Source organism: Lynx rufus, unplaced genomic scaffold (assembly GCF_022079265.1).
Source record: "Lynx rufus isolate CCGP_SWC_20201006 ecotype Redwood Valley unplaced genomic scaffold, mLynRuf1.p SCAF_3, whole genome shotgun sequence".
Taxonomy (NCBI): domain Eukaryota; kingdom Metazoa; phylum Chordata; class Mammalia; order Carnivora; family Felidae; genus Lynx; species Lynx rufus.
The window spans coordinates 130,458,375-130,602,553 of record NW_025814845.1 but is presented as its reverse complement, the minus strand read 5'-3'; positions in this window follow the sequence as shown (position 1 = coordinate 130,602,553).

Here is a 144,179-nt window from a genome sequence, read left to right as displayed (position 1 = left end):
GTTTTTACCATCACACACACACACACACACACACACACACACACACCAGCCAGGTAAAAGATTTTAGCTTAGATCATGATGATTCTGTGACAAAATTCTTCTAAGAGAAATTTCCTAGAACATTTCTCCACCTCATTTGTATTTTTCTCCCTTCTGCCTAACTCTTTTAGATTGTTGATTTTCTTGGGTAGTATAATTGGCTTTGGATTCAGATTCTTCCTAAGATGATATCTTAAATTATTATTTTGTGCTACATATTGTAGCCCATGGGTGAGAGATGCCTATCCTATAATTTACCCAGACTCCCAAATACTGTACCCCAACTCTTGCTCAGAATTTCAGATCCTGATTACTTAGGAAGGGGAAATTAGAGAATCACAGGCTCTTTTACTCCCCTTCAGTAATGTTGAGCACCACCTGGGAAGGGGGGTGCTTGTTGAGAACTCTCCTTAAAAATAGGGGCCTCTGATAATTTAGCTTTAATGACACCATCTGGAAAACAGGAACATCTGAAGAAAAGTCATAAAGTGTTAGAACTAGAAGAGACCTTATGCCACACACCCTATGCCTCATCTCATAGATGAAGACATTGAAAGCCAGGGGATGTTTAATGGTTTACTAGCACTAATTAGTGGGAAGTACAGAAGTAGAACCTGGATCTCCTAAAGCTTTATTGAGTACTTTTTTATTTACAGCGTCTTTTCTTTTTTAATTTTTTTAATGTTTATTTTATTTTTGAGAGAGACAGAGACAGAATGCGAGTGGGTTAGGGGCAGAGAGAGATGGAGCCACAGAATCTGAAGTAGACTCCAGGCTCTGAGCTGTCAGCACAGAGCCTGATATGGGGCTCGAACTCACAAACCACAAGATCATGACCTGAGCCGAGGTCAGAAGCTTAACCAACTGAGCCACCCAGGTGCCCCTATTTACAGCATCTTTTTTCTTTTTCCTTTCCTTTTCCTTTCCCCCTCCCTTTTTTCTTTCTTTCTTTCTTTCTTTCTTTCTTTCTTTCTTTCTTCTTTCTTTTTTCTTCTTCCCTTCTTCTTCTTTCCTTTTTTAACAATTTTCTTACTCCAACCACAAAAATAAATTCAAAATGGATTACAGACCTAAATGTGAGAAATGAAACCATAAAAGTCCTAGAGAAGAACATAGGCAGTAACCTTTTTAACATAAGTCATAGCAACTTCCTTCTAGATATGTCTCCTGAGGCAAAAGAAACAAAAGGAAAAATGAACTATTGGAACTGTATCAAAATAAAAAGCTTCTGCACAGCAAAGGAAACCATCAACAAAGCTAAAAGGCAGCCTATGGAATGGGAGAAGATATTTGCAAAATGACATATCTAATAAAGGATTAGTATCCAAAATCTACAAAGAACTTAGACAACTCAACACACAAAAAATGAGTAATCCAGTTAAAAATGAGCAGGAGACATGAACAGACATTTCTACAAAGAAGACATACAGATGGCCAACAGACACATGAAAAGATGCCCAATATCACTGATCATCAGGAAAAAAAAAAAAAAAGGAAGAAGAGATACCACCTCACAACTGTCCAAATAGCTAAAATCAACAACACAAGAAACAACAAGCGTTGGTGAGGATGTAGAGAATAAGGAACCCTCTTGCATTGTTTATGGGACTGTAAATTGGTGCAGCTACTGTGGAAAACAGTATGGAGGAGTTCTAAAGATAGAATTACCTTAAGATCCAGCAAATTTACTACCCAGTATTTACCCCCAAAATACAAAAATACTAATTCAAAAGGATACCTATAGCCCCCTACATTTATAGCAGCATTATTTACAATAGCCAAATTATGGAAAGAGCCCAAATGTGCGTAAACTGGTGACTGGATAAGGAAAATATATATACAATGGATTATTACTCAGCCATAAAAAGAATGAAATCTTGCTATTTGCAACATGAAGGGAGCTAGAGTGTATAATGTTAAGCAAAATAAGTCAGTCAGGGAAAGACAAATATCATAAGATTTCACTCATATGTAGAATTTAAGAAACAAAACAAATGAGCAAAGGGGAAAAAAGAGAGAAAGAGAGACAAACCAAGAAATAGACTCTTAAGTATAGTGAACAAACTGATGGTTACCAGAGGGGAGGTGGATGGGGGGATGGGTGAAATAGATGATGAGGATTAAAGAGGGCACTTGTGATGACCACCAGGTGTTATGGAAGTGTTGAATAACTACATTGTACACCTGAAACTAATATTACACTGTATGTTAACTAACTAGAATTTAAACAAATCTTAAAAACAGTGCCTATTTCTCAAGTAGTTTCTGAACCTCATTTGACTTACTGTTGACATTTCAAAAGAAGCCCTTCAGAGGACCTGTTGCAAAACCCAGGCATTCTGCACATGGGGTGACCAATCAATAGTAAACTAAATAAACTGATATCTCAGATGAACGAGTTGGAAGAGAACATAGGAAATTAGAGCAGTGGTTTTCTAAGTATTAGGAATAACTTAAGGTAGAAGGCTGACACGATGTATATGGTTGGGATAACGTGCTATTAAGGGGTTTTTTTAGGAGAAAAGAGAAGGAAGATTACAAGTTTAGGTTTAAATATACTGAATTTGAAGTGACAATGATTTACCCTGCTGGAAATATCCAGCAGGCAGTAGGGATAAAGAAGAAGAAGGAGAAGAAGAAGAAAGAAGAAGGAGAAGGAGAAGACGAAGAAGGCAGAGGGGGAGGAGGAGGAGAAGGAGAGGGAGGAGAAGTGGGGAGTAGAAGAGAAGTCAAGAGAAGTCAAGGCTGATGAAAGATGTTGACCAGGAGAGGTGTTCTTTAAATGTTGAGTGTGCCTCTGAAGAGGAAATTTAGAGACAGGCAAGAGAGGGGAGGCTATGCCTACAATGAGTACTTCTGGCAAAGGAAGCAGAGAAAATGCAGCCAGAGGTGTTCTCGTTCTCTAAATAATAGTGATATAGTTTCCTAGAAACCAAGAGTGGAAAGATTCTGTGGAAACAGTTAAGACTACAGGTAGGAGGAAGCATGATGATGTGTTTGGCTTGTCCCTCAGATGCTTTCTCTAGGACTATTGACTCTTCCTTGAAGAAGTGAACTTGGACTCCTACATAAAGAAGCTTGGAGACTGAAATAAGCAAGGTTCTTGGTGTGTGAGAAAAACAGACTGCTTTAGCCACGGGAACTGGGCAGCCAGCAAATCCTGTGGCCTCTTTGTTCTTGCCAGATTTCCTGAGCAGGTCCTCAGCTTCCCATTGATCATGAAGTCTCTGATTCTGCTCAAAATTCTTTCTTATTTCAGATGGCCAGCACCAGTTTCTGTTTCTTGTTGCAAAGCACCATTTCTGACACACTGGGTGTCATCATATTATTTCTGGGAGCCTAGAGAAGTATTGATTTCTGCAAGTAGGACTGGGAATGGCAAGGACTAAGAAGGAGCTATATTTAATGTTGAAGAAGTCATCGGTGATCTTAAAGGGGTCAAGTTTAATAGCTTGTGGAAAGTTAGATGTTGCCATGTAGGGAATCATTATGCAGGGAATGAGGAACTGGTGATTTAAAAGAGGCCATAAGTACAGAAAAGTTCAGGCAATTTGGAATTATTATGAATCTTCAAATTTATTTGTGGATAGGATATGGATGTATGGCAGGGGCGGTACAAATGTCATGAGGATAAATGTGACAAAATCAAACATAGCACACTTAGGGTAGATCAACCAAACATGTAACTAGATGTGTTGGTGAGGGTGAGGTGACATGGCATTATAGCCACGGAAGTGAATAGAATTATTTCTGCATATTAAATGCTAATGTGATGGGATTTCACTATTATGATCTTTATTTACACCAATATCACAATTGAGATAAATTATATTACACTAAGAAAAAACAGTCAATAAATTGCTACCATTAACCTACTTGATCATCACTATTATTGACATAAACTCAAGCACCAATGAAAGTAGGTTCATGATTATTGGCTAAGAAGGCATTTTCCCCCAATTGTTCCATATATCCTAAATTATGAAACATTTTTGACACCTAAAACCTTTTACATGGGATTGGGGAAATATACCCATCTAGTGTATGAAAATTCACTGTTGATGTGCGAATTAGTTCTCTTAACATACATTAGTCAGTCACATTTATTTTTCCATGAGAAATCATGTTTTGTTCATACAGAGCTTTAGAGGAAGTGTGATTAAATATAGAATAGCTTTATTTTTTTCCCTCCACTGTTACTGCAGATAGATGAGCCATATTGTGTGTGTGGGGATGATTAACAAATTTCACAGTTGTCAACAAATTTATAAAACATTGCATTTAGTAATTTCATAAAAAATTTTGTTTCTTTTATGTTCCAAATATATTTTGAGTTAATCTGAAGTAAAGAAATTTTAAAGTCCAAAGAAGAATTTTTTAATGTTATTAAATTGTAGAATCTTAAAAAAAAGCAAACACTAGGGGCACCTGGGTGGCTCAGTCGGTTCAGTGTCTGACTTTGGCTCATGGTTGGTGAGTTCAAGCCCCACATCGGGCTGGGTGCTGACAGCTCAGAGCCTGGAGCTTGTTTCAGATTTTGTGTCTCCCTCTTGCTCTCTGCCCCTCCCCGGCTCATGCTCTGTCTCTCTTTCTCTCTCAAAAATAGTAAAAATAAACATTAAAAAAAAAAAAGCAAACACTAAAAAGAACCATTGATTCTTTTGGTTAATTTCTTGACAGAAAACATTAACATGTTGGATATATACATAGAGTAGACTCCATGGAGCCACTAGTATGCCTATTCACCATTCTGCTCTTAGCACCTGGCACTGAGCTCAGCACATGGTAAGTATGCAATAAACACTGGTGGATTAGTGAATGAACGGGTGGATGAATGATACTTATGGGAAATACCTTGATTAAATGACTTATACGTAACTGGTTTCTATAATAGCCACTCAGTACCCAAAAAGCCAAGGAGGGAACAAGTAGTAATCTCTGTATCTCTACAAAACTGTGAAAGTTGAAGCATACCAAACAGGCTAATGTTAAAAATTCCTGCATCTGGGGGCACCTGGATAGCTCAGTCCGTTATGCAACCAACTGTTGGTTTCTGCTCAGGTCATGATCTCCTGAGTTCGTGGGATGGAGATCTGCATGGGGCTCTGCACTGACAGCAGGGAGCCTACTTGGGATTCTCTCTCTCCTCTCTCTCTGCCTTTCCCCCTGCTCGCATGTGTTCTCTAAAAAAATAAAAAAATAATAATAAATTAAAAATAAATAAATAAATAAGCAAGCATTTAAAAATCCATGCATATGGCTTGGAAAGCTCACCTTTCAGTGGGAGGCTTTTGGCATGAAATTAGCTTTAACTGATAAATCTATATCTACATATAGTTACATCTCTATCTATAGTTTATCCATATCCATATCTCTAGTGATAAAGTATATATTACATTTAATATATCGATAATATATATAGTCATGCAAAATTTAAAAAATATGTGAAGCTAAAAACCTTGTTGAAAAGTCTTATAGTTTGAAATTCAACTCATTTTATTAAGTACGTTTCATATAGATAATAAAACATTGAAAAATGAGGAAAAAAAAAAAAAGAAAAGTCTTATAGTCTTTTATTTTGATCACTTAGGAATAGTCTAATTTTTATAATAGTAAATTTTTCTTTTGTATATGGCAATTATTATTTCATGACCCAAGACACTACACATACAGGAACAAGTTGGAAGACTTTTAAGACTGAACGAATTCTTTTTTTTTTTTTTTAAAGCATTTACTTTTCTGAGAATTGAATATTCTTGAAATTGTGCTATTATTTGATCAAATTGAGTCAAGAGGAGGAAAAGAAAAAAGTGCTGTTGAAGAGCTTGTTGAAGAGCTATGATTTGATACTATCTCAAAGAAATATAGCAACTTGCATTTTTTCAAAATGTGGTTCGTCATGATGAAATTTCGACAAAGCCATATGTCATAAGATGAGAAAGATATCATCTCTGGTCTAGAAATAAAATGTTACAGTTTTCTGAAATATTAATTAACTTGGTACCACAGTCATACCATTAATGAAGAAACAAATTAGTGACTAATACACATGACTCCTGTCTGCTAAATGAATACATGTTATATGCACCCTATTTTCTTATAAACATCTTAATTTTATGCTGTGTACCTTCCTACTATCTTTCAGTAATGACAGTCAGGACTCTCCTGACTTTGACATGAATACAATGTTAACAACATCATTAAATGACTATGTATCCAAGTCATGATGTTAAGTGTAGAAAGAAATTTAAATATGGTTCTCCTGCTCTTCCTCAACAGCAACAAAAAAAAAGGATTTTTTTTAGTGACTAGTATTGAGATTGCTCATTTCCAGCCACAATATGGATCTTTAGAATACAGGGATAACACAGAAAATTAAATAACCACAAACTATGGCTTACAATTATGTCCTTTTATAATTCTTTTGGAACCTATAGGATTGAGCAACAAAATAGCAAGACAGAGTATTTAAAAGATTTCACATATTACATTCTTTCTGACATCATAATACCTTCAATATCCTCAATATCCTTCCAATTCTGCATTCACCAAACATTTATCCCATCCTATAGGAAGAGTCAAGGTTTATTAAATACATTTTTTTCTAAGACCTGGTTTTCATATTTATATATAGAATTGACACATCAATTGTATTTAAGAACATTCATGATTGAAATAAGGGTCAGGCTTTGCTTTTATGATCTTATCTAAATTAGGAAAATTAGTTTTCTATGGGAAAGAAGAGGGACTATAGTTACAAAAAATATCTCATGCCCTAGAGGAGATCTTAAAGTCAATTAGCTAAATAAACAAATAAAGAAAAAAAATCTTTAAATATTAGTCCCTACAACAACCCAACACCGAATAAGAATTTCAGATACTGTGCACAGCAAAGGAACAAAACTAAAAGACAACCTACTGAATGAGAGAAAATATTTTCAAGTGACATATCTGATAAAGGGTTAGTATCCAAAATATATAAAGAACTTATACAACTCAACACCCCAAAACCAAATAATTCATTTAAAAAATGGGTAGAAAACACGAACAAACAGTTCCCCAAAGAAGACATACAGATGGTCAACAGACACATGAAAAGTTGCTCAACATCACTGATCATCATAGAAATTCGAATCAAAAACACAGTGAGATAGCACATCTGTCAGAATGGCCAAAATAAAAACAAAAACAAAAACCCAAGAAACAACAAGTGCTGGCGAGGATGTGGAGAAAAAAAGAACCCTCATGCATTGTTGGTGGGGCTGTAAACTGGTGCAGCCACTGTGGAAGTAGGGAGGTTACTCAAAAATTTTTGAGGTTCCTCAAAATATTAAAAATAGAAGTACTCAGTAATCTCACTACTGAGTATTTACCTAAAGAACAAGAGAACACTAATTTGAAAGAATGCACACAATCTTATGTTTACAGCAGCATTATCTACAATAGGCAAATTATGGAAGCAGCTCCAGTGTCCATCCATAGATGAATGGATAAAGAAGATGTGGTATATATGCAATGGAATATTACTCAGCCATCAAAAAGAATGGAATCTTGCCATTTGCAGCAACATGGATGGAGCTACAGAGTATAATGCTAAAAGAAATGTTAGAGAAAGACAAATACCATATGATTTCACTCATGTGTGGAATTTATTTTTATTTTTATTTTTTTTATTTTTATTTTTTTTAACGTTTATTTATTTTTGAGACAGAGAGAGACAGAGCATGAATGGGGGAGGGGCAGAGAGAGAGGGAGACACAGAATCCGAAACAGGCTCCAGGCTCTGAGCGGTCAGCACAGAGCCCGACGCGGGGCTCGAACTCACGGACCGCGAGATCATGACCTGAGCTGAAGTCGGAGGCTTAACCGACTGAGCCACCCAGGCGCCCCTCATGTGTGGAATTTAAGAAACAAAACAAACAAGCCAAGAAAAAAAAAGGGAGAGACAAACCAAGAAACAGACTCTAGAGAACAAACAAATGGTTACCAGAGGGGAGGTGGGTAGGAGATTCATGAAATAGGTGAAGGGAATTAAGAATGCACTTATCACCATGAACGTGGAGTAACATATGGAAGAGTTGAATCACTATATTGTTCACCTGAAACTAATATAACACTGTATTTTAACTATACTGGAATTTAAATTTAAAAAACAATTAAAAAATAATGAAGGAATGTCAGATACCTGCTTTGGATACAGAGAAAAATGGAAAAGATTCCACTTTTCTGTCAGTTGGCCTACTCTAAATAACTGAATGTTAAGTTTCTCCATGATTAATTTTAGGATCCTAAAAATGGCAATTAAGATTTAGAGCTTTTCCCTCCTTCATTAATAGTATTAGATCACTGAATATATCTTGAGAGTTCCAAAATCCTTAGTATTTTCCTCCTTCTTCACCAATACACTGAATCCATAGTTCAGACAATTGACAATGATGAAAACCATTAAAGATCATTTATGAAAATATTTTTAATATATTTTTAAAAATTTTATTTTAGAGAGAAAGAGAGTGAGCAGGGAAGAGGGGCAGAAGGAGAGAGAGAGAGAGAGAGAAAGAGAGTGAGGGAGAATCTTAAGCAGTCTCCACGTTCAGGGAGGAGGGTGATGTGGGGCTTGATCCCATGATCCTGGGATCATGACCTAAGCTAAAATCAGTCAGATGCTCAATTGACTGAGCCAACCAGGCGCCCCTGTGAAAATATATTTTTTGCAAGATGCTTATGTTCTGTTGGTTGTTAAAGATTTGGTCTGTGTTGATGTGCATGTATGGTGAAGGACAGAAAGGAAAGTTATTTGCCAAAGCAAATTTGGTAAACAGTGGATTAAATAAAGTTAAAGCATTTGTTTAGCACAGGAAATTTTCCAACCATTAATAAATGAATAGCATTTCTAAATCATATGTCATCATGTAACACTGTTACCTGCAACGACCCAACAATGCCACCACTGTAGACCCAACTGTATATTTCTGGGAACTTGAGTGTTTCACTGACCTCCTACTTGGAAAATGCTGACACAGAGACCAACCAGCTGCTCACCCCATATGTTGTCTAGAAGGCCTGCAATACCAAAGTCCCCTTGCCCCATCAAGGGAGACTTTTGACATATTTTCTGGTTGCTGCTATTCTATCAAAGGAAGAAAGCAAACCTGGAGCAAGGCTGAAATAATTGATCCATGGGTAGTGTCGAGTTCAAGTCTCTTATGCAGGATAAGACTGTCTTGCTTCTTCAAACCCTAGCTATTCTCTAATTTCTAACAAAAGCTTTGCAGATAAGTTTTTCACTCCATTCTCTTCTGATTTAGGAAATATAATGATTCCTTAAATTCCTATGTTTTCTCTTTAAGACCTACAAAAATCCAACAAGACATTTGGCCCTTTCAAATTTACCCTGGAAAAATTACAATTTCAAAGGTTTGCCTGTGGTCCATTGTCTAGTCTTTTATTACTTTTTGGTTACTTATGAAGGAAAAAAGGTGTATTTTCCAAGATCACTTGATATTATCTCCCACATGTTTTTGTTGTTGTTGTTGTTGTTAGGATCTTCCCATGACTAGGAAGTTTTTGCTCAACAGTGGTGGGAGGGGGAAAAAATTGACTAATAAAAATACAAGTCAATCGTTGTTTGGAACTCCTAATTACTTTCTCACCTAAAAAGGAAATGATATTTAAAGTTGGCCTTTCATCAGTTTAACTGGCAGAATGACTGAATTAGCCGCGGTAAGGGTATTGTTAAAATTGCAATTTGTTTGAAATTAGGCTGTGGGAAAGAGGATTTTCTACAGTAAGTTAAGCCAAGTTAAACAGAGAAGGAAAAACATAACTGTTATTCCCTTTACTCCAAGTCTGGGTTAAAGGGTTGATTATGTGGGAACATGCCAAAGGGTCAGATATTCAAAACCCAGGGAATCTGGCTTCTTGACAAACACCTAAATATAACTTATGGCTTTAAGTACTTTTTTCTATCTTGTTCCATTAATTTGGAAATTCTGATATAGATTATAATCAAGACCCAAGAAATCAGTTGATTCTTCTTACAAATGATGTAGATATTTGCAATTAGATAAAAAGATAATATAATACATTCTGCCTACACATTTGTATGGTTTTATAGACATACATTTTATATGAAATATAATATACTCATTATGTAATTAACTCTTAATACCTTTTTTATGCATCCATAATATCATGGTTTCATTCAATCTTTACAGAAGATTCTTAATGGAATATACCAGCAATTCCTATAGAATTTTCTAGTACTTCCTTTAAACATGAAGCTACAACAATTTGACATTCTTATGTATTAGGAAATTGACTTAAAATGAAATCATTTAATCATGTAAATTATTGAAACCAAACTTTGGGAAGAATTTCTCCATCTTAAATCTGGTATCAGTTTGATGATATGTATCTATGTTGTTATTAATGGAAGGTTACATTGCAAAATTGGTCTTCTGTGGTCAGCCATATGCTGCTGTGTTGCTTTATTTTAGCATGACTTTGGTCCAATATATACACTGCTCAATTGCAACATCAATATAAATATTATGGGATTGTTGGTATAGTAGATCCCTCATATGTACTGATTATTATATTGAAAAAAACAACTTGATTCTTTTCCAAGAATCATAGTGCTGTTATTTTTGGTTAAGCTTTATGTTCCTTTGGTTGTGGTTTTTAGACTTGAAAGAAATCCCTTAAACTATCTTGAAACTCATAGCAATTTTTTCTTTTCCTTTTCCTCTTTCCGACCCAATGTCTTATGGCTGCCCTGATTTAAATCTGTTTTGAATTAATTGTTCCTTTGACCAAGAGCTAATAATTTTTCCCCATAGTCCATTCACCCTACTTTAGGAAGTTCAAGATGTTTCTGGAAAGGACTGAGTACTTTTTCTTTCCTTGCTAAGCAAGGATTGCTGTTATTTATCCTCTGATGGTAAACAGAAATGTCAGTGAATGTGGAGTTATGATCAGACAACAATTTAATGAGAATGAACAGACCATACACATTGTCTTACTAAAAAAATCTTCTTTCAACAAATTTATTTAGGCTTTCCATGTTGCTATTCTGGAAAATGTGCAAAAGATCTGGTCTTTTAAAATAGATGTTAGCGTCATTGAAATAATGCAATGATAGAAAATAATCTTCAATCAGTATAGGAATTTAAACCTCAGAAGACAAAATGAACTTTGATAAAAAAAATAGCTTATATGGTTTAATTTTTACTTCCTTCTTATGAAAAATATAGTTTCTTTAGAAAGAAAGGTCAACTACTCTTTGCTATGTGAGTAATGTCTATCCTTCATTAAAATTCTAGTCATTAGATACAGTTAATAAACATTAAGCTTAATAAAGAAATTTTTAGATCAACACAGTATAGGTTCAAGGAGGCAATGCTGAAATAGAAAATTCTTAGATGGAAAATTTTAGACTAGAGTGAAGCTATTTTCTTGCCCTTCTTGAATACACAGAAGCAGATAAAGGAAAATATTCAGTTAGCAATTTTGAGCTTGTCGGTTCTGAGTCTCATTTGTGACCTTACACACCAATCTTCCTTTTTTTTTTTTTTTGGAAAAAAAAATATATACGTATATATATGTACTTATTTTGTTACTTGAGTATAGTTGACATGCAATGTTACATTAGTTTCAGGTGTAAAACTCAGTGATTTGACAAGTTTGTCAATATTATGCTATGTTTACTACTAGTAAAGTTATCATCTGTCCCATTATGTAGCTATTACAATATCATCGACTGTATTCCTTAGGCTGGGCCTTTTATTCCTGTGACTTATTCATTCCGTAATTGGAAGCCTGTATCTCCCACTCTCCTTCACCCATTTTTACCCAATCCCCACTGCCTCCTCTCCAGCAACCATCAGTTTGTTCTCTGTATTTATAGAACTAACTCAGCTTTTTGTTTGTTTATTCATTTTATTTTAGAGCCCATTTATGAGTGCTCATATGGCCAATGACAGATCAAGATAGAACCACCATAATTTATCTGGTGCATTGTTATGGGAAATATGCCCACATTGTTAAGCCAACATATCAATGACACAGTGCATAATTTAAAGTTAACAAATATTGTCACTTTGTCCTTTGACTAGGCAAGTCTCTAGGATTTCTCTATTGTTGGAAAGATGCAAGTCAGTCAGAAAAAACAATATGGCCAATGTTTTCCAGGTTTGCTTGTAAGCTCCCATAGCATTTCATGGAGAAAAATCTAACTACCTTATTGGATTAAGAACTAATCCAATTTACCACGAGCCCTTTACCTTTTCTGATACGCCTTTAATGTTTAGTAACCACCACTGAATGCATGGAATTAGAGAAAGTATCATCCTTTCTACGTACAGTGGGTTTGGAATTTCAGGCAAGTCTTTTGAATGGCATATGTTTTACAGCAGTGGTTGAAGTAAGAAGAGAAGGAAAGGAAAAAGGAAGTTGGAAGTGAAAAAGATAAGATGGAGAATAGAAGGAGTAGAAAAAGAAAGTTAAAGTTAAGATGTATGGTGAGAAGAAGAGAAGAGAGAACAGAAGAAAGGGAAGGTTTAGTCAGAAGAGGGAAAACAAAAGAAGAAACTAAAGGGGAGAGAGAAGTCGAAGAGATAGTAGTTACATGTCTGAAGACATTTGCTGCTGAAGTGACCACAGAAATTGAAATTGTACTCCTTTTCCATTGAGGATGGTGCCACTCTTGGTGACTTTGACCCAAGATAGGGAGAGGAAAAGTTGGATTCTTATTAACCCTCTGGGTGTCTGTGATTGGACAGGCTTCTCTTGGTGTTCTCTGTCCTGGGTCTGGTTACCTACTTCATGGCTATATTTCCAAATGAAACAGCACTACAAACAGACTAGCTAAACTTCCAGAAACCCTGCTCAGTGGGGAAAGAAAATTCCCTATTGCAAAGGAGAAGCATGAACTGAAATATGACCCCTCTTATTTGCCCTTCACACGCATAAGGTTGTCCTATGCAAAGAAAAAAAAAAAGGTAGAAAAGTAGGCAACTGTAAACAAATAGCAACAAAGGAAGCTCATTTTTACCATGGCTTGGGATAATACACATAAGCATCTTAACTGGATTTAAAAGCAAGCAATTAAAGACGCAATTATTAATATCCGTAGTTTTTGTATTTCTATGGTATAGACTTTGTAATGTTCTTAAAAGGTCTTTCCAAATCTAGGAAAACATTTGAATTAGATCCAAAACCATCATCAGCAAGTTGTCTTCATTCCTGTCTTGGTCTTCATAAGTCTTAGCCAAAATATAGACATAATATTTTCAAACTCTGGCATCAGAATATAACAGTTTTCCTGTATCTATGATCACGAACTTTGGCACTGGCAAAAAAAAAAAAAAAAAAAGGCATTTTCTTCCAATCTGATTTACTGATAAGCAGAAACAAAATCTTTCTCACACTAATTAGGTCTTATCAGGAAAAACAGAAAACAGTAACAATAAATTACAGTTATCATATAGCCCTTTTTAAAAGTAATCCATCTTAAGTAAATAATTAGTTGAAAAATTAAACAATATATACATTTAAAAAGAAAGAAAAATAATAGCTGGCAATATTATAGTAGCTGTTAAAATTGGTCTGTGCCAATGTTTAAGTTTCAGGGAGATAGTGAAGATTAGCTGACTTAAGTATAGCTATCTAGGGGTCAGGAGCAAGTCAGATTGGAATGGATCTTGTTTGCGTCTTTCAAACTATATATGCATCCACCCTTATAAATCTTCCAATTACCATTTCCTTTCACATAATTTTCCTGACAAGTTTTGATTTGCCTTCCAATCACCCCCATCGACATACAATCTACTCTGAGTATTCTTTTGTCCCCATACAGGCACAGAAAAGTAAGATGAAATGTACCATTCCTTTCCAACTGATAATGTTAATGCTTTCCACCTTTAGTCTTTTGATGACCAAAAATATATGTCTGCACATTCTTTCGGTTATTAATAGGATTAATAATATTCCACATCTGAAATTCATATTAAAATTAAAGCTTAGAATTCAATATTATAATATTACAAATTGTTTATTTATTTTTTTATTTAGTGAGGAGGCAGAAGCTATGTTCTAAACCATCTCTTACCAGAAGGGTCACCTCTGAGAATGAATTCCACTGTATCAACTTCATTGCTTCAAAATGGCTGCTGATGGACACAGAGATAGAAAATGGGAGGGGTGGGGAACAGAACTTGACTTAAGGATCCTTATATCCTCAGTAAGATACCAGATTTATATTCTTTCCTGCCAGAAGCACTAATCAGAAAATTTTAATTAATCACCTACTCACTGGTGTTCCCAGTACATATTAATAGGTGGTTATGAATTGGTGTTCTGGGTACATATTAATAGGTGGTTATGAATAAGAGAGACCCTGTGCTGCTGAGCAGTCTAGTTAAAATGTCATTGTCAGAATGAGAGGATGGGCCCTATTAGAAAATAAAGAAGTCTTACTTTTCCCGATACCTGGGGCCAAGTCATGAGGAAAATATTTCCATAGAGATGGGATACTACCATTTCCCATCTCTGGCTATGTGGAGATTTTGGAGAAGGGGATCTAGTTTAAAAGGAAGAAGATAAATTGAGATCTAATACAGGAACACTCTGTGAAGCCATCGCATTCTTAGCTCCCCCCAATATATATTTCCCCTCTTTTTCTCTGAGAACAGAATCCAGGATTTATTTATTGAAGCATTGTGTCTCAATAAGATTTCATTTATCAGCTTTTCTTGCAGCTATATATAGATAGAGACAGAGATAGTTGAAAGAGAGAAAGAAGGAAGGAAGGAAGGAAGGAAGGAAGGAAGGGAGGGAGGGAGGGAGGGAGGAAAGAAAGAAAGAAAGAAAGAAAGAAAGAAAGAAAGAAAGAAAGAAAAGAAAAGAAAGAGAGAGAGGAAGGAAGGAAAGAAGGAAGGAATAAAGGAAGGAAGGAAGGAAGGAAGGAAGCTTAGTGTCTTAAAACAATACACATTTATTATTTCACAGTTTTTGTGGACCAGAAATGCAGGCTGAACTCTCAACTTCAGGGTCCCATCAGGTTTCAATCCAGGTATTGGCTAGGGACACTGTCTTACTAGAGGCTCACAAAGGGATGATTTTCTTTCATGCTCCCTCAGATTGTTTGCAGAATTCATTTCTTTGAACTGCAGGACTGAGGGCTTCGGTTTCTTTCTGGAGATTACCTTAAGCTCCTAGGAGCTGCCCACAGTTTCTTTCCACATGGGTTTCTCCAACATGGCTGCTTACTTTATGACAATTTGCTTCTTCAGTGCAGGTGAGGGAGAAAACCTTAGAGTTAGTCTGCCAGCCAGATGAAGTATCATATAATATAACATATCGTGGGAGTGACAACCCCTCACCTTTGCATATTCTATTGGTTAGAAGCTAGTCACAGGTCATGTCCACTCTTGAAGGGAGAGAATTGTACAAGGGTGTGGATCCCAGAACACAGAGATCACGTGGGTCACATTAAGCTCTGTCTCCTACAATGTGTGTAATGGTCACAAATTTCACAACTGTCTTGTGATCTTGAAGATGAGAGTTGAGTGATAAGGATGACAAACTTTAGTCCCTGAGGACGTCATAGAGCTGCTGAACCAACTTTAGAATGCCTACCTCTGGTCTTCTTATTACATGAGAAAATTAGTCTCTAATTTGTACAGACTTTTGTATTTCTGTCTGTCTCTGGTGGTTGAACACATTTCATTACTGATTCAGGAATTCACTTTTTTAAACTACTTTTCAACCATGTATTAGGCATATAATTACGAACTACATACACCATCTCATTTCTTTTCTACGAAAACATGAATTCTCCTCCTTATTGCAGATGATCACATCCATTAGAACCACCGCCATACTAACTACAAGCTGATTAGTCCCAAAATGGTGCCTCCACTGTCTTCACCGTGGATCTTTGGATTTCTTAACTGTAATATGCTAAGGCACTTCAGGGGCGCCTGGGTGGCGCAGTCGGTTGAGCGTCCGACTTCAGCCAGGTCACGATCTCGCGGTCTGTGAGTTCTAGCCCCGCGTCAGGCTCTGGGCTGATGGCTCGGAGCCTGGAGCCTGTTTCCGACTCTGTGTCTCCCTCTCTCTCTGCCCCTCCCCTGTTCATGCTCTGTCTCTCTCTGTCCCAAAAATAAATAAAAAACGTTGGAAAAAAAAAATTTAAAAAAGAAGAAAAATCTGATGGGGCGCATGAGTGGCTCAGTGGGTTAAGGGTCTGACTTTGGCTCGAGTCATGATCTCACAGTTCATGGGTTTGAGCCCCACAATGGGCTCTCTGCTGACAGATCAGAGCCTGGAGCCTCCTTCAGATTCTGTGTCTCCCTCTCTTTCTGCCCCTTCCCTCACTCACACTCTGTCTGTCTGTCTCCATCTCAAAAATAAATAAACATTTAATTTTTTTAAAAAAACAACAACAATCTGACAAGTCACGTGAGCACACATGTTACCTGACAGATCAGAAATGACTTTTTAGTGGGTCTCGTCAATTACCTCCATATTCCAATTACTATCCCTGGAACATAGGAGACTCTCATAACGTTGAGTGTAGGGGTCGGATGGAGAAATCGTATCTAGTTACTAGCTCTGATTTATGCCTTTCATGAATAGAGTACGAAGGAGAAAATACTTGGCCAGGTAGATGTGTCTGTCCTGCGAAGTGGTCATCAAAGTGTGAGACTCCTTTGTATAAATATACTTTAGAATGTGAAGCTGCTTATTATTAGAGGGTAAGCACATTTAATCTCTTCTGTAAGAGAGTATCTCTTCTTATCTCTTATCTCTTCCATAAGCCTTTGCCAAATACTCTCCATAAATTACATAAAATAATTTAGCATATCTGAAAATGCCTTACAACTTCTTACATATTTAGAAAAATACCCATGTTTCCGTGGCCTGTGTTACAAGAATACAAAAGCTTTAAAGTCAGAGACATGAGTGCCTAGGGCTGCTGTGTGGGTTGTGCCTGGTTCACTTGGTGGTAGTCATTCTGGTCTGCTTGGTCAAAAAATCTGGAAAGCACAAAGTTTTCTGAGTCCCATCACCTTGAATGCACGCTAATTCTAAGCTTTTCCTGCTTTTCCCTTTCAAAAAGCTTTTCCGAGTAACCAAGTCACGCTAGTTGATAATAGAAAGTGTTTTTCTTTTAAGGATTCCAACTAATAAATGGGAAAGAAATAAGATAATTAGAAAATTATGAAATTGCAACTTCTAATGAAATGAATGACAGAGGCAACAATGAAATGCTCTCCAGCTAGAGCCCAGAGGAGATATAACCCAACTGGACCTCTGTGTGGCTCTGCCTTTGGTTGTGGATGGCCTAATCGGTTTTTTAGTCTCTCCTGAATTCTCTTTACTGCATATCTTTGTGTCTCCCTCTCCCCCTCTTTCCCTTCTTCCTTCCCTCCTTCCCTCCCTCCTTCCCTCCCTCCTTTCCCCCTTCCTTCCTTCCTTCCTTCCTTCCTCTCTCCCTCCCTTCCTTCCTTCCCTCCCTCCCTCCTTCTTTCCTTCCTCCAATTACTGCTTATCAAGACCATGTTACAATTGGCATGTGAAAATCTAACATCCATTCATTGTTCTGTCCTTGAGGGACAGAACTGAATAGAGACAAGTGCTAGGGCCAGGCACAATTAGATTTGCATAGCAGTTGTATCACTTCCAAACTATGGGATTTCAAATATATAACGTAAACCCTCTGAGCTTGTTTCCCACTTCTTAGAGTTATTGTGGGAATAAATGAGAGAGAAATTTGTAAGACACCTAACATTACCACAGACATGTAGTAAACCCTTGAGAATGGTAAGTTCATGACCTTTCCTGGTCCTCTGCTCCACACACTGGGGAGAGAGACCGCAGAGTGCTTTTGCATTCGTTCTCATGTGTAGTCTGCACCCTTCTGCCCTTCTTGGACCTGGGGTCTGGACACTTCTGCTGTACCTCTGCCTTAGCAACTTCCTTTTAATCACCCAAAGCTCCATAAATCACCTGTCTGTTCACCCTGAGGCTAACTATCATCTGAATGAAGAAAGTGCAAGAACAGAAGAAAAGGAAAAATGAAATCTGGCCTAATTTAGCTTAATTAGCCAGATAAGTATTGCATGAAGATGCAGCATGAGTTTTTATACCATGTACCTTCTTTCTGAGTTTTATTTTTTTAAGTTTATTTATTTTGAGAGAGAGAGAGAGAGAGAGAGAGAGAAAGCCAGTGGGGGGGGGGGAGGTAAGAGAGAGAAGGAGAAAGAGAATCTGAAGCAGAACTGGACACTGCCCTGTCAGCACAGAGCCCTAGGTGGGGCTCAAACCCATGAACCGCAAGATCAAGACCAGATTCGAAATTAAGAGTCAGATGCTCAAATGATGGAGCCACCCAGTCGCCCCTTTTTCTGAGTTTCATTTTTATTTTCACAAAAGGTTGAAGTTATAGATGTGATTATTATACATAACATATGTCTATAAACATAATATACTTCTGAATATATATGTTCTTCATGATCTCATAACTCTACTGATTAAAAATAACATTTGTTTGATTATTGACAAAGACAGAACATTCTCACCCATCTTGGTCCTAATTCTTTTCTTCCTCCATCAGCCAGTCATTGGGAGATTTCTGTAACTCTTGAATGTCTGTGAGCTTTCAATTTGGAGCAGCTGTTGTTGTTTGTTTGTTTGTTTTTTGTTTTTTTGCTTTTTAATTCTCATACTCTCTCGGCTCTCAGTTCATTTGCATGATCTATAACCTTTAATACTTCTAAGGGTTTTAGGTTCTCCCTTTCCCCTTGCTGCCCTTGAGTTGGATGATAGTTAGCAAGGGCAAGTAGTCCCCATGCACTTTGGATGTTCTCAGGGCCAAACCACCATAAGAGAAGCAGAGTTTACATCAAAGTCTGTCTCTTTACCACTCTCCCAGGACAGGCCTGTCGACCAAGATCTCCCTGGGTTCTTCTTCTCCCTTTAGGTGGCAAAATTTAGTTTCTTTGACTCTAAGCAGGAGAGGGGCAGAGAGAGAAGGGACACAGAATCCAAAGCAGGCTTCAGGCTCCGAGCTATCAGCACAGAGCCTGACACCGGGCTCGAACCACAAACCATGAGATAATGACCTAAGCTGAAGTTGGATGTTTAACCCACTGACGACACTATTATGACTCTTTGCTATATCTGGGAAATCTTCTGGTGGAAAATCTGGGGAGAAACACTGGAGGCAGAGAAAACACTCTATGAAAAGGCTCTAAGGTAAGAAAGAAGTTAACAGATTGAAGAACAGAAAGCTCTGGCTGATACATGGTAGCAGTGGAGGGCATGGCATGAGATGAGGGTCCAGAGGGTTCTGTGCTATGTTGGGCTAGGCCAAATGTAGTTGGGATTGTCTTCTCCAGCAGTTCAAGAAGGTGCGAGTTGAGGCAGGGGTTGAGGTTGTTCCTTTAAATCTGGAGGAAAGTTCACCAGTAATACCTCCAAAATGATGCCTGGTATTCTAATATCAATACACTACTATGCTGATTTTTCAAAAGACTCACAACCAAAGTTCACCCTAGTGACTTTTAGATAAGTGGAATTCATTTCTTAAAAATTAGTTATATTTCAGCCACTCTTTAAAAAAAATGGGATTTTTTTTTCTTCACCTGGATGCTTCTTACTGCCCAGAACTTCCCAAAAGAAATAAATTACAGGGGCACCTGAGTGGCTCAGTCGACTGAGCATCCGACTCTTAATTTGGGCTCAGGTCATGATCTCATGGTTGCTGAGTTCAAGCCCTGTGTCGGGCTCTGTGCTGACAGTGTGGAGCATGCTTAGGACTCTCTCTCTCTCTCCTTCTTCCTTGCCCCTCTCCTACTCTCTCTCTCTCTCTCAAAATATATAAGTAAACTTCAAAAAAAAAGAAATCACAAACTTCAAGATAAATTAAAAAGTTCAAAATATAATGTAATTCTACCTTGCCATTGAATACGTACGTCCATTAGGTAACGACACAGTTTAATTTCTATTTTATTTATTTATTTATTTATTTATTTATTTATTTATTTATTTTTCCAATATATGAAGTTTATTTTCAAATTGGCTTCCATACAACACCCAGTGCTCATCCCAAAAGGTGCCCTCCTCAATACCCATCACCCACCCTCCCCTCCCTCCCACACTCCACCAACCCTCAGTTTGTTCTCAGTTTTTAAGAGTCTCTTATGTTTTGGCTCTCTTCCACTCTAACCTCTTTTTTTTTTTCCTTCCCCTCCCCCATGGGTTTCTGTTAAGTTTCTCAGGATCCACATAAGAGTGAAACCATATGGTATCTGTCTTTCTTAGTATGGCTTATTTCACTTAGCATCACACTCTCCAGTTCCACCCACGTTGCTACAAAGGGCCATATTTCATTCTTTCTCATTGCCACGTAGTATTCCATTGTGTATATAAACCACAATTTCTTTATCCATTCATCAGTTGATGGACATTGAGGCTCTTTCCATAATTTGGCTATTGTTGAGAGTGCTGCTATAAACATTGGGGTACAAGTGCCCCTATGCATCAGTACTCCTGTATACCTTGGGTAAATTCCTAGCAGTGCTATTGCTGGGTCATAGGGTAGGTCTATTTTTAATTTTCTGAGGAACCTCCACACTGCTTTCCAGAGTGGCTGCACCAATTTGCATTGGGTTCCCACCAACGGTGCAAGAGGGTTCCCGTTTCTCCACATCCTCTCCATCATCTATAGTCTCCTGATTTGTTCATTTTGGCCACTCTGGCGTGAGGTGATATCTGAGTGTGGTTTTGATTTGTATTTCCCTGATGACGAGCGACATTGAGCATCTTCTCATGTACCTGTTGGCCATCCGGATGTCTTCTTTAGAGAAGTGTCTATTCATGTTTTCTGCCCATTTCTTCACTGGGTTATTTGTTTTTTGGGTGTGGAGTTTGGTGAGCTCTTTATAGATTTTGGATACTAGCCCTTTGTCCGATATGTCATTTGCAAATATCTTTTCCCATTCCGTTGGTTGCCTTTTAGTTTTGTTGGTTGTTTCCTTTGATGTGCAGAAGCTTTTTATCTTCATAAGGTCCCAGTAGTTCATTTTTGCTTTTAATTCCCTTGCCTTTGGGAATGTGTCAAGTAAGAAATTGCTACGGCTGAGGTCAGAGAGGTCTTTTCCTGCTTTCTCCTCTAGGGTTTTGATGGTTTCCTGTCTCACATTCAGGTCCTTTATCCATTTTGAGTTTATTTTTGTGAATGGTGTGAGAAAGTGGTCTAGTTTCAATCTTCTGCATGTCACTGTCCAGTTATCCCAGCACCATTTGTTAAAGAGACTATCTTTTTTCCATTGGATGTTCTTTCCTGCTTTGTCAAAGATTAGTTGGCCATACGTTTGTGGGTCTAGTTCTGGGGTTTCTGTTCTATTCCATTGGTCTATGTGTCTGTTTTTGTGCCAACACCATGCTGTCTCGATGATTATAGCTTTGTAGTAGAGGCTAAAGTCTGGGATTGTGATGCCTCCTGCTTTGGTCTTCTTCAAAATTACTTTGGCTATTCGGGGCCTTTTGTGGTTCCATATGAATTTTAGGATTGCTTGTTCTAATTTCGAGAAGAATGTTGGTGCAATTTTGATTGGGATTGCATTGAATGTGTAGATTGCTTTGGGTAGTATTGACATTTTGACAATATTTATTCTTCCAATCCATGAGCACGAAATGTTTTTCCATTTCTTTATATCTTTTTCAATTTCCTTCATAAGTTTTCTATAGTTTTCAGCATACAGATCTTTTACATCTTTGGTTAGATTTATTCCTAGGTATTTTATGCTTCTTGTTGCAATTGTGAATGGGATAAGTTTCTTTATTTGTCTTTCTGTTGCTTCATTATTAGTGTATAAGAATGCAACTGATTTTTGTACATTGATTTTGTATCCTGCGACTTTGCTGAATTCATGTATCAGTTCTAGCAGACTTCTGGTGGAGTCTATCGGGTTTTCCATGTATAATATCATGTCATCTGCAAAAAGTGAAAGCTTAACTTCATCTTTGACAATTTGGATGCCTTTGATTTCCTTTTGTTGTCTGATTGCTGATGCTAGAACTTCCAACACTATGTTAAACAACAGCAGTGAGAGTGGACATCCCTGTCGTGTCCCTGATCTCAGGGAAAAAGCTCTCAGTTTTTCCCCATTGAGGATGATGTTAGCTGTGGGCTTTTCATAAATGGCTTTTATGATCTTTAAGTATGTTCCTTCTATCCCGACTTTCTCGAGGGTTTTTATTAAGAAAGGGTGCTGAATTTTGTCCAAGGCCTTTTCTGCATCGATTGACAGGATCATATGGTTCTTATTTTTTTCTTTTATTAATGTGATGTATCACATTGATTGATTTGTGAATGTTGAACCAGCCCTGCACCCCAGGAATGAATCCCACTTGATCATGATGAATAATTCTTTTTATATGCTGTTGAATTCGGTTTGCTAGTATCTTATTGAGAATTTTTGCATCCATATTCATCAGGGATATTGGCCTGTAGTTCTCTTTTTTTTACTGGGTCTCTGTCTGGTTTAGGAATCAAAGTAATGCTGGCTTCATAGAATGAGTCTGGAAGTTTTCCTTCCCTTTCTATTTTTTGGAATAGCTTGAGAAGGATAGGTATTATCTCTGCTTTAAACATCTGGTAGAACTCCCCTGGGAAGCCATCTGGTCCTGGACTCTTATTTGTTGGGAGATTTTTGATGACTGATTCAAATTCTTTGCTGGTTATGGGTCTGTTCAAGCTTTCTATTTCCTCCTGATTGAGTTTTGGAAGAGTATCGTGTTTAGGAATTTGTCCATTTCTTCCAGGTTGTCCAGTTTGTTGGCATATAATTTTTCATAGTATTCCCTGAAAATTGCTTGTATCTCTGAGGGATTGGTTGTAATAATTCCAATTTCATTCATGATTTTATCTATTTGGGTTATCTCCCTTTTCTTTTTGAGAAGCCTGGCTAGAGGTTTATCAATTTTGTTAATTTTTTCAAAAAACCAACTCTTGGTTTCATTGATCTGCTCTACAGTTTTTTTAGATTCTATATTGTTTATTTCTGCTCTGATCTTTATTATTTCTCTTCTTCTGCTGGGTTTAGGCTGTCTTTGCTGTTCTGCTTCTATTTCCTTCAGGTGTGCTGTTAGATTTTGTATTTGGGCTTTTTCTTGTTTCTTGAGGTAGGCCTGGATTGCAATGTATTTTCCTCTCAGGACTGCCTTCGCTGCATCCCAAAGCGATTGTTGTATTTTCATTTTCGTTTGTTTCCATATATTTTTTAATTTTTTCTCTAATTGCCTGGTTTACCCATTCATTCATTAGTAGGGTGTTCTTTAACCTCCATGCTTTTGGAGGTTTTCCAGACTTTTTCCTGTGGTTGATTTCAAGCTTCATAGCATTGTGGTCTGAAAGTATGCATGGTATGATATTTCAATTGTTGTATACTTATGAAGGGCTGTTTTGTGACCCAGTATGTGATCTATCTTGGAGAATGTTCTATGTGCACTCGAGAAGAAAGTATATTCTGTTGCTGGATGCAGAGTTCTAAATATATCTGTCAAGTCCATCTGATCCAATGTATCATTCAGGACCCTTGTTTCTTTATTGACCCTGTGTCTAGATGATCTATCCATTTCTGTAAGTGGAGTGTTAAAGTCCCCCGCAATTACCACATTCTTATCAATAAGGTTGCTTATGTTTGTGAGTAATTGGTTTATATATTTGGGGGCTTCTGTATTCGGTGCATAGACATTTATAATTGTTAGCTCTTCCTGATGGATAGACCCTGTGATTATTATATAATGCCCTTCTTCGTCTCTTGTTACAGCCTTTAATTTAAAGTCTAGTTTGTCTAAGTATGGCTACTCCAGCTTTCTTTTGACTTCCAGTGGCATGATAAATAGTTCTCCATCCCCTCACTCTCAATCTGAAGGTGTCCTCAGGTCTAAAATGAGTCTCTTGTAGACAGCAAATAGATGGGTCTTGTTTTTTTATCCATTCTGATACCCTATGTCTTTTGGTTGGTGCATTTGGTCCATTTACATTCAGTGTTATTAAAGAAAGATATGGGTTTAGATGTCTGTAGGTTTCATGCTTGTAGCGATGTCTCTGGCACTTTGTCTCACAGGATCCCCCTTAGGATCTCTTGTAGGGCTGGTTTAGTGGTGATGAATTCCTTCAGTTTTTGTTTGTTTGGGAAGACCTTTATCTCTCCTTCTATTCTAAATGACAGACTTGGGGGCGCCTGGGTGGCGCAGTCGGTTAAGCGTCCGACTTCAGCCAGGTCACGATCTCGCGGTCCGTGAGTTCGAGCCCCGCGTCGGGCTCTGGGCTGATGGCTCGGAGCCTGGAGCCTGTTTCCGATTCTGTGTCTCCCTCTCTCTCTGCCCCTTCCCCGTTCATGCTCTGTCTCTCTCTGTCCCAAAAATAAATAAACGTTGAAAAAAAAAAATTAAATGACAGACTTGCTGGATAAAGGATTCTCGGCTGCATATTTTTTCTGTTCATCACATTGAAGATCTCCTGCCATTCCTTTCTGGCCTGCCAAGTTTCAGTAGAGAGACCGGTCAAGGTCTCCCTTTATATATTAGAGCACGTTTATCTCTAGCTGCTTTCAGAATTTTCACTTTATCCTTGTATTTTGCCAGTTTCACTATGATATGTCATGCAGAAGATCGATTCAAGTTACGTCTGAAGGGAGTTCTCTGTGCCTCTTGGATTTCAATGCCTTTTTCCTTCCCCAGATCCAGGAAGTTCTCAGCTATTATTTCTTCAACTATACCTTCAGCACCTTTCCCTCTCTCTTCCTCCTCTGGAATACCAATTATGTGTATATTATTTCTTTTTAGTGTATCACTTAGTTCTCTAATTTTCCCCTCATACTCCTGGATTTTTTTATCTCTCTTTTTCTCAGCTTCTTCTTTTTCCATAATTTTATCTTCTAGTTCACCTATTCTCTCCTCTGCCTCTTCAATCCAAGCTGTAGTTGTCTCCATTTTATTTTGCAATTCATTGATAGCATTTTTTAGCTCCTTCTGGCTGTTCCTTAATCCCTTGATCTCTGTAGCAAGAGATTCTCTGCTGTCCTGTATACTGTTTTCAAGCCCAGCGATTAATTTTATGACTATTATTCTAAATTCACTTTCTGTTATATTGTTTAAATCATTTTTGATCAGTTCATTAGCTGTTGTTATTTGCTGGACATTTTTCTGAGGGGAATTCTTCCGCTTGGTCATTTTGGATAGTCCCTGGAGTGGTGCGGGACTGCAGGTCACTTCCCCTGTGCTGTCTTGAATAACTTGTGTTGGTGGGTGGGGCTGCAGTCCGACCTGATGTCTGCCCCCAGCCCACCGCTGGGGCCACAGTCAGACTGGTGTGTGCCTTCTCTTCCCCTCTCCTAGGGTCCGGATTCACTATGGGGTGGCATGGCCCGTCTGGGCTACTTGCACACTGCCAGGCTTGTGGTGCTGGGGATCTGGCGTATTAGCTGGGGTGGGTAGGGAAGGTGCACAGGGGCGGGAGGGGCAGGCTCCGCTCGCTTTTCCTTCGGAGACCCGCTTTGGGAGGGGCCCTGTGGCAGCAGGAGGGAGTCAGACCGGCTGCCAGAGGGGTGGCTCCGCAGAAGCACAGCGTTGGGTGTTTGCGCGGTGCAAGCAAGTTCCCTGGCAGGAACTGGTTCCCTTTGGGATTTTGGCTGGGGGATGGGCGAGGGAGATGGCGCTGGCGAGCACCTCTGTTCCCCGCCAAGCTGAGCTCTGTCGTCTGGGGCTCAACAACTCTCCCTCCCGTTGTCCTCCAGCCCTCCCGTTCTCCGAGCAGAGCTGTTAGCTTATAACCTTCCAGATGTTAAGTCCCACTGGCTGTCAGAACACACTCCATCCGGCCCCTCCACTTTTGCAAGCCAGACTCAGGGGCTCTGCTTGGCCGGAGGGCCTCCCCTCCGCCCCGGCTCCCTCCCGCCAGTCCACGCAGCTCGCACCGCCTCTCCGCCCTTCCTACCCTCTTCCGTGGGCCTCTCGTCTGCGCTTGGCTCCGGAGACTCCGTTCTGCTAATCCTCTGGCGGTTTTCTGGGTTATTTAGGCAGGTGTAGGTGGAATCTAAGTGATCAGCAGGACGCGCGGTGAGCCCAGCGTCCTCCTACACCGCCATCTTTAATTTCTATTTTAAAAATGACAGGCAACCTAAGCATTTGCTACCTGAGATTTCAAACCCAGCTTTCACTTGTAGTTTTGTAGTTGATGATAGAATAAGTCACTTTCATAATTAAAAAAAAATTAATGAACAAGATGGCAGTGACACTGTTTCATAGACAGACTGAGGAACAGTTTTGGAGATTAATAACTGTGACGTAATAAGAAAACGGTATTTTGTAAGTGTGATCTAAGAAAACCAGTAAATGCTTGGCAGTAGACTCGCTTTCCAATCCCTGCTCTCTCACACAGCAGTTATCGGAACTGCTGTAAGACCTTTGACATCACAGCCTCAGTAACTTTATCAATAAGAGGGGAATGATAATATCCATCCCTCAGAATTACTTTTCCTTAACAAATGGGATCGTGTCTGGCAGGCCTCTACTAAAGGGGATTCACACTAACTACTGTTTGCACAATTCATCCTGTAGGAGACAGTCCCCATCCCTTCCTGCTCACATTCTCACCCGGGCAGTCAGTCCCACTTGCAGAAGGCCTCCGAGGCACCGATACGGTTCACTAATGCGCTTAGTTTCATCTGGGTGTAGTAAGCCACTTCTTGTAGTGATTGATGATGCATATTGTTGCAAAATAATCTTGTGGAAATAATGGACTAGATGGCTGCACTGTACTTTCCTGACAAAAGCTTCCCATCACAACAATGCGTTAGAGTCTAAGACTTACACCTGATGAAGTAAGAATTCCTTGAAAACTTTAACACAATTTAATACGTAGCCCCAAAGTAATTGGAAAGAACGTACCATTCTATACACTATGTACCAATACTGTGTGCCAGTAGCTACTGAGGTCATTGGTGCTCTTATGCTTAAAGAATTAATAAAGTAAACAGATCATGAAAATAACTCATTCAGAATAGAGCTAAGGTAGGGGGTCATAGAGAAGAGGCTCTGACTGCTTAAGGCTCCCCGAACTAAGAGCAGGACTGATGGCTTATAATTCATGAAAACGGGAATCTTATCACCTGCACGGCAGCCAGAAAGAAATGACACATAATGAATTTGTCTTCCGTATTCTTTTGCAATGTTTAAAGCGTATACCTTATCTCCAGGAAAAAAGCAGGTTGCTTTTAGTCAAGTTTACTGATTAACGAAAGGAAAGCCAGAGATACAGATGCTCAAGACATACATCCCCAAATTGCACAACTGATTTCGCATTACACAGACTGTACTCTGCCCTGTTGGCCAAAAACACCAGTATCCACAGGGCTATTTCCTTACTGGAAGAAAACCCAGCTGCATTGGCTATGATCTTCGCTTTTAGTGTTATGAAGTAAAAATACCCTTTATGAGATAAGCAGAAGCAACTTTTAAAAAAACACTTAGCTAATCCCTTATCAATTACCATGTCACAAATTGCCTTACATAATTCTTAAGGGGATTGGAAAACAATCTTATGGAGTCTGGACAGGGTTATCAAAAAGAAAAAGAAAAAAAAAAAACAAATAGGAAGAGTAGTGAATTGCAATCAGTAATTCCTGGGCTTGCCTGAATTGTTAGTTACCAGACAAAATAGCAACGAGCTGGTTAAGATTTATGGTTGCTAGTGCACGCTATTCCCTGGACACCAGCTGGGAATCTAGAAGAAGACACATTTCTCAGAAGAGAGAACTTTCTAGCCCAAGTTCTTATTTTCTGTGTCCACTGTTGTGAGGCATTTATATCGCTCAGATAACCCATCACAGCAGGCACTTCTGTACCCCTCTCTTCTACTGCTGAATAAATCCGATTTGCTTTTAGCTTCACTGTCCTCCTCCCTTGCTAAACCTGATTATGGTACTCTATTCAGGAGGTTGCTTATTTGATAAAGAAACTGGTTTTTCCCTGCAGGAGTTTTGGCTCATGTTAGCAGGGAAGTGATGAATTATTTTATAAGAAGTGGTTTGAATCATTGAAATGGTAACACAAAATCCATGATTCACATCATTGCTGCAAATAAATATATACACGATCACTCAGAGTTTGATAACAACTGTGCTTTGCTAATCAACATTAGGCCAAGTGTGAATGTTATAGAACACCCTGAAATGGCCTGAGTATCAACCATACACGAAACCTTTCTAAAAATCATCCGTTAAACAGGGCATTCTTATTACTTAGAGCCTACACAATTCCATTATAACGTATATTGTTTTCTTTTATTGTGGCAAATAACAAAACCAAAGCACATAACATAAAATTCACTCTCCCAACACTTTTCTATAATATGTGTTCTTAATGCTACTCTTAGGATCCAGCAAAATGGTGAAATGTCTTTTCGGACTCAGCAGAAATTAATGTACTCAGCATACTTCTAGGACCACATTATTCGCTGAGGTCTAATACTTTGAGAAAGAGCATATTCATATAAAGTGTTTTTTTTATTTTTTCCTCAGACTTGCCATATTTTTAGAATTGCCTGGATGGCAGGGGGTGGGGGTGGGGATTTGTTAAAGGTAGAATCTTTCCTGGAAATTTTGATTCAGTGGTTCTGGGACAGAGTGGTCTAGATTTCTAACAAGACCCCCAGGTCAGTGTGATTGAGAAACACAGAAGCCAAGGTGCATATGTCTGTTAGAATATCTCATTCCCCATCTGTGCTGGAGAGCATGGTGTCAATACTGTCCCTTTACACGTTATCGAGTAATGAGAGTTTTTCTTGGAAAGTTTTTATAAGCTTTGCATACTTGTAGGTTCTTTTCTTTTTCATTAAAATTTTTTTTTCAATGTTGTATTTATTTTTGAGAGAGACAGAGTGAGCAGGGTAGGGGCAGAGAGAGAGAAGGGGACAGAGTATCCAAAGTGGGCTCCACACTGACAGCAGCAAGCCCGATGAGGGGCTTGAACTCAGGAACCTTAAGATCACGGCTTGAGTCAATGTCGGAGGCTCACCTGACTGAGCCACTCAGGTGCTCGGCACGGTCAAGGGTTCTGACAGGCTCTTGCTGCCACTTGATTCCCTCTCTGCCATTGTTAACATCTACCACTTAGTACCCACTGTGACAATAATGAACCAGTGGGCTGTGATCACTTGAGTAACATCTCTTAGGGGTGTGGCAAGCCCAGCATTTTTCTGCCAGTCCCTTTTGAAAACTCCAAACAGGGAAGTTCCTGAAGTAAATCTTCAGGAAAATTATCCACCCAAGAGGGGAGGATTGGTTCAACAAATAGTTGATTAACAAAAGGTAAATGCTCATCTTGAATGCTTTATCTGGAATACAGATGACACTTTTGAATGTTGAACATGTCTCTTTTTTTCCTTATAAATAACAATTACTTTTCTATTTATTAAATTTTTGACTTGCTCCTTTTAGTGTCAGGTTTAGTAATATTCCCCGGTGATAAACATCTGGCTTTTAAACAGAAGACATGTTTGTGCAACCATAATGTGTTTATTAAAGCACAAAAAGGGAAAACTGAATCTATTATAAGCCTATGAGCTGACAGTAAAGAAAAAGAAGCAAGTTTACAAAATATGGGCGATTTAATTACATTATTTTCTAATAAAAATAAACATATAAATATAGACCTATATGACTAGAAAAAATAAAACCTGGAAGGAAATACACCAAAATGTTAGTAGCAGTGTTTTGATTCTGAAATTATGGGTAATATTAGTTTTCCTCTCCTTTTTAATTTCTATTTTAAGCTTTTAACAATTATGATGCGTTACATTTAATATAAAAATTGTTAAAAATTATGTTGAAAAAAATCACATTGCTTTCCCTGAAACGTTACTGAGGATTTATTTTTGCAAATTTGCTTTTCAATTTATCCTTTAAAATCGACCTTGGAAATTTTGTCAGAGATCTGTACATTCACTTTAGCAGTAAATTTATGCATCAAAAAATCAGCTGCAGAAAGTTCAGACTGAAAGGTGTGTTTGATAAGATGACATTAATAATATATTGTCAATTCTATATTTATATATCTTCCAACTCATTTGGAAATTTTTAGCTCCAGATAAAAACAATTTAATCTTTGATGTGAAAAGAAAATGGGAACAGTGTTTAGAAGAAATAATTTAACAAAAGCACCAGGGTGAAGGTTATGCATATAACCGTGCCACATAGAAGTAATTTTTTAAGAGCCCAAACTCTCTTTCAAAGTAAAATAACCAGCAGGTTATTTTGTAGAAATTGATGAACTGATTCTAGAATTTATGTGAATGTGGAAAGCATCTAGAATATCTGACAAAACTTTAAAAAAAACTTTTTTTTTTAACATTTATTCACTTTTGAGAGACAGAGAGAGACAGAGCCCAAGCAGGAGTGGGCAGAGAGAGAGGGAGACACAGAATCTGAAGCAGGCTCCAGGCTCTGAGCTGACAGCACAGAGCTCGACGTGGGGTTCGAACTCAAGAACCATTGACATGATGACCTGAGCTGAAGTCGGATGCTTAACCGACTGAGCCACCCAGGGGCCCCTGACACAATTTTTAAATAAAGAACAAAGTTCTTAGACGTATACCATGTGATTCCAAAACGTATAAGCACACGGTAATCAAGACAACATGGAATTAATGCTATAAAACTCCTAGAATAAAATATGAGGAAAAACCTTTGGGACTCACATTTAGCCATGGTTTCCTTAAAAACACACAAAATGCACAAAGTATAAAAGGGAAAAAAGTAATAAGCTTCACAGAGTTATTAGAAAATACACGCCAAAGTCACAATGATATACCACAGCACATAAACTACAACGTCTAAAGTTGAAAAGACCTACTTATATAAAGTATTGACAAGGATGTAGAGTAATTGGAACTGCCATATATTGTTGGTGGTAACATAAAACAGTATGATTACTTTTGAACATAATTTTGCCATTTGTTAAAGAACAAAATATCATTCAAGGCTTAGATATTTAGCAAAGAGAAATGAAAGTCCTTGACATTCCCTCCAAGCCAAGAAAATGCAGAAGTACAACCAGTATTGGAAGAGATTCGTAACAAAGATCCAAGAAATTGAAAAAGTCATGCAAACATGAAAAAAAAAAAAAGCTATTCTGAAGATACAATCCAAAATACAATCTATAGGTTTGGCATGAAAATGCCAAGAAAATTCTGACAACTTAACTGTCTCAGAAGAAAAACCAATTTTAATGAGAACTGTGTTTTACCTTAGCTTTTTTGTATTATTTTATATAAGTCAAAATAAGAAAGACTATATCCTTTGGAAGCTCAAGCATCTTGGTAAAATAAGATAAATGAATCTACCCTAGGCAATTCAATTAAGAAGTGGGTATCTTGGGTGCCATTTAAAATAACTCATACGATGGTCATTAAATATACACTCAGCTATGCTATATCACACAATAAGATGAAAAAAATCCGGAAGTGTCCATTCAGGAAAGATAATCAACAAATTGAACTGTATTAGTTCTTATGGCTGAGGCAGATTTTATGAATGGAACCCAGATAAGATTGCTCTATATCCAGTAATAAAAATTTACATCAGAAAACAGTAATAACGTGTTTTAGCTGAGGATGTGTTCCTTCTCATCTTCATTTGCATACAAGGCCAGAACTTTGTCTCTTAACGTAGACCAGAAGTTATGATGTTAGTTAGGTAACAGACTACACTAAATTTGAGAACATATAACATATCTGAAGACACTCTAGTTAAAAACAAACAAAAGCAAGCCCAAAGCACTATATAGTTAAACCAAACACCTGCCTACAAATCAAGTGTTTGCATCTCTTGGAAAAGACTTTAATCCCTAGAACAATGGTCACCTCTGTGCCTAGATCTTTATCTGGCTTGGCATGGCCCTGGATAAATATTTGGTGTGGAAAGCTGACTCTTTTCTGATGAGCCATAGAACCTCCTGACATTGTCGCAGGCTTCCTTGAACGACTTCATTTTTCGAAAGCATGAATTCAAGTTTGTTCCAAAGAGAATTAATAAAATACCTCAGAGTGGTTTTAAAACGTAATGACATTCTGAAGTCTATTATTTTGTGGAATAAGGTAAAGTTTGAATAATGCCAGCTGTCACCATCTGAAGCTTTTTTATTGTACTGATTCCATTCAAGCTCTTATTTTGAACCACTGCTGATGCTAAGTAGGTCTGTTAATTAAGGATAGGTGCCAATTAGTCACTTAAAATTTTGAAAAAAATCATTAATGATGGCATGCTAATCAGACACATTGGAAGGGCTGACTACAGAAATTGACTACACATGCCATGATTCTTACATAAGCCTCTCAAGAGGCCGTTCTGTAAGAACATAAGTGGATTCAGCTACTCCAGGGATTTCAGTGAGAATCCTTTCGAGTCACCCAGGGTGAACCATCCAGCCTCCCTGAATGTTCCTGTCCACTATGCAGGTGAACAGTGAATTTGATTTGGAAGCTATGTTAGAAGTGCCTGATTTACCTCTTGAGATCTGCCCTATCTTCTCCACTTGGCTCTGTATTCTGGGGGGCAAGACCTGTGAAGACTGCATCAGAAGCGTCCCTTGCTCTCTGGTTTCTGGTTTCTGCTGAGGGATACTGGGAAGGGATCAAAGGGATGGAGCAGCTTGATGTCCTGGCATTTATTTCCTTGGCTCTCCTACCAACAGTTGCCATGGATGGGTCACATCCCTTCACCAAAAGACACTACTGCTCTCAAGGCATCTTCCTTCTCTGCATAGCTCTGCATAACTCCTGGGTCCCGGTAACGGCTCTCTCTCCTTTTCCCTTCAAGAGTAAAAACAGTCGTGGCTCTGACTCTTACCAGCCCTGGAATGGTCATCCTCTCTGTCATTTTTCCCAAACCCTACTGTATCTTTCAGAACAGTACTTATGAAATACTTGCTTCTCAACTGACTAGCCTAAGGGTGCCATGTATTTCCTGCTGGGAGTCGAAATACTACACATGTGGAGTGAGGAGGATAAGAAGTATTTGACTAGGTACATGGAGCAAGGAGAGAGGAGGCCTGATACTACGGGCAAGCTGTCTGAGTAATCTGATGTGCAGCACACAAGAGAATGTGTGGCTAGTGGTCCACATTATCAAAGAGAAGAGCTGCTCTACAAGAGCCCTAATAATTCACAGAAACTTTTAGTTTGCATTTAGGCAGATAGCATTCTGAAACAACACAGTGAAGTACAGCTTAGTTTGATTACTAAGATAGTCTTAGTGAAATTTATTTAAGATATTCTTGGGGTGCATGGGTGGCTCAGTCGGTTGACCGACTTCGGCTCAGGTCACGATCTCACGGTTTGTGAGTTCGAGCCCCGCGTCGGGCTCTGTGCTGATAGCTCAGAGCCTGGAGCCTGCTTCAGATTCTGTGTCTCCCTCTCTCTCTGCCTCTCCCCCACTCACACTCTGTCTCTCTGTCTCTCAAAACTGAACAAACGTTAAAAAAAATTTTTTTTAAGATATTGTTAACTCACAGTTAAATCTTCAGTCAAAGATTTGAAAGAAGTTTTTGTTTAAATACTTTATCATTTGTATTGTCTAATACAGTAATGGACAAAGATCCACCAGAAAAAGAAAAGATAAGGAGAATGTAGATAAATATGAAAAAGAAGAGAATACTGCCATGTAATTAGTCATGAGGGTGTATATTGCTTATGGCCGTCTTGCTGAACATGATTTTGCTGAGACTTCTAGCAAAAACAAAGCCTTAACAACATACCTACTTGAAGATCCTATGTAGGAATCATTGTATTTCTGTACCACTGTACATTTACTCAGGGGGTAAACAGAAATGATAACGTTGTAGATTTTTTATAAACTATGAAAACAACGTGTGTTAGGGGAAACACACAAAGTGAAGGTTTTTATGTACCAGCTTCCAATGACCTTCTGCCCACAAGCAGGCCTAAAGTGTGCTTGGGTTGTACAAAAGCTAACAAGAGTCACATAAGTTAGATGTGCTTGAGGTCTGTTCGGTCTTAGAGTGTTTCGCTTCTGGAGCAATATTTCCCTGGTGAGTTCTTCCAATCTGTTAGTTTTGTAATTCTTCTTTCATCCGGGCAGCTTCATTTGATCAGGGAAATCTTAATAGCTAATCTTAATAGCAGCTGATCAATTCCCTAACGAGCAGAAGAATTTTCTTGATATCAACTTCTCAGCTGAGGAGTGAGTGCATATTTGCATCATGGACTTCACGTTTCATTAAGCTTGAATTCAGAAAACATTTTCTCTTATAAATATGCAACGCGTCGAAAGCTGAAATGTACTCAAAAGATGAAAATGTCTTGCCAGGGTAACCAGCTGGACTCTTTCACCGCTCAAAATGTGGTTCTCATTACAAATGAGTTGGCCTTCAGGGGAGAATTTTCACAAGAATATGAACTCTGAATACTTCATATTACCAGTAAGCACAAATTAAATAAAGCGATCTACGTAAATGAAGGCTGTGAATGCTGAAATCTGCTACTGAACACGTCTCACAAACATATCTTTGTGTATGTTTTAAAAATGTGTCTGGGTTTACTCAGACTGAGATGTGGTAAATAAATCATCAGGCCAGCTTTTTTTCTTTTTTTTTCCCCCTCACATTTAGGTCTGCCATGAAAAGATAAGGAGAAAACATTTTATTTTCTTGCAGCAAAAGTGTATTCCCGTGAAAAGGTGAAGTGTTCTTTCTCAGAAGTTTCTGAGACATACACAAGGTAATTTCTGAGGAAAAAAAAGCTGGCAGAGACATCTTCAATCCGTAGACTAAAATATGAGTATGTTGCGATACCCGCAGTGACTCTGTTTGCTACTCTCAACTTAGTCTCCATCATATTTTACTTCCAGTTTAGGGTCTAAAGGAGTCCCTCTGATGATATGAACTGGCTTACGTAACTGAAAATCTCTCGGCGTTCCCTCATTTCTTTCAAAGCAAATGTGAGGTGTTTGCAATGTTTCTCAAGCCCCTACGCTCACCCTTTGGCACTCTGATTTAATTTCTTATTATTGTCTTTCATTGGACCTCCTCACTGTCTCCTCACTCTGCTCCAGCCACATGATGACCCCCCCCCAACCCTTGCTCAGAGAGAGAACATGTAGGCACAAGATTTTTTCTCCAGCCTTTCCTCTGGTGGGATATTCTTCCCAGACATCTGTATGGCCAACTCCTGAATCTTCCAGTCTGCTCAAATTCACCTTCACAATGGGGTTTACTTGACCACTCCGCTTGGTAAAGCAAAATGCCATTCGTCTTCCATCCCACCCTCTTTACCCCCTTTACCCTGCCCTACTTTTATCCCATTTCTAAAGCATACATTAATTTCTGCGATACTATATAATGTATTTATACATTATGTTTATTGTTATTATCTGTCCCTTTTCCACTGGGATGTAAGTAGCATGAGGCAGACATATTTGATTCTTTCATTCACAGTGGTATCATCAGCACCTAGAGCCGTGAGGTATCTACAGTGAGTGGCAAGTATTTGTCTAAGTTTGAGCTCTGGATAGAAAAAAAAGAAACATTCAAGTTAAGGTAGAGACCATCTTAAACAACGTATTCAAAATTCACTTGAAAAATCCAAAAACTTAAAAATATCTTAAAACACATGAAGTCTACTGAGAAAGAGAGAGTAGCACTTAAAGAACTAGCCAGAAGTCTTTAAAGCACACCATTTGCCATTTAGAGTAGTGATCGGCTAGCTATGACCCGGGCCAAGTGTGGCCAGTCATCTTTTCTTGGAACAGAGTTGGGTTTTGTGGGGTTTTTTTGTTTTTTGTTTTTTTTGTAGTATTTGTTTATTTATTTATTTAGAGAAAGAGAGGGCAGGAGAGACCAATTGGGGGAAGGGCAGAGAGAGAGAGGGGGAGAGAATACTAAGCAGGCATCACGTTCAGCATGGAGCCCAATGTAGGGCTCAGTCTCATAATGGTGAGAGGCAGACCTGAGCTAAGATCAAGAGTCAGATGCCTAACTGTTCCAGGCACCTCTGGAACAGAGTTTCATTGGAGCATAGCCATCCCTATCCACTTCAGTACTGTCTAAGGCTGGTTATTTTCTGTGCCATAGCAGAGTTGAGGAGTTGTGGCAGAAACCTTCTGGCAAGCAAAGCATACATTATTACCTGGCCCTTTAGTTTCCTGATCCCTGATTTAGAACAAAGTTACTGACATGTTGCAAACAAATTACTTTCCAAATTCCAGTAGTTATCCAAATAAATGTTTTCGCTTATATGTCAGGAGAGCGGAAGGAATTTGAACAAGAGAGACAGCTGAAGTGTCATCGTTTCTTTACTGCAGCTACCTTTCTCTAACTCTCTGACGTATCTTAAGTGTCTGAATTCTCCAGCGGTTTATGGACTTAAACTGACACTGAAATATGCCAGGATTCTAACCTACATAACCTCTTAAAATCCTATCTTGATTGATTTCATTCCTCAGAATTCTCTCTATTCCATAATATTGTTTGGCATTTTATTTACATATTGTAATATACTGGATTATTTGGTACATATGTCCTCAGTGACCTCTTTCTATTTAAAAAAATAGTTCCCTTGACATTTTCTTGCCAAAGGTATTGGCAGACACTATTATACTCTATTTATACTTCAATAATTTTCTTGAAGGAAGATATAATTTTCCTTAACATTTAATCCTAATGTAAAATTAGCATACTTTATTTAGCAACATCATTGTTAACCTAATGGCTGCATTATAATTAATGATAGAGAAAGGCAGATTAAGATGACAGATTTATCATTATGCTTAGCAAAACATATGATACTAGTACTTTTAAGGGGATGCATTTAGGTGCTATTTTAAATAGCACTTAATTGGATATATTCAAAGATCTTCTCTTAACAGAAATTAGAGTCAACCTGAGGCAAGTCTCTGGATAATTCAAGTGAAAAATATCTTCCCTTAATTTTGTAGGTATTTTTAGATTTTGTTTTTTTTTACATGTGTGATGTGTGAATATCTGTGGTGGGGTAAATAGATGATTACTAGATAGATAGATAGATAGATAGTTCTTGCCTGCAGGCTGGTCTATAGGAAGTATTTGACAAACATCATTGTTTTTTTCCTGTACATTCTTTTCCTTCTCGCCAATAGGTATCAGAAGTTGAGAAGGCCTTTTGAAAATTCTTATTAACAGAATTCATGAAAATGGCCAAATTGGGTAACCATCACCTTACAGTTTTCTTGTTAGACCTGAATTATCCAAGTAAGCTTTTTATATGAACCATCCAACCAGAAATTTGATTGCTTCATTTGGAAGTCTGTAAATATAGGCTGGAAAAACAACCATATTTAGGGGGCAACGAAACCTGGGAGGATTGTTGTCCTATCACCATAAATAACATTCTTCACATTATTATAATATTAAAGTCTATCTGTGCACATCATACTCACAGCACGTAACTATTCAGCATCTACAAAGGTCAGAAAATAATTGCTGAAAAAATATGAGAGCTGCTAGATCATTTGCTCTAACACCATTACTTACATGGCTGGATAGTACGAAGTCGTGTGCGTAGGAAGACAGCACCATGCTATAAGTCACAGGGGTCTGATATTGTATAATCATGGAATGTGCAGAAGGAAGCAGATAGAACTGAAAAGGGGAGGCTCAGATAAGGCATTTATTCTAGTTACCTTACCCAGGAAAAGGAAGTGGATCCAGAGAGCAATTCTTGTACGTATCTGTACATATCCTTCAGGGACTCTTCGTTGTATTAAACTTACAGGCATCCTGTGGGTTCTTGAAAAAAAAAAAATAATAATGTTTATTTATTTTTTGAAAGAAACAGACAGAGACAAAGCATGAGTGGGGGAGGGGTGGAGAGGGGGACACAGAATCTGAAACAGGATCCAGGCTCTGAGCTGTCAGCACAGAGCCAGACATGGGGCTCGAACACACAAACTGTGACATCATGACCTGAGCCACAGTTGAATGCCCAGGTGCCCCTTTAAAAAAATAAATAAATAAATGCTCATTGATTTCTTGAGAACTGTGGGTTCTTTCAATCCGTACTCAATTCCCAGTAGTTGCCAGAACAAATCATGTGATTTCTTTTCTCAGAGTTTACTTAGTAGGCCCTTTCTTTCTTTCTTTCTTTCTTTCTTTCTTTCTTTTTTTTTCGCTGCTTGCCTAGCTACTTCCCACACCTTCAGGTCCCAATTTAAAACTCTCTTCTTTGGAGTGACCATCCTCAACTCTTAGAATTTATTTTGATGCCCCAATGTTCTCCCATAGCATTCCTTTTTCATTACACTCATAATTATTTGTTTCATGTATAGTTTCCTCAACGAAATAAAGTCTATACCTAATGTATGTGCTCACTGTTAGTGTAACATGTGTATTTCCAGTGATGAGGTCAGTGCCTGGCACTTTCATACTTAATACACCCCTGTTGAAGGTACAAAACAGACTTCTGGTGAGGCAGCTCTAGAAGTTTCAATGCTGCATTTAGTCTACTGAGAAGCAGACACCAGGATAGGATCAGTCATGCCAGAGGTTCATTTGTGAAGGGAGCAAGAGAAAGTGGGGAGAACCTTCAGACTGTGATGCAGGCCTGACTTCCGTGGAAGGGGGAGGGGAGGGAGGAGCACTGAGTAGAAAGAATGCTCTACTACAGTGCAGTTGAGGCCAATGGGGAGTCACAGAGTCAGAGGTGACCACGGGAAGAGTATTGGATCTTCCCAGAATGCATCTTCCTGTGGACGCCCCTCATGCTCAGTTACAAGCCAGAAGCGACCATGGCAGCAGATCCAGAGAGACAGTGGCCACCGGGGCCATCACCCAAACATACTCCCTGTGGCAGGAAAGCAGAGTAGCACATTTTCATGGCTGCCGCACAGGAACAGGGAGACTCCCTACCAAGAGCTTTGGGGGATGCTCATTTATACAAAACCGCTAAAATTGAATGAGTCCAGTTAGTGTAAGGACAACTTGCTATGCTAAGGAAAAACATTGACTCATATCTTATTTGGCTTGGATATTTTGATCTAGTCGTGGTAAAATTTTGCTTCTTGTTTTTACTTTTCCAAAATCAAAACAAAATATTAAACCTTCACAAGAAGATGTGGGAAAAAAGGTTAAAATAGTTTTTTTAGGTTTAAAGGTTAGAATAGTTTAAAGGTTAAAACACTTGAACTGTATGGACTACTTACTTATGCTACCAGTGGAACAGGTAGCATGATTTTCCTCACTAATCATTTCTGACGTACTGCTGGTAGGTTACCATGAAAGACCAGCGAAGGCAGAAAATCCCACATGATGCCTTTAATGTTCAGTGAGTAGGCAGGCAGTATGCCTCTGGCATCTAGGATACCCCTTAATTTCTGGGTTTGGTTGTTACATTTCAACCAACTAGGCCATTTACATTTTTTTTAAATATGAAATTTATTGTCAAATTGGTTTCCATACAACACCCAATGCTCATCCCAAAAGGTGCCCTCCTCAATACCCATCACCCACCCTCCGCTCCCTCCCACCCCCCACCAACCCTCAGTTTGTTCTCAGTTTTTAAGAGTCTCTTATGTTTTGGCCCCCTCCCTCTCTAACTTTTTTTTTCTTTCCCCTCCCCCATGGTCCTTTGTTAAATTTCTCAGGATCCACATAAGAGTGAAAACATATGGTATCTGTCTTTTTCTGTATGACTTATTTCACTTAGCATCACACTCTCCAGTTCCATCCACGTTGACTACAAAAGGCCATATTTCATTCTTTCTCATTGCCATGTAGTATTCCATTGTGTATATAAACCACAATTTCTTTAGCCATTCATCAGTCGATGGACATTTAGGCTCTTTCCATAATTTGGCTATTGTTGAGAGTGCTGCTATAAACATTGGGGTACAAGTGCCCCTATGCATCAGTACTCCTGTATCCTTTGGGTAAATTCCTAGCAGTGCTACTCCTGGGTCATAGGGTAGATCTATTTTTAATTTTTTGAGGAACCTCCACACTGTTTTCCAGAGCAACTGCACCAGTTTGCATTCCCACCAACAGTGCACACACATCCTGTTTCTCCACATCCTCTCCAGCATCTATAGTCTCCTGTTTTGTTCATTTTAGCCACTCTGACTGGCGTGAGGTGGTATCTGAGTGTGGTTTTGATTTGTATTTCCCTGATGAGGAGCGATGTTGAACATCTTTTCATGTGCCTGTTGGCCATCCGGATGTCTTCTTTAGAGAAGTGTCTATTCATGTTTTCTGCCCATTTCTTCACTGGGTTATTTGTTTTTCGGGTGTGGAGTTTGGTGAGCTCTTTATAGATTTTGGATACTAGCCCTTTGTCCGATATGTCATTTGAAAATATCTTTTCCCATTCCATCGGTTGCCTTTTAGTTTTGTTGATTGTTTCTTTTGCGGTGCAGAAGCCTTTTATCTTCATAAGGTCCCAATAGTTCATTTTTGCTTTTAATTCCCTTGCCTTTGGGGATGTGTCAAGTAAGAAATTGCTGCGGCTGAGGTCAGAGAGGTTTTTTCCTGCTTTCTCCTCTAAGGTTTTGATGGTTTCCTGTCTCACATTCAGGTCATTTATCCATTTTGAGTTTATTTTTCTGAATTGTGTAAGAAACTCGTCTAGTTTCATCCTTCTGCATGTCACTGTCCAGTTCTCCCAGCACCATTTGTTAAAGAGACTGTCTTTTTTCCATTGGATATTTTTTCCTGCTTTGTCAAAGATTAGTTGGCCATACTTTTGTGGGTCTAATTCTGGAGTTTCTATTCTATTCCATTAGTCTATGTGTCTGTTTTTGTGCCAATACCATGCTGTCTTGATGATTACAGCTTTGTAGTAGAGGCTAAAGTCTGGGATTATGATGCCTCTCACTTTGGTCTTCTTCCTCAGTATTACTGTGGCTATTCGGGGTCTTTTGTGGTTCCATACAAATTTTAGGATTGCTTGTTCTAGCTTTGAGAAGAATGCTGGTGCAATTTTGATTGGGATTGCATTGAATGTGTAGATAGCTTTGGGTAGTATTTACATTTTAACAATATTTATTCTTCCAATCCATGAGCATGGAATGTTTTTCCATTTCTTTGTATCTTCTTCAATTTCCTTTATAAGCTTCCTATAGTTTTCAGCATACAGATCTTTTAAATCTTTGGTTAGGTTTATTCCTAGGTATTTTATGATTCTTGGTGCAATTGTGAACAGGTCAGTTTCTTTATTTGTCTTTCTATTGCTTCATTATTTACATTTTTAAAACATTTATTTTTTTTATTTTTTATTTTTTTAACGTTTTATTTATTTTTGAGACAGAGAGAGACAGAGCATGAACGGGGGAGGGGCAGAGAGAGAGGGAGACACAGAATTGGAAGCAGGCTCCAGGCTCTGAGCCATCAGCCCAGAGCCCGATGCGGGGCTCGAACTCACGGACCGCGAGATCGTGACCTGAGCCGAAGTCGGACGCCCAAGCAACTGAGCCACCCAGGCGCCCCCAAACTAGGCCATTTAAAACAGGAGGATGTATTGCCTTTGTTACTAGATTTATTTAGCAAGCAAATTGAAGTTGATTTGAATGACATAATCATCTCCAGCAACAAAAAGCTAAAAAACCAAAACAAAACAAAAAACAAAACAAAACAAAATGAAAAAACCCCAAACCATAAATTCTCTTGTCTTTAAAATATTGCAAGACTTGGGGGCTATAGGCTGACAATGCTTTATGTCAAGATCTTTGATATGCTCCATGCAAAAGTCTTAAATCTTGGCAGCTAGGAGTGGGCTTTAGGAAACTATTTTGTTCAGTGTATCAAATAGGATCAAACTAGGGAGGCCTCTACAGACGTGGGTTAAACCACAAAGTCTGCATTCAGTGAAGATACCCCAACTCACCTTGACATGGTTCGAAACTGCTAAGGACTCCTTTTTTGTTTGTTGTAGTTGGAGGACTGATTTTTAAAAAGTCACCGAGGAGCTCAGTTTCATCTAGAAGCCTCTGAGGTAGCCTAGTATTTATTCAAGACCTGGCAAGAGTGTGCCTAAAATGACCTATGAAATTAGGTTAAAAGCGTTCATTTTGACTAGTTGATTTATTTCTTCCTTTGAAAAGATGACATTTGCGAAAGTGGATGATATGTGAAAAGGATTCTCAAGGATAAGGTAAATAACAGCACCATTCTCAGCACCAACTAAAGAATATTTTCAAGTTATTACAAAGTTAAAAAGCTGAGCATAAGAAAGAAAGATGCAAAGTATGTTTTTACGAGTGAGACCAATAATTTCCTGGTGGCCTTTTTGGGGGGCCATTCTATTCAGTACTTCAGTTCCCATAACTCTATTCGCCATTTTTTTTTCTTTAACTGAACACATTTATTGAGTACCAACTATGTGCCAAGCACTGTTCAAGGAGCTCGGGATACAGCTAGAAAAACACGTCCCTGACCTCTTGGAGCCCACTGTAGAGGAAGAGAAAATAGTTAATGATCAGGTACACAAGTAAAAATATTGTATGCCAATAATTATTAAAAACTATGAGGAAAAAATAAGCATAAGAAGGGACTAGATAGTGCCCAGGAAAGGGAAGAGACAGTGGAGTTGAATGTGATTTATTGTGATATATAAAATTCCTAGGTATATTACTCAGTTCAGGCCACTGTAACAAAATTCCACAGACTAGCTGGCTTAAACAGCAAATGCTTCTCACAGTTCTGGAGACTGGTAGTCCAAGATCAAAGTGGTAGTCCAGGCGGTTCTGAGGAAAGCCCTTTTCCTGGTGTACAGACATCCTCTTTCTCATTGTATCCTTACATGACAGAGCAGAAAGAGGAAGCTTCTGTGTCTCTTCTTATTAGGGTACTAATCCCACTCGTGATAGGGAGTGGGAGGCTTCACCATCACGATTTCAGCATACTCAAAGACCTCATTTCTTAAGACTATCGCATTTGGCATTAGGATTTCAACATACGAATTTGGAGGGTGTGGGGGGGGGGGAACACAAGTATTCAGTCCACAATACGAGGCCTTTTTGTTTTTATTAAACTTGTGGCCCCTGGTGAAACATCTGTCCATGATATTTTCGAAGAATTCGAAGCACGGTCTACATTTGCAGACTAGGAAGGTGAAGATTTAGAAGACAGAGAAGGAAGAAGATGGGATCCAACTCCAGCCCCTGAGAAGGGCCATTCATGCTTAGGTTACATGTGAGTTGCTTCCATTTACTCAAGGTTTGATTGACAGATTTCTTATTCACTCATTGTTGCTCACACCGTTCACTACTAGGATCCTTATTGCACAACCCCGCCTGGCCTTTATAAATTTTTCAGTCAGTACCTAATTTATCATCAAAACAGGACCTTCTTAAGATGAGAAGGGAACACCTAAAATTTACACCAAAATAACGCAAAATAACCCAGGACTGTTCCAGGAAATCTGACATGCGTGGTCATTCCACTTTAAATCCAGGAACTCAGCATCTTTCACATCAGCCCTGGGCACTGGAATCTGCTGAAGCTGGGAACTCTGAGCCGGGTGTCAAGGCTTGTGAGATGCACCCGGCAGTCATTCCTCCAAGTCTTGTTAATCTAGTAGGGTGCCTCAAAAGAGCTGGGCACAGATCTAGGATACCAAAAGTCTAATGGACCTCATCTCTGCCTCAGACTCAGTGAACCTCATCATCACCTTCTGGGCTGGACCCTCTGCCTTCTTCAAAGGGGTGGGATTCTCTCATCCTTAATTGTAAAATATCCTCCAGAGTTTAGACTTTCAGAGAAGAAAAGCCTGAAAGAAAATGTCTTTAGGTATTTTTTCATTTGAGAGGTGGTCAGAGATTACCAATAGGGAGATCAAAGGCCTGCTTCATTACTCATACAGCAGACTGGGGAGTGTGGTTTTAGACGTGTGGCCAAGTGGGCTTATAAATACTTTATCTCCTGGGAATCAGATGCATCCACTTAGTCGTGGGCGTAGTTGGACAATGTCAGGTCTCCTCGGCAGGGGCAGACCCGACTCAGAAAGGTCACAGTACGAATGAGTAGAGGTTGTGGCAAGCTGTTTCCCAAAGACAGAGCCTAGGAAAAGTTCCAGTTCCACACTGCAGATAAATTACTCTTCCTGTCATGGTGAGCTGTAAGTCCACAGTAGGGAGGGAAACCAGAGCGATTCTGTAGCCCAACTTCCTGACTATGGGAACCCATGACAAGGGAAGAGTGGTTTCCCCACAGGAACGCTCATTCTCTGATTTGTCCACAGCAGCAGAACCAAAGTAAAGTTAGCAGCAATGAGTATTTCTGCCCAAGTGGTAGGCTTTATGAGTACAGATCCTCTTTTAAAAAAAATATTTTATTTTCAAGTAACCCCTATACCGCAGGGCGAGAGTCAACCTCACAACCCTGAGATCGAGAGTCACACATTCTACCGACGGAGTCAGGCACACCATATACAAATACTTTTTAAAAGAAACCAGATTTCTTTCCTAATGTGTAGTTCACAGTGGGTCTTCAAACATATTTATTATGTACGCCTGCACAAGCAGCTGAATGGTGACTTTCATGTTATTTCCCTACACAGAAACCTTTAAATGACTCACTTTAATTTATAAATCAAAGTGGTGTTTTCTTATCCAATCTAGAGCTTTCATATCTGGTCCTAGCAAATCTTTCCACATTATATTCTACACTTGCCCAACAGAATCTTCCAATTCTAATCCGCAGGGGCTAATGGCATGCTCATTTTCATTTCTAATTGTTTGGATCATATTGTTTTCCTTCCTATCTCATTCTATAATACCCAGTTCTATTCTATTTCCTTCCTACCCATTCTATAATACCCAGTTCAAATTTCACTTTTTCACTTGAATTCAGAAGGATGGGTAAAATAGGTGATGGGGATTGAAGAGAACACTTATCATGTTGAGCAGTTGAAAATTGTTGAAAGTAACATAATGGACTTGAAACTAACATGACACTGTATGCTAACTATAACAGAAATAAAATGAAAAACATGAATGAATGAATAAATAAATAAATTCTTAATTGAATGACACAAGATTTCTTTTTTTTCCCCAGACTGCTATGACTTTTACTGACTTGTCCAATTCAATCGTTTTTTTTCCCAAATATTTCCTTGCATGGATATTGAATTTTTCAGGTGTATACGTGTTTTCCCTTTAATGAGTAAAAGTCTGGAAGATAAGAAACATACCTACTTTTTTTTTTTTTTTTTTTTTTTACTTTCTCTCATGCCTAGAAGAACACTGAGCAGACAATAGTGGCTCAGTTCATCTCCTGAGTGTGTGATACATAAACAAAAACCTGATGTGCTGTGTCATTTCCTGCCTGTGCTCTGCTGTTTAATGGCCAGCAGAACATCCTTCACAGCGAGTTATGCTTCTGAGTCAAGCCGCATTGTAATCAAACATTCTCCAAATGAAGTCAGAATTTAAACTCCAGTCACTGTTGTCTCCTTCCGAGCAGAGATGACTATTTTTCTCAGGCAATTCTGAGACATAACCCTTTATCAAAATTAGCACCTAATTATTATTAGTAGCAGTACATCAATTAAAATGAATACATAATTTTATATCAGTTTAGTTTGCACATTACATGGTACCTTCTCCTTGCTTTAGCTTTAGAATATGCTTATGTCATACAGTAAAGCTGGGGGCAGAAATTTGTACATTTTTAGATGGCAATTTGCAATGATATCATATGTCTAAAAATGTATAAAAACTTGGTTAATTTTAAATAAATAAACATTTAAGAAAAATAGTAATTGATAAAATTAAATTCTGATATATGTAGTATATATGTGTGTGTATTATATACAAATATATGGTTACTAAAAGCATGTAAAATAATTTTATCAACATGTAGATAAGTTACGGTAATAAATGGTTGATGAACACCATGGATGATATATCATATTAAAAATATGAAATATACAAATTAAAAAATGGAGGAAGGTGCAAAACCTTTGCACAAAGGCGGTACTGTGTTACTTGGTGAGTGGGGTGATACATGTTTTTTTTCTTCTATTCAATTACTAGTAATCCTATAATTATTTTGCTTAGCTTGGGGTTGCTTTGCCAATACTTAAAATTGGAGACAATTTTAAATTTAAACCTAAGTATTAAAGTATGTTATTGTCAAGAGAATTTGAAAAATATACATTCAATAAATTTAACTATGGTTGTGAATGCTCAGTCAACTTCGGTGGTAGGGATGTGGGATGGGGTGGACCTGTTTCCACGGTAAATGAGCTCTAGGTCATAAGAAAGGAAAAGGTTGCGAAGGTCTGAAAAATACCCTCTACCTGTGACCACTGGGAAAAAGTGCATCACTTTCCGGAAGCAAATGGCCTCTATGCACAGTAAACTGCTCCAGCAGTCTGTACAGTTTTATTTGCCACCTCCCAATGATGTACATACTAATTTGTCATGAAAATTCCCTCGTGTGCTATGGAGGTCACAGAGTTAATGACAGAGGCAAGGCTTACAGGCAGTTCTTCTTCCTTTCTACAAACAATGATAAACTGTCATATTCTGCTTATTATAAATACGTTTGAAAATAGCAATGAAAAAATAAATATTTTCACAAAGAGAATGAAGGCAATAAGAAGAAAAGACTAGATTGGTGTTTATGAAAGATGTCTGTAGAGTTTATAACAACAATAGTTATTATTGTCATAGTACCTTTATCCTGTCTTTATGAGAACAGTTTAAACAATAATTCATTAAGATTTGTAAGTGGGTTTAAGGAATGACTCACTGTTACTCTGTTCTTTAGTGTCTGAGCCCTTATGTATATCCTACAGATTTTTACATGTATTTACTGAGTGCCTGCTGTGTGTGTTTCCAATCCTGTGCTGAGGTTTAGTAGTGAAGAGTCCCTGCTCTTAAGAAATTGAGGATTCCAGGGGCACCAGGGTGGCTCAGTCAGTTAGGCGTTCGACTTCGGCTCAGGTCATGATCTCATGGTTTGTGAGTTCAAGCCCCACGTCAGGCTCTGTGCTGACAGCTCAGAGCCTAGAGCCTGCTTCGGATTCTGTGTCTCCTTCTCTCTGCCCCTCCCCCCCTTGTGTTCTGTCTCTCTCTCTCAAAAATAAATAAATGTAAAAAAAAAATTAAAAAAAAAAAAGAAATTGAGGATATTCCAGGGGCGCCTGGGTGGCTCAGTCACTTGAGCATCTGACTCCTGATTTAGGCTCAGGTCATGATCCTGGGGTCATGGGAAAGAACCCTGTATCGGGCTCTGTGTTGAGCATGGAGCCTGCTTGGGATTCTCCCTCTCTCTCTCTCTCTCTCTCTGTCTCCCTCTGCCTCTATCCCCCCCTCATGCTCCCTCTCTATCTCTGAAATAAAATAATAATAATTAATAATAATAATAAAAAAACAAAATTAAGAAAATAAATTGAGGATTCCAATTTGTATTCGCATGTTTTTTACTATAAGCTAACATTCTTGGCTCTTAGCACACTCCTATGGTGTTTTACACGGGTTGTTTTGGAAAGAAATAATAGTAGAGGCTTTTCCCTTATTTGCATAACACCATCACAGGAAGGTCTCCAGACCAAGCCTTTGCAAATCTGAGATGCCTGAGCACAACCCACAGAAGAAACCCTTGGGAATCAGTATCCTGGGAAACCTCAACCAGCTAAATCCTCCATGTCTTACTGCTTTAACCACACTTTGCCTAATATATGAATCCTTTAAGGCATACGCCAGTCCTGCCTCAGGCTTTAATATCTTTGATCCATCCCACCTTCTTTCCCAACGTGGGGGCCTTTTCTTGGCAGGCTCCTGAAATCCCATCAGAAATGTCCCTTCTTCAATGGAACCTCTCTCATCTCACTACCTAAATTAGGTCTCCTCTCGTTATTTTTGGTCTAACCACCTGCACGCCTCTCTGTTCCTTTCCTAGCAAAAATGACAGCCTGTAAACATCTTGTTCATTTCCTATTTACTCATGTATTGTCATCACATCTATTAGACTGTAAGCTGCATGGGGGCAGTGATTATGTTCACCTTCATTACTGAATCCCTAATTCCTGGCATAATTTATAGAACATCTAAGAGACACTCTGTAACTATTATTTGAATTAAAAAAAAATGAATCAATTAACTGGCTGACTACCATCACCTTCCTTTGGCAGAGAGTTTCCCAGAAGTTCTCTCTGGAATGTTGGCAAAACTTTGGTTTGTCCCTCTTGAAGCACATTGCGAACCGACCTCTGTATATGAGTGATTGTCTCCATGCAAAGACTATCTTAAGTGCTGCCTTCCTGAGCAGCGTACTGTGAGTGGGACGGGTCCATTTAAAAGATTTGGGCATGTGACAGAAATGTAATATTCAATTTTCAAGCAAACTCAAAGAGGTTAATTATCTTTTCCAAGGTCAATGTTTGAATCTGGATTTGTCTGACTTTAAAGCCTGGGCTGCGTCCATGCCAAACAAAAGCCCTGGCTGATGTAATGAGATTGAATTCCTTATCTGCCGACTTCAATCCCAAATGGCATTGTATTCTGCACCTCTGGAAGAGAAAAAAAAAAAAAAAAAAAAAATGGGAGGAGAATTGTTGCTAGGCAACCAAGGTACCAGGATGTCCTGGTTGCAGCATAATCAGTTGGAATCTGGCAAATCTCCCAGATTAGAATAGCAGGAATAATTATTTATCTGGCCTCTAATATCCTCTCAGGGTTGCCTTGAATTCCAGTCTCTCATAAGAAAATTGTAAACATTGTTTTCAATTTCACATCATCCAAAATGCAATTATGTTCCTCGGGATAATGTAAAACTCTATTGGCTAATGATTTAACCTATTGATGAGTTTCTCCCAAATTATAGTATTATAGCCCTGGGAGAGTTTCTGCGTGAGCCATGATTTTCAAAAAGGAAGTTTTCTTTGTTTTAAGATGGTTTTATGTCACTTGAATGAAATCGCACATCCAGACAATTCCACGACTATTAAATTCTGTAAATATAACGAGTAATTCTGATTCGTTTCAGCAGTAGATGTAAACTGATAGTCGTTAATCAGTCTCACATTCCCAAGGAAGATACTAGGCCAGCCGTGCAGAACATCCAAAGAGAGGTTCCAAAACTATTGTGTGACACTTAGGCACTCCCTGCAAATACAAAAGGTTTGAAATCAAAGTGGCGAGGAGAGTTCAAGATGGTTAAGCCTCTCCTCGAACCAAGCTGTCCTGCTGCGTGCCCACCCCTCCACACCCCACAGTCACAGTGAAGGGGTGAGAGCCATTTATTCACCTTAAGACTAGTGAGGGGAACTTCAATTGCCCACCAGATCAAGTTGCTGTGAGCCCCCTGCATTCGAAGGACAAAGTGAACCAATAATGGCTTTTACCTGAAAAATCTCAGTTGTTTGGGTGCCTAGGTGGCTCAGTCAGTTAAGTGTCCAACTCTTGACTTTGACTCAGGTCATGATCTCACGGTTCATGGGATAGAGCCCCACATTGGGCTCCATGCTGACAGTGCAGAGCCTGCTTGGGATTCTCCATCTCCCTCTCTCTCTGCCCCCTGCCTGCTCATGCTGTCTCTCTCTCTCTCTCTCTGTCACTCTCTCAAAATAAATGAATAAACTTGAAAAGAAAGAAAAATCTCGGTGGTCATAAACTGCCCTAAGCAACCTTAAATCAGAGCTGGGAGTAAATTTTGAAAAGCAACCACACAGGCACTGATTACAGTTCTAAGGTTACGTGTGTCCCACGGATCCGTGGGCCAGACCTGAGAAGGATGAGAAGGGTGCCTGATGCCTCTCGTCAGAGGGCCCCCTGGAGGGGCAGAAAGACCTCCTGAGAAAGATGCTGGAGGTGTTCAAAATTGTGTAGCTGGGGACTAAGAAAGGAGTCATGAATGGCCAGCCAGAAATAGCAGTTCCCAGTCATGGGAGATAGGGCCAATGTCTGTAAGCGCTCTAAGAGAGAAAATGCCAGTATCTGGCTGAGTCAAGAGAGGAGAAGGTACTCTCAGCCCTTTCTACTGTAGGCCTCCAACTGGAGCAGGGCCAAGCTGGGAGACAGGCCTTTAACTGTTAATCAACACTCCGGCTGAGGTTGTTACGCTAAACTAGACGTTTTAATTACTAAACAGACTCTGTTTGGGAGTACAAAGTAGCTGAAGGTCTCTTCACTATGACAGTGTCCAGAAGAGGTATGGAGCCTGTCTTAGAGTGCGTGGAGAAGAACCAGCTCCAGAGTGGCATTCCTGAACAATGAGGGGAAATGACATAATGGTTTTCTTTGTTTCTTTCGATCCTGCTCCTTCGTGCCCCTGGTTTCCCATATCTTCCTAATTGGGAAAGCTCCACTTGGCGTTCCTGGACTTTTTGACATAATTTCAGACACTTGATAAATGAATCCCCTAGTCCACAGAAAATAAACAGTGAGTGGTAGGGAGGGTGATAAAGAGTCACGGTAGAATGAAACACAGTGACAAAAATTAGACATGGTAGACACCACTCAAACTCCGTAGTATTTGTGAGTTTTCATCAAATACAGCAAAGTCTCATTAATGTGAGGTAGCCAAGCAGAACTGACAGGCTGTCTTCCATGTGCCAGGCATCCACTGACACTGACACTGCTTGTGATTCCCTGGACCAGAGCTTCTCCATGGGGTTCTGCCAATGGGGTACAGCTGGGTCAAACCAGAGAGGACTGAGGTTGACACACCCTTGCCTCCTCCCCCTCGTAAGCTGCTCGGATATGATCATTTCTACACTTGCCCTGATTTGCAAAATGTTGAGAAGGAGTCCTCTAGGCAATTCTGTGAGCTGGATATGAATATTCCTATTTTATAAAGTAGGAAGTGAAAGCTCATAGAGATGCCCAGTAAATTAGCGCTAAAGAACTCACATTCAATCTAACTTAAACCCTCCACCATATATATTTTTCCAAATTAGCTGCAGATTATGAGGCTGCTTCTTTTCACTATGATTACAAAGCATGACTTGGAGAATGATATTTCCAGAGTACAGTGTAACACCTTGATTAGAGCTTTTGAGCAATCTAATATTATTTATTTGTATATAACTGATAGGTATATTCACTGTAAATAAGAACTAACACTGTATGTAAGGCCTTATTCTAGGTATCTTATATGTGTTCCTTTATTTAATCATAAAAAATCAACAGAGACACCATTTTTACCCTCATATTACAGAGGAGGAAACTGATACAAGGAGAGTATAAGGAACTCATATGACATAGTAAAGTAAGCAGAATCAGGATGCAGGCTTAGCTGGTCTGACCTCAGAACTGGGGCACCTAACAACAACTGAACACTGCCTTTTTTTACTGGATAAATATTGAATTAATATATAAGTGACAAAAGCCATGGAGAAAAGAGGGTAATTAAAGTTAAAGTCAATGACATATCTGTTATTTTAAGGTTATTTGGTCACAAATTAGAATTCATATAAAGTAATTTGGGTAAGAAAAACTCTCTAAGGTGGGACAGAGCAGAGCAAGCACCAGGTGGTAGGAAAGCAATATGGACATACTAATGACACTCTTAGACTGTAGAATTAGAGCCACATTTCAAATCCATGCTTACCACTATGTGGTCTTGGACAAATTCTTTCTCAGATTTAAGCTTCACTTCCTTCCTTATAAATCTGGGTGATTGTAATACCCTGGGATCATTGGATGACGTTATGTAGGTAAAGAGCTTAGCACAACATTGCCACATAACAAGCAGTCAATGGTAGTTAACATCATCATATGTCCCAAATAAAAACATGCTATAAATAATAACGGCAGTAGCAATACTTTACTTTTCAAAATATTGAGAAAAATTGTTACAAAGATTAAGATTATCATCTTAAATTTAACATGGTAAAGCAAAAATATCCAGATCCGAATAACTTTTGCCCTTCCATCCATTGATAATACAGAGCAGAAACCAATTCACTAACCTCTGTAACTTTGAGAAACTGATCATCTTTCTAAGCTGTAGTTTATTTATACATTAAATAAAATAAATACTGTTACCCAGGAATATGAAAATAAAATAATGAGACTGTAAAGCTTATTTTGTAAACTGTAATATATATATATATATATTATATATACACACATATACAATATACATACATATATACACACAGGTGTAAAGAATTCTTGTTATAGGAAAATGTAGGTCATAATAAGGAGTTTTAGAGGGTCAGTCTTCAACAAGAATACCAGTGCTCAAATTTGAATTTCCAATGTTGTTTACTTTTGCTCAAAATGACATTTATTTATTTGAAATGATATACTTACCAGACAAAAACATGTATGTTTACCACATTTCCAAAATATCAGTACTTGTTATACAGACATCATATTTTGTTACTCTAGAATCTTAGGTTGAAATGGTGTGGGCTTTAAGAATGATGAGGTTTTTATTTATAATTAAGATGATCTCACTGCGTGATGTTAGCATATGATTTAATCTTTCTATGCTTTCTATGTGATGGGGGTTATAAAACTTACTCTTTCTACATTATAAGTATGTTTCAGTGAAATAGTTTGCCTGATCGTATGTTGAACCCTTCAAACTGCTGGTGCTTTTCAATCGTATTGGGCCGTTTTGAGTATTTCCTATGTGTTTGAGAGGAAGGCATCGACCAAATCAGATGGGGAAAGATAGTTATTTCAACTCGACTTATATTCACTCAGCCCTTACAATATGCCTATCAGTGACTCTCCACTCTGTTAGTATTTGCTGCTTGTAATTTCTACCTAATACCAGTTTCCTTATCCAACTCTTTTCACTGTAATTATAATATTGGAACTATTTTAGCAAGGGGCCAGGGGGTGTGGTTAGAATCTGGAAGATTCCAGATTAATGGTTTATTCACTATGTAGGCAGCATCACTTGGGAGATGGGATCTCTGTGGGAAGATGGAATGAGTAGCAGTAGATGGGTGTCCAAGTTTATAGGCCCAGGGCAAGGGTGAGCTGGTCAATCTCTAATCATGGACTCTGGAAGGGAGGGCAGATTTGAGTGTTTGCCAATTTCTGTTGTGTAAATGCTCCCCCACTTTGGCTGATTTCAAGCTACTAACATAATCTAATTGAACAGGAAGTTGGGAGTCTATGAGCATAAGTAACTCTCTTGAGTCAGTGTGGTCCAGGCTCCCATACAACACTGGATCTGGGGCATGACATGTAGAAGGAAAAAGCACTGTGCTTGTCCTGCCCCCCCCCCCAAAAAAAACACTCGCAAGATTTGCTTTTTAGAAAGAAATGATGAGAACCAAAACCACATTTGTTATCTTTCCATCCCAAAACTAGAGAATTTCTGAGAACAATAATTTGAAGCTTTATTTTCATGGTTTCACCATCTTATTTAGGAAAATCACAGTTATACAAAGTCTCCCATCCCCCTTACAAGATATGTCCTCCTTTATATTCTGGCAACAATGAACTTTAATTGCCTTTTTTTTTTTTTTTTTTTAGCTAGGAATTTCTTTTCTATTTTTCATTTTTTTAATAAGGGTGCAATTGGACTGTTGCATTTACTTCTTTTTCTGGATGAATGTAATTATTTTGCTCCATATAACATAATATTTCTTTGGTTTTTTAAGTATGAAAGGAGTCAAGAAATTTAAAGCTGGGGCTGAGGTTATTTTTTCTAAATATAAGATTGTTATTCCTTTTTCAAAAATGTTTATTTATTTTGAGAAAGAGAGAGAGAGTATGTGATTAAGAAAGGGCAGAGAGAAAGAGAGAGAGAAACAATCCCAAGCAGGCTCTGCATTGCCACCACAAAGTCCAATGTGGGTCCAATCTCATGAACCATGAGATCATGACCTGAGCCTAAATCAAGAGTTGGATGCTTAACCAATGGAGCCACCCAGGTGCCCCTAAGAATGTTATTCTTGAATTGTGGTTTATATATACAATGGAATACTACTTGGCAATGAGAAAGAATGAAATATGGCCTTTTGTAGCAATGTGGATGGAACTGGAGAGTGTTATGCTAAGTGATATAAGTCACACAGAGAAAGACAGATACCATATGATTTTACTCATATGTGGATCCTGAGAAACTCAACAGAAGACCAGGAGGGGAGGAGAAGGGGGGAAAAAGAAGTTACAGAGAGTGAAGGAGGCAAACCATAAGAGATTCTTAAATACTGAGAATAAACTGAGGGTTGATGGGGGGAGGGATGATGGGCATTGAGGAAGGCACCTGTTGGGATGAGCACTGGGTGTTGTATGGAAACCAATCTGACAATAAATTTCATATTAAAAAAAAAAGAATGTTATTGTTGGATAGTACGGTTCTTACACAGCCAATGAGTTTAGTCACTGTAACATTGTGATGCATATGTTCATAGAACATCGTAGCTGCACTTGTGAGTTTTGGCAGTGAAAAGCAGACACAAATCTCTGAATGGTCATTCCAATCTAGGAGGAAAGATCCAAAGATTAATACCATATGATACCAAAGATACGACATATGAAAGACATGGTGGATAAACTGGACTTTTTGAAAATCAAAAACTTCCACTCCATGAAAGATAATATCAAGAGAATGAGAACAAATCAGAGACTGGGAGAAAATATTTGCAAAAGACCCATTTGATAAAGGGCTGTTTTCTGAAATACACAAAGAAGTCTTAAAAGCAACAATGAGAAAACAAGCAACCTAATTTAAAAATGGGCCAAAGATTTGAACAGACACCTTGCCCAACAACAGATACAGATGGCAAACGTGCACATGAAAAGATGCTCCAGGGGCGCCTGGGTGGCGCAGTCGGTTAAGCGTCCGACTTCAGCCAGGTCACGATCTCGCGGTCCGTGAGTTCGAGCCCCGCGTCAGGCTCTGGGCTGATGGCTCAGAGCCTGGAGCCTGTTTCCGATTCTGTGTCTCCCTCTCTCTCTGCCCCTTCCCCGTTCATGCTCTGTCTCTCTCTGTCCCAAAAATAAATAAACGTTGAAAAAAAAAATTTAAAAAAGAAAAGATGCTCCACATCATGTCATCAGGGAAATGGAAGTTAAAACAAAAATGAGGTACCATATATACCTGTTAAAATGGTCAAAATGCAACATGAACTGAACATACTCCACATGTGACCCAGCAACTGCACTTCTTGTTGTCCGTCCAAAGGAATTGAAAATTGATGTCCACATAAAAACCTGCAGTATAAGCATTAAAAATGTTTCTAGAAGAAACATTTATTCATACTTGCCAAAAGTTGTAAGCACTCAAGATGACCTTTTCTTTCTTGATTAACTTCTTTGTTTCAAATTTTTATTTAAATTCTGGTTAGTTAACATATAGTGTAATATTGGCTTCAGGAGTAGAACTTAGTGATTCATCACTTACATATACTACCCAGTGATCATCATAACAAGAGCCCTCCTTAATGCCCATCACCCATTTAGCCCATCCCCTGCCCTTCACTCTCCATCAACCTTCAGTGTGTTCTGTATAGTTAAGAGTTTTTCATGGTTTGCCTCTCTCTCTCTCTCTGTTTTTTTTTTTTCCTTCCTATATGTTCATCTGTTCTGTGTTGTTTTTTTTTCAAGTGGTCCTTTAGTAGGAAAATGGATAAATAAACTGGTGCAGCCAGGCAATGGAATATTATTCAGCATTAAAAAGATCTAAGCTAAAAGCCATGAAAATACATGAAGGAACCCTAAATGCACTTTACAAAGGGAAAGAAGTCAATCTGAGAAGGCTACATACTAAATGATTTCACTGATACAACATTCTGGAAACAACCAAACTGTAGAGACAAACATCAATGGTTGCCAGGGGAAGGGGAGAGAAGGAATAAATAGGCAGAATACGGAGGATTTTTAGGGCAGTAAAAATACCCTGTATGATATTTTAATAATGAATACATGGCATTATACATTTGTCCAAACCCACAGAATGTAGAACATCATGAGCAAACCATAAAGTAGACTATGGGTTTTAGGTGATTATGATGTGTCAGTGTAGTTTCATCCTTGGTAAAAATGTACCATTTGATGAGTGATGTTGATAATGTGGGAGGCTGTGCATGAGTGGGGTATCGGAGAAGTCCTGCACCTCCCTCTCAATTTTGTGATAAACCTGAAAAAATGTTATAAATTTTTCTTTTTTTTCCAAAAAGAGAAAAGAGGGGCTCCTGGGTGACTCAGTCAGTTGAGTGACCGATTTCAGCTCAGGTCATGATCTCATGGTTTGTGGGTTCGAACCCCGTGTCAGGCTCTGTGCTGACAGCTCAGAGCCTGGAGCCTGCTTCAGATTCTGTGTCTCCCCCTCTCTCTGCCCCTCCCCTGCTCATGCTGTCTCACTGTCTCTCAATAATAAATAAAACATTAAAAAGAATTCAAAAAGAGAAAGGAAAAATAACTAATGCCACAGAAGATCCTAGAACAATGTATTCCCTTCATAATATTATCTTTATCCAGTCAGGTTGCCACTGATAAATCCAATGGAATCATACAATAGCACCAAATTGATACAAACAGCATTCCCCTCCAATGATAAGTTGTTTTGGCAGTTGGTGACAGAGTTGGGGGTCTCCTGACCCACAGTCCAGTGTCGTTATTCTATGGCACAGCCTGTCACCTCAGGCACAGATGTGGATTCTCTCCATAAAAGCTGTGCCAACTAAGATATAACTAGACCTATTCAAGAAGTTGCCACCAGGATCTCAAAAATAGACTGAGTTAGCGGGCTGTTTATCTCTTGCTGTAAACAATGAGTGATTTAGAAGGGCCTGACACCTGAACAAGACACAGTGTGGTTTCCCTTGTTGGCCTGTGTGTTTCTTATGGCCTCCAACTATTATATTTCAGATGCTTGGAACTGACAGAGCCGTGGATGTGCAGTAGGCATTGGAGATGCGCAGCATTTTGTGTGAGGGAGAATAATGCCACACTTAGAAGTAGAGATGAGGGGCGCCTGGGTGTCTCAGTCGGTTAAGCGACCGACTTCAGCTCAGGTCACGATCTCGCGGTCCGTGAGTTCGAGTCCCGCGTCGGGCTCTGGGCTGATGGCTCAGAGCCCGGAGGCTGCTTCCGATTCTGTGTGTCTCTTTCTCTCTGCCCCTCCCCCGTTCATGCTCTGTCTCTCTCTGTCTCAAAAATAAATAAAACGTTAAAAAAAATAATAAAAAAAACAAGTAGAGATGACAGATGGTTTTGACTGAGGTAAAAGAAAATAGCTTTATTTTCCATGCTGATGCCTATATGATTTCATACACATAAAATGAATTTTAATAACTAGCACAGGTTAAAATAAACAAACAATCCTTCTTTGAATTATTTGGGAATGATCCCCATGGTTCTCAAAAGAAACACGATGCATCGTCTTCATGAAGAACCAAGTAAAAACTGTTATACAGAGAACGCTGCAAAAGAGAAAGAGATAACCTTATATTCTCTGAAGCCTGGAAGATTCTTCTATTTCTCCCTTACCCAGTCAGGTTTTTTTCCAGTCCCTGGAGCCCCTAAGAAAAAGAGACCCAGTTTCTCGCCACTTGATCAGTCAATTAATCCATCGGCATTTATTTATGTATTTTAAATAAGTATTTCAAATATTCCACCATTTATGAGGCTGTCAAATAAAATCTTTACCGACTGAAAAACTTTTGTTGCAGAATTATCTTTTTGACAAGAACCCAAAAGGATAAAAAAGCTCACATTCTGCATTCAAGCAATTATGTAACAATACCCGCTGTGACACACACACGCATAAGGAATTAGAGGGAGGTAGACTCTTGGATTGTTAAAAGAAAAGAAAGTGACAATAAAATCAAGGCCTCACCTCAGATCCTGAATCACAATGGGCCACATCTGCAGAAATGACAGAATCTTGACATCTGAAGGAACCGTAAGCGATTTTCTCATGACAGCAGTATAAAATTCTTCTTGAAGACAGCCTGGCAAGATTGCAGGAAAGAATAAAAAAAAAAAAAAAAAAATCACAAATTTGGAAATCCCAAGGTCAAAAGAGCAGAATTTCAATTAATGAAATCATTAAATGTCACTTCATCTTTGGTGGATGGAAATTAGATAAGTTAACAGCATCACGGCATAGCTGTCCTCTCAAGGGTCAGAGGTCCATGGCCGTGCATGGTTACCCAAGACCCTCTCGTAGAGACCCCTCTTCCCAAGATTCACTGTGCTAACATTGTGGGAAACATGTTAAGGAAGCTTTCATGTACATGCAGTTTCACTCTGTGCAATTCAATAGAATGGACACACTTTGAGCAAACAAAAACCTATTAAGAGTTTAAAAATACAGTGTTTTCCTGCATTATCATTTTCTGTCCGACAGGAGCATTATGCTTATCTCCTCTCATATCCCAGACAAATCTGTCAGAAATTCCTGTCCAGAACACATCGGAGTCCAAACCACTCCCGACCACCCTCACTGTTACAATGCTCATTGAAGCCACCAGAATCTCTCATCTGGACAATCACCCCCTAACCCGCCTCTCTGCTTTTACCCCTGGTCTTCCCAATGCAGCAGACAAGCTGATCCTGTGATCCTTTTAAAATCTAAAATGCATTTTTAAAAAGCCAGCAAGTTACATCATGTTACTCCTGTGTTTAAATACCGCGTTGCGCTCTGAGACAAAGCCCATGTCCTCCCGGTGACCTACAATCTGGCTCCTCTCTACCACAGTCTCCCTTGCTCACTCTGTCCCGGCCCCGTGCAAGCCTCCTCCAGCCTTTGGCCTCTGCTTGGAAGGCTCTGCCCCAGGGAAGGGCGTGGCTAAGTCCCTCCAGCCTTTGGCCTCTGCTTGGAAGGCTCCGCCCCAGGGAAGGGCGTGGCTAAGTCCCTCCATCAAGAGTCAACTGTCACTTCCTCAACGAGAACTACCCTTCCCACTCCAAATCTCCCCACCCTGCTCTACTTTTTTTCCCCTCTCATTTTTAGAGACAAAGTGCACACATGCACAAGTGGAGGTGGGGGGCGGAGAGGGAGAGAGAGAGAGTAAGGAAAAAGGAGGGGCAAAGGGAAAGGGAGAGAGAGAATCTCAAGTGGCCCACCACCCTGGGATCATGACCTAAGCTGAATTCAAGAATCAGAGGCTTGGGTGCCTGGATGGTTCAGTTGGTCAGGTGTCTGAACCCTGATTTCAGATCAGGTCATGATCTCATGGTTTCGTGAGTTTGAGCCTCACATCGGGCTCTGTGCTGACAGTGCAGACCATGCTTGGGATTCCCTCTCTCTCCCTTTCCCTCTGGTCCTCCCCCGTTTGTGCTCTCTCTCCCTCTCTCAAAATAAATAAATCGACTTAAAAAAATAAAAAAGAGCCAGAGGCTTAACCAGTTGAACCATCCAGGTGCTTCTTTTGTTTTTTCTTATAGCACTTAGCACCTAGTACTATACTAAACGGCTTGGTTTTTAGTTACTATTAATCATGTCTCATTGTTATAAGTTCCCTGACGAATGAGGAATGAGGGTCTTTGAGTCAACCACTGCAGTATAACATTCTGCACACCTAGTTATTTTTCAAAAAAATACCTATTTGTTGAATGAATAAATTCTAGACAGTGGCATAAAAGCTCCAATCACTGGAGTGCTGGGTTGAAATTTACTTGTAAAAAGACTGTGCTTGCTTGGAAGACATAAGAAAGCAGGGCCACACCATAACGACATATGAAATAGTTCGCACATTGAGATAAGTGATTATAAACCATGTCATCAACGTTTTGAATAGATCATCCAAATTAGGATGTGATGAAGAAATCTCACGTTAGGAAATAAGAAATAATTCATGAATAAGAGTTAAAATGACCAATCTGCTTAGAACGATTTCTTAATGCATTTACATAAAATGAGGATAATGACATTTGAACAGCCACTCTGTTTTGCAAAAAAAAAATGTTCTTGTATTCCATAGTGCTCCTGTTCCTGGTAGTGCTGTTAGTTTATGGGAAGGCTCTCTTCCAGGCTCATTATATATGTTCTCTAATCTTAAAAAAAACAAAAACAAAAACAAAAACAAAAACAAACAAACAAAAAAAACGTTAGGAGTGCCTGGGTGACTGAGTTGGTTAAGAGTCTGACTCTTGCTTTCGGCTCAGGTCGTGATCCCAGTGTTGTGGGCTCAAGCCCCACATCAGGCTCCTCGTTGAGTGCTTAAGATTCTCTCTCTCTCCCTCTGCCCTTCCCCTGCTCACACACTCTCTCTCTGTCTCAAAATAAATAAACAAAAAACAACACTTACCCTTAAAACAAATAAACAAAACAAAACAAAACAAACCCAGAAGGTTAGTATAAGTTCTCTGTTCAACAAAAAGAAAGTTGAGGCTCAGGGACTATTCAAAGTCTTGTTCAACCTTACTCAGTTCATTTAAGATTCTACTCATGTGACATCTTTCAAGATGATGCCAAAGTCTAGTTGATGAGTCTATCTTCCATGTTCAAAGAACTCAACATGCTGGCACAACAGTTTACTCAATGCTTCTGTGACAATTTCCGTATGTTTACCTTTCCCACTGCTTGAAGAGATGTCTTTGATTCATATTTGTTTCAGCGTTGTCTACAGCAGTTTGGGCGTACTAAGTTAACAAACTAAAGCCATCCTGCAGATATTTTGGTAATAGCATCTGTCATTTTGATGTTGCATGATATGATTCTTTCATTTGCATTTCATAATTTCATGCTGGAAAGGAAAAATTATGAGTCCTAAGATTATGGCAAACCTACTTAGATGAGCCATCCTAAGTTCAGAGACATTTAAATATGATTGGTTGGAATCTGTCCTAATTAATTGCCAACATGATCTGGGTACAAGCGTTCTTTCAGTGTTTGTGGTATCTTTTCTCCAACTTCTTAGCTCATATCTAAGAAAGTTGTGTTAATACACCCCCAAACCACTCTGGCTTTACAATGATAAAAATAGAGTAAACTAAGCATGTAAAATGAATGGGTTTTAAAAAAACCAGTAAATAAAATGAATTTTTTTTTATTGGCTTTAACAAAAATTGTCTTTAAGAAAACCTTGGGCTGCAAACAGAACAGAAAGTTAATTTCCAGAAAATCTGGAAGGATATTAATATGACTACCATTGTATGAAACTTGTGGCACATAAGTGTAGAGCTCACTGAATTTTTACAACCTGAACACCTATGTAACTGACAACCAAATAAAGAAACAGAACTGACAGGATGCCAGAAGCTGCCCTTGCTCACCACTCCCTTCCCTTCCAGCCACTACAATACCGCCCCCTCCCCCGATACAAGGGTCATCGTTAGGCTTGGTGAAATTATTATTATTTGTTCAGCTCTATTGAGGTATAATTGACACCTAAAAATTGCATATACTTAGGCTGTCCGAAGTGATGTTTTTTAAGTACATGTCACAACGATTTAACAAATGCATCCATTGTGAAGTGATTACCACAATCAAATTAATGAACACATCTATCAACCTAGCATAGTTACCTTTGGTGCCTGTACATATGGTGAGGATACTTAAGATCTCTTGGCAAATTTTAAGCGTACAATACAGTATTGTTTCCTATACTCACCACGCTGTTCATGGTGACTCTGAGCAATATTTTCCCATTGCCCCCAACCCCTGGCAACCACCCTTCTATGCTCTGGTTTCATGAGCTTGACTTTTTTAAATTGCACGTGTAAGTGAGATCATGCAGTATTTGCCTTTCTGTGTCTGGCTTATTTCACTTAGCATAATGTTCTCCAGGTTCATCCACGTTGTCGCAAATGGATTCTTCGCTTTTTTTATGACATTTCTAAACATTTGGAGATGAAATTCATCTTGGAGATTGCCACTCTACAAATGGACAAAAGTTGTCGAGCTGGCACGTCATGGGTTGTCTTGAAAGCAAGGCAAAGCAACACACTTTTTTCTTCATTGTCTTCTTGTCTCAACAAGTAGATTCAAGTCCGATAGTTTATGTCTTCATGTTCATCTGAATTTTCTGGAATGCATAGGTTATTTAAAAAGAAGTGAAGGAGAACCTGAAGAACTCTCCCTTGATAATGCCAACGTTTCCAAAAAAATAATAATTATTTTAGACATGTAAACATGGCCTTAATCTAGAGAAAGCTTTGCAAGAGACTCTTAAGAACCTTAATCTTAAATATTCAGGGTTCTCATTCTTTCATATTAAATGTCTTATCATTGACAATATTGTGGTTTTATTTTTATATCTAATGGACTGACCTTTTACACAATTTCTTTGGTAATGTTAGTATGAGTAATGTTAAAAATGTCCAAATGAGGTTAATATTTTGGTCAAGGAGGGACATAGTGGTGCATATGCCATGGTCAGAGTTTTCTTAAGGGAAAATCATGCTGGGAAAGCAGTTATGTTGAAACTAATCTGCTTAGTGTCATGAAGAGGAATTTTGTAAGTAGCGACATCTGTTTGACCTATCACATGGAAAATGCAAACATTCTGCCTGTGTAAATTTACAGCAGATTCTATTTGCTACCAAAACCTCAGTGGCTTTCTCTTAGGCTTACTCAGGAAATAAAGGATATTTATTTTGTATGCTTTTATTTTTCTAAATATAAAATAAGACACATTAATTATAAAACTTTGTAAAGTTGAAAAACAAAAGGAAGAAAAAAATCATCTATAATCCCCTCTTTCACAAATAACTCTTAAAATGTTACTCTATATATTTTATCTTATTCTTGCATGTATGTGTACATATGTTTTTAACAAGATAGGATAATATTTTATGTGTTGTTTTGTAATATGATTTTTATCATTTATTAATGCATTTTAAACATATTATCACATTATTAATTATTTATTTGCAAAATGTGTTTTATTTCCAAGCTGTATTTCAACAAACATACAGGTGAAATTGCTTTTATAAGTTTTTTGTCTGTTTGATACACAAATATAGACACATATATGTATAAAACATATATATGCACATGTATATATGAGTGTATACATGAGTAAGCAGAATATTTGTATTATTTGCCTATGTTTCCATTGGTGTGTTTGGTATTTTCATTGGTATATTATTTTCTAAGGAATCAATGTATTAAGAATTTAGTTGTTAGACTTTAATGACTCAAATAATTCCCATTTTAAAATTTGTCTTTCAGAGTTTGTCCATTTTTTTAAATTTACATTTAGAATTCTTTTCTTTACAGATTCTTTCTTTAGTGTGAGCTTTGGTAATAGATTGCCCATAACACAATTATGTAAATCTTCACCCATATTTTCCTTTACTCCATGCATGATTTAATTTTTTAATAGTCTTTGATCTTTTTCTGCAATAATGTAACTTCAGAAGACCTGCAGAAGTAGCACTTTACCTCAAGATTATTACCTAGTTATAAACATACTTGTTGGATAATTCATTCTTTATCCACTGATTTAGAATGAATTATCATCTACTAAATTCTTTTTTTTTTAATGTCTATTTTAGTTTTGAGAGCGATAGAGTGTGAGCGGCAGTGGGACAGAGAGAGGGAGACAGCCTCTGAAGCAGTCTCCAGGCTCTGAGCTGTCAGCACAGAGCCCGACACAGGGCTCGAACTCACAAACCGTAAGATCATGATCTGAGCTGAAGTCTGATGGTTAACCCACTGAGCCACCCAGGTGCCCCTCATCTACTAAACTCTTATAGTTATTTTGATCTATTTCTCAACTTTCTACTCTGGTTCCATTTATGTAATATTTTATCATTGTTATACAAGTTTGTTTAAACTTTTTGATCTTGATAATGCATTTTAATTTCAAATAAGGTGTATCTCTTTGCTTAATTCATAATAATAACAATAATAATCCACTACATTAATAGTAAAGGAATATTATATCACTATGCATCCATTTATTCCCTCCAAGACTTTGGCTTTTGTTATCATGCATTTTACTTCTACATATGTTATAAAAAAAAACCTTGCAGTATATTATTATTTTTGCTCTAAGCAAGTACCTCTATAGACATATTTACACACACATTTACCATTTCTGCAACTCTTCATCCCTTTGCATAAATCTAATTCCATCTGGTGTTGTTTTCCTTCTGCCTGAAGGACTTCCTGAATACATCTCAAAAGTCCGCCAGTTAAAATTTGTTGAGCTTTTTTTAATATACTAAAAGTTTTTATTTCACCTTCAATAATTAGAAGGATTTTTTTTTTCTGTGCATAGAATTCTAAACTGACAGTTTTTTTCTTCATCAGCTTTCAGTACTTTAAATGCCACTCCATTATTTTCCAATTGCATTGCTTTCAACACAAAATGTCCTGTCATTCTTTATTTTTCTGTACTTCTTTTTTTTAAGTTTATTTATTTATTCGAGAGAGAGAAAGAGAGAGAGAGTGTGTGTGTGTGTGCATATGAGAGCAGGGGAGGGGCAGAGAGAGCGGGAGAGAGAATCCCAAGCAGGCTCCACACTGTCAGCATGGAACCCAATGCATGGCTCCCATTCACAAACCATAACATCATGACCTGAGCTGAAATCAAGAGTCAGGTGTTTGAGCCACCTAAGCACCCCACGTTTTTCTGTACTTCTACGTCTTTCTTTCTCTGACTTCTCTCAAGGATTTTCTCTTCATCTCTGTTTTCATCATTTTGATTATGATCCTTGCTTTATTTTTCTTATTTTATTAGATCAACTGGAATTTCCATATCAAAATTAATGCATAGTTTTAGTAGAAGGCATTATCACCTTCTTGAGTTTAGTGAGTATGCCAATGATAATGGCAAGGATTATAATAGTTATCATTATAGTGAAGGCAATGTTACCTCACAACATTGCACTAATCAAACCAAACATAGTATAGCATAGTAAAAAGAACAGGGTTTCAAAGTGAGAATAACATAAGCCTTTATCCTAGTTTTGCTAATATTTTGGAGAGTAAATGAGATGTAATTCCAGCAGTGTTGTGTGACTTATTTCTATGAGCTGATACAATCATCACCTTGCAAAGGGCCTTTGTAATGGGCTTAATGTCATGGGCCTCTGTCACTACCATAGAACATATCTCAGTAGCCCCTTCTTTTAAGGAGGCTGAGAGATATATGGAACAGATCTGGACCCACAGACCCTTGGTGTGAGTAGAGCTACCCCAGCCACTGCATTCTGAAACAAAGCTGCACCAGCCAACTTAGATTTGTGAGAACAAACACTTGCTGTTTTCTACCACTGAGTTTTGGGATCATTTGTTATATAGCGTGATAGTAGAAATAGCTAGTGAATACAAGTCACTCCTTCTAATACGTTGTCACTCAGTGTTCCATTTATTCATTAAAAAAAATTTACTAAGCACCTATTCTATGCTGAAATGATGATAGGTACTAAAGCTGTAATAGCAAACAAGATAGAAACAATACTACTCCCATGATACTTATATTATCTGAGGATGCCAAGAGAAACAAAATCAAATGGAACAAAATAATTTCAAATGATAAGTTTCAACAAGAAAACAAACAACAAGCTATAATGAGTCACAACATGCAGTTGTTTACTTTCAATAGGGTAGGAAGGAAAGTATTCTGTGAGCCGTAAAAGATGACAAGGAGTTTGCTATATGCTATCATATACTAATTTAGAATTTATTCTGAGTGTAATGAAGAATCATGGAAAGATTTTAACCAGGGAAGTGAAATGATATACCTTTCATTTGGAGAAACTTAATTTCTCTCGAAAGAATAGATTAAAAAGGGCAAGAGAGATCAAACAAGACTCTGGACTCGAGGAAAATTGCAGGAACCCTACCTTAGAATTTTCTTTATCTCATCTCTTCGGGAAAAGTGAACCCCTATAGAGCTTCTTGGGTTTGTGTCACAAAGTAGCAAGAGAGATGTCAAGAAGAGAAATGTGGCCCAACATACATTAGCCACCCTGTCCAGGGATCAGTAGTCAGTCCATGGAGGGTACCCCAGGTAGATGACAAGAGGCCTAGAAAACAACTTCTATAGAAGTTAGAAGGTGCAGGGAGATGCCAAGTAGATAACTCAGGGGAGAAGTTACGACACTTTTCTTTCCCCACCCACCCCAAAAATTATTTCACCACCATATATGAGATAGGAAAAATTGGCCTTGAATGGGAAGTGTCTATTGCTTGGGGTTACAGGCAAAATGAGGAAAGGGAAGTGTAAATGGGTTGTCCAATGTCTACCAACTCAGCCTACCTCATTTTACATCACCGTTCCACTGAGGCATCTCAGCACACCCCAAAGGTACCAGAGGTGATTTAAACATAACTGTCCTAAGGAATTAGTCCTTGGTAAGGCGCATTTAATGATTTGTTGTCTGCACGCTCCGGTCTGCTGATCAGTGAATTCCCACTTTTCCTCTACGCCTACATCCAGCCATGTTGGACTGTCTCCAGCCCCTGCAGTGCACTTAGTTATTTGTGTGTCTGTTTCTCTGTCTGTCTCTCTCTCTGTCTCCAAAACAATGCTGTCTTTGGATCTGCTAGCCAAACATTGACTGATTTTGAGAATCTTCCTGACGGTCTTTGATTAGACTGAGTACATGTGTAGCATGGATGTTTCTGTGCATAGATGTCCACAAACCAGTTTTATTGTGAACCGACTGAGATCAAGGAGTAAATCTGGGTGTATCTTTTGTCTTTACATCCTGTTGACTAGCACGTGATCGTTGACATATACTCATAATAGATCACATAGGGGAGTATTAGTTAGCCATTGCTTTATAATTAGCTATCCCAAAATATAGCGACTTAAAACAACAAACTACAATTGCGTAAGTGGACTGGGCAGTTGTGCCGATCTGGGTTGGGTTTGGTTCATCGCAGAGGCCTTGCTTATGTGTCAGCCTGTGGTCAGATGTTGGTCCAAGGTAGCTTGAGCTGGAATGACTCATCGCTATTCCTTTAGGCTCTCCTCTATGAGCAGGATGGGTTGGGCATGCTCGAAAGGTAGCAGTAGTCTTCCGAGAGACTGAGCAGAAGTATGCAGGAAAGCCTTCTGAGCTCGAGGCCCTGAATTGCCACGATGGCCATTCTGCCATATTCTATTGGCCAAAAATCTTTTCAAAGTCCTGATTCATGGAGAAGGAAAATAGACCTCACTTCCCAAAGGGAAGAGTAGAAAAGCCACATAGCAAAGGGTATGGGTATAGGGAGGAATGAAGAATTGTGGCCATTTTTACTATTAATTTATAACAGCGGGGGTTTCATAAATAAAAATGTTGATTGCATTTGACAATTACGTTGATGTTCTGTAGAACTACTTGTGCAAGACCTAAGATTGTCCTGAGGAGTGGGTGGGATGCAAATAGGATCCAAGATTTTTTTAATGGGATTTATTTATTTCTAAAGTTTATTTATCTCTTTTATTTAAGTTGACTCTACAGCCAACATGGGACTCAAACTCATGACCCCGAGATGAAGTCATGTGCTCTTCTGACTAAGCCAGCCAGGCACCCCTAAAAATGTAATTCAACCTTAAAGGAAAACAGCAAAGTTTATTGAACAATATCACCCTGGCAGGGTTGTTGGGCTTCACAATGGGATTGGGCATTTTTATAATTTAAAGATGTAATAAACTTAAATGAAAATACTTAGAGAGAGGAAAATGGTTGAAAAGGATTAGAAATCAATTCCCCAAGAAAATTTGAATGTTTTTTTGACTTAAGTAGCATTAATTTTAATTAGAGAAAGAGAGATACAAACAGATATTTATAGGTGGTAGTTCCTACAGGGGCCTTGTGTAGATATCTACAAATGTATATAAATATATATAACATATAAAACACATGTACATGCAGAAATGTATATCCTGCATCATTTTACAAATATAATAGAAAAATAATACATATTTAAGGAAAGCATATAGAGAAAATGGGCTCAATGAAAATGTGTTGCTTTCCACAGAATGTCTATTCCCTTGTAATTTCTTACAAAATCTTTTGCACTGTCCTGCAATGTTCTATTTATTTATAATTGTCTTCAGAACAATAGAGTTTGCCAAACTAAGAACTAGGTATAATTAAAGAGAGATATTTATCTCCTGTGATGTGAATCTCCTGTAGAACCCTACTGATTGTTGCATAATAATTGTTAACATTCTTAATTCCATGAAGAGTATCAAACCATGAGAAACCTCTAGATATGTAGAACAAACTGGCCTTGCCATTCGCCTTGCTGGAATACCAGACAAAAATTTTGATGGCTTATGTTCATGCTCCATCAAAATGACACTTCCTGCAAGTGATCTTTTCCTGTGGCTTGAAACCATGTTCCAGCTGCCCAGAACCATCAGTGCAAAGTGCAGATGTTGGGCCCCTTGTTCAAGCAGGAAGAAAGCTTTTGTCTTATTCTGTGGTCCATAGGTCCCTCTCCACCTGCTTTGGTATTTTTGATTTGCTATATGATGTCAAGCTCCCCTGGGCACAGGGATACTCACATGGTAAGTGCAGGCTATTACAGATTCCTGGGGTCCTTGCACACCTGACCTTTGCTGTGTTCAGACTCAGTCCCCTGCTGGGGTAGAAAGCAATAGCAGTTACTGGGGAGTAGGTAGCCAAACACCCTCCCAAGGTGGCAGGAATGCAGCAAGGGGCTAGGGGTGATGGTGGCAATAGGGGCTGGAACCATGCATACACTGAGGTTTTACGTCTCTGTTAAATGATTCACTCCCATCAGCTGTCACGTAGAAACACAAATTCAAAGAAAATTGTTAAGAATTTCAAGAACATGATAGTAGGGCATTAAACTAAGAGAAACCCTACTTCTGAGTGTGGGGCCTTGCAGTAGAGCTCCTATCACAAGCTCTGTGAAGCTGGCCCTGTTGCTGCAATTGTCCCACTGTAAAGACAAACCTGGACCTTCTGTCTCTGTCCAAGCCCCAGACATTGGTGTCCCAGCCCTGCAGTTTGACAATGCACTCTAACTAACCTTTGATTCTTGGCTACCGCTGCTAGGAATGAGGATGCTCCAGTCCTCCTCCCAACCTCCCCAGGCTGGTATTCTCTAACGTTGGGTTCCTGAGCCCCATCTGTCTGCTGATGGAGGAGACTGGATCTCTGTATCCTGAATTTCCAGGCATCCTGACCTTGTTCTCAGCTGCTCCTCCATCACTGAACAAAATAAAATTCAGAGACCAGCTGGCTCCGATGTCATGCTTTCTCCTTCAGAGTAACTATACCTAAAATTTCCATGCTCAATGGGACACATCTCTCTGCAGCTGCATTGAGTGAATTACATGGAACAAATAATACGTACTTCTCAAGCAAGCTGATTCCAGCAGAGATCAACTTCCCCATTTTTCATTGAAAACTTCCCATCATTAAGGCCACCTATGTAGCTTATTCCGTCTCTCTAGGGAAGAAAAACATGACTCTCCAAAACAGTCACATTCTGGAACAGCTGAGACAGTCCTGGAAACTTAGTTCAGCCTGGGCTGGGTGGGCTGCTTTATCTGAGTGGATCTATTCTGCCATTTCCCATGAGATCAGCCATAGTGCTGGGTCCACTCATAATAGCAGAGTTCCAGGGGACAGAACATTGTCATGAACACTGAGTGTTCATGAACACCGAGACCATCCAGGTCTGGAGAGGCCAACTGTAGGGAGCTGTGGGCAGATGCCGGGGCTGAGATTCAGCCAAAGTCACATAGTCCTAGAGACACAGATTACAGAAGAAGTCCTGTCTGCAGCAAGAGATTAGTAGAAATTTATCTCTGTTGCAGAGTCTTTCAACTTCAAGGGATTTTGACATGTCCAACGTTCCATCATAGCCAGTCACTCTTCCCCTTTAAAACATTGAATCACCTCATGGAGATTTTTGATAATGGCATTCCAAGTTTTATGCCTTGGTTTTGAAGTATAGCACCATTTTTTAATCTCAGAATACAAATAGAAAGAGCTGAATAACGTAAGGGATTGCCACAACTTTTCTTCAGGAAACCATGTCTTTGATTTACTTTTCCACATAGTAAGAACATTATTTTATTATTCATGACATTCACATAAAGGCTACATTTTATTCACTACATAGCATTGTCCCTAATTCTTTAAATTTTTTTTTTTCAACGTTTTATTTATTTTTGGGACAGAGAGAGACAGAGCATGAACGGGGGAGGGGCAGAGAGAGAGGGAGACACAGAATCGGAAACAGGCTCCAGGCTCTGAGCCATCAGCCCAGAGCCTGACGCAGGGCTCGAACTCACGGACCGCGAGATCGTGACCTGGCTGAAGTCGGACGCTTAACCGACTGCGCCACCCAGGCGCCCCGCATTGTCCCTAATTCTTATCAACAATACACACTCTTTATCAACAAAATGTTTGTCTTTCATAGATTATCAAACTACCTCATAGCAAAATGCAATCCAACATTTTCACCCCGGGCTTTTCTAGAGCTTTCGGTTTCATGTCTATCACCCACTTTCCAAAGACCAAAGGCCCCTGGTTCAAAGATACAAGTTTGTGATGAATTCTAACTCCCTTCTAGACATAAAATCTTACATGACCTTGACTGGAGCCATATTGTTATTTGAGGTTCCTCAAGGTGACAAAATTGATGCACTTCAGGTGAACATTTTTTATGCAAAATTCTATTTCCCATAATTTCCTAGGGGTTCCACATGCCTTTTGTTTCCAAGTAACACTGCTTGCTTAGTGTTTGGGAAGATTCACAAGCTCCAGTCTTCCAGCAGAATACTGCTCTGTCCCTTTAGGGATCACTGGGGACACTCCTAGCAATGAGAGAGGAAGTAATGATTTTTTTAAATTAATTTGCTCAGGAGAGCAATTATTAGTGTGGGTGAAACCCAATTACAAGTTCATTTTTTTTTAGAGATATAAACAGATATGTTTCTGTAATAAGTATAGACACACTAATATAAAAAGGATAAGAAACCCGAAGATCTGAAGGTAGAGAGTGTAGGCATGATAGTGTTGAATGTCACTCATTTGTTCTGAAGATCTATATACTTTTTACCTTTCAGCAAAGTTTAGAAACATCTCTAACAGACTTTTCTTGAGAAAAGCGATCATAATTACATCAGTGTGTAGGGCTGCTGTAACAGAGTACCACAAACTCGGTTCCTTAAACAGAAGAGATGTATTGTCTCATAGTTCTGGACGGTTGGTCCTTCCAAGGGCTGTGAAGGAGAATCTGTTCTTTGCCTCTCTCTTGCTTCTGGTGGTTTGCTGGCAATCTCTGACTTTTCTTTGCTTCTGCTGCATCATCTTGATTTCTGCTTTCATCTTTCATGATGTTCTCTCTATGTGCATGTCTGTGTTCCAATTTTCACCTTTTATAAGGACTGCATTCATATTGGATTGGGGCCCACCCTACTTTGTATAACTTCATCTAGACTAATACGTCTGCAACAACTCTGTTTCTAAATAAGAGCATATTCCTAGGTACTGGACACTAAGTTTTCAACATATGACTTTGTGAGGGATACAATTCAATCCAAACAATAACCTGTTTGACTCATCTGCACCCAGGAGAAGATGAATCATTAAAACAGCGGTGTCAGTGGTTTCAGATTCCATTTAGTGGATTTTCCCAGGTTTGCTTATGAATCTACTTTAAATATTTCTCAAGGGACATTAAAACCTTTTGTTCTGTAAACCCAGGAAACCTCAAAGTGCTCCATCCACAGGGTCATAGTGGTCTCCAGCAAGAGTTGGTGGTTGCACTTTTGGGACCAACCCAAGGGGCACTGTTCCCCCAAACAATCTTTGTTTCTTTCTTTTTTGTAATATTGTAAACATCTTAACCTAAGCACCCAGGGAAATTCAATGTTTTAAATTTACAAGCTTTATATCTTAAGCCTTGCAAATAGAACTATTCAATTAGAATTTTGTGTGTGCAAACTCTATACCCAAAGTGGGACTTGAACTCATGATCCCAAGATCAAGAGTTGTATGCTCCACCGACTGAGCCAGGTGACTCTTCATCTCAACATTGTAAGTTTGAGCTTCACATTGGGTACAGAGATTACTTTAAAGAATTAAAAATCTTTAAAAAAAAAAAGACCTATTCAACTATTATAAGTGGAATACATGGTGTTCCCCTATTTGTTCTAACAAGATTTCATTTACATAAAATGAAAAAAAATTTCTATGCATAATACTGTTCTATTATACCGTGTAAATGAAATATTTCCCCAATATGTATTCTTTTATAATCTGAAAATCAAATTGAAAATGGACGTTGCAGAGCTTTGGAACAAAATAAATCATTTGGCAAAATGAAATGGAGACAGTTTACTTTTAAAGTTAAATATACTCTTTAAAAAAGGATATAAAGAACAAAATACTTTAATCACAGACATTACAACAGCAAAAAAGAGGCATAAAGCGCAGAAGTAAAGAATATCTTGCAATTTTTAAATGTTGCACATTAGGAGAAATGTATTTCATGAGTAAGAATGTCATTAAGTATCACATGCCACTCAATTTCTGTTCACCTTGCTCCTGAAATGACTGTCGACTAGACTTATTTAGTTCCACACTCACTTCTGAAAAGCAAGGTTGATGGGTCAGTTACTGAAATATGTGAGAAGTGGAGCTGGAAGAAGCAAGAGATTGATAAACTGTCAGAATTTTGGCAGTTATATAGCAAGAATGACAAGTCAGGACAGTTGTGAGGCAATGACTAGAAAATGCCCAAAGAAGTAGGTATAGACCTCACCCCAAGGAAAGGGTTGTCAGGCTAAATGTCAAGTCTGTGTGTAGTAAGGCAAATTCAGATACCCTCTGGAAAGCTGTTAATATTCAACTAATGTTTCTGGGAGTCTCAGAACCCATATGTTCCCCCTTTTATGTGAAGACCAGTTTTCCAATAGAGAATATTCTTTGAGAAAATGTAGGGGACATCAAGAGCAGCATCCAGGCCCCTGGGTTTTGGGAAGTGGCAGACATGAGTCAATGCCTTTGATCCTCCAAATCAAGGGTTAGACAGTCCTGGATTCCCAGATCTCAGTGAAAGGCGAAGTAGAGACTGGAAAGTCTTGGGAATCACTAATAGGAGTCAGAAATGAGAAAATCATCCATCAGTGACTCAGATAGAAGGAGCACTTCAATGTTTTACAATAGCTTCTTGATGGGATATGTGGGGCCTAAAGTTTATACAGTCCAGAGAGGTGGTTCTCCTGAAAAAAAAATCATAAATACAAAACCAGGTATGAATGTAAATACTAATTTTAGAATGACAAAGGAAAAGACAACCAAGTTCTGGAGTCTGAGAGATTCATCTTCTTTCTGAAATATTTTAAGCCAATTTACCAAAAAATGTTTTCCTAGTTACACTCCCTGATTGCAGCCTGGGACTTCTTCCCATCTGGAATATGTTTACACCTCACAGCAACTCCCAGATCTCAAGGGTTCCATACAAGGAAGGAAACCTGAAGCTTAATCTTCCTTATCTTCACTAGAAATCCATCTTGTTCTGATTCAACATAATACAGATCTTGAATGATCAGACTTGTATTTAAAAATGGCAGTCAGTGTAGTTCTGAGTCCTATTAACATTGTGGGATTCTAAATCTCAGAAACCAGAAACTTATGGATCATCTGGTCTAAACCGAGTATTTGTCATATAAATGTATTTGTAAACTGAAGCCCAGAGAGTTAGAGAAATACTAAGGATGCCAAGCCAGTCTCCTCCTCGCCTGATGCCCTTTCTATTACAGGCCACTCATTGTCCACTGCTAACCTGCCTTCTTTCATATCAGAACCAGAGTGTTAGCTTGAAGAATATGTGATTTATTCCATTTTTACTAAACAGCATTCACTGAGGGTTACCTCAACCTATATTCACAGCTGAATGAAAAGGTTTTGCACTTCCTTCTTCCTAAGCACAATAGTTCAGCTGAGCAGGACAATAAGCTGAGATGACAAATGATTCTAGGTCTGTAAGTCTAGCACCCCAAAATGGAATAATATCTGTTAGTCACTCGTAGACCAAATAGTGTTGGATACATTCTTATTAAGTGCTAAAAATGTTGCTTCTATTAATACGAATCCCTACAAATATAAGTATATTGGAGTTATTTGCATGCTATTATTGATATAAGTGTCATCTAAAAGATGTGACCACTGTCACCGTTCTGTGTCTCACTAGACAGCCCGAGTCAGCTTTATGCCGTTACCGTATTATCTTTCTGTTACGGTTTGATTTTCAACGAGGCTCACACTACCGAGTCCCATCTTCAGGTTTAGTAAACGGGATTTATTTTCGAAACTCTTCAGGTCAAGTGGTTTCACTTCACGCTTGGTTCTGGAAGACCTGTGCCTCATCACTGTCTTCACATCTGCCTTCTATTGACTGTAACAAAGTTGTTTGCTGAGGTCATTTCTCATTTGGCTCATGAATCCCAACCTCTGAAGTGACTTCCTTATACATATTGTCTCAGAAAGAAAGAATTTGACTCAAGTATCTTAATTTGTGGTACTCTGTGCATTTGGAGTATGACTAAGAAACACTACTGCTTTCTAGGCGGGATCACTGGGTCCATGGAGGGTGTCAGCAGAACTGTCTCCCTTCATTATTATTATTATTATTATTATTTTTTACTTTGCCCTCTCCAGCCCCTGTGAATATGAACCTCAAATGGGCACCTTCTGTAGATCTGAGCCTGTATTCCCAAGTCCATTATCCAGGGTTCAGGAATGAGTCTCCATGTCCCAGCACTTCTTATCCTGACACAGGGATTGCTAATTCTTGGATCCTACTCTGAACTTCAGTCCCACATTAATGCCATAATCTGCCTACTTACCTGGTTTGCTAGTGCTGATGAATTTCAATAGGGAGTTAGTGGTGGTCTTATTCTGTGTGTGTGTGTGTGTGTGTGTGTGGTTTTGATTTTTTTTTTAATTTTAATTTATTTTTTTGAGAGAGAGAGTGCAAGCAGGGTAGGTGCAGAGAGAGAAGGGGAAAGAGGCTCTGAAGGGGGCTCCAAGGCACTGACAGCAGTGAGCCTGATGCAGGACTAGAAATCACCAACCGTGAACCATGAGATCATGACATGAGCTGAAGTTGGATGCTCAACCGACTGAGCCACCCACATGCCTGTCTTTGTGTACTGTTCTATTATATGTCTATTATACATTTTTGTGTGTTCTAGTATATGTCTAAATTATCCACCTATATTCGCTCAACAAATATTAAATACTCATTAAATGTCAGGCACTTACTAAATATTAGGCAGAAATGATGATATACAAAACATACATCGTATATATGAGACTGAAGTCTAGGCTTTCTTCCTATCTGTCGACTATCAGTATGAACTGTGAATTAACAAACACTTGAAGAAGCATGATATGTCTATATTTCCTATTTTCATAGACACTATGTATTTTGATTGTTTTATGTTCTGATTGGTTTAGGGTTGACAGATGACCTCTTTCATTTAGACTTTCATACTCAAATATTTTAGATCTCGGTAAATTAATTTAAAAAATGTACTGTACATCTGCTCTTGTTTCCATGTGAATTAAAGTGGAACATGGTTCCATGATCTGAAGAATGATTACTTTAGGTGATTTCAAAGACAGAACAGAGTTTACTCAAGTGAAACATTTTTCTAGGGGAGTAGTTACAAATCCTTTTACAGTTTTGAGATTGAGTTTGATAATGGCAGTCTAGAGAAAAATTAATACAGGTAGACTAGTTTATAACAGAAATCAGTTTTCTAAAGGGACTAAGTTGAATTTTCTCAAGAAATGTAAAGTAACCTGTGAATCTTTCACTTTTCTAGAAACAAGACTAGGAAAATTCTATACCAGAAGAATCCTAATACTCAAGCGTCATGGGAATTTTTTAATCTATTTCAATGGAGAAAATGTTACCTATCAGCCTATCACTGCTAACTACCAAGTAAAATAATGCAAAAAAAAAAAAATGAAACAAAACAAAACAAAAACAAAAACAAAAAGCAACAACAACAAAAAAACCAACAACTGTATTCTACTCACTGATTTATAAATCAGCACATTCTATAATTTTTTCCAGGTATTAGAAAGTGTTGTCAGGGGCACCTGGGTGGCTCAACTGGTTAAGTGTCTGACTTCGGCTCAGGTTATGATCTCAAGGTTGGTGAGTTGGAGCCCCACATCGGGCTGGCTGCTGTCAGCACAGAAACTGCTTCAGATCCTCTATCCCCCTCCCCTCCCCCTCATGCTCTCTCTCTCTCAAAAATGAATAAATATTTCAAAAAAAAGAAAAAAGTGTTGTCAGAATTGTGCAGCAATTTTTGAATAAACTCAATGGTATGATTAAAACAATGTGCAGCTTATATTTACAACAGTTTGCAACCAGAAAGGATTATTTTTGTTATATACCTTTGGAGCCCTTTTAAAGTTTGTTTCAGGTGCCTCCTCTGCTCTCAGTTTGCTTCTTCACAGGTCAAGGATAGCACTGGGCCTCAGCTGTCCTTTTAGCCTGTTTGGACAATGTGGATAGTCATCGGTGCCTGAGCTGAGTTATTCAGAATGACTCTCTCAGGAACTGGATTAAGACACAGAGAAGCTTAGCATTAGTCAGTGGTGGTCCTTGGAAATAGGAAAGTCCAGAGACTGGAGAACAGGGGAGGTCACTTGGGGCTGTACTGGTGAAAGAACCCAGAGGGATAGTCTGCAGAGAAATGCATAGTGACAGGGATGAGGGGCAGAAAAAGGATGTGCTTTGGCTCTTAATGAATTATCTCCATACCTTGCCCTTGAGTTCTGGGAGCTTCAGCCAGCCCCATCCCACAACCTATTGACTCTTGATGGTAAGTAAATCCCCCTTTGTATAACAGGAATGAGTGTGTTTCTGTTTCTTACAAATATGCCTCAGTTAGCTTTTTTGATAAATGATCACATCCTCTTTAGCTCATCAAAGAGCTTAACAAAAAATTCAAAGTTAGGGTGATTGGAATATGAAAATTGCTATTAAATTTTCCTTAGTACCGGCATATTTTGGAGGGATTATTAGAGTACTATTAAATGAATAGGTACTTATGCACATTTTATGATGTATGAGGGTACTCGAAAAAAATCTTCAAAGTTCTCCTGCTGTGTGTGGTGTATGAGAGCATCAGGGGCGATATATGGTTCTTCTTCCTCTCAACTGCCTGTCTCCAGTGCACCCTCATCAATGTCTTTTTCAGAGCAGCTGGACGAGCAACGGGGACACAAGGAGATTAGTGAATATTCGTGCATTTTAGCTGCTGCCAAGGTGAATCTTTCCAAATCCTGATTATGTTTATTTAAGTGAAACATCTGCCAGTGAAAACAAGACATGTTTATGGGTAACGGCAGTCCTATGGCTTCTGTTTTCTGAATAATGATAATACTGACACTGGCTGGACAGCCTCGTCCTTGGGGATTTTCTTTTGTTTTTATTATTATTACTAAGTAATACACTCTTTAGAGTGAACTTCTTGTGCCACTGGGATTGCTAGCAGCTACCGCAATAAAAGAGCTGTTTGTGGCCTTTCCTGTTGAAAAATGGCCGACGGGGGAAGGGAAGCACTCAGGAAGCAACTGAGTTTGTGAACATAAACAAAGGGGGACGTTTCTTTCCAGAATTTAGACACTAACCAGTGATGAACCAGCTGAGAACTGCGAGAACACAGTACATTCTCACAGATACGAGTGGCCCAAGTGTGAATTGTTTTGGGTTCCCCCCCGCCAGGATTCTGGGAATAGGAATAAATACGAAGTTGTCTACTATCTGGGGATAAAATTACAGAAGATAATGTAGTCTATGTAAATAATAGTAGAAGTAATAATAGAATTACAGAAGATGATAAAGTCTATGTAAATAAATAGACTTAAATTGCATTTCCTGAGTATAAATATTTCCATTATCCTACCCGTGACTTTATTTGAAAACAAAACAAAAAAATGGACTATTAGAAAACTATCAAACTTGAGACCACATTGAACAAATCCTTCAGGGTGAAGTGAAGAACGGTTTCTCTAGGGCTAAGACAGATCAGGCATAGTCCCTGGCCTCATGGATGTTCAGACTAGTAGAAGTGGCAGAAAGGCAGGCATATATGTACTTGCTTGTACCATGTACTGACTGGATGGGAATCATAGGGCTGGCAGTGAGGTTACAATAGCAAATGTAGCAACATATCCCTGCTTTTGTGGACTGCATTCATTTCCTAGGGCTGCCCTAACCAAGTACCACGCATTACATGACATAAAACAACAGATGTTCCTTCTCTCACAGTATGGAGGCTAGGAGCCGGAAGTCGAGGTGTGGGCAAGGTCATGCTGTCTCCAAAGCATCCAGTGGGGAATCCTTGTCTAAGTAGGTTCTGGTGGCCCTCTGGCATTCCTTGACTGTAGCAGTTACAACTCCAATCTCTGTTTCTGTCTTCAATGGCTGTCTTCCCTCTGTGTCTGTCTTCACCTCATCTTTTTGTTGTTGTTGTTTATTTATTTTAAGAGTCAGAGAGAGAGAGAGAGAGAGAGAGAGAGCACATGAGCACAGGTGAGTGGGGGCAGAGAGAGAGGGAGAGAGAAAATTCCAAGCAGACTCTGCAAGATCAGTACAGAGCCTGATGCAGGGCTCAAACTCAGGAACCGTGAGATCATGACCTGAGCTTGTCTGACTGAGCCACTCAGGCGCCCCCCCCCCCCTCTTTATCTCATCCTCTTATAAGGATCCTGTCATGTTGAATGAGGGGCCCACCCTACTCCAATATAACCTCATCTTAACTAATTATATCAGCAATGACCTATTTCCAAATAAGGTTACATTCTGAGATACTGAGAATTAAGTCTTAAATATGTCTTTTTTGGAGACAAGATTTAATCCATAACATGGAGCATCTTAGGGAATCATAAAAGTGAAACAATCACGACTCTAGAAAATCATGAGATATAAAGATAAAGGAAGAACTGATAAAGAATTGCTGACCTATTTGAGCCTGAGCCAGACGAAGATGATGAAGAGGTTTATTATCCTAGTTCTCTGGTTCATTACCATCTTCAAACCAACCTTGTTCTAAACTGAGAATATTGCTCTCACCTCCCTCACCAAACACTTCTGCAAACTAAACACTGTAGGTGCAATTTTCCACCTGGAATCTACTGTGACAGGACCTGGATTCCCTGCCACCTACTATCAGACATCCCACATCAGAGAATTCACCTTGGCGACCCCCTGGCAAACCTCTGTCATCAGGATTCCCTAGTTGGCTACTTCAATAAGGACAGAACTAAAATCCAAGTCATAACTATGCTCAGACCTCATCTTAAAATGTTGAAATCACATTACTCCAAAATTTATTTCTTGGTCCTCTGTCCCTATGTGAAAATCTTTCAAAAATCTTCCTATGATGGTGCCCCCATGTTCCTTCTGCAGCCTTTCCCCATATGTGTGGGTCAGCCAATGCTTGGCCTCGCCTTCTACCATTGAGTCCCAATTACGACATATTGATGCATGGAAGAAAACAAGCATGGGGCGCCTGGGTGACTCAGTCACTTTAAGCGTCTGACTCCTGATCTCAGCTCAGGTCATAATCTCCCAGTTTGTGAGTTTGAACCCTGCATTGGGCTCTACACTGGTGGTGCAGAGCCTGTTTGGGATTCTGTCTCTCCTTTTCTTGTTCCTTCCCCACTTGTGCTCTTTCTCTAAAATAAATAAGTAAATAAATAAACTTAAAAAAATAATACAAGGAGGTTGGCAAGAGTAGCAAGAGGATATATGCTACTATTACCTGGGAAACAATGGATAGTGTCTAGAATACATGAGGAATTGTGAGCCTGCAGTATGATTATTATACTAAACACAGACTGGACTGAAGGAAGCCAGCTCCATAAAGAATCTGGGGCTTGAAGGAGTTGCAAGGGATTCATATTATCAAAATGAATCAATCTAACTGTTAAGGTTACTAATGAAGGTTTCAAGTATATAGAAACCAAACCAAGAAAACTGTTTGCAGAGTATATAAGCATAGTTTTATCTTTCCCATTGTTAAAGGAAAATACCCTAACACAAAATACATTATTTGCAGTTTTTCAGAACAACAAGCGAGTTTATTTTGAAAATGGAGCACACTATTGATTTTCCAGCACTTTATCTAGACAGCATTTTCAGGGAAAGGAGTATACATCGACATTCACAATGGCCCATTCAATACAAACCTTGTCCCAGAACAGGTATTTCCAGTGGTGCACTTGCATGAATAAATACAATAACTACAGCTTGAAAGAATGACACATTGTGTGAGCCGAGATTTCAATAGCACCAAAGGAGTTCAAAGTCACTGTGACATTACTAGGTACAAAGAATAGGCTTGGCCAAAGGCACCTCTGTGGTTTGGTCAAGGAGCTTGTGATTATTTCCTGAGGTGTTTACCCATCAAACTTCTGGTTCTTATTTTGAAAGACTGAAAAACACACACCCTGGGGCACGTGGGTGGCTCAGTTGGTTAGGGGTCAGACTCTTGATGTTTTGGCTAGGTCATTGTCTCACTGTTCATTGAGTTCAAGCCCCAAGTCAGGCTCTGCACTGGTGGCGCAGAGCCTGTTTGGGATTCTCTCTCTCCTCTCTCTCTGCCCCTACCCCACTCATGTTCTCTCTCTCTCTCTCTGTCTCTCAAAATAAATGAATACACACACACACACACACACACACACACACACCCCTTATCCTGTTACATTCTTCTAAAAAGTTTTAACCTTTTTTGTTTGTGAAAATAGTACAATCTCCCCACTCCAGAACATCTATTATTTTCCTAAATAAAGGAAAGTACTCAATAGAACTAGTTCTCTTTGATTCAGCTTGTTTATAAGGTTTTTCTTTCCTGCTTTAATTCTGAAACATTAAATTACTGTACAAAATGACAGATAGAATCTGGCCTGTTGTTTTATGTGGATATCTTCCAGATTAGAGAATATTTATAGAAGTTTTTGTAATAAAACGTGTCTTCTGGAATTGTACTTCCTAGTAAGAGCTGCATTTTACCCAACCACTTCCCTATTCTTTTACTACTAATAAAAATATACTGACTATGATCAGAGAATTTTTTCCTGCAAATTGACCAAAAATTGCAAAAGTTCCCTTAATTTGGGTGTTCAAAAAGTCTGTCTGGAAAAAATAAATTTCAAGAACTATGAGAGATATAATGAAAACACACACAAAAAATAACTTTGGAGAGTAGTTAGGAAAAATTATTCCAGGTATAAGGAAAAGCTTGGAGGTCTGCATGATTCATGACGGCAACAATAAATAAATCCACCTAAGATACAGGCAAAATGCTAAGAAGAATCTCAAAAGTAAGGACATTCTTATTAGAGCCTAAAATTAGTAGCTGACATTTACTGAGGGGTCACTATATGCCAAGTCCTGTGCATGAATTATTTGATGTAACTTCCTTCCAGTTTTATTAAGTAGACACTATGATTGTGCTTATTTCATAGCGATTAAATTGGGGAATAGAGTAATTTGCCTCAATGACCACAGCTTATAAACCAAGGCTCTATGGCCGCCCAGAGGATAGCTGTGTCACAGGGCCAGCTGGCAAAAGGAGGTCCGGACCCAGATTAGAAGAACTGTAATACTGTTTAAAATGTTTGCAACTTTTGGTTTGTGGGGAAATTGACCAGTTCACACAGATATTAATAGTTTATTTTCCTTGGAGAAAATCAGAGGTAACACAATTAGATACAATGGTCATTACTTTGATTTCTTTCTAAACGTAACTTGTCCCTATAAGACGTATAAGAAAGCTTGTAAATAGAATTCTTTTTTTTTTTTTCTATGTTTTTCCCTTTCTCACCTGCCCCTAAGGTGCAGAAAGTGGATGAAGTTAATGGTACTTTACCACTCAGGGCGCTTTGGCATCATTGGTCTTCGTAAAGCCCTTCTGTTTTTCTCTCCATCCCATCCTCACTCTCATTGTACTACAAATGTGTTCAATGACCACCCCAGGTTCTAGACATATCCTGATGAGTTGTGTGGAATTTTTTCTGACTGAATCCGTCACTGGGCAGACCCCATTCCTTTTTCTGAGTAAGGCCGAATGGAGCTCCAGAATGAACTCACACTGTCTTCTCACCAAGCCTGCATGAGGATTCCCTTTTTTTCTGTCGTCGTCAAATTTTGCTGTTTTTGTACTTTCCACATTGGTCTCATTTGAAGAGCCCTAAAGAATCCTGTCACTGTGCTCATTACTAGTGTGAGCATTTTTCTTGTCATACACTTGGCCATTCAAGCTTCCCCTTTGGAACTGTCTACATAGTGAACTTACTTATTTTCCTAGGGGGTGTCTTCTTTTACTCAGTGAGATATTTCCCAACTCTGACATCATAAATATATTCTCCTTTATTTTCGTCTAGTATCTGTTCATTTTAACTGCCAAATTGAGGACTTAAATTCATCTGGAGATTATTTTTTGTTTACATGTTCCACAATTTTATTTTACTCCATATAATGAAGCCTCATGAAATTATCTACCAAATATTCTTTCATTGTTATTGTTGATGATGACAATAGAGATTGAATCCACCTTTATTATGTACCAAATTTCCAAACAAACTAGACTCTGGGGTTTGTATTGCATTTCGCTGGTCATTTTGTTCCTAGGCTAGAAACATGCTATATTATTTTATTTTAACTTCATTACAATGGAATTATGGAAAGTCTTCATACATGTTAGGGTGAGTCTCCTTTGCTCTTCTTATTCTCAATCTTTATTATTCATACAGTCTTGTATTTCCATATAATTTTTAAATTTAATTTTGGTCAATCCTTTAAAAAATTCTGCTGACATACTTCCAAAAAATGCACTGAATTTATAACCTGATTTGAGAAGAATGGCATCTTTACAATGTTAGATTATGCCAAGCATGAACAGCGTTTAGGTTTATTTAGGATTTTCTTTGTGTGTGTCTTTTGATAAAGTTTTTCATATAGATTTTGCTATTTGCTTATTATATATTGTAACATACAACAGAGAAGAGTGCACATGCTGTGGGAATAGCTCCATGAATTATCAAAGTGATCCCATCCATGTAATTGCCACTTACATAAAAAATAGGAAAATTTATCAGCACCCCAGGAGTTTCCCTTATTCCTGTTCCCAAGAAAATTTCCTTCTCCTCAAAGTAAATGCTATTTTGATATCTAATATTCTGGTTTAGCTTTTCTAATTTTTAGGTTCTATATAAGTGGAATTGTACAGAATAGTGTTTTCTGTGTCTTATCACTTACCATTAAGTTGGTGAAATTCATCTATGGTGTTTTATACAATAGTAGTTAACGGCTATAATTTTGCCCAATTTTTTTGCCTTTTCTCTCTGTCTTTTTTTTTTTTTTTTAGTTTTTAATATTAATTCCAGTATAGTTAACCTAGAGTGTTCTGTTAGTTTCAGGTATACAATATAGTGATTCAACAATTCTATACATTATTCAGTGCTCATCATAAGTGTACTCTTCACCCCCTATACCTATTTCACCCACCCTGCTACCCACCTCCCCTCTGATATGCTTCATTTTAAACTTTTTTTTTTAGAGAAAAAGATCATGCAAGTGGGGGAGAGGTGTAGAGGAAGAGAGAGAGAATCTTAAGCAGGCTTCATGCTCAGTGCAGAACCTAACATGGGGCTCGATCTCACGAGCATGAGATCATGACCTGAACTGAAATCAAGATTTGGATGCTCAGTGGACTGAGCCAGCTAGGCATCCCATGATAATGCTTCATTTTAAACAAGTACCCTCTGTTAAAACAATTTTTTTCAACAAAACATTTTTACTTGACTTAGAATACATGGCTCTAAAAGATATATATAAAACATTTCATCCAAGAAATATAGATTACACATTGTCTTCAAGTACATGCAGAAGAATTCCCTGGTTAAATTGCATTAAAAAAAAAGACATGACAAATATCACAAATTTATGAGGACTGAAATCATATCAAGTATATTTTCCAACCACAATGCTACAAAACTAAAGATCAACAATATAACAAAGCTGGAAAACATATAATGTAAATATTAAATATTTAATATGTAAATATTAAACACACTACTGCACAAGCAATGGGCCAAAAAGAAATCAAATGGCAAGTCAAATTATGTCTCAAAAGAAAAGAAAAAGAAAACACGATATTCCAAAACCTATGGGATGCAGAGCAAAAGCAAATGTTAGAATGAATTTGTGCTATAAATGCTTGTATTAAGAAAAAAAATTCAAATACACAACTTGATATTATACCACAAGGAATTAGAAAAAGAAGAAACTTAGCTGTAATTTAGTAGAAGCAGGAGATAACAAAGACAAATCAAAAATAAACTAGAGACCAGAATAAACAATAACATAACACTGAAAGTAATGACCAGTTTTTGCAAAAAAATAAACAAAATTGGCAATGCTTTAGCTACATTAACTAAGAAAAAAAGAGAGAGAGACAACTCAAAAGCCAAAATGAGAAACGGAAGAGACAACAATACAACAGAAAACTACAGAAATACATAGTGTGATAACAGAGTACTATAAAGAATTATATATTAACAAATCAGATAACCTATTTAAAAAACCAGATAATTCCTAACAATGCTTGTAACCAAGATTGAATCATGAATCCTGAGTCCAAGAAATAGGAAGTCTTCTTAGACCAATAATAAGAGTGAAAGTTGAATTAGGAATCAAAACCGTTTTGCCTATATTTATGCATTTGGAAATTTGGGTTATTTCCAGTGTGAGCTGTTATAAAAAAAAAAAAAAAATCTATGAACATACATTTTGGCAGATACCTACCAAGGAGTGAAATTGCTGGGATGTAAGTATTCATATGTTCAGCTTTAGTCAATAGTGCCATGAGATTTTCCCAAGTAATTGTAACAATTTACTTTCCTACCACCAGCAAAAAATTCCATTTCCTCCATCTTCTCAACTCAGGGTACAGCCTGCCTTTCTTTTTTGTTGTGTCCTTAGTGCATCACAATGGGAGGAACATGGTGTTGTTTTGCCCCCTTAATTAGGCATGTTAACTTTGCTGACTTGATTAATGTGGTATCTGCCACTTTAAATTTAAGAGTTTTCCTTTGTAATTAATACATAATTTGGGGGAGACAATCTGAAGCTGTGTAAATACTTTGTTCCTCTTCTTCCTTTCACCCACTGATGATATTCTAACTATATCTTTCTCCTTCCTCTCTCTCTACCGATACGGATATAGATGATATAGATTTAGATATAGATGATATAGATATAGACATAGATATATTAGGCTTTGTGTTGTAAAGTAGCCTCTGTCCTTTTTTTTTTTTTTTTTTTAATTTTTTTTCAACGTTTTTTATTTATTTTTGGGACAGAGAGAGACAGAGCATGAACGGGGGAGGGGCCGAGAGAGAGAGAGACACAGAATCGGAAACAGGCTCCAGGCTCTGAGCCATCAGCCCAGAGCCTGACGCGGGGCTCGAACCCACCGACCGCGAGATCGTGACCTGGCTGAAGTCGGAGGCTTAACCGACTGCGCCACCCAGGCGCCCCGCCTCTGTCCTTTTAGAACATACCTTAAAAAGTTCAGTCATCTGAAATATGCTATGACTTGTTTCATGGCTCAGCATGTGATTTATCTTGGTGAACACTCTATGTGTGCTTGAACTTTATACAATGAATATTTATGTTTTGATAGAGTAGTATTTTGAAGATTTCATTCATAATTTTTAAATTGGAATGAAAGAAGGCCTAAATTCTAATTTGAAAGGTAATTTAGACTCCTGGAAATATATAATTTAGTTATTGGAAATGTACTCTATTATTTTTAATAAATTAAAATGAAATTCTCCTCAAGATCTAAGTGAGTAAAGTACTATTCTTTCAACTTCTAGCACGTTAAGAGCTTAGAAGCACTTGGGTGGCTCAGTCTGTTGAGTGTACGACTTTGACTCAGGTCATCAAGATTTCACGGTTTGGTTTGTGAGTTTGAGTCCCGCAACCAGCTCTACATTGACAGCATAGAGTCTGCTTTGGATTCTCTGTCTCCCTCACTCTCTGACTCTCTCTCATAAATAAATAAATAAATGAATAAATAAGCCCTTATAATAGAACCACAACACAGGAGCTGCTGGGTCCATTTTGTGATCCTTCGCTCACCAGAAACATCTTCCATCTCAGTGTGTGTCATGTAAGGTCATCTACAATTATGGAGTCTCTCCTCACTTGCCTTTCTGCCTTTTCACCATACTGCGGTATTCCTCACTTTTTATGTTTATAGGATTCCTACAATGTTTTTGTTAAAACTACATATTCTTGGTACCTGCTTTCATATATTCTGATTCTTCAGATTTTGGGTAGGGCCCAGGAATTAGCATTAAAAACAAACAAAATCCAAGCATATTTGAATACAGGTGGTTGGGGTCTACATTTGAGAATACTGCCTGTATAATGTCTTCACTCATCCTGATGTTTAGGCAGATGTTGATGAATCTACCCTTTTTCAATCCTTTGTCTTTTGGCACCAAAGGGCATAAGAAGTGGGCTCCTGGAATATAAATAAGTACATTGACTCACAATAGCAACAACAGGTGTTTTATTGTAGTCCCAAATCTTTTTATTTTAAGTTTATTCATTGGCACAAAAACACACATAGACCAATGCGATAGAATAGAGACTCCAGAATTGGACCCACAAACGTATGGCCAACTAATCTTTGACAAAGCAGGAAAGAATATCTAAGGGAAAAAAAGACAGTCTCTTTAACAAATGGTGCTAGAAGAACTGGACAGTGACATGCATAAAAATGAAACTAGGCCACTTTCTTACACCATTCACAAAAATAAACTCAAAATGGATGAAGTACCTGAATGTGAGACAGGAAACCATCAAAACCCTAGAGGAGAAAGCGGGAAAAAACCTCTCTGACTTCAGCTGCAGCAATTTCTTACTTGACACATCCCCAAAGGCAAGGGAATTAAAAGCAAAAATGAACTATTGGGACCTCATAAAGATAAAAAGTTCCTGCACTGCAAAGGAAACAATCAACAAAACTAAAAGGCAACCAACAGAATGGGGAAAGATATTTGCAAATGACATATCAGGCAAAAGGCTAGTATCCAACACCTATAAAGAACTCACCAAACTCCACACCCAAAAAACAAATAATCCAGTGAAGAAATGGGCAGAAAACACGAATAGACACTTTTCTAAAGAAGACATCTAGATGCCCAACAGGCACATGAAAAGATGCTCAACGTCACTCCTCATCAGAGAAATACAAATCATAACCACACTAAGATACCACCTCATGTTAGTCTGAGTGGCTAAAATGAACAAATGAGGAGACTATAGATGCTGGAGAGGATGTGGAGAAACAGGAACCCTCTTGCACTGTTGGGAATGCAAACTGCTGCAGCAGCCCTGGAAAACATGTAGAGGTTCCTCAGAAAATTAAAAATAGATCTACCTTATGAACCAGCAATAGCACTGCTAGGAATTTACTCAAGGGATAGAGGAGTGCTGATGCATAAGAGCACTTGTACCCCAATGTTTATAGCAACACTTTCAACAATAGCCAAATTATGGAAAGAGCCTAAATGTCCATCAACTGATGAATGGCTAAAGAAATTGTGGTTTATATACACAATGGAATACTATGGCAGTGAGAAAGAATGAAATCTGGCCATTTGTAGCAACATGGATGGAACTGGAGGGTATTATGCTAAATGAAATAAGTCAGGCAGAGAAAGACAGATACCATATGTTTTCACTCATATGTGGATCCTGAGGAACTTAACACAAGACCATGGAGGAGGGGAAGGGGGAGAATAAAAGTTACAGAGAGGGAAGGAGGCAAAACATAAGAGACTCTTAAATACTGAGAACAAACTGAGGGTTGATGGAAGGTGGGGGAGAGAGGAAAGTGGGTGATGGACATTGAGGAGGGCACCTGTTGGGATGAGCACTGGGTGTTGTATGGAAACCAATTTGACAATCAATTGTATAAAAATAAATTTTAAAAAAAGTTTATTTATCTTGAAAGAGGATGAGAGCATGTGCAAATGGGGGAGGGCAGAGAGAAGGAGAAAGAAAGAATCCTAAGCAGCCCCACACCATGAGTGCAAAGCCAGACACGGGGCTCAATCTCACAAACTGAGAGATCATGACCTAAGCCAAAACCAAGAGCCGGACGCTTAACTGACTGAGCCACCCAGGCACTCTTGTAATCCCTAACCTTAAGTTTTGAATATAAATTCACAAAGGCGTTTTTCTTGATTTAAGCTTAAATACAATAAAAGGCTAGACTATCTAACAATCAGAAATTGCAAAGCATATCATTCACAAAGTAATAAATTATCTACACAGAAGGAAGATCTACTAGATAAAAAATATAGAGTATTCTCAACCTAGATACCCTATTACATGGTGCTAATCATTCCTATTGCTGAGTATATAGTATAAACAATAGAAAGCCAGGACTCTGTGTTTCCCCTATGAAGCATCCTCTCTGTGGTGGAAAGTTAGTAGAGCCAATGTGAAGGCATCTACTCTCTGCCAGGGATGTTAATATTCTCATATATGCCAACTAAGGAAAGTTAAATCATTGCTTTTTAGTTCTTCATAAAGTTTTTAATTCTTCACCCATCTCTTTCAGTTGCTGTGAAAATGTGTATTTCTGTGATAAATTGCACAGGTCTTTGAAGAGCTCTACTTTCCAGCACAGCATAGTATTAATAGCTCTATTTTAATTGGATAGAACTTTCATTTTCTTTTTTTTTTTTTTTTTGAGAAAACCAATCTGTGCTAGTTGTGGAAACAATTATCCAACATTCAGCTTAAAACATCTATTAGAACAATCTCTTGGGAAAGTCAAAAGCCAGGCAGGATTAGTTCTCCAAGAGGGAGGACAGTTGTTTACTCTCAAATGTCATGCAATCCAGCAAATCTGTAAGGTTTATTTTTAGCATAAATTTAGCTATTTCATTTTCCCCTACAACTGAGTGAGAACATTAAAATGATTAACATGGTCCTAAATCACTGAACAACCTCATGTTAGAAAGACGGGAATTAGACAATGTACATAAGGAAATTGAGAAGGGCTGTGAAATTCTAATTTTCACCTCATTTTTCTTGTAATATTTTCCAAACATTTTTTCTCTAATATTTTATGTGATCTAATAGTAAAAAATAGAATAGACAGTTTCAAAGAAGAGTAAAATTGACACTGTCTTTAGAGAAATCATTCTGAAGACTTTGGTGTCTTTTTAAATTCCTTATTATAAAATAATAACTGCAAATTTAACAACAATAATAATTATACTAATAAGCTCCTGCTTAAGTTCCAAGATCACTGAAACAGGAAGGCAAAATAGTTAAAGAGACTCTCTTTGAAAATACGTCTTCTTAGGTAACTGACGTACAGAAGGCCAGTTAACCTCTGGGCATATGGTTTTCTTAACTTTATTGAATTTAATGTCATTATAGATGTATTCATAAATAAAGAAGCAGAAATAATATTCAAACATATTTTTAAAATGACAAAACACAATCTATTACAGTAAGGAAGTAAGTGTTCTGTTAATAGATAGCTTGATTTCTAGGCCTAAGTAATTAGATTCTCAAGTAAATCGGTAGTTTCTATGAGCTTCATCAAAAATGAAAAGAATTGGACTGAATCAAGTGTTCTTTACCTGGGTTATGATTTGTGACCTCAGAGGAAGAAAGCAAGCCTAACACAATATGAAAACATTTGAAGAGGGCCCACAGCTTTCTGTTTGAATTCTCAAAACAGTCCAAGGCTAGGAACACACTAGAAAATCCCCATGTCCCAGTTGCTCTGAAATCCTAAGCTTTGTATGACTTTCAATTCCATTTGGGTTCTGATTAAGGAAGATTCCCTTTTTTGGTGAACTTATAGTCCAAGTGATTATATATTATAAAATCTAAATTGCCCTTTGTCCATCAGAAATATTTTCTTATAAATAAAAATATAGAATGATTAGCCTTCATCAGCATAATATTCTGCAAATTAATTGTCATGAAGTTCCTGAAACATTTTTGTTGTGTACAAAGATGGCCCAAGTTAATTACAAATTCCATTTACAAGGAGAAATAATGTCCATAAAAAGAAAAAGAAAAGTTGTTTTTATATGTAATAGGATTTGTCTTGAAGAACAGATGGAAAGTAACCCAGAAGCAGGTGGGTTATGTACACATTGGTTATGTAAGAAGATGCAAAAGCTTTGGCTTAATGAGAAAGTCATCTTCAGTTAAGAGCGTGGGAAGACATTTTTCCATTGAAACAAAGGCATAATGATGAAATACTAAAGCTGTCAAAATAGAAGTTGCTTTAGCAACTGTGTTGAGTTTTTGTCTTGGTGTCTAAAGAAGGGAAAACTGCAGAGATGGAGCAGGTACAAAATAAGGTGAACCTGAGCTGGGTATTGACAGAATGGGGTAATGCGTTGACATCTGGTGGAACATGTTTCTGGCTTAGTCTGTTTTATTCTCCTAAATCTCTCTTCTCCTTGTGAATTGTCTCATGTGACAACATGCAGACCTTAGACATATAATAAACTCAGCCACTGATTTTTAATTCCCAGAATATAAAGACTTTTGTTTGGACATCCTGGGGCTAATCTGTGGTGAGATTCCTAGGAAATTGCTTGAGTTCTTTAGACTCTTAAAAGCATACATTACTTATGTGAGTTTTTTTTTTCTTTTCCTAGTCTGTTTTAATACTTTTGACTTTGGAACCGCATGCATGTTAAGTAGAGATGGTATAGGAGAAAACAATGGAAGGATATTCCTTCTGGCTGGATTTGAATTATGAATGAACTAGAGGTGTGTTGTAAGTGTCTCACATCAAACAGGATGAAACACAGTCTATTGACTATTGATAAGAATGCATATGCTTTAATATGAATTCAAGTGTTTTCCAGAAAAAGGAAAAAAAATCCCTAAAGTGATGTTGGAAGAAGATGCTAACACTAGAAGGTACAGAGGCTGGGCTAGAAGTGATTGAGAGCTTTTAGAAGTGCATTCATTCACTTTCTCCCTGTGCTATGCATTGGAAATTCAGATAAGAAAGCAAAGTTGCTGCCCCAAGGAGCTATCAGTTTTGGGATTAAGAAAGGTAGAAAGATTTCATTCTTTTTCATTGCTGAGAAAGAAGATGTGGTTTATATATACGATGGAATACTACTCGGCAATGAGAAAGAATGAAATATTGCCATTTGCAACAACGTGGATGGAACTGGAGGGTATTATGCTAAGTGAAATAGGCCTGACAGAAAAAAGACAGAAATTATGTTTTCACTCATATGTGGAATTTGAGAAACTTAACAGAAGACCATAGGAGAAGGGAAGGAAAAATAAGTTACAAACAGAGAGGGAGGCAAACCAGAAAAGACTCTTAAAATACAGAAAACAAACTGGGGGTTGATAAGGGTGGAAAGTTGGGGGGTAGGGAAAATGGCACGGGGCACTGAGGAGGGCACTTGGTGGGATGAGCCCTAGGTGTTGTATGTAAGTGATGAATCACGGGAATCTACTCCTGAAGTCAAGACCACATTGTAAACACTATATGTTAGCTAATGGGACAGTAATTTAAAAAGAAGAAGAAGAAGGAGAAGGAGAAGGAGAAGAAGAAGAAGAAGAAGAAGAAGAAGAAGAAGAAGAAGAAGAAAGAAAGAAAGAAAGAAAAAGAAAGAAAGGTGGAAAGAACAGAAATAAAATTGGGATGGCAAATTTTCAGAATGCAATGACTGAGAGTAGAAGTAGCCTACAGAAGACTGATTAGAATGTTATGTTTTTAAAAAAACAGAGAAAAGTAATAGTAAAATTATTGATGGAAAGATCTCAGGGACTCTCTCCTTAGTGACTACTGAAGTGACTGTGGAGAGTGGTTTTGCCGTGAACTTAAGGGGCTGCCCTGGGTTTCAAGACACTGATAGAACTTTATTCTTCTGGAGCCTTGAAGAAAACAGAAAGAAAAATTGAGTCTTGCACCATAGGGTGAAAAGTTCAAATGAACTAGCAAAAAAAATGAAGTCAAGGAGTCAACAATTGGAAGTAGAGGGAAAGGGAGCCTAGAAGAGCTTTAACATATGTAAACCTTTTAAGCTGAGGCAGTAACCGGAGTCTTTGTGCCTATCATTCAACTCTTGCATATGAATTATATCCTGAGAATCCTGCCTCTGAGGTAAAAATAGTCATGCAGGTGAACAGTCAGGACCTGCACCATACCTCATAGTGCCTAGTGAGGGAGGGATACCATCAGAGAAGAGAAAGGAGACAGACTACTGACATCTGGGCCCTCATACCGAAGGGACAAATATACTGTAACCCTGACATGTTAGCACTCAATAAATGTCACAGTAATGGAACAAGGAAAGAGAGGTACAGATGTCCAGTTTTCCAAAGGAAAAGTATTCAAGAGCTCTGTTGCAAGAACTCAGACAGGGGAAATTTCTTTGGGAATTTGTATAGGGACATTGGTTGGAGACAACTGAAGATCAAGGTTATAAGGCTCCAAACTCTAGGAAACAGAAAAGTTAAGCTGTGATTTATTTTCTGTGTAAGAAAGTAAGTTTGGAGGATACCACAGATTACCTTCAGGAAGATTTAAAGTTCTTTGTTTTTCACTTCACCCTTCGACAATTTTTGGAACAGTTTCCCCTTTCAGAGGTAGTAGTCTTTGTTGTTGTTGTTGTTGTTGTTATTTTTTTTTAAAGTCATTTTTTATTTCATATTTTTGAAAGAGTGAGTGGGGAAGAGGCAGAGAGAGGGGAGGGGATAGAGGATCTGAAGCAGGCTCTGTGCTGACAGCAGAGAGCCCAATGCAAGGCTGGAACTCATGAACCATGAGATCACGACCTGGGCTGAAGTTGGACACTTAACTTATTAGCCACCCAGGCACTGCGATAGGTAGCAGTCTTATTTATTCCTGGATTCTCAGTGGAAAATAAATGTCACTAGTAGACAGGGTGAAGGAAGACACATATGGATTCTTGATCACTACACTATGACATTACTGATCTTGCAGTAGTCGCTTGTTGTTGATTATCCAGCTTTATCCCTTACCTCTTCAAATCCATGTCTTTATCCCCTGATGATCTTATCCTCATTATGAATTTATCCCCTTCATACTTAACCAGATGGCCAGCATGTGGAAAGGAATTTATTCTATGTAATTTAAAATGGGGAATCAGAACCGTTCTGTGGAGGTTTCCAGGGAACAATTTAAGATAAATAAAAGTAAGAAGTCTCTAGGAAGTCTTCAAGTTTTATGAAGTTGTCATGACTTGGCTGGTGACATAGTGAATTCGGTACCACCAATGTTATTCACAATGAGGCTGGATGGCCCCTTAGCAGGAAGTAAGGGAGAAATGTCTTGCATTGAATAGGAAGGTTGTTAGATGCCATCTTTGGCTTTACTTCCTTAATAGGAGCTAGATGGTGGAGCCCCGGGGGAACAGAGGGAAAGAGGCAAAGCTCTTTAAGCTGTGGTGTAAACTCATTGCTCACACCAAGTATGTAAACAAACCCACACAATGTTTATAAACAAAGTAATTTGGAATTCAAGAAAGTTGTCCAAATTTCATGAACCAGACAGTTAAGCTCAAGAGCGCAATTTACAAAGCCAAGAAAGATTTAAAAAAAAAAAAAATCAAACAAGTCCAAACACAGGAGGGAATAAAAAAAAAAAGAAAAGCTGGCATTGTCATTTGCAGAATTCTAAGAAAGGGACAGTCCACACACACACACACACACGCACACACACAAATAATAAATAAATAAATAAATAAATAAATAAATAAACAAACATAAAAATATTTTTCTTAAAGCAAGTCTCTGGCTTGCCTCTGATTTATGTGAGAAAGAAAGAACAGGAATCAGGGCCAGGATTCGTGATTACTGTACCTATAGTGGTGAGTGAAGACAAAAGCTGAGGTCTGAATGTTGAGAAGAGGTGGCCACGTGAAAGTCTAAAAATGGAGCATTTCCAGAAGAAGACATGGTGAGAGTAGAGTCCTAAAGTTGAAAACAAGCTTGATGGGTTCTGGCAAGCAAAAAGAAGGTCAGAGGGGCTGGAGTGTAGTGAATAGGGGGAAAATGGAGGCAGATAGGTTGAAGAGATAGGCAGGGACCTCGTCGTGTAGGGTTTTGTAGAGTTTATTTAAAAATTTGGAGTTTATCTTGTTCCTAAAGAACACCACAAACTTTTTGGCCTAGGTAACTAGCAGTGAGGGGAAAACAATATTCATGGTATGAGACACATACTCTTTACCTCAGACCATCATGGAAGACAGACAGAGAAAGTTGAAACAAGGGCCTTAATCATATTTCTAGGAATGAATGCCATTAGGGTTTTGAAATGCAGGACCTGCATTCATCTTGGTTATGGGAAAGAGCTCCAGTCTTCAGGAAGGCCTAGCCATGAATATAAGGCAGCAATGAAACCTTCGGTCTGAGGGAAATTGGAGAAGTACTTCAGATCCAGAGTGGTTAATGGGAGGTTGTAAATTTTAGGAATAGGGGATATTGATGGTATATAATTCCATAAGTCAATGTGAGAAGATAGAATGAGCCCAAATGCAAAAAAAAAAAAAAAAAAAAAAAAAAAAAAAAAAAGCCCCTTGGTGGCTAACTTTGAAATCCAGGATCCTGGGTCAGATCTATCATGAAAGAGAAAAAACTGAGGAGAGGACAGCTGACTAGCCAATGATATTTTGAAGTCCTCACAAGTTTGTGGTGCTCATGGTTCTTATGGAGCTGCCTATGTCCACCAGTAAGTGTGACAAGTGAAGGCTCCAGGTAGGAAAATCTTTGAGGCTTGGGAAGCTATAAACAGAGACATTCAACAGGGCAGATAAGAAAGTTTTGTTTTAAGGAAATGGAACCTACTCAAACCACTATATTCATAAGTCATACAACCAAATGAATGTTTCTCCAAAAGAATCTTGGGAGCCAGACACCAATTCCAAAAATGCTTTTATTTCTTATGGAAACTTCAGAGCTCTTTTACAAAACATGTCCATCTGCATACCTGCATGAATATACGTTTCTTTCTTTAGTAACATTTCTCTTTCTCTGATCTATGACTGAAGGCTGGTTCTCAAGCCAAACCTACTTAAAAGAATAAATATGTGACACCATTTGTGATTTTTCAAAAAAAAATGTTCTTTTAAGTTTTAAGGCATTTTCAAAATTGTTTTGAGCATGACACTGTCATAAAACATGGGATTCCACAGAAACTACAGGATTATTTTGCCTTTATCCATAATGAGTTCTTAAAAGTTCATCTGAAAAATTCAGTATACAAAAGTCAAACCATAAACAGTCTCATATAAGCTGGCTTGAAGATGATGTTTTAAAATGTATTTAAGTACTGCATAGTTATACATATTTCTTTCTTTCATAACTAATGGCATGTATCTAATGGGTAGACAAAGCAAAGGATTTGCTCCTGTCTAGAATTTTCTCAATTGTATTAAGTTTTATCATTTGTATCACGCTTTTGTTTATTCACGTTTTAGTCTTTTTTGAATAAGGAAGGCAAGAAGCAATCAAATGTTTAAATAATTGCATAAACACTGCTGTACAGGTAAAGATAGCAGATATTAATTAGCACAGTAAGTTTGGAAAGAAACTGTCCAGAGCTAGTCCATTAATACCAATTATTGCTCCCACCCTCATGGTCCAGAATAACTGCTGACACTGAACTACCATGTCTGAGTTATAGACCTGACAGAAAAGATAAGAGAAATAAAGAGGTGTCCGTTCTAGAAGTAGACCCTCTATACGCAGATTTTCCAGAAATCTCGAATCCTGTATGTCTACTTATATCTCACTGGCTGGAACTTAGTCATATTATCACAAGCTAGCAAAGAGCCCAGTTAAAACTTGATTTCTAATACTATGGAGATAAATGCGGGGCCGTGGATATTAGAAAGCCATCGAGGAGTCTCTGCCAAGATTGATTTAATTTCCTTAAAGTACTGCTTATGCTGAACTGTCCACCTTCAGTTTCCTTCCATCATCTAGACAGGACCAATCATTTTCTCCATTACGTGGCTACTCATTCTCTCACTTTTGAATGAAACCTGAGTACAGTTTAGGACACCAACATTTAATTTACAAAATTATTATATTTGAAGCCTGACTCTTAAGTAACTATCAATTATTTGAATGGACAGATTCTAGCTTTTTTCTTACTAAAGAACTTCTTTGTATAATATAACCAAACATGTAGCTCACTAGAGAGAACACCATAGGGAATGTAATTGAAAATGATATTTTAAAGCTAAAATTGGTTAAATCTCAATCAAACTAGTTTGCTGTTTTAGTTCTGTTTAACATATGCTTGCATTGGAGAAATTAAAAAATATATATACGAGTAAAAATTGGTTAAAATGACTTGAGAAACACAAACTCTCTTTCTTTGTGGCTTTACCTAGCAAAGATGCTTTTTGGAGAATTTGTCTGACTAATAGTATTCCAAATGCACATCTTGGCTATTGTGAATAATGCTGTAAGGAACGTGGACTGCACATATCTCATTCCCAAATCCTGATTTTGGATAAATACAAATACATAGAATTGCTCAATCATATGGTGGTTTTATTTTCTAGTTTTTTTTTTTTTTTTTTTTTTAAGAAACCTCTATACTGCTTTCAATAGCACTGCACTGTTTTACATTCCCACCAACAGTGTTCCAATTTCCTCACATCCTTACCAATACTTGTTAACTTTTCTTTTTTGTTTGTTCGGTAATGATCTTTCTAACAGGTGCAAAATGGTATCTCATTGTGGTTTTAAGTGCATTTTCTTGATGATTAATGATGTTGAGCATCTTTCATATACCTATTGGCCATTTGTATATCTTCTTGGAAGAAATATTTATTCAAGTTCTTCGTGCAATTTTAAAATGGGGTCATTTGGTTTCCTATTTGTTAGTTTGTTTATTATTATTGGGTTGTAGAAGTTCCTTAAATATTTTGGAGATTAACCTCTTATCAAATATATTGTTTGGGAATATTTTCTCCCATTTTGTAGATTTCCTTTGTTGTGTGGAAGCTTTTTAATTTGGTATAGTCCCACTGATCTATTTTTGCTGTTGTTTTTACCTATTCTCTTGGTGTCATATGCATAGAAACATTGCCAAGACCAATGTCATAAAGCTTTTCCCCTATGTTTTATTCTATGAGTTTTATAATTTCAGGTATTAATATTAAATCTTTAATATATTTAGGGTTGATTTTTGTATATGAGTTAAGATAAAGTTCCAGTTCTACTTTTTTGGCATGTGGATATCTTGCCTTCTTAACACTATCTGTTGAAGAGATCATCCTATTTCCACTGAGTACTTTTGTCAAAGATCAATTGACCATATACGCATGGGTTTATTTCCAGGACTGTCCATTCTTCCGCAGAGTTATTCACAATAGCTGTGATGTGGACATAATCTAAATGTTCATCAACAGATGAAAGGATAAAGAAAATATGATACACACACACACAGGAATATTATTTGGCCATAGAAAAGAAGGAAATCCTGCCATATGCAACAACATACAAAAACTTGAGGGCATTATGCAAAGTGCAATAAGCCATTCACAGAAGGACAAATACTGCATAATTCCACTTATATGAGCTATCTAAAATAGTCAAAGTCCTAGAAGTAGAAGGTAGAATGGTGGTTGCCAAGCCCTGGGGAAAGAGGAAAATGAGGAGTTGCTTTTCAATGGGTATAAAGTTTTAGTCATATAAGATATAAATAAGTTTTAGAGATCTGCTGTACAACATTGTGATTATGTTAACTATACTGTACCTTTGGGGCACCTGGGTGGCTCAGTCGGTTGAGCGTCTGACTTCGGCTCAGGTCATGATCTCCCGGTCTGTGAGTTCGAGCCCCGCGTCGGGGTCTGTGCTGACAGCTCGGAGCCCGGAGCCTGCTTCACATTCTGTGTCTCCCTTCTCTCTGCCCCTTCCCCTACTCATGCTCGCTTGCTCTCTCTCTCTCTCTCTCTCTCTCTGTTAAAAATAAATAGACATTAAAAAAATTTAAAAAACAATACTGTACTGTGTACTTAAAAATTTGTTAGGGGAGTAGATTTCACAGTAAAAAATAAAAAGGAAATAGATGGGGCACCTGGGTGACTCAGTTGATTTAGCGGCCAGCTTCTGTTCAGGTCATGATCTCGTGGTTCACACGAGAACCACGTTCAAGCCCCACATCAGGCTCTGTGCTGATCACTCAGAGCCTGGAGGCTGCTTCAGATTCTTTGTCTCCCTTTCTCTCTGCTCCTTTCCCGCTCACACTTTGTCTCTCTTTCTCTCAAGAATAAACATTAAAAAGAACTTAAAACAATAAACATTAAAAAAAATAAAAAAATTTAAAAAGAAATAAATAAAAAAGAAATAGAAAATGCACGTTAGTATTTGAATTCAGAACTTACTGAGATTAATTTCTAATCATTGTATGTTACTTCCAAAGAGCCAATTACCTATAAATATGAGAAATAATTACATTTAAATATGTGTTGTGAGGGGCGCCTGGGTGGCGCAGTCGGTTAAGCGTCCGACTTCAGCCAGGTCACGATCTCGCAGTCTGTGAGTTCGATCTCCGCGTCAGGCTCTGGGCTGATGGCTCAGAGCCTGGAGCCTGTTTCCGATTCTGTGTCTCCTTCTCTCTCTGCCCCTCCCCCGTTCATGCTCTGTCTCTCTCTGTCCCAAAAATAAATAAACGTTGAAAAAAAAATTAAAAAAAAAAATAAATATGTGTTGTGAATTTAAGTTCCCTTCAGAAGTCACACCTTCAAAAATGTCTTTCTAAATAGGCAATCATAATAACTTAATATGATAATGGAAAACATCAAACAAAACAGATATTAGAGCAATTAGAAAATAATGAAATAATCTTGTTTTTTAAGTTAATAAAATTTAGGCAAAATAAAATATAAACGTACATTAAAGTTTATATACACTTTCTGATTGTAAAAATAATGCTGTTTGCTAAAACTATGCAAACTATGACAGGGTAAAGGAATCTTTATCTAAACTTTTAGCTGCTTGAAACCGGGACATAGGTTTCTATCCCTACAATTTTCCCTTTGGTTCAGGTTTTAAGTCTCCTTGTACCTAAAGAAAATTAGCAAAAGGAAAGTATTTGGGATTGAGTACTGAATTGTGTTTTCTGTAGACTTCTAATGCCAATGTGAATAAAAAATGCTAATGTGTAATATCTGGCAATAAATGAAATTAGCGAAGCTCCCATGGGAAAAATAACCTCACTCACATAATATCATGCATTGTAAGGAATCATTAGAAAAGAATTGGTATTTGTCTCAAGAATTTTTCCTTAATCACATAAAAAAAGCACTGAAATATAAAAGTGCTATGTCACATGCAAAATTTAACAGCAAATTACATCTAGCAGAAATAAATTACATTTCTAATCATCAAAAAATGATAAAAGAAAAATAATAGAATAGAAGTATGATTTGAATGATTTCTCATTTAATATCCTCTTTAACGTTTCTAGCTGTGTTCTTGGGCAAGTTGTTGAGCCTGTCTGCTTCCTCACCTACAAAGTGGGGAAAATATAAGCCTTGCTGACAGGACCGTTGGGTAGACTAAGTTTACACATTAAAAGAACCTGGAGTGATAAATGACTCACGGTAAGTGCTCAGTGAATATTAATTATAGTTATTATTATTTTTTAAATCTTATTTTCCAAAGAATATTCCCTGACTGTGCAGTAATTGCCTCACAGCCCTTCTCTATACAACTACCTTTTGCCGAAAATAGATTATTTACAAGAATCCAGCTTTCGTGGTAGCAATTATCATTAGTATGCAAACAAGACATCTCTGTACCAGGTCATTCTCCACCACTGTGTGTGTGTGTGTTCAGAATTTTTAATGTTTAGTTTTGAGAGAGAGAGAGAGGGAGGGAGGTGAGGAGGAAAAGAAGAGACAGAAGGAAACAGAATCTGAAGCAGGCTCAGTGCTGACATCAGAGATCCTGATGCAGGGCTCGAACTCATGAACCACAAGATCATGACCTGAGCAGATGTCTGATGCTTAACTAACTGAGCCACCCAGACGCGTCTGATTTTTTTTTTTTTTTGATTGAAGTGTAATTAACATTCAATGTTATATTAGTTTCAAGTAGACAACATAGGGACTCAGCAAGTCTATACATTATTCAATACTCACCTCACAGTAGTTACCATCTGACACCATACAACGTTCTTACAATATTATTGACTATATTTGCTAAGTTATAATTTTCATCTCCATAACTTACTTATTTTATGACTCAAAGTTTACGCCTCTTAATCCCCTCTATTTCACCCATTCCGCCACCCACCTCTCCTCTGGCAACCACCAGTTTGTTCTCCGTATTTAAGGGTGTTTGCTTTGTGTGTGTGCTGTTGTAACAGTGAGTCCTACTGCGATTCAATCACTAGGACAGAGCTCTGGTGAAGAGGGAGCTGAGGCAAAACGAAACACAACAAGGCACTGCATTCCCTCATAGGATTGCATGATTTCTCCACAGTGAGTGGGGAGTAAATCTCTGGATTAAGTGAACAACAAAAAAAATACTGACGTTTTCTTTTTTCGATTAGCCTTTTCTGTAGCATTATTTTTCACTCTCTTACATAAATTGTGCTAGTATTTAACTTGTGTATGGTATGTTGGAGTCAAAGTTGTTCATTTTTTGTTCGTACAGAAAGCACTTCATAAAATCATAATCTCTGAACCAGACTGTCTAACTTCAAATCTCTGCCACTCACCAGCTGTTTAACTCCGGGTAAAATACTTATAATCTGTGGGTGTTGGTTTTCTCATCTGTAAAATGAAGATGAGAACAGTCCCTGCTCCACAAGGCTGTAGCGAGGATTAAATAAGTTACTATATGTAAGGCACTTAAAATAGTGCCCAGGCCTCATAATGCTCAACAAACATTATTACTACTGTCAGTGCTATAGCTGTTCTACCACCTAGCTTATCTATATAAAATAGCTTGCAAATTTTGGAATATTTTACTTTATTTTCAAGCCAACGCAATTTTTGTTATTGTCTTCACAGCACTTAAATTTATCACTTACATGAGCAACCACTTAATATCAGTCTCTAGAAGTTTCTTTACACTAAGGAGGCTATTGTTCGATTCTAGGAAGCTGCTAACTCTGTGCCCTCTCCAGCTTGCAAGGAAGATGAGCAGACCTCTGCTCCCTTCCCAGAGCCCCACACCCCATTCAGAATCCAGAGTAAAACAGAGAATGGCCTGACACTTAACTGCAGAGAACAAGCTCTAATGGTTGGTGGTACTAGGTAGGGAAATAATTACACGCGATTTTGATGCTAATATTATCCCCACAGAAAACTAGTGTTAAGCTGTGATTATTATCTTCCTTAGGGGGAATCACGTAAGTTCATTCTTTGAGGGCTGACTAGACGATTCTTCTAAGTTTTACATTTATATATTTAACTTTCAACTGGTCATCTCCATTTAGGTATCCAACAGACACTTCACTTTCAATGTGTTGCAAATTACCTCATCATCATTTCTCTGAAAATACCTTGTGGGCACTCAGCTGAGTTTGTAGACTATGAATTTGCAACAAGCCATTAAGCAGAGCCGTGGGCTTTTTAAAAAATTTGTTCTGTTCAAAAAATATAGATTCTGATATTTAGCCATGGGTTTTGTTTTATGATATGATGCAGAAATTGATCAATTAATGAGCAGAAAAATACAGTGTGGAAATCTAAGTGGTAAGAAACCTAGTACCCAGAAATCAATAGTTCATGGTTAAAGTGAAGTCAGATTTACATGTTAATGACATCTGGTAAAACTTTTATTGGTTTATCTGTTCAATAAGGAAGGTCATGTGAAAAAGACAGTTGCCAGAATACTGAGTTTATACTTCATAAACTTTTTTGTATATCCTTTGGTCTCTCCTTTGTTCTTTGATGGTGTAAATTACCAAGAAGCTAAAACAAAACAAAAGAAAACAAAAACTTTAAATAACACTTTAAAATTTCAATTAATTACCATGTAAAAGACCAAAAAGTCTGATATTTTCTAGTAACACAAGGGCAGTTAAGTTAAAAAAAAAATAGTAATGCCGAAAGTCCATGTTGTAGATGAGAAATTTGGGCCAACCGTAGCTTTTCATTTACTGGGACGAAGACAAAACTTACTGTGATAGTTAATTTTACGTGTCCAACTTGATAGGGCTAAGAGATGCCCAGATAGGTGGTAAAACATTGTTTCTGGGTATGTCTGCGAGGATGTGTCCAGAAGAAATCTCCATCACCAATATAAGTGGGCATCATTTGATCCACTGAAGGCTTAAATAGAAGAAGAAGAAGAAGAAGGGCAAATTTGTTTTCTCTGTTTGAGCTGAGATATACATGTTCCTCTGCCCTTGGACATTGGTGTCCCTGGTTTCCAGGCCTTTGGACTTTGGACTGAATTGTACCACTGTTTTACCTGCTACTCCAACTTTTAGACAGCAAATCTTGGGGCTTTTCTGCCTCCATAATCACACAGGCTAATTCTTATAATAAATCTCATATTATCTCTTTCTCTCTCTCTCTCTCTCTCTCTGTATGTATGTATGTGTCTGTGTACGTATCTCCTATTGGTTCTGTTTCTCTGGAGAACTCTAATACATATAGTGAGCCCGATTTATTATTGTTATTGCTTTCATATTAAGCATTTATAACTAGAGACAAAGCAATATTTTAACATGTTATCTTTGTCATTTTAAAGTTAGTAAATGAGCTTTATTATGCATTTAAGAAGTTGACAACAGTAATAGACCAAGTCCCTCTTTTCTTTCTTTCTTTTTTTTTTTTTAAGTATCAGTAGTGGGTGTAAGGTGCAGCTTTGATGGGTGGGCAGAGTTGCTCCCCCTGGCCTTATCTTATTTGGGAGGACATAAGGAAACTCAAGTGCTCCATATTTCTAATCATATTCTCATATTTACAAAAGAGTAGCTTTTGTAAAAATACAATAAAATAAATGTAAGATACATGTAAAAATAAATTAAAATAAATTTAATTTTAAAATGAATGTAGATGTGCTTAGTGGCAAGAAGAGTTTTGTCTGTTATGCGTGGTGTGTGTTTAACCTCTCTACTAATGTGAGAGCTGGACAGTCAATCCAGCTCTCTTGTACCATTTCCTTTACAGATGGGAAAAAAATGCATGTTAATTTAAGAGAATTTAGCATTATTGTTTAGAGTGAAATAGAACTCTCAAAGTTTTTAGTAGCTTTTTTTTTTTTTATCATGACTCCTTCTATGAGGCAATCAAATCATCATCAACAACATGTCTCCAGTGAGGAAACCAGATCAAAGAGGTCAAATAATTCCTCCTCAGTCACATAACTCTGAAGCAGAGCATTGGATCAAGATCAGAAAACCTGGCTCCAAGTCTTTCCATATCTTCCACACAAGCGTCTTGTGTTTTGGAAGCAACAACATTTGACCTCACATGAATCACCACCAAAGTGCTTAAAACCTGGAGGAAGATAAGGGCTAGCAAAATTTACATAAATCATAGCCCAGAAAAATAGCGATAGTTTTGTCCAGCTATCAAATACTTGACCGCTCTTTCTTTCCTGCTGGAGTTTACTTTTGGGTTATGAGTAAAGATTCTAAAGTGATTATTTAGATTTTGCCTGCTGGAGTTTACTTTTGGGTTAAGAGTAAAGATTCTAAAGCGATTATACTCATAAAACCTTGCTCTTACTCAGAACTAGTGTCAATAGAATCATTCCAAAAATTCTAGTCAGTGCAATTCTAGTTGAGAACCAAGGATACCTAAAGGTGTGAAGTATTCTAGTTGGGTTCAGTGCTACAGGCTTGAGGTAAATTCACATCCTAGCTCCACCAGAAGATGACCCTCGTTTAGAATTAGTTATGCTCCCCACTGCAATTTCAAGGTCTACTGCAATTCCTGACATGATAATTTTAAGTGAATACTCTGCTACTGAAGCAGGCCAAGCCTGGGAATGCAGTTCTTGGGGAAATATTCCCTACTTTCCATATCACACCCTGACATCAAGACTTAGGGGGGAGGTAAGTCCACTTTAAGACCCTCTTGGTGTTTAGGTCCGTATCCAACTAGCCTGGATGTCTGAGTAATCTAATTGTGTAATGATCCTGCAGAGCAAGCAGCCAGCCAGTAAACCTCAGGGGTACGCCACAGCAAACATTTGTCTTGGTTATGTGTCTACAGGTTGTCTGGATAGTTCTAAGGATTTAAACCAGATTCCACAAAGTTCACTCACTCATCTGTGGTTGGTTGCAGGGGCGTTCTTACCTAATGAGGGTCTGAGATATCTGACTAGTTCTCATCTTCCAGCAAGCTGGTCTGGAAGGATATTTTTTTCTGGCAGGAACCGAAAAGAGAGAGAATGAGAGAAGGAGAAAGTGGAGTGATGTCTGGGGACTTAACCTCGACACTGGTGCACTGTCACTTCTGCCACATTCAACTGGCCAAAGCAAATCGTAAGTTCGGGCCAGATTTAAGATGCATAGAAATATTTTTCTTTTATGATTGGAAAAGCTGAAAAATCACATTGCAAAGAATACGGATGCAGCAGGGAGTGGGGGTGGAGTGGGGAACTGAGGCCATTTTTACGATCAATATAGGACGTCTGGGAACCTGAAATCTAGCATGTTAACACAAGTTTCTTCTAAGAGTGAGTCCTGGCTGCAAAGCTGGCTCTCCGTGCTATTCCCCAGTAGACCAAGAGTAGTGACACGCTCTCTAATTTCCTTTCCATCTCATGGTGCCCACCACATTCTCTCATCCTTGGCCCTTCTCCCTGGCATATTTACCCAGAGATGTTTCCTGCTTACAAGGGCAAAATTAACACCCATAATGAGAAAGAGGCACAGGCACTCTCTTATCTGAATGGGTACTTAGCAGCCAAAACAGGCACTGATGCTGACAGCCAGCGCGGCTTTGTGGTTGAACAAAGCTCTCCGTTTCCCATGAGAGAAACTTGCCGGAACTTCTGTCTTAGACCCAAGTTCACCACGCCTCTGAAATATCTCAGGTAGAGTTTCTTTCGAATTCTAAGATAGACTCTAGGTAGTCCATTGGTAATGTGAAATTCGGCACAAAACTCTCTATCTGTGTATGTGCATTCTTCTGAAGAGAAGATCTATAATTTCCTCCAGATCCTTAAAAAAAAGAGTCCATGACTCAGAAAAGTTAAGAACTGCTACTTATTTGGGTTAAGCTAATAAATAAATCAGCACACAAGAATGCCACAGAACAGAGCAGATGTCACTGTCCAACAGAGCACTTTTATATCCCCAACAGGATATATAATTGATGTAGTTTAGGGGCATTTTAAGGACTGAAGGGAGCAGCCTCAAGGCAGGTAAATTTGTAAGACTGGATCTTGCACTTCTGAAGGGCTGCTTAACCAGGAGAGTTCCAGAACGCTTAAAAGTATCCCCAACCAGAATATGTTTCAAATGATTGCAATTTAACAGGAATTTGATGATATATAAAGGCAATGTCACCCTCCCATCCCAGAGTTTTATTTGTCACTGAGCAGGAGGGCACTGAGAACATCATAGAGAAAAGAAAGAACCCTGAAAAAACTGGAATCTGCTAATCAGGTAATCACCATCACCTCTGTTCCATATGGAGAACTTCAACAATGATTACGATCGCTGTCACCGCAATCACGTGCATCCATGGTCCTCCTGTCTTTTATTAATCATATAATAACAAAGGAAATGATTGGGATTTTTGTGAAGAATGTTATTTACTTCTTAGTCAAGAATGAATCCTTTCTTCTGGAAACCTGGAGTAGACAAGTCTGTTTGGGCTGAGATCAGAGCATATACACTGCTGCCTGGTCCTGCTTTTGGAATAAAGACAGAAAACACAGCGAGGGAAGAAGCATTTTTTGGTGATGAAAAACATTAGCAGAAGGATAGAATGCCTTGAAAATTAGTCTGAGAACTTACAGTCATAAGTAAGTAGAGTTTACAAAACATCACTTGGCACCAGCGTCTAACTTATCTCTCAAGACTCAGAAAGAAGGGACTTTTCGCATATTCTTAACCTTTCCTTAGAAACCTCACTGAGGGGCAATCGTGGGCTCTGCCATTTCAGGACATTAACTAAACAGTATAAACATCCCGGTGGGCAACTCTTCTTCTCTCTTCTTCACCCCCACAAACGGAACCAGAAAGAGCCAGGGCCATTTCTACTTCCCAAGGAGGGTTGCATCAATGACTGGTTCATGCCCACCGTCATCACACACAGCCACTGTCCTTACTAATAACCCCTTTGATAAATCCTGTTGTTTTCCTCCGTCCACGTAGAGGGTCTTTTATTTCTATGAAATGCTTTAAAAGAGTCTCCAAGTCATTTCAATATTAGTAGACCTCTAGGTCAGACGGAATCTCTTTTTAATTTTTAAAGGAATTGATTTCTTAATTTTCTTCATGTCACCAGAAGCAAAATCCAATGAACAAGTGACAATAACAAAACGGATATAAACTTCTAACAAAAGTGGACCAGATGCTATTGCGACCTTAAACTGAGTGTTCACTAACATTATCGTAAGACTGCAAACATTTTTCTACAAGTAAACAAATCTGGTTCATCTATCTGTCTGAGTGGGTGGGAGGTGGGGAATAGCAGGAGAGAGTATTGGGAAAATGCTTGAACCTAGAAAGGAAAGATGAAAATTTGCAAATACTGCAATGCACACAGGACACCGTCAGGTGCTTTCTATGTGTGATTTTATTTTCTGCTCACAGAAAAGCCATCTTACAGAGAGAAAATGTAAGTTCCGAGAACTTAAAACAACCTGCCCAGAGTCTCCCCTGATGGGTTTTGAAGTAAGGATTTAAACCCAGGGATGGTTGAATACACAAACATCACAAAACCTCTGCTTTCACACAGTAGCTTTTGAATCCTCAGGCAAAAGCAGAGGAAACGAACTAAATCAAGACTACAGGTAAGATTCTTTAATTAACGTCACTAAAATACATACAACCTTTTAAAAATGCTGAAAGCGGGATCTGAAAAACAAAAACCAGACCTTTCCCTGGGGTCTGCCTGAATCCCAGAGGATTTGGGGTTTTTTTCTGTACTTTTTCCTCTGTGAAGCACAAATTGCCGGGAGGCCAGCATTTACATCTTATTTTGAATCTATCCACAACAGCTTGTCTTTTTACACTTCTGTCCTTGAGAATGTTCTTCAAGCCCCAGCATCTTTTTCAAAGTCTGTCTCTTAATTTGTAGCTCAAATGCAGAAGCAGAATTTACCCTTGAGAAAACATTTGGAGCCATCTCTTAATATAGGGCATGAGTCAGAATCCAGCAGAGCCAACCCATGATTCTATAGTATACAATTCACTTTTTGGCATCAGACCAGGAAGACAGATGCATAAAAATAATAAGACATAATAATTCTTCTAAAATCCCGTAACACCGAAAGGGGAAAGACCACTTAAAAATTCATATTATGTTTATAGGCATCAATGGATTCAACTCACCACTGTACTGGGAACCTTTAGTATTTCTCCAAACATTTTCAATAATTAAATCATACTTTTTTTTCATGTTGCCTAACATTTGCTGGCACCAACAGCGCGCTAATCTCCATGGAGGGCCAAAGAAATCAAGATAATGATCTCCTACTGCCAATCCACAGGAAGGTTTGCAAGTTTTACTGTAGCGTATTGTACGATGTCAATTGCAGATTTGCCATTACCAAACAGACAGCTTGAAGTGATAACTGTAACGAAGAAGATGAACTTAGGAAGAAACGTGTGGATGAATACATAGCCCTGAATCTAGCCCACGACAACTTCGGCACAAACACAGAGTGGGGAAAAGTAGTCTAAGAGTAGGGCTTGTGACAAAGAATTGAAGGCATTTTATTGTAGGTTTAAATTAAGTTACTGTAAGGAGGAAGCTCTCAGACGAGCAAATGCTATTTCGAGTTTTATCGATAAATGGATAGACTTAAAATAAGTGACAGTTCTACCTATTGTTGAGCGACTCACCTGCTAAACGGGCTGTTCTCTGGAAGGAGACAGTGACAGTTTGGAAAATTCCCAAATGGGGAATGAAGAAAGGAAATAAGAATGCTTTCATTTAATTTATGTGAGTGGATTTCACATGAAAATAGAGGATCACTGTCTTCAAACGTTTCACAGGAGGTCATCCAGAAAGGGGACTAAAATGATATTCCTTGGCTTTGGCAAGCAAAACAAGGCCCTGAACACAGAAATTATAGCCAGGGTCATTTTGACTCAAAATAAGGAAAAGTTTCTAACATCAGTCATACAAGTGATCAAATTGTCCCCAAAGTACTGACTAGTGTCTTTGGTGTCTGGGGCTAAAGAGGGAGATATGGTAAGAAAGGGTAAGGATGCCATGTCCAGTGAGAAGTTGCTTCCAAATGACTTCTGTGTTCCTACACTGTGTAGAGAACTGACCTAGGTATCTTTACAAAAATAAGCTAAAGGGGGGCGCCTGGGTGGCTCAGTCGGTTGAGCGTCCGACTTCGGCTCAGGTCACGATCTTGCACTCTGTGAGTTCGAGCCCCGCGTCGGGCTCTGTGCTGACAGCTCAGAGCCTGGAGCCTGTTTTAGATTCTGTGTCTCCCTCTCTCTGACCCTCCCCCGTTCATGCTCTGTCTCTCCCTGTCTCAAAAAAATAAATAAACGTTAAAAAAAAAATTTAAAAAAAAATAAGCTAAAGGGAGAAAATGATATATTTTTTTTTTTACAAATGTAACAATATGTATGGGAATTGATCCTCAATCAAAATACAAATATCCTATGACAGATGTCTTCGCGGTATTCTGAAAGCTCTCTTTGGTTCCGTGTTTATTTGCTTATCGCTTAATGTATTTTGATGTTCTTTTTGAAGATAATTCTGAAACTACAAAGTGAAGTTCTGCCTCACTCTTTCCTTTGCCTTGGTAAAATTCTCTAGTGGTGGTGGGTAGGGTTAATTGAACAACCATGATCTCTCTTTGGACACATACACACCCAACCCTTTGTAAATTAGTAATCCCAAATCACTCTGGACTTTTCTCTTTGTCTAGTCTTCTATAATATCTACAAGTTAATGCTATCAAATCCACACAAGTCTAGGTAATGGGGCTGATTCTCTGGGGATAGAGATTATGGGTATCCTTTCCTCTTCCCTCAAAAGCTAATTGATACCAACACAATGCCATCAAAATGTAGTTCTAAAGTAAATAATGCAATTCTGGATTACTTAAAGTTTAATATGGGTGTACCCACTCTGTGAGCTACAAATAATAACAAACCTCTATGTTACAGAGCATAGGTACCTTCATGAAAAGAGGCATGATTATAAACAACATCAGTTGAAAAATATACCTGAGTATGTTCTGAGACATTTAGAGACAACGACAGAGGAAAAGGTGGTTTTCCACAATTCGCTTTTGCACTTCCCTAAGATTGAAGAATGTAACTATATGCCTGCCCATTACTGAGACTTCCAGAATGCATTTATTTCCCTAGGACTGCAGCCTCCTTGTGCCATTCTTACTATATATTCTTAAATATTATCAGTCTTCCCTTTCTTTCCTCTTTTCCTTTCTTCTCCTTTTCCCTCTACCTGTCCTTCCTTCACCCGCCGTTTCCTTCAGTGATAATCAAAGGCTATTTCTCTGGCTTGTCTTTAGGCAATCTGTGTAGAAAAATAAGAGAGCTAGGGCCACTTATTTCTCCAAAACAAGTGACATTCAAAGGTCCTAGAGAAGTTGTTGAAATATATATATATATATACACACATATATACATATGTATACATATATATACATATATATACATATATATATTCTAATTATTCCAATAATTCACATACACATATTTTAACTAAAACTGGTATGAAAATTAATGAATACTGTTTCTGCAAAACAGTATGTGCTTTCACCAGGCTAGGAAGCATTGTTTATTTATTTATCTATTTTTTATCATGAAAATGGAGCCTGGGGCTCCTGGGTGGCTCTGTCTGTTAAGCCACCAACTTCAGCTCAGGTCCCGATCTCACTGTTCCTGGGTTTGAGCCCCGTATTGGGGCTCTGCATTAACAGCATGGAGCCTGCTTGGGATTCTCTCTCTCTCTCTCTCTCTCTCTCTCTCTCTCTCGGCCCCTCCCCAACATGCACTTTCTCTCTCTCAAAATAAATAAATAAACTTAAAAAAGAAAGAAGAAAGAAAGAAAAAGAAGAAAGAAAGATAAAGAAAGAAGAAAGAGAGAAAGAAAGAGAAAGAAAGAAAGAAAGAAAGAAAGAAAGAAAGAAAGAAAGAAAGAAAGAAAGAAAGAGCCTAAAGGTTCCCAGCTCTCCAAACCCTCCAGCCCCAGGGGTACACGGCACCGCTTATCACAATGCTAGCTGTAGACATTAGATTACCAGCTGAGGGAGCATGGCCTGTGGATCATAGCCTTCTCCCTGTCAATTTGAGTATTGAAATAACCTCTGAGGACAGTGAGTTTCAAAAATGAAGTCAGTGACAAAGGAAAGGAACTGTACTCAGAAAAGCTACCATCTGAAAAATTAAATTCTCCTGGGAACAAGTTAGAGAAACCTTCCCCGAGATTAAAAATAATAATAATAAACAAGGAACCAACAAATTAGTTTCAAGACAACTGACACTTAGTCATTCTTATAGGTTTCACAAATGCTAGGCTGAGAGTAAAAGCTTATAATTTTGGTACCAGCTCTCCACAGGAGAGACTAAACACAATTACAAATGATAAAAACTATATACACGGAATCCATTTCTTTGTTTAAAAATATGTGTATTCAAAGTAGTGGGAAAGCTAGCAAGAGAGAAATAGTCTGTCTAGAAAGCCTCCCAGAAGAATGTAAGCAGTGCAGAAAGAGAGCTACTTACAAATCAAATTTAGAACTTAAAGGTATCTTAAAATTATTTAATCCACACTTTTATTTTTCAGATATGGAATTAAAGAGAGGTTTAAAAAAAAAAGGTTGCAAAATTCACGCAGGGGAAAACCACACCAACACTCAGATTTCTTGAGGACTTATTCAGAGTTGTCTCTATCCAACAAACATTCTATTCTGTAAGCACTTACTCAGGCCCTAACACATAGATGATGGTTGTTGACTTTGGGTACCACATAAAGATAAATATTCATCCAAACTGCTTATGATATAGGAGGAGGTATACAATATAAAGAGATTTTTCTAACACAATATAAAGAGCTATGTGCCATAAAGGAAAAACAATTTGAGTTCTACTTTATTAAACACAGCCTTTGAGAACTAGCAAATACTCAGCAAATTTATAAACAAAGACCATGACCCGACAAATTTGTTGTTGTTGATGATGATACTATTAAAATATAAAGAAATCGGGGCGCCTGGGTGGCTTGGTCGGTTAAGCGTCTGATTTCGGCTCAGGTCATGATCTCACAGCCCGTGAGTTCGAGCCCCACGTCGGGCTCTGTGCTGACCGCTCAGAGCCTGGAGCCTGTTTCGGATTCTGTGTCTCCCTCTCTCTCTGCCCCTCCCCTGTTCATGCTCTGTCTCTCTCTGTCTCAAAAATAAATAAACGTTTAAAAAAATTTTTTTAAAATTAAAAAAAATATGAAGAAATCAATATTCTATGGTTCTGTGAAAACTACTTTTGAATACAATAATTGGGCCATAGTGTTTCCTTAACATTTAAAAATTATTTGTTTTTCTTTTATCTTACTTATTGACCTCTCGATACATTAATGTTCTGATTATGAATAAATTTACAGAATGATTTTTATTTTTCTAGATATTGTTCTGATACAGCCCCATTGAAAAGTGATTCTGATACAACAATTATGAGACTCCTAAAATGATGCAGTGCTATTGAAGGCCAAGCACAGTGCAGTACATTTCTTCCAACTAAAAATTAGTTAAGTTAGTCATATACATTAAGGATATATCGCCTTTGAAATGAATGTATGCATGTTTTATTTGCATACAAGTTTTACTAGGATTTGGCTCTTACATTGTCCATGAAAGTCTTTTCTGGGGGAGGAAAGTCAAAATGTGACCTTGATAAAGACAATGAAGACAGTTGAGTGTATGGCAAGAAGTTTAGGAATTATTTGGAATGATCACTTAATTGTTTTCCTTTGTTATCGAAAAGAAACAATGGAGATAGGAAATCTCCATAGTTTCATTACAATATAAATTCTTTTGACAATAAATAAATCCCATATTTAATTTTGTGAACATTTCAAAAAATGTAAGAGAAAATTAGTTCTTCCTTTCTTTCTCTTCCTGTTATCAACAATATGTTTCTTCCTCTTTTTCTTCCTGATTGTCACAAATTATCACCGTCAAGTTTTCCTAAAAGCTCAAGCCCCTAGAAAATCCTGGAAGCTGTTTGTTGTAAAGCATTTTCCTAAAATAAATCCTTTTCACAAATGAGCTTTATAGATGAAAACAATTCTTGATTACATAAGTGAAGACAACCGTTATGTCCCCTATTATATGGAATGGCAAGCCATTCCAGGATATTTATAAAATCCTACTAATCCAAAATCTGAAAACCACACAAAAAAACAACAATAAAGAAATAAGAAACAACAACAAAAAATAACTAAAAGCAACTTAAAAATAAATACCGATATAAGATCTTTCTTTCAGTTTTTTAATTATTTTTTTAAATTACTTTTATTTTTCAGAGATAGAGGTATAGAATGTGAGCAAGGGAGGGGCAGGGAGAGAGGGAGACACAGAACTTAAAGCAGACTCCCGGCTCTGAGCTGTCAGCACAGAGCACAGTGTGGTGCTTCAACTCGGGAACCATGAGATCATGACCTGAACTGAAGTCAGATGCTTAACCCACTGAGCCACACTGGCGCCCCAAAATATCTTTCTTTTAAATTGAGTCTTCTCTTGTCCTTCCCACAAACCGTAACTGATTTAGGAAAAAAACCACCAATCTAATTTTTCAAAGTAGGGTAGAAGCCACCAGAAACTTTCTGGTTGCTGTCTGTAGGTTAAGGGCCAAAAGCCTATTTTAAGACTCTACGTTTTGCAGTTTCTGTGAAACTATCTGGGATTCTGCAGCCTGAATTAATAAGACTAGATAAAGTGCAAATATAAAACAGATGCTTCCAAAATATGTCTGAGAGAAGCTTAATGGTATTTTTTTCCAGTTTTAATGAGAAATGATTGACATACATCACTGTGTAACTTTAAGATGTGTAGTGAGATCGTGTGATTTACATATATTGTAAAATGATTACCACAATAGGTCCAGCTAACATCCATCACCTCTGCATGTATCATTACTATGTTGACATCACTCCCTAATGGCGCTTTTTTAATGGTACCAATGACGGTACTTGACCTTTTCCAGTTTAGTATACTGAGTGTTATTATACTCTATGAATCATAAACATGGAGAAACAATTTCATCTCCCTTAATTCCCGGGTTAGTATTCTAGGGCTGCCAGAACAAAGTACCACAAACTGGGTAGCTTAAACAACAGAAATTTATGGCCACAGAGTCCTAGAGGCTAGAAGTTCAAGATCAGATGTCAGCAGGGCTGGTCCCTTGTAAGGAAAAATTTGTTCTGTGTCTCTTGCCTAACTTGTGGTGGTGTGCTGGCAATCTTTGACTTTCTTTGGCTCGTACAAGCGTCATCCAGATTTCTGCCTTCATATTCACATGAACTTCTTCTTGTGTGCGTGTCTCTGTCCAAATGTATCTATTTAATAAGGACGCAGTCATATTGGATTAGGGGTCCTTGCTACTCAAGTATGACTTCATTTTTACTTTACGAATTACATTTTTAAAAGACCTAGCCATTTCCAAATCAGGTTACATTTAAGCTACTGAGGTTTGGGACTTCAATACATAAATGTGGGGCAGGGGGGCACAGTTCAATCCATAATAATTCCCCATAGACAAGGACAGAAACATGAAAATTAATACTGTAACATCAAAATAATAGTTTGCAATTTAATTTCAGCTGAAATTCCAGTCGGGTGATCACGTTTGCAATGTAGAAGCCAAACTAATGAGATGTACTCTTTCATCTAAAGAAACTTAGGTTTTGATATTGATTGTATGCAATTGATTAGACGGTTAAATAAATGGTTAATCTGTTTGCAGATTTCTCTATATTTTGGGAGGTGCTTAGGTGGTTTGGTTGATTGAGCATCTGACTCTTGATTTTGGCTCAGGTCATGATCCCAGGGTTGTGGGATGGAACCCTGTGGGGGGCTCCACACTGGGCATAGAGCCTGCTTAAGTCTCTCTCTCTCTCTCTCTCTCTCTCTCTCTCTCGGGGCCTGGGTGGCTCAGTCAGTTAAGTGTCCGACTTTGGCTCAGGTCATGATCTCGTGGTTCCTGAGTTAAAGCCCCACATCAGGCTTTGTGCTGACAACTCAGAGCCTTGAGTCTGCTTGGGATTCTCTCTCTCCCTCTCTCTCCCTCTCTCTGTGTCCCTTCCCCCCCGCCTCTCTCTCTGTCTCTCTCAAAGTAAGTAAATAAGAATTTATAAATAAATAAATAGATAGATAGATAGATAAATAAATAAACATTAAATAAAAGATTCTCTATCTCCCTCTGACCTTCCTCTGCTCACACACACTCTGTCTCTCAAAAATTCAATTAATTAAAAAAATTAAAAAATATATCTTTTAAATTTGTAGATAAAGAAATTTTTTTCAAAAACTTTTTCTCTTCTTTCAATCTTATTCTTTTTTCTCTTTTTTAAAATTAGATATTATGTAGCTAATTATAATATAGTTTTAATGCCAGAGATATTCATAATGTGTTCGGTGCAGTTAGGTCTCGATTTGTTATTGTGTTCTTAGTAAAAGCAGAAATTCATTTTTTTGTACCATGTATGTTTTGCCAAAGTTTACTTATCAAATTAAAAATCAGCACCTAGTACAATTTAAAAATATGCATATGAACTAAATACACTTTGGGAAATCCCTTCTTAAAGGATCCAGTTGCTTATAAGGAGTTTACTGCAGTATTTATAATAGCAAAAATCTGGAAGATGTGAATTGCCACTTAAAAAGGACTTCTTAAATAAAGGTATATTCACTCTATGTAATATTACAGTTATTACAGATAAAGATTTATATCCACATTTGTTGATGGAGGAGTGATGCTCAATGTATATTTTAAAGTTAAAAAAGAAAAAACAAGAAAATTTCCAAGAAATGTGTATCATATGATGCTACTTTTACTTTAAAATGTATGTATGCATATGCTCTCAGATTCTTACTTTATTTAGTGGGCTAAAATTCATTCTTCTCAATAAGGTCAAGATGGTTAGTAGGGTTTTTCACATCTCCTATATCCTTAGCGATTTCCTACTGATATATTTTTAGTTCAATTTTCTTTTAATTAGTGAGGAAGGAGCATAAAATATTCAAAAAATGTTTGCAGGTTTCTCTATTTCTCCCTTTGTTTGGTCCATTTTGCTTTTGTGTTTTGAAGTTCTTTTATTAGGAGCATACGTATCTATAACAGTTATGTCTTCTTGACAAACTACCCTTTTATCACTGAAATTTTCTTATTTATCTTTTATAAGTCTTTGTCTTGATTTTTCTGATATTAATAATAAGATCCCACTTTCTTATGCTTACTGTTCCATGGCATATATTTTCCATTCCTTTCTTTTAAACTGTTTTTTTTAACATACAAAGTTTATCATTTGTGATCACATAAAGTTGAGTGTTGCTTTGTATCCAGTCCAATAATCTTGCTTTTTAATTGTCATATTTATTCTATGTACATTTAATGTACTTATTCATTAGTTAGAATTCAGTTTACCATTTTGCTATTTGTGGCCTAGGTGTCCTATTTGGTTTTTGTTCCTGTGTTCTTCCTTTCTTGCTGGTTTTGAGTTAACCAAATATTTTTGTATTCTAATTTAATTCTTTGGCCTTTAGCAAAAATTAATAGTATTTTTTACAGTTAACATCATACTACTTCATAAAAAATATAAAAATATTGAACCAGTGTAACTCCATTTACATGTTTCCAATTTGCATGCTATCATTGTCATATGTGACTCACCTGCATATTATAAATCCCACCAAACAGTGTTATACATTTTTATTTTTATTTTTATAGTAAGTTTATTTTTTAAAAAAGTTATAAAGTATAAGAGATATTTGTGTATACATATATTTTTACCATTGTAGTGCTCTTAATTTCTTCTTGTTTAAATATCCTGTGAGTATCATATTTTCTTTTGAGACTGAAAAACTTGCTGAAGCATTTCTTGTGTTTTTACTTCTATGAAAATGACCATTGGTCACACTCTGTTCATAATTTTAGTATTTTTCCTTTCTTTTCTTCAGCTTGGATTAATCTCTATTCATTTATCTTAAGTTCACTGGTCCTTTTTTATGCTCTCTTCCATCCTATCCAGAAAATGTTTTATTTGAACATCTCAATATTCAGTTCTAGAATTTCGATTAGATCATTCTTTATATTTTCCATTTTTCGGATGATATTTTATACCTGTTAATTCATTACAATTATAATCATATTCTTCTTTTTTGTGCTTGATCATATTTACAATAGTCATAGTAGTCTTTTCTGCTAAGTCAACATCTAAATTGCCTCAATGTTAAATTCTATTTACTATTTCTCTTGAATATGGTTATCATTTTCCTGTTCCTTTGTACGTCTGGTAATACTTTATTTTATACTGAATATTTTGGATGACATGCAATAGAGAATCTGGGTTCAATTTTCCTCTGATGAATGTTGATTTTCGTTAGTGGAGGCAGTTAACTCTGCTGTATTCAAGGAAATATTTGAGTGCAGTTTATACATTGCTATCTCCTTTCTCAGATTTCCTCTCTCTATTTTCAGCTATTTTGACATTCCTGCACTCAGCCCTCTGGATCCTAAAACCAATTAGAAAGTAGAGCTTTCTAATTGAGCTGTAGCCACCCAATGCTATAGGAACTAAAGTATCATTAAATAAAAAAGCAAATAAATGAAAAACTCACTTAGTCTTTCCTTTTTCAAGGCTTGAATCATTTTGTCCAGTTTCTATCTGCTTTTAGTTTCCCTCCAGTGCTTTAAAGATAATTGTTGTTTTTTAAATATATCTTGTTGATAGTTTATAATTATGAATTTTCAGAGATTAATCTTATATAATCTATCATTAAGAGAACTTGGATTTCATGTATTCATTTTAAATTAAAAAGAAATAGATAAATAATGATGTTTAACAAAATTTGAAAATACATAGTTTAAAAATATTTGATTGGATTGAGCCTGTCTTGCTTTTTGTGTTTTTTTGTTTTTTGCCTTTTGGTTTTTTGTTTTTGTTTTTGAAGTATAATTGACATATAAAATTGTATTAGTTTTAGGCCATACTTATGGCCTAAAACTAATATATATATGTAAGGCATACACACACACACACACACACACACATACACACACACACACACATGTATCTTGTCTCTGGTGAAGCAAGGGCTTAAATCACTCTAAGCATTTAAATTAATCTTACAGAGCTAGAATTCCTTGAGTAACAACAAATCTTTTTCTTCGCTTTATATGGGGAACAAATTCAATATAAATGTTATTCTTTATTCCTCTAAACAAAATCATAAACCAACAGCATATCAAAACATATCCCACTGGGAAACAGGAACTTCTCAGGCATTGTGTGTGAGTTCAAAACTGGTGAAAATCTTCCGAAAGGCAATCTGGCAGTGCTTGGTCAAATTAAGAATGCATGTACCCAGTGATCTAGCCTACTGATTCACAGATGTATAAATCCGTAGAAATTCTCAAAGAGACTCATGACTGTTGTGGTCACTGACCTGGTAGTTGAGAGATAAAGCATTGCTGAGAAAACACAAGCACTGTTCATGGTGGTAGAGTTTTAGATGTAAACAAAGTGCTCATTACTAAATGAAGTAAGGTAAATGTGGTAGGCATACATTATGATTTACAGATATTGGTTAGAACCAGTAAATCTGATGTACATACATAAAAATGAATAGATATTTTAAACATAGAGTTGAATGAAGAACAGATGAAAGTGAGATAGATACCTCTTGGGCAATAATATTTATATAAAATAAATACTTGATAAATCAAATTAAATTAATAAAATATATTGCCAGATAGGCACAAAACAAAGATTATTTTTAAACAATACATATGTATTTAAAGGCATGTATATCGGACCAGAAGAGGAGGTATCTATGGAGAATGGAAATGGAATTGAGACCTTGGATGAAGAATGGACCAAGAGGAATGAATTGGCTTCACAAGGACCAATGATAACAATAGTGTAACAAACAGAAGAGTAGGTTCACTTACCTCTGCCATTAAATGTATTCAAAGGGATCCTTTTTTTTTTAAGTTTATTTATTTGTTTTGAGAGAGAGAGATTTCAAGCAGGGGAGGGACAGAGAGAGGGGGAGAGAGAAAGAATCCCAAGCAGGCTCCACACTGTCACTTTGGAGCCCAATGTGGGGCTAAAATTCACAAACTGTGAGATCATGACCTGAGCCGAAATCAAGAGTCAGATGCTTAACTGACTCAGCCACCCAGGTTCCCCTGCCATTAAATATATTTTAGAAAAGAAAATAACTCCCATTTGAGCAAAAACAAACAAAAAAGGATAATTTCTTGTACGTTTAGCTTTTAAATTTTTTCGGATATGCAATTTGCAATGCACTACTGAAAGTAAATTGAATGCTGAGTAATAGGAAATGGTTAAATAAATTATAAGAATATTTAGTCATTAAAATCACATGACATTAAAGATTTAATTAAAGAGACGGTTATTACATTGAATAAAGAAATGCATGCAAAACAGTAGGAATATTACAATTCTAATTTTGTTGGAAATGTACATATAAATAAAAAGAGAATGAAAAGATTTCCCCCAAAATATTTACAATAGTGACTATTACTTTTTTTTTTGTGGTTTTCTGTATTTCAATGCATAGTGAAATTTCTCTAAAAATCTTTTTCAAATTCTTCTTATTAATCATTTGTATTATATCTTCTTTGAGATGTTCTTATCTTCTTTCAATTTTTTTACAGAGATATTTGTCCTTTTCTAATAACTTTACAGCTGTTCTTTATGAATTCTTGGGACTAATGTTTTGTGGATTATGTGTGGCAAATATTTCCTCTTAGCCCTTGATTCCCCCATTGTACGCATTTTCATAGTGTTTTCTACTATATATAAATTTTTTTTAGTTTATTTATTTATTTTTAAGGCAGAGGGATGGAGACAGAGAAAGAGAGAGGATCCCAAGCAGACTCTACACTCAGCATGGAGCCCAACACAGGGCTCAATGCTGTGAACTATGAGATCATGACCTGAGCTGAGATCAAGAATCAGATGCTCAACCGACTGAGCCAGCCAGACTCCTTTGCTTATTAGTTGTCCTTCATTCTTTTTTGCTTCCTGGTTAAGTAATTTACTTACAACTACAGGGGCACAAGGATACAATTTATTTTGGGTGTAGAGATAGCTTTTTCACATTTAGGTACAATTGACTTATTTTGGTTTGCTTGTTTTTTAACGGTCTGAATTCATGGTCTAATATTATTTTCTGCATGAACAACCAGTGGTCCCAGCATGCAACAGTCCATTCATTACATAGTTGGTAATGTCACTTTTTTCATGTATGAAATTTTTATAAATGCCTATGTGGTCTGTTTTTAGAAGGCTTATCCTTTCTATTGATTTATCCTTATACTGATAACACATTATTTCAATCACTAGAGCTTTGTAACAGGTCTTACTATCTTTTGGAGCAAGCACCTCCATTCATCTTTTAAAGAATTGTGTCATGTACTTTTAGGTATTTTTGTCTAATATACATTTTAGCTTAAACAGTATTTTTTAATGAAAAACCACTTATTTAGAGGTTTTATTGAAACTTCATTCAGTGTTTAAATTAATTTGAGATAGGGGGTGCCTGGGTGGCTCAGTTGGTTGAGCATCGGACTTCGGCTCAGGTCATGATCTCTCTGTCTGTAAGTTCAAGCCCCTTGTTGGCCTCCCTGTTGACAGCTCAGAGCCTGGGGCCTGCTTCAGATTCTGTGTCTCCCTCCCTCTCTGCCCCTCACCCACTCATGCTCTGTCTGTCTCTCTCTGTCAAAAATAAATTCATATTAAAAAAATTTTAAATTAATTCGAGGTAGACCAGATATCTTTGTGATTTTCAGATTAACTGCCTACGAATACGGTATGCCTGCCCATTTATTCAGGTGTCATTTATGTCCACAACTATGTTTTTTAACGTTTATTTATTTTTTAGAGACAGAGAGAGAGAGAGAGGCAGGGAGGGGAGAGGAGCAGAGAGAGAGAGAGAGAGAGAGGGAGACACAGAATCCAAAGCAGGCTCCAGGCTCTGAGCTGTCAGTACAGAGCCCAACGTGGGGCTCGAACCCAGGAACCTTGAAATCATGACCTAAGCCAAAGTCAGACGCTTAACCAACTGAGCCACCCAGGCGCCCCTCCCACAACTATTTTTTTAAATCTCCCGATATCTAACAGATGTATTCTTAGACACCTTATTATGCGGCATAATTAATGAAATAATTTTTTTCCCTAACATTATCTTAGGGTATGGGAAGATACAGAGTTTCTATATTTTCTTGAATCTATTGATTCTGCTGAAGTTTGTCATTAAATAGGGGAGTTTCTATGTATATAGTCATATTTGCTACTATTAAAATGAATGTTTTCTTTCTTTTAAAAGACTCCATTTCTGGTATAGCATTAAAAATGCTCACTCTGAACCCAACTGTCTGGGTTTGTTTCCAAATTTGCCACTTTCGAGTTGTGTGAATGTGGGAAATTTATATAACTCCCTCATGCTCCAGCTTTCTCATCTACAAGATGAAGACTATAATAACACCTATCTCCTGGATTGTGATGTGGAATATATAAGTTAATATACGTAAAAATCTTAGAAAAGAGCCTGATACATGTTAAGCACTAAAATAAAATTTATTGTTACTGAGTTGGCTTGGATACTTAAAATAATGGTGAACAGAAGTTCTGTAGTAGCAGAATACTTGTCTTTGATCTGATTTTAACGTATTTTAATGGCTTATAAAATTTCACTATTAAGATTTTATTGTCTTCTTTTTTCATAGATGTCTGGCAAATTGCAAAAATGTCTATTAATTCTCCACCCTTTGTGACTTTGAAGTTCCTTCCATCAGGATGTGGAACTGATATCCTTACCTGTTAAATTTGGACAGGTCTAGGGGTGCCTGGGTGGCTCAGTTGATGAAGTGTCCCACTTCAGCTCAGGTCATGATCTCAAGGTTCATGGGTTCAAGTCCCACATCAGGCTCCGTGCTGACAGCTCAGAGCCTTGAGCCTGCTTTGGATTCTGTGTCTCCCTCTCTCTTTCTGCTTTTCCCCTGCTTGTGCACTCTCTCTCTCTCTCTCAAAAATAAAGAAATAACTTTATAAACAGGCATTGTGATTTGCTTTGAAAAACAGAATGGCATGCTTCTATTATCTCTTACAACTCTGCCAGCTGTCAGGTGAACAACCTGGAGTTAGTTTGCTGTAAGATAAGTGATCAATTGTATGGACTGGAGACAAGGCTTCCAGGCTGAGGCCACCATAAACCAACTAACCTGACAGCTGACTGCAGATGCATAAGCAGGCCCAGCCCAAACCCGAACACTCACCAGCTGTGCTCTGCCAGATTTGTAACACAAAGAATTGTGAGGTAGGGCTAGCCAAAGGTCTTCTGTGCCCACTCAATGCTTCACATGCCCAACCATGTGGCCGGGATCTCAATAGGTTCAGAACCCATAGCTCTCTCTCCCAAGCAACTTGAGCTTGCGTGACTTCGAATGAATGAATGAAATACATAACTAAATAAATTTAATTCTATGTAAACAGATGACTATTGGAGTAAGCCACTATTTTTTATACCTAATTGACACAATATTCTTAATTTTATCTCTTAACATTTTTATCATAAAGATTCCAGCATAGGATAAGTGTAAATATCCATTATAAAACACTCTGCTTCAAAGATTATCAATGTTATGTCATTTCTGTTTCATCTACCCAATTTTCCTGGCAATTTTTTAATGGAATATTTTAAAACAACATTTTAAAGTAAATTCCAGACAAGCTACCATTTCAATTGTATATATCTCTATATATTTTATATCGTTTACCAATAGGGATTTAAACAAATTTACTATACCCCTACCTCATTCAGCAACATTAATAATAAATTCTTGGTATTATCTTGTACTTACTTAATGTTTAATCTTTCTTGACTGACCCATAAAATATATTTTAAAGATATTTGTGCAAATTGGAATCCAACTAAGTTTTACAAATTGTACTTGGTTATCTCTTAAGACTCTCTTTCTTTCTCTCTCTCTTAAGACTCCTTTAATCTTAACAGTGGCCCCAACTTTTTAAACATGCAAATACTGTTGATGAAACTGGGTCGCTTGTTATGTAGAATATCCCGCATTCTAGAACTGGCAGATTGTATTTTTATGGTGTCATTTAATATGTTTCTCTATTTTTTGCATTTCCTGTAACTCTTTTCATAATATTGAACTCAATTTTTAACCATCTTCTGTAAGAGTATCATTGAACATTTAATTATACTTGAAGAAAATGTTTTCATAAGTATTCAAAGAAAGCACAGCTGTTTTTTTCATATTCTCTAGACTTTTTTTCAGCTAAACATTCCATGCATGTCTTTCTAGAACTTATTATATAAAAGAAGATAACTTGAGAGTGACCTCAAATTGTGGGAAATCATGTTTTAAAAATAAGTTGACTTATCACTTCAACTAGAATACTCCATTTACATTGGCCAAGAATACTTTTGATAACACTCACTTAAAACAGAGAAAAACTCTACTTAAGGAAAGGAAAATAAAAGTTCACTATATTACAATGAAATTTTTGATAATATGGACATGTATTTTTTTTGAGTTAACTGTCAAAGATGTTAGCCCAAAGTTAAGATGTGGTTACCATACAAAATCAAACCATTTCATTTGTTTATAAATTAAATTCTTCCTCTCCAAAAACCTGTAAGAATTAAGAAGATTTTCATCAGGTGATAGATTTGCATATAGTTATTTGGTAGAAGAGAAGAAAAAGCCCGGAAGAAAATTTTACAATAGTTTATCACGTATTTTGCCAGAGTAAAATTATACAGGACAACTCATTGAAGTGGGCCAAAATTACATTTTGTGGCTGTTATTCTGGCCAAAGTTGTCCCAGAATAGGGAACACATAGGGTTTTGTGATAAACGTTTATGTAATTTCTGACACTGGAGACCAAAAAATGGTATAGAAGCCAAGAGAAAAGTTTTGTTTGGTTAGTGCTGACTTGGGCACTTAAAATCCACACATATCCTTACAAATGTTTATGCATAGAACACACACACACACACACACACACACACACACACACACATGCACTCTTTGGCTGTTTGCTTTCAGACAACATTGCTAAGTAGATATGCTTTGTAATGAATACACTAAATGATTGTGAGTTAGTTAGATGGCTCATTTCATATTCACCTTGAAATACATTAAATCTCAGGCATATTTGATTTTAATGAGTTTCAGCATGTCTCCTGTATAGTCCAGGATCCTAAACTGCAGAGGTGTTTTTATTCCACGTGTGATATGGCCTGAAAAAAAATGCTGCTTGCCCATCAATTCTTCCATATGCACACAGGAAAGAAACATGCAACTGACTGAGCATTTCCACTAGCTTTTCTCAGAAATTATAGACCTTAACATGTCTATGATCTAATTACTTTGTTGGCTTTTCTGGGTACTACTATAGACATTTATTTTTTTAAGAAAAACATAATGGAAAAAATTTCATGCAGTCACTGGAAATAAAAAAATTAAGAAACGTTGTGATTTTTATATTTTTCACCCATCTTTTGACATTACCTACCTTGTTTTATTGTCTTCTTTTAAATAATAATGTAAACAGATTTCAAATTAATACATGAAAACAATTTTAGTAAAATGACATCCTCAGGTCATTATGAAAATCAGAATTTTGCAAGGAAAATTATTGGTTTTACTCCAAGTTCATATGGAAATTTAAGACTTAAAATAATTTTTTACAGGTACTCTTCTCTAGACATATCCACTCATAGCAGCCTAGAAATTATATGATGTTTTGGAGGGTAGGACAAATACTACATTTCATGTAGTAAAAAATCAATAAAATAATTATGTAAAATGTGTTTACTTTGGGATAGCAAATATGTTTGCTTTGAAGATTACAGAAACTTCCAAGTGAATAAAAATTAAGCTTGTTTTAATAGTCTAAACTTCTGTCAGAATCAAGTAATCTGAAAACACTGAATCTCTATTCATTAATCTTATGTGTGAACAGTATGCCAGGACACCAATCTGCTAAAAGGATTCTTTTTGTATTGGGGAAATAGTGCATGAAAGGTAGTCAAATAGACTATATGCTTCCATTGGCCTGAAAAAGGTACTGTAGTTTGGGGCACAGGAGTTGTTTTTTTCTTGCGTTTTCTTCTGATTGGCAGCATGAAAAAGGGGGTGAAGAGTCAGATGGGGATGTCGGATTCACCTTTGCAACTTCCTTCTGAAAATGTCAGAAGTTGCTTTACTTCTCTGGATCTGTTTCTTCATGGGTAAGTTTAAGGAGTAACCAACTTACCTATATTATTAATATTCTATGATTTTAAGAAATTACCACTGCGTTAAGGGAAATCTTCCTTTTATGTATGAAAAATCATTACCTCTTAGATTATGTATGAGAAAGAATTATGCCCTTCTCAACTATTAATCTTCATATATTGAGCAACTACTTTGCAAACTATTGCCCTGGATGTCCTTAAAATTGGAGCTACAACTCTAAAAGAACATTTTGTCATTTATTATTATAATTATCATTTTGTCTCAGCAAAAACTAGTTAGATGAGTTGTTCTTAAAGATATTTAAAAGTTGACTAAAAATTTACCTTTCAACTAGTGGTGCTAGGATATAACTTAAATAGCCATATGAAAGTAACTCAAACAATTAAAAACAAGAAAAAAGAGAAAGAAAACACCTCATTTAAATAGAACAAGATCCCTCATGTAGGAAGAGGATAGAGATTTTGAGGTTACTACAAGTGTATTAAACACCAAATGTCTTTTCATTTACACCTGGTAAATAATTTCAGCATGTTATGTTTGGTTTTAGCCTTTTAAAATATAAATAAGCAAAACTAATGGCAAAAAGCGGATGGAAAATAAATACAGAATATATAAAATAAAAATACATACTTCTCCATCAAAATAAGTGCCTCCTTAAGTCTTTTAAGCTTCCAGTATTAACTTATAGCATATCATATTTCTCTAGGTGTACATATTTTCTTATATAAAAACATACACATAGATACATTAATTTTTATGGTTCTATAGTTTTTAAAATAATTATCAAGGCTATGTATGTGCCGATTTTATTTTATTGTTTAGAGCTTATTTATTTATTTTGAGAGAGAGAAAGAGGGAGCAGGGGAGGGGCAGAAAGAGAGAGGGAGAGAGAGAAAATCCAACGCAGACTCTGCGTTGTCATTGCAGAGCCCAACAGGAAGATAGAACTTTAGGTCATGACCTCAGCAGAAACCAAGAGTTGGAAGCTTAAGTGACTGGGCCACCCAGATGCCCCCCCCATTTTTTTAAGTTTATTCATTTATTTTGAGACAGCGTGTGTGTGTGTGTGTGTGTGTGTGTGTGTGTGTGTGTGTGATTAGGGGAGAGGCAGAGAGGAGCAGGAGAGAGAAGCACCTGTTTTTAAAGTTGAACTCCTACCCAGAATACAGTTTATGCATTGGTTGGTATATAGCTCTAGAATAAATTGCTAAAGTTGAAATTGTTAAAGAATATGTGGATTTTACTGTAATTTTGCCAGACTGCTCTCCAAAATTGTACTCCCGCCAGCAGAAGGAAGTCCTAATTTCATCACATTCCCACCAACACTGTGCGTTATGTATCTTTTATTCTAATTTGGTTACTCAAATCTGATGTCACAACTTTAATCCTGATAATACACACACTTGAAAAAAATCCTGCTAGCCTTTTATCTTTTTATGCCATTTAAAAAGCGAATTTATTTCTTTGACCAGTTGGGTCTATACTGTAAACAATAAAATGCCTAAATTTATTATACTATAAATATAAACTTTTCTTATTTTTTCTGTATTTCTGTCACAAGTGTGGTATTTAACATAATAAAAACTTATGTTTCTTTTCTATGCTATGTTATAATTTACATAATTATTTGAATAAGGAATTTGACATTGTGGGTTTCCATTTTTAATATGTTAATTTGTATTTTGGCAAAATAATTTAAGTTAAATTATAACTTCTTACTTGCACATAAGTATAAACCATATTGATTATTTCATGGAATATGTACTTTATTTAATTCATCTCATTAATGGAAAAGAGTAAATCAAATTTTTTAATACCTTTCTTTTTTTTTTTCTCTTTTTCTTACTTATTGTTTTTTACACACACTCACACACATACACTTTACACTGGGTCAAGAATGAAAAATGAACATTATCATGCACATAACTTTCTTTATCTGTAATTATTTCCTTAGAATAGATTTCTATAAGTAGTATTATCATGTCAATTATTTTCTTCTTTATTGCATTTGGTAAATATTGCAATGTTGATTTCCCAAAAGCAGTTATCCCAAGTATATACAATTAATTTAAGAAAATAGAGCTATCATTAATGACTAGCATTGGCTATTTATTCTGTATTTGCCTTACTTAAGTGACAAAAATGCTCCCACATTTATGTTTTTATTTGTATGGCTTTTATGACTAGGACCATGGTACTAATAAATAATGTTTGTTTAATAGGCTTACGTATCCTTAATGAATACCTAAATATGATTATTTATTCATACTTTAAAATTTTCTTCTACAGTTTTATATTTTAAATACATTAACTCTTCAGTGTACGATACTTTCCCATTCTTTTGTTTTCTTTTTTGTTTTAGGATATGCTTGATTAGGGGATTTTTGACACATACTTTTCCAGTTCTGAAGGAGCCAAGTCTTTCCTTTGTGCTTACAGCAGTTATATCTAAGCTTACCCAGGTAAGGCTTGGCAATTAACTAGTTCTAGTATCTTCTGGACTTTCTTGGTATGCTGTTTTAGAAAACAAATTACAAAAGCGATCAATTCAATAAGAATATTTTGGGTTCCTGGTCTGAATTCCAGTGTGTGTGTATATTGGGGGAGAAGGGTTCCACACAACACCAAGCCATTCTTGGCTACTAACAAGGTGTCTGAGAATTCAACTCAATTCTGACACTATCTACCTAGAGAAAGCATGAAATTCCACAGATTGAGGGCTCAGTCTCAAAAAGTGTCCCCAACCATCATAGACTCTAATCACAACTCCAGGCTGTGCTTTTGATGACCAGCTACAAATTGGAGGTTCCAATGGCCCCCACCTCCAACTCAGGATTGTCATTCCAAGTCCAAGTAGCTACCTATACTTCTGATCAATTGGCTATAAATTATAGGTTCCCATGACCTCTTTCTTGAGTTTGATTAATTTGCTAGAGCAGCTCGGAGAACCCAGGGAAACATTTTATTTACTAAATTATTCGTTATCATAAAAGGATATAACTCAGGAAAAGAGCCAGATGGAAAAAGATGCATAGGGCAAGGTATGAGGAAAGCACATGGAGCTTCCATGCTCTATCCTGAGGTACCACTCTCCCCAGTTTTGGCATTACATAGGCGCAATGGATTAACTCATTGCACACTGGTGATTGATTCAACTTCTTGACCCTTTCTCTTCCTCAGAGGTGTGGGTATAGGACTGAAAGTTCCAACTCTATAATCACATGGTTGGCTCCACTGGAAAAAAGCCCTATCCTTAGGTGCTCTCAAAAATCAGTTCATTACTATAACAAAAATATCTTTATCATTCTTATCACTTAGGAAATTATAAGGGTTTTAGGAACTCTGTGGCAGAAATGGGATGAAGGCCAAAGGTTCTCTAAATAACACAATCTTCTTTTATAGACATTATTTTAAAAAGCTATTTAAAATAAATATCTAGCAATTTGTGTGGGTGTAATAAGGTGGATACTTTCTTTTTTTTTTTTTAATTTTTAATGTTATTTATTTTTGAGAGAGAGAGAGAGAGATTGGAGGCAGGGGAAGACAGAGAAGGAGACACAGAATCCGAAGCAGGCTGTAGGCTCTGAGCTGTCAGCATAGAGCTTGATACAGGGCTCGAACTCACAGACCATGGGATCATGACCTGAGCCAAAGTCAGATGCTCAAGCCAGTTGAGCCACCCAGGCGCTCCTATTCAGTAATTCTTAAATTGTAGGTCAAATTGGCAACAGACACAGGTTTAGAAAGATTTTCCATAAATTTTTCACTTACATGTAAACAATTCTAAAAAAGTGAGAATATTTCATCCTTTTTATTTCCTAATTTTAATACAATACCTTTTTTTGGTTTAAAGTAATACATCCTGCTTTAGTTTCCTATTAAAAATTGCCACTGGGGCACCTGGGTGGTTTAGTCAGTTGTGTCTGATTCTTGGTTTCAGCTCAGGTCATGATCTCATGGTCATGAGATTGAGCCCCACATCGGGCTCTGCACTTGGTGGGGAGTCAGCTTGGGATTCTCTCTCTCCCCTTCTCTCTGCCCCTCTTTCATGCACACACATGCTCTCTCTCAAAATAAGTAAATAAAACTTAAAAAAAAAACTTGCCACAAATTTGGTTGCCTATAACAACATACATTTATTCTCCTATAGTTCTGAAGGTCAAAAGTCAAAGATGAGTCTGAGGGACTGAAAGTCAAGGTGACTACAGTGCTGCTACTTTCTGGAGAATCTTGGGAAGAATCTGTTCTTTGCTTCTTCCAGCTTCTGGAGGTTGCCTTCCACACTCTTTGGCTCCTGGTTGCCTCCCTTCAATCTCTGCTTCTGTCTTCACAACACCTTCTTCCCTGGCTGATTTCCCTCTCATAAAGGCCACCATGATTATATCTGACCTACCCAGATAACTCAGGATAATCTTAATTTAGATTATCCAAGATTACATCTATACAGACTTTTGCCATATTAGGTAACATTCATCCCCCGTAGGGATTAGGATGTGGAAATATTTAGGAGACCATTATTCAGCCTACCACACCAAAGAAAGCAGCCCTTTACATAGAATCATGAAGTTGTTTCACTTAAACCTATGGAGACAAAGAGTTTTGTTGTATTTGTGTAGTGATTGATCAACCTTATTAAAAAGAAAAATTAGAGGCAAAAAAGAGGCAAAAAATATAAACTAAAATTATTATATTCTTTATTTTTCTATGCTTTCCCAAGACTATATATGCATCCCTTTTTTTAGTAACACCTCTATATTTGTATCCTTTACACTCTATCATTCAATAAAGGCTACCACTGAAGATATCCCCTAAAGAATCAATATGGATGTGAACTCAATCCAATTTTTTTCAGGATACTAAAGAAAAAAAAATGTAGTTACACATATTTAAATATTCCTCACTGATATCTCAGAACAACATTGATTTATTCAATTTATTTATAAGAACATTTAAGGAGGAGCACCATGGGCAAAATGAAGAAGGTTATTCTTGGCTCCATTTGCTTTTGCAAATTCATCAGAATCACTGCTTGATCCAATCCCCTGTAATGATATCCTTGGGGTTTATAAAATTGTAGTTCAGATTAAATGAGTTTACATTTCATAGAATCATTTATTTTCTGTCAACCTTTATCTCCATTCTCCCCACCTACCACTAAGATGTCCTTTGTAAGATATCTAGTCCTTACTTTGTCATTTAAATCATTTTAGCAACCTCATTAACCATAAATCCTTACATGCATATTTCTATTGTCTTTTGCACTTCTGTGCTTATGACATATTTTTCCAGCTGAAAGTAATGAAATGTCTAACCATCTTATTGTGTCATATTTTGTATTTTGTTCCAATATAACCATCTATTGCTAAACCAGCATAATAAAGTAAGTAATAGTGGAGTAAAATGAAATCCAGTCCACAAAATTCCCTACTAAGTGCTAAGTACTGTTCCAGATGGTGGGGAGCAAGATACATGTAAACTCCGTCCCATTTTGTGAGTTAGCATTTTCAGTGAGGATAGCAATTATATTCTTGCTGTTAAGTATTATCCCCTCTTGAGGAGGAGGCCTTCTGAGGCCCTCTTGAGGCATGAAGTGTTTTGTTTTATTTTGTTTTGCTCCCCCAACCCCCTCCACTTGCTCCTCATTGGGACTTTCAGATGATTACTCTTCCCTTTTCTGTAAACCACCCCCTTTCCCCCCCTCCCACCAATTCCTCACCAAGGCTGTTATCTGTGGAAACTCCATGACAAAGCCCATATATCTCAAATATTTGTTCCTGGTTTCCTAATCCCATCTGAGTCTTAGCTACTGATTTACACATAGATACTTCTTCCAATTCCCTGGACTCTCAGGTCTTAAAACCCTTATCCTCTGAAGACCTTGTCTTCCATCTGTCTCAACCACTCTACCTGTGTGATTACCAACAAACACAACCCTTCTGTAATTTCAATCCCCTTTACCAATTCTTTTAATACCACTTTCTTTCCTTCCTGCACATTCTCTTTGGTTCTCTTGCTTCAGCATTCCTCTAAACCTACTGAAATTTCCGATTCTATGATCTTATCTCTTTTCATATATATATATATATGTGTGTGTGTGTGTGTGTGTGTGTGCGCGTGTGTATTTTTTTTTTTTTTTTTTTTTGCTCCTTATCTAGCTTAAATTCCATGGTCCTTACAACACTCCCATGAAATCATCCTCAGCTTTCATGCTTTTCTCTTACTTGGCAAATCACAACCTGATTAATCCAACTCTCCACCTATTCCACACCTACACCAGAGCGCTTGAACATGGTGGATTGTAAGTATGAAAGCACTGGGGCGCCTGGGTGGCTCAGTCTGTTAAGCGTCTGACTTCAGCTTAGGTCATGATCTCGCGTTTCAGGAGTGCAAGCCCCGTGTCGGGCTCTGTGCTGTCAGCTCAGAGCCTGGAGCCTGTTTCAGATTCATTGTCTCCCTCACTCTCTGCCCCTCCTCTGCTTGCACTCTGTCTGTCTCTGTCTCTCAGTAATAAATTAAAAAAAAAAAATTAAAAAAAATTAAAAAAAAAAAGTATGAAAGCACACTGCCATGGACCTGAAAGGAGCCATCAGCTGCCTGGTGCTCACCTCTGCCATTCATTCTCTCCACACCTCTTCTCTTCCAACTTCCAACACTCCCTCTTTCATTATTGCTCTCAGGTGAGGAACTTCTTCCTTTATGATGGAGAAAATGGAAGCTATCAGAAAAGAATTTCTAGATTCCCTTTCTATATCTCCAACTTACTGGCATTTGCACCCATGAACTCTGCTTTTAGTGAGCTATCTGTATTTTTATCTAACGCTGACTCCTCTACGTGTGCCTTAGATCTTATTCAGCAGCAATTCTTCCCTCTATTTCCTAAGTCACCAAATTTTCTCCCTCAACTGGATTATTTCCAACATCATACAAGCATCTATCCCTTTGCCTCTTTAAAAAAAACAAAAACAAAAGCAAAAACAGGGGCACCTGGGTGACTCGGTTGATTAAACGTCTTACTCGATTTCGTCTCAGGTCATGATCTCTCACTTGGTGAGATCCAGCCCCGCATCAGAGCCTGCTTGGGATTTTCCCTCTCCATCTCTTTCTTCCCCTCCCACTCTCTCACTCTTTGAAAATAAACTTAAAAACAAAACAGTAAAACCTTTTGATCCCACCTTCCCCACCAACCACCATTCATTTTTTCTATTCCCCTTTGTGCCAAAACTTCTCAAAAAAGAATTTATATTGGATATGTCTAGTTTCTTTCCCTGAACTTTTTAAATAAAAAAATATTTTTAAAGCAACTTGAAGCTATTTGTGTAATATTAAAAACCATGTAGGACTAAATGTTGGGGGAAAAAAACAATTGGAACATTGATAGCAATTCCTGAATTACCCAGATGGTGATATTGTGACTTCTACAAAGATAGAAGAAAATTAGAAGTATTATTTCCTTGTAATATTTGAAATAAAATGACCATACAAATAGGACTGAGAGGCACTGATGCTCTCATGCATTAATGACAATTGTGTTTATCTTATTTTTTATTTTGTACTTATACAGGGCTATACTTAATCTGGTCTCTCAACATCCATCAAGATGTAATCTATACTTTAGGGACATACTTTTATTAATGTAACAGTCAAGAGTAACCATTAATCCAATAGAAAAGTCTACTTTTTATAATGAAATTGAAATTTGTTCAATTTTGAACTGGGTTGTATTTAGATTTGTATGGAGAATAAGCAAATTCGTTTCCTGAGATAAGTATTTCAAAACCAGTTTCTAGCCGCAGGTTAAAAGCTTTTAATACAAAACGTTAAAAGGTCTATTCGTGAGAACATTTCCTGCTATGTTTGATTGCATTTCAAGGTAAATGAGAAGTGAAGTCTGAAGCCACATTCTGAAACCATTTAGCCTTTCCAGTCATGCCCAGTGACGCCAAACTTGAATGTTTTGAGGAAAGTGAGTGCTCCCAGTGCCAACACTAGGGAAATATTTGCACAGTTCTCCTTCGGTGCATATCAATTTGAGTGCTGCTTTTATTTACTCTTCATAAAGCATTAGATTAAAAAATTAGTTCCAGAACGGATGGCATTTCTAAATATTCAGTTAAACTATAAACCACCTAGTGTTCAGTCATAATACCTAGGTCAGTTTACTTCCCTTAAGTCCAAGTCGAGAACTGATGATTTCATGGAAATAAATTCTGAAAGAAGTGTGTTCACATAAACAGGAATTAAATGCTAGATGTAGAGATTGTACACTCCTTTGTCTTTATAGTTACTGAGCAAAGGATTTATCAGTAAAAGGAATACATCATCTTCATTATTTCTATATTAAAAATATTTAATTATGTTGCTTCCAGTTATTTACTGCTTAATAAACTATAGTTCTGCTCTTGTGTGGTCAGTTCATGGTGGAAAAAGAAAGTAATTATGGTAACATATTTGAATAACACCATCTGCTTTTCAAAATTTGCCTTTGCCCTGTACAAAGTGTGCACAAAATCTGATTAGAGCTTTTACTAAAGAACGTCATTAAGAATGGAGAGAAGCAGTGGAGGAGAATGAGAACAGTGGTAATTCTAAGGCTAATTAATCTGTTTTATGAAGACAGGAGCAGACTGAAATACTGTGTCAGTGAAAGAAAAGGGGGGAATTCAAGATGACATCATAGTTTCTAGCTTGGGTGACTAGATAGATGGTAAAGCCATCAAAAAAGATAATAAAGAAAGAGAAGCTGGTTTGGGGGGAAAACCCATGAATTCACTTTTGGATTAAGTTTCACTTAAAGTGTCCCCAAAATGTAGACTGACACATTTTTTTAAGAGAACGGTCACAATGTAAATTCTGGAGTCATAAGAATATGGTTGATAGGCGAAGCCCTGTGGTAATACCTGAATGAGCGAAAAGAATCTGCCTGAGGAGAGCATCTTAGAACATATGAATCTTGAAGAAACAGGCAGAAGAAAACTAGCCAGGATAAGGGAGAATATGAAGACCAGAGAGGTAGTGGGGGTCTGTGACATAAAATGATGAACTTAGAGCGTTCTTCAGATGGGACTTGGAGGTGAGATTTGTGGGGACTCATTTCCACGACCATTCAACCATTCAAATGGCTGCATAAACCATTCAAATGGCTTCCCCTTCCTCTCTTTCTGCTCATGAAACTTATCTATCCTGCCTGATACTCGCCTTCCTTCTCCCAAGCTCAGAGTACTCTCACCCCACAGCTTTCTACACACCTAAAAGCATTTTATCCAAAAGTATCCTTCTGGCAGCTTACCATTCTTAAGTATTGCTTAAAATTTCAATCTTAAAAAATAAAAATGTCAATCTTATCCCCTCCTCATATTTCTAACTCTCCCTATTCCATGTTATTTTTTCCATGATACTTAACCATGCTCTAGGATACCATAAATTTTATTTTATTTTATTTTATTTTATTTTATTTTATTTTATTTTATTTTATTTTATTTTATTTTATTTTATTTTGGTATGCTTACTATTTATTAAGTGCTTTCCCCCACAAAGGTAGGACTTTTAATATTCTTTTTTTTCATTGATGTATTTCAAGTGTCTGGAGTAGTCCTGAGTACATATCAGGTGCTTGTTCAATTAATGAATAAAGGCACATTTCTTCTACAGTCATTTCTAGTAGTGGTTGTTTTTCTCTCTTACCACAAGACTCCTTGTTCCTCATTGTCTCTTCCAGACCGTTCTCTTTGCTTGACTATGCAATCAGTAGTGTTGGACTCCATATAATCAAAGTCCAGTCCCTCCATATCTTCCTGTTACCATCATCTATCTGCTTCACTCCCAGGGAACTCACCCTTCCCCACACTTCCCCATAAATCTGTCCTTCCAGGTTTCAGTTATTGGATCACTGTCAGTCTCCTCAACCCTATATACTTGGCAATTTCTGTTTGCTCCCCAGATCCACTTCCCATTCTTCTCCACTTTGCTCTGTGTCCTATGTGGATTGCATCAAAAATCTCCCTTGACTGCCGGCTTCCTCATGGTTGGCGAATAGGAGTGATTATAGGACACTAGAGGGCAGGAGGAGAGTGAAGAATCCCCTCCCACCCAGTAATGGAGGGTTGGCTTGCAGTCTTTTCAGATGACCAGCTCCATGTCACTTCCTATCTAGGTTCCAGCTTCCTCTTCTTCACCCTTAAGGTTTAGGATTGTTAACCCATTGGTAATCACAGGGTACTGTATGGCTATTCCATGTGGGATCCTTAAACCTGGATCCCCATCTGTAGTCGTTTTATCAAACTTTTCTCAAATTGCTCAGTTTGAGTATGCCATTGGTTTTCTGCTAGATTCCCTGACAGATGTCACCTCCTATTTTTCTACCTTATTTTTTCTGGTATTCATAGTATTCACTTTCAGAAAATTTCCCCTGATTGCAATCTTTAGTCCATTGCTCTTACTATCTTTCACCGTCCTTCATTCTCCTTATGTCCTCTCTTCCCTCCATATTCAGCTCACATCTCATCATCAATCCTGATAATCCCACTCTTGATTCCATTCTCATCCCGCTCTAGCTGAGTTGTACTGGCATAGTGAAAATACACTCATTAAATCAGCTTTCTGTCTATTCTGTGCCTGCACCCAAGCAGGTGAATATAGCAGAAAGAGCGCGTATAATCATGCTGAATTCATAATCACACCCAAAACCACACCCTTAACAGCACCTGGCAGTCATACTGTACTCCCCCATTCATTCCCTTCCTCTTATCTCTTCTAGATAAGATTTTTTACTCCTCCCTTCTTTTCTCAAGCTGCCAAAATCTCCTCTCTAATCTTCCTTCTCAACTGATGACTGTTTCTTTTTTCACTAAGGAACTTGTAGCAATCAGAAGAGCTCTGATCATCATATGTATCCTTATATTATGTTTTGTGCTGCATTTTCTAACTTCTCTCCTGCTCCTATAGATGAATTATCTAGCTAAAGCTGACCCTTCCATTTGTCCATTACATTCCTTTCTCTATTTCTTATTCTCCCCACTCTTTGTGTATTACTATTTCCTATGCAAATAATTATTCTCCTGAATATACAAAAATGTGGTTATTTCCCCCATCTGAAACAAATAAAATCTTACTTGAATCCATTTCCCCATCCAGCTACCTGCCCATGTCTCACTTTTTCTTACGGCAACATTTCTTGATAAAGTTTGCAATAGTTACTGGCTCCAATTCCCCTCTCCCTATTGTGTCCTGAACCTGTGTCAACTGTCTTTTTGCCCTCTACTAATCCACAAACAATGATCAAGTCACCAGTAATCTCCACATTGCTAAATCCTATGGTCAACTCTCAGTCCTTGTCATAGTGGATCCATCCAGCTTGTGGCACAGGGAGTATTTCTCTTCCTTGAGATGCTTTTTCACTTGGCTTCCAGGACATCATACTCTCCTGGTTTTGCAGCTACGTATCTGGCTGCTCTTTCTCATGCTCCTTGGGTTGTTCCTTTTCATTTGTCCAACCCTGAAATTTGGGAGTTCTTTTAAATTTAGTTCTTTTTTCCGGTACTGTGTTCTTCCTTTGTTTTATTCGTGCATTATAAGTGTTTTAATATTTATGTTAATTATTAAATTTAATTTATATAATTAATAATACAATAATTTAATATATTAAAATAATTTTAATATAATTATAATATTAAATTGTAGGAAATTGTTTTTAGTATCAGTCTTTGACAATAACCTCAGTTGAAAACATTTGACCAGTTCCCTTCAACATCTTAGATGTTTGATTTCCTTCTAAATTTTTTTTCAGCTTTATTGAGGTTTAAATGACAAATAAAATTACAATATATTTAAAGTATACAACATGAAGATTTGATATAAATATACATTGTGCAAGTATTTCCAGAATCAAGTTAATTAACATGTCCATCACCTCACATATTTACTTTGGTTTTTTGGCAAGAACATTTAAGTTTCTCAATCATACAATAAAGTATTATCAACTATAGTCACCAGCTCAGACATTAGACCCTCAGACCTTATTAATTTTATAACTGAAAGTTTGTCTGTGTTCACCAGTGTCTTCCTATTCCTCCCCCCACCCCCAGATGCTGGCAACCATCATTCTACTCTGTGTAAGTTTGATTTTTATATTTTTAAAGACTGCATGTAAGTCATATTATGCAGTATTTTTCTTTCTCTGTCTGGCTTATTAACTTCACATAATGTTCTCCAGTTCCATCCATACTGTTGCAAATGACAGGATTTCCTTATTCTATACCTTGGCTATTATGAATAATGCTATAGTGAACATGATAAGATAGATATCTCTTTGAGATGGTAATTTCATTTTCTTTGGATATCTACCCAAAAGTGGAATTGCTGGTCATACTGTAGTTCTAATTTTAGGTTTTTGAGAAAACTTCCATATTATTTTCCACAGTGGCTGCATCAGTTTGCATTCCTACATACAGTGTGCAAGGGTTCTCTTTTCTTCTATACCTTCACCAGCATTTGTAATATCTTTTTTTTTTTTAATATTAAACACCCTAACAGGTGTGCAGTGACACCTCATTATGGTTGTGATTTGCATTTCCTATATAATTAGTGATGTTGAACACTTTTTTATGTATCTGTTGGGTATTTGGGAGTCTTCTTTGGAAAAAAAAAGTTTATTCAGGTCCTCTGCCCATTTTTTTTTTTAATTAAAAATAATTTTTTTAACGTTTATTTATTTTTGAGAGAGACAGAGCATGAGTGGGGTCGGGGCAGAGAGAGAGGGAGACACAGAATCTGAAGCAGGCTTCAGGCTCTGAGTTGTCAGCACAGAGCCCGACGCGGGGCTCGAACTCACGGACCGCGAGATCATGATCCGCTGGATGCTTAGCTTAACCAACTGAGCCATGCAGGCGTCCCTGCCCATTTTTTAATTGGATTACTTTGGTGTTTTTGCTGTTGACTTGTATGAGTTCCTTGACTATGTTCGATATTAACGTCTTATTAGATATGTTGTTTGCAAATAAATACTTCATCCTATTTAGCTTGTCTTTTTATTTTGTTGATGGTTTCCTTTGCTGTGTAGCTGTTTTAAATGTGACGTAGTCTCGTTTGTTTATTTTCTTTTTGTTGCCTTTGCCCGTGTCACCTTATTAAAAAAATTGTTGCCAAAAGCAATGTCAAAGAGCTTACTCTCCATGTTTTCTTCTAGGATTTTTATGGCTCAGATCTTACATTAAGTCTTTAATCTGTATTGGGTTGTTTTTTTTGTGTATGGTGTAAGATGGGTAATCCTGTTCCATTCTGTTGCACGTGGTTGTCCAGTTTCCCTATATCATTTATTGAAGAAACTATTCTTTCCCCATTGTATATTCTGGGCTCCTTTGCCAAAAATTAATTGCTCATATATGCATGAATTTATTTTGGGCTTTCTATTCCATTCTTTATCTATGTGTCTCTTCATATGCCAAATACCTTTATTTTTTTTTCATTACCATAGCTTTGTAATATAGTTGGAAATCAGGAAGAGTGATGTCTCCACCTATGTTCTTCTTTCTCAAGAAGCATTGTTTTGTCTATTTCTGTGAAAAAATGCCATTGGAATTTTGATAGCAATTGCATTGAATCTGTTGATCATTCTGGGTAGTATGGGCATTGTAACGATATTATTTCTTCCAATCCATGGGCACGAGATCTCTTTTCATTTATTCGTGTCTTCTTCAATAACTTTCATCAATGTTTTATAGGTTTCAGTGTACAAATCATTTACCTCCCTGTTTAAATTTACCCCTTGGTGTTTTATTCTTTTCTTAATTTTGTAATGAGGATTAATTTCTTAATTTCTCTTTTTAATTGTTTATTGTTAGTGTATAGAAACACAACTGATTTTTGTACTTCTATTTGTACTCATGTCCCATACTCACCTAATCTCATAGCTTTAAATGGTAATTACTGTCAAATGTATATTTCCAATCTGGACCTCTTCCTTGAAACTCAGACCTATTTATCTAACTTTCTACTCTCTACTTTTCCCCTGTAATATTCAACAGGCAAGTCAAACTTCATGGGAAGAATACTAGAGAATGCAAGGAGAAAGCATTAAAAAATAAATCTTTAGGTTTATTTACAGCTGGGATTTTCTATTGCAAAGTCATACAAAAAAAAAAAAAATCTGCCCATCTACTCAGAAACAATTATTTTACATTTAGTCCTCATTCTCCTAAAATGGGTTGAAATGATTCTGTGTTACTCATGAGAACCAAGGCTCAGAATGGCTAAGCAGATTGAGATCACAAAGCTAATGAGCACCAGAGCTGGGCTTGAACCCAAATCATCAAAATCCACTCCACCAAGCTGTTCCAGTGTGTAGATTTCTGAATCAACCCAGATAACATACTCTAATCAAGATCTTGATGCTGAAAAGAACCAAAGGTTTACAGAATGAAGTTAGGACAGCTGTAATAAATTGTTTTAAGGATCTTAAAAATGTGTTTGTGTTATTTGAGTTTTTTTCATTATCCACATCCCAAGGGAAATACTTGATTCATTAATTTTGGAATTTATCTCTGAAAAACTGTATTTTGAGTATTGTTTAAAGTTTATCACTTATAGGGGCGCCTGGGTGGCTCAGTCGGTTAAGCGGCCGACTTCGGCTCAGGTCATGATCTCGCGGTCCATGAGTGTGAGCCCCGCGTCAGGCTCTGTGCTGACAGCTCAGAGCCTGGAGCCTGTTTCAGATTCTGTGTCTCCCTCTTTCTGACCCTCCCCCATTCATGCTCTGTCTCTCTCTGTCTCAAAAATAAATAAACGTTAAAAAAAATAAAATAAATAAAATTAAAAAAAATAAAGTTTATCACTTATAAATCACTCCCATTAAAAATTACGTTCCTTGGATATTTATCAATGGCCTTAATTTCCCTTCAACTGTATTTTAAGGCTTGCTTCAATCACAACCAAATAACAAAAATCCATCCATGCATGGAAATTTTTAATAATATATCATCGAGTACCTAGTCAAAGAAGGAAAGGGAGTTTTGTGGAAATCTTTTCTCTATATTCTACAAATACAATTGATTCATTTCTTAAGAGAAACAAGAGACACTTCTTGAGGTATGTAACACTTTTCGGGGCGCCTGGGTGGCTCAGTCGGTTGCATCCGACTTCGGCTGAGGTCATGATCTCACAGTTTGTGGGTTCGAGCCCCACATCAGGCTCTGTGCTGACCGCTTGCTCAGAACCTGGAGCCTGCTTCAGATTCTGTGTCTCCTTCTCTCTCTGTCCCTTCTCCGCTCATGCTTTGTCTCACTCTGTTTCTCAAAAATATATAAATGTAAAAAAAATTAAAAAAAATATGTAACACTTTTCAAAAAAAAAATAATTACATGATAGAATATGGCAGGATTGTTGACCCAGGGATCTTTCCTCAAAATTAATCATTTTGATTTTATCATGCCACATAAATATGAGCAAATGTTTCTAGCATTACTTGAACCCAAGCTGCCATCAGTTCCCACCTGTCAAGGTCCAGCAAGCTGGGAAAACAGAAACCACTTGAGGCCTTTCACATGTAGTCTGTGGTTACCTGTGTAACAGAAGACCTGAGAAGCCAAACAAGAAAAAGCCAGGCAACTCCAAGGTTAACAGCATCAGGGAGCATCCACCATCCCCAAAAGATGAATGGCAAGATGTGGGTTACCAGAGTCTCGAGGCTAGGGTTGTGTGGTAGGGTCTGAGACCATGGTGGAGTCTACGTGTCAGGAACACAGACCCCACCAAGAGGAGACTTCTGACTGGGACTGGAGCCAGAATGAGCTGGATGAGTGAGAGGGGTGCATGGTAGGAAGAGTGATGTCCCCCTATGAATGTCTACAACTCAATCCCCAGAACCTGTGCATATGTTACTTGACACATCAAAAAGGACTCCACAGACATGATTGAATTAAGGATCTTGAGATGGGGATATTACCCTGAATTATCTAGATGGTCCAATGCAATCACAAAGGTCTTTATAAGTAAAAGAGACAGGAGAGTCAGTGATGTGAGCACAGAAGACAGAGAGATATATTTAAAGATGCTACTCTTCTGGCTTTGAAGTTGAGGAAAGGGTCACAATCCAAGGAACACAGGTGACTTCTTCCAGCCAGGAAAATCAAAGAAACAAATTCTTCCTTAGACACTCCAGAAAAAACACAGTCTTGCTAACACCTGATTTTAGGCCACTGAGACTTTCTTCAGACTCCTGTAAGATAATAAAATTATGTTGTTTTAAGCAATTAAATAGACACTAATGTATTGTAGCAGCAAATAGAAAACTAATACAGGATGAAAATAGCCAGATTTCTACCAATCTCCTACTCTCCAGTCTTCTACCAGTAGCTCAAAATGGTAAATGCCACCGAAAAGGAAGAGAAGCAATAGTTCTCTACTAGACAGGGGAGAGATGGGAACAAGGCAGGGATCTTCCTTCATCCATTCCTAACCCCTACAAACCATTTTCTTCTTCTGGCCACTATATTTTAAAGTATGGGGTTTATTTGGTTCTCTGACACTCCTATATTCTTACTCTATACTCTCCTTATTTCTTCAAATTCCATTAAGCAGCAAATGACCACAAACATAGATCTTTTTCCCTGACCTCTCCATTAAGCTCCAGACCAGTATACTAACTGCCTGTCCGAAATTCATCACTTAAATGTTTCAAGGTTAACTCAGAATCGACGTGTCAAAAATGAACCTCTAATGTTACCCCAAATCTGCTTCTGTGTTCGGCCTATAAGGGATTATATATAAGGATTTGGATAAGGCAAGTTTGAAGGTTTATATACTGTTTCATGTCTTTCATCCTTCTCTCCAATCCTGTTCCTTGTTCAGGATTCCCTCCTCCATGAATTCAACTGTGCAAGGAAGAAACAAGAGAATCCTTCCTGGCCCTTGTCCAATTCCTCACCATCCCCATCTTGCATCCCCAGTCTGCTTGGCAGTCAGACTGATCTTTCCAGAATGCAAATGTGTCAAGACATGAGCTCTTCAATGGTTACCCAACGCTTTTAGGATAAGCAGTCATATTCCCAAAGCTGGTCCCAAGACTGTGCATGAACTGGCTCTACCTGGATCCTCAGCCTCGTTTCAAACCCCACTCCCTCTTGCACTCTGCCTAATTACCACACTGGCCTTCTGTCTCTTCAAAAGGCCAAGTCATCTTCTTGTACAGAAGGTTTATATATGCCTATCTAGTCAGCTCAGGCTGCAGGATTGTTGTAACTAACAGAGATTGTGGCGTAAACAGCAAAAATTTATTTTCTCACAGTTTTGGAAGCTAACCCTCCAGCATGGAAGGTTTTTGCTGAGGTCCCTCTTCATGACTAACTTCTTTTTTGTGTGCATGCGGGGAGAGAAAAAGAAAGAAAAGTCTCCCATGTTTCTTCCCCTAAGGGCACCAATCTTATCATGGGAGCTCCATCCACATGACCTCATCTAAAACTGATTTCCCAGAAAGCCATATCTCCAAATACCATCACGGTGGAGATTAGGGTATCAGCATATGGATGGGGAAGAGAAGTAGCCGGTATACAATTCAGTCTGTAATAATGCCTGTGTCTTGAACACACTGCACACCTCCTTGTAGCTGAGCTGTAATGAATGTCTTCCAAGGCAGCCTCGTAGGACCCCTTCCTACGAATATAAACAATCTTACTATAACACAAATTATCATGTCTCTTTCTTCATAATAAACTTTAAAGGTGAAATTTTACATTTATTTAGGTGGTTGCCTAAATAACACGTCATCTCCCATATTCTGTTGTTGTCTCTGTGGAGGAAGAGACATTATTTTTTTCTGCTTACCTCTGTATCTTCACTGTCGAAAACAGTGCCTGATGTAAAGTATTCAATGCACATATGCCAGATGAACTAATGAATGGGCAAGCTAGTTCCAAATTTCATTTCACCACCTGTACGACCTTGCACAGGTTACTTAATGTCTATGATCCTCAATATTCTCATCTTTAACATAAGAATAACACCTACCTCCAGCAGTGGATCTAAAACATCTGGTGCAGTGTGCAGCCAGCATTGTGTCAGCAAGTGTGGTTGATGAAAGATTTTACCACATAGTTTAAATGCCCTCATAAACGTTCAAAAATGAGAAAGATCCTCTCTTTGATGAAACTTTGGTCAGCCTCCCCTGAGCCCTGCTTTTACTTCTGTCTCTGTTCCTGTGGAATCCAGTCTTAGCAAGAATCCTAAGTCCGTTTAGTCAGGATCCTCCAACTTTGGTATCTGACGCCCTCCATATGTAACTGAATTCCTCCTTCCCCATCCTGGATATCTTATCACCCTGGCTTGTCTTCCTCAAGAATCTTATCAAGTCTCTTTAGCCAGAACCCTCCCCGCCCCCGCCAAGCCTTGATGCTTCCTCTTCTTAACTGCTCATCCACTGACTCCCACCTTGCTCCTTGGCTATACATCCCTGCTTTTCCTTATTCAGACTTGAGCCTGATTTCTCTCCCCAAACCCCTAGTGCAGGAATCCTCTTGAATAAAATCTTCCTTACTATCTTCAATAAGGGTCATGGAAAATGTTTCTTTAACAAAAATACTTGAAATAAAATACATTTAGTGTATTCATTGTTATCTAGACCCAAGTGAGAGCCTTATGTCATTGAGAAATAAGGAGAATAGGCAATCTCTTTAAGAGAACAGAAAAGTATCATAAAATCTGAAAAACTCAAGATATAATGATTCTAGTAAGATTGATGAAATATTACAGGCAAAAATATTACCCTTGTTTTTATACATTTGGGAATAAATTGCTGGGAGACAAAATTGTCATATATGAGAATATAGTAGTAACCAAACTGTAATTCCCATAACTCTGTGGCACCTCTGAGTTCAATTTAATGCCCTTTGGGTCCCAGGAGAAAAGGCCTGTCATGGAGAGGAAAACTGCTGTTATTTGCCCATATCAGAAAGATTATTACTAGAGGATCAGAATAAAAGATCAAAGCTATTTCATGCCACTTGCATTGCACTTGAGGGCAGGTTCAGACAATAGAGCAGAAATTCTAAGACCATACTATGCTCCTTTTGGGGCATAATTATTCTTTTTTAAAGGGGGGAATAAATAAGTCAGTAAACCAAGATATAAGATCCTTGCCCATCATCTGAGCAAAAACACAGTAAAATGTAGCCAAATACAATGACGTTTACTTAACAGAAAGTATGGATGACTTTATTCTGCATAATGTATCAAAGAGCTAAAATCAAGGTCACTAAAATTTTAAGTTTTAATTATATATCACATGGGGTTCAGATTAATAATATTCAAAGTCTGTTAATCATGAGTCTGGCCTTTAGTGATCAGAAATGTACGAATTGGGAATAACCTCTATAATGGAAGCAATTTTAGCTCCACCATGTTCGGAAGCAATATCTGACTCCCGGGGGAGTCCTCTCTCTGTTTTCCCTTGGTGTATGTAGCATTCTTGCATTTCTTTGTAGTCATTTCCTTATTGTTCATCTCTCTCAAGCTAGGCTAGGAATCTTCTACATGTAAGAACATGGTATT